This window comes from Diospyros lotus, chromosome 7 (genome assembly GCF_014633365.1).
Source record: "Diospyros lotus cultivar Yz01 chromosome 7, ASM1463336v1, whole genome shotgun sequence".
NCBI classification, from domain to species: Eukaryota; Viridiplantae; Streptophyta; class Magnoliopsida; order Ericales; family Ebenaceae; genus Diospyros; species Diospyros lotus.
The window spans coordinates 16,690,552-16,800,234 of record NC_068344.1 but is presented as its reverse complement, the minus strand read 5'-3'; the positions used below and the strand labels follow the sequence as shown (position 1 = coordinate 16,800,234).

Below are 109,683 nucleotides of genomic sequence, written 5' to 3'. Positions count from 1 at the left end.
CCCATGACTCTTATGCTCGCTTTCTTCCAATTATACTTATTGGGTCTTGTGGCTTATATTTGCTTACATTATTCCAGATTAAAAAAGAAAAAATTCGAAATCAAGTTTAGTGGTGTCAAATTCTTGCCAATAGCCATGTGTGTGGGGCTCTCCTGACCGAAAAGATCCTGAGGGAGTGTTGGATATAGGGGTGCTGGTTTCATATTTTATTATGATTATCGATATGTTTTAATAAAGTGCCACCTCGAGATATGTATTAGCGGTTATTTTGCGCTTCCGTTGTTGTGAAAAAAGATTGGTATTGAAATATTGCATAGGAATAAAAAAATTTATTTGCAGTCACTACAGCTCACCCTCACCCTCACCTCTCACTTGCTCGCTCATTGCCTCGCCCTCATCTCTCGCTTGTTCGATTTGTCACTCTCGCCCTCGCCTCTCGTTGCCTGCCTTTGTTTTGGTTAAATTGTTTGGCTATTGAATGCTATTGTTTCTGTCTTTGTTTTGTTTTGTGGTATTTGTTTTGTTTTATTTTGTAGTATGTGTCATTATTGTGTTGTTTCTATCTTGGTTAAATTGTTTCTATTTTGTGTGTACCTTTGTTTTGTTTTGTAATTTTATTTTTTTTTTTGCATGGTTCTGTTTGTTTATATGCTTTGCTTGCAATCTGCCTTTCTTTCCAGTGATGTAAACCTTATTATTACAAATGTTTGTTAGGATTGTAATTTTATTCGATTTTTTGGTTGTATTTAAAGTTTAAATATTTAAGTATTAATTTTTAATATTAATTAATTATCTTATTTAAATATTTAAGTGTTCTTTTCCTAACGTACTGATTTTTTTTTATTTTTTTAATATTCTTTTTCTAACGTAGTGAATTTTTTTAATCATTTTTAATTTATTATTATCTTTATTTTTAATATGGTTTAGCGACGGAATATTTTCGTCGCTAAATATTTTTTAGTTTTATTTTTTTATTTCTTAATATATTTTAAAGACATAAAATTTTATTAAAAAATAAAAATATATATATTTTACCAACGGAATATTTTCGTCATTAAAAATTTTAAAACAATAGTGACGGAATATTCTGTCCCTAAAATAATTTTTTATTTTTTTATAATTTATTTTTAAAAAAATAGCGAGGAAAATTTTCGTCACTAAATTTTAAAAAATCACATTTAATAAAAAGTTAGCGACAATAACTTCAGCGACAGGCATAGATTTAGTGACATATTTTGAGTTTTAACAATAGAATATTTTCGTCGCTAAAATTTGAATTTCTTGTAGTGAATAGGAAAAAGATGACATTCCACAAAATAAACAAGAAGTAAACAATACAATAGATTCCAAATTCAAGAGGCTGTAGATCCGCTAACCAGAAAGAGCAAATGGAGGTACTATGTTATATATGCATATATTTTATTAGAAAAAGCTTTTTGTGGAAGCTGGGTAAAAATATAATAAAAAAAGGCTTGAGGGCATTATATTGTATATCTAGAGAGAACGGTGTTGGAAAAAAGGAAAAACTAAAAGCCCCAATAAAAGAAGCCAAGAAAACTGGCAGCAGAGCACTGCCGTGGGAGATCGGCGACTAAGCACGGTCGTGGGAGACCAACCTACGACGGAAGGCAAAGGTGGTGATGCGAACGATTGAACAAGTTAGGCTGCGTTCTCTTTAATTTTCAATTTTAAATTTTGAGTTTTGAATTTATTTTCAGTTTTCTATTTTGATAGTCTATTTTTAGAAAATTGAAAACGTGTTTCCTTTGTCATTTTGAAAAATTATTTCTCAAAACAGAAAATTAGAAAACACGTTCTCTTTGAAATTTTGAAAATAAATTTTTAATGATATTTTATTCAATAAATTTGAGTATTCAGTAAATTAGAAATATTTAATGTTAATATATTATTAAAAATATATATACATTTTTAAATTAATAAATTTTATAATATTTTTTCTCATTACAATAATAAAATATAAATAAATAAATGTGTTTTGAGTTTAGAATTTGTTTTGAATGAAAACCCTCAAAATAACTTTTTGTTGTTTTGAATTTTCTTTATAATTTTTTTTATTTTCAAAAATATATTTTTAAAAACAGTAAAGAGAACACGTTTTCATTATTTTAGAAAATCGAAAACTAAAAATGACTTGAAAATAGTAAAGAGAACGCAACCTTAATATTTAGGGTTAAATTTAACGATTGAACGATTGGATCATTATTTTTATATTTAAAATGTCTTCAGGCTTGAGCATGAAAGTAAAAGAGCTTATTTGACCTCTTTTTAACCTTCAATAACTCACCACTATCAAGGGCGAGATACTTTGTAGCTTGCTCCTACCAGTAGGGAGTTACATTTTATCTCTATTAAGTGTTGCTCACTCTTAGGGTGGCAAGTTGGTATATTGCTACTTCAGTGGCAAGATTCGCCCCCCCCCCCCCCCAAAAAAAAAAAAAAAGGCAAATAAATAAGTAATATGTCATCAAATACTTTACAACATTGGAAAAAAATACAAACAGATCATAGTACTCAAAAGGGTAAGTTTTAGTTTAGAAAATTCCCTGGTAGGCTTGCTTATCTAGAATTGCAAAGTCTTCAAGTGGACTACAATTTGTAACATTTTAAGTAGTTTTATGAAGGATAAAAACTTAATTGGACTTCTAAACTTTTTATGATTTGTTATTTTAACTTAACATTTTTGACTCAAATATACCCTCCTAGCTTACAGACTAGTAAGTTTTGACTCTATGATTAACGATTTTGTTAGTCACAGGATTAAAGTGGACCAATTCTAAAGTATAAGGATGTATTTGAGCCAAAAAATTAAAAGTTCAAGGCCTAAAGTTATAAATGATGAAAAGTTCAAGGATCAAATTGGGTTTTTCTTCTTTAATGTCATATTCCTTTGTCATTTTTTAAAATCTTGCAATTGACAATTGTTCCTTTTTTAACTTTTTATTTGTATTAATATCATGTATCTTTATTGTCATATTGTTACGAAATTATTTAAACTATAAAAATAAATTTGTTAGGATGGTCTTTCCATTACCATCCCTATTCAAGTCTTTACTAGTATATGTACGTACTAATGATGTTTTAAATAGTAATTTACATATGTTTTTTCTTTTTCATGTAAAAAAAAAGAAAATCTAAATCTCATACTAAGGGTTCTAATAACCTTGGTAAGATTATGCATCATAAAATTTGAGTAATTGTTTGGTGCATGCAAAATAGGCATGCCAATGAATTGTAATGAATAATGATGGAAATGAGGAGGGTATAAATAGCGGTCTGCTTGTCCGTTCCTATATCTACATCTCTAATATTATATTCGTCCTTATATTTTTATTCATAAAATATTTTATTTAATTACACACTTTGATTTTTGAGTTGTCAGAGCAAAAGATAATAAAGGTCATAATTAAGTTAGGTTTCACGTTTATAAAAATATATTTAATTTAGGTTTTTTTTTTTCAAATATATGAATTATAACAAATAATTAGATAAATATAATATATATATATATAGATATATATCAAGATAGGCACCATATGGGTAAAGAAAGAAATTGTTTTAACATTACAATTAAGATTTTTTTTAAAAAAAAATTATACTTTTTATAAAAACACTATTTCTTCCAACACAATATACATAATGGATCAACGCTAAAGTGAAAATTTAGATAGAAAAACTAACATATAAGATAAATGAGTTTTTACGTAATTTACTTATCATGGGGACTAAGTTTTGCTATGTTTTTAGATTTTTCTCCATTGCTCTTTTTTTGAAAAAAATAGTCTATTTTATCATTCTAAAATCTCCTTCTTACTCACACTTGAATTATTAATTTTCGATCAAAATTTTTCTTTTCTCTTCTATATACAATTATAATATATATGAATAAATGAGTATTATATTTTCCTAAGACACTTGTATGGAAACTGATCCACCATGAATGCTTTGGGGGAAGACGTGTTAGTATTTTCATAAATAGTTTGAAATGTATAGTATTTTTTAAAATAAGTTTAATTGCTGTATTTAAAACTCTAAGAGGCTGTTTGGCTTATCGTTTTTAAGTAGAGTTTTTAAGTGAAATAGTTGTTAGTATAAAAGTTGTGTAATGTTTAAGTTGATAATGTGTTTGAAAAAATGTGTTTTTAAACTGTCAGTTAATAGTTATGTGTTTGATTTGTAAAAGTTGATAAGTTGCTAAAACTTGACAAAAAGACTAAAATATACATGATACTAAATAATACAAATAAAATTTATAATTTTTTTTTTTATAAAAAAATTTATAAATTAATTTCTAAATGTTAGATAAATTATACATATTTATTAAAAAATATATTGCTACAATATATATTACATCTTTTATTTTTTTTCTTAAAAAATATTACCATGAATATATATATACAATATATATGTATATATAATATATATGTACTCACCAGTTGCAGTCAATTGAGGAAGAAGAGGCAGCAGCGATGAAGGGTCAACGGCGCTGGGCGGTGGATCTAGATTTGGAAGAATGACCGGTGATGGCGCGTTGTGACGGTTCTACTGGGCGACTATGACAACGACAAATCTGAAGCAAAAGAGTGGAAACCTGAAGAAGATGATGGGAAAAGAGAGCTTCTGAGGATAGAATAATAGTTTTCTCGATCAACTTAACAGTTTTTTTTGCCAAAGCTGGGGGTACCAACTCTTCCAAAACGCTGTTATAATAGCTTTTCAGCCATATAGCATTTAAGCAATTATTCAAGTTAAATATTTAACTATCAGAAGCTGCATAGCTTATACGCTACTTGTATAGCTTATAAGCGGTGAAACCGCTGAGCCAAACAGTCTCTAAATTTGTCTTAACAAGGGCACCAGAGTAAATAACGTTAACTGTGGGGGTAAAAAACAGAAACACAAGAACTCTGCTGCGGGTGGAGAATACATATACATGATGCATACAATTTTCACCATCGAAACGAGGAAAGAGCATCTCCAAACCGAAGCTTTGAAAATGCTAATCCTTATCTGTGTTCTGCTTTCTATTGCTCTAATCGTCGCTATTTTCTTCAAATTCCTCAAAGCTGACGGTATATTCCCTTCGGATGTACCAATATACGTTCTTTGTAGGACAGCACTGAATTTTGTGCGTTTGTTTGTCTAATCCTCTGATACTTTTTCGCAGGGGATTTCACTTTGCTGTCCAAGAAGCAACCGAAGCGCGAAGAAATTGAAGACAAGGTTTGTATGATTTTGAACGTTCAAATGTATAAGGTTGATTTTCATTTGATAATGATGTTGAATGGCCAGGTTGTTTGGATCACTGGGGCCAGCCGCGGCATCGGTATGCTATTTACTAGTTTAATTTATTAGTTTTTTCAACTTAAAAGTTGCTTCGTATTAAATTTGATTAGTGTCCTGAAGTTACTTTCTGATATCTTGGAGCTCTTTCCTTGACTTGCCTGCAACTAGTATGGTTGTTTTTGTAGAATAAGTGTGCTCTTGGCAGACAATTGAACTGAGTAGATTGAATTCATTTGTGTACGAGTTATGTATATGTACTTGTGTATGTTTCACTTAGCAGATAGAGTAATCCTTGTTTTTATTTATTTTCGTTACTTCAGTTTATCCCCACATTCACTGCTATAGCCAATACTGGGGCAATAATCTAATAATAGCTAATTTTGTTTAAAAGATAGATAGGATATGGTACAAACTTTATAAACTAAGATAGCATATCTCCTATTATTTTACCTAAATTTCCGGAACCTCTTATTCTTTATCTTCTAAAGATTTTAGCACTGCTTATCTTCATCTTTATTCAAACAACACCACATCCATCACCGTGTCTATCATTAGCTAACTGAATACTCGTATTCTCTAACACCCCCCTCAAGCTGGTGAATAGATGTCTTTCATTCCCAGCTTGCTAATGAGTGATTCAAACCCTGGTCTTGACATGGTCTTTGTAAACACATTTGCCTCTTGACTAGCTGTAGGAAGATAGGTTAGTTTTATTCTTTCTTCTTCAATTTCCCTCTGTATAAACTTTTATCAATCCTGACATGCTTCATCTTGTCATGTTGTATGGAATTATTAACAATGCTTATAGCTGACTTCCTGTCACCATAAAACTTTGTTGGTAAGGTCAGGGGCATTTATAGGTCTTCCATCAACCTACTTAACCAAATTAACTCACAAATACCTTGAGCAATTTCCCTAAACTCTGCTTCTGCACTACTTCGTGCTATAACTGATTGTTTCTTACTCCTCCAAGTGACAAGGTTCCCCCATAGTTTAGTACAAAAACCTGATATTGATTGGCTATCCATCAAAGATCTTGCCCATCAATATTAGCAAATCCTTCAGCCCCTCTAGCATCCTCTTTTGGAATAATAATCCCTTCCCTAGTGTCCCCTTTAGGTATCTCAAAATGTGATAGACTGTAGCTAAGTGTTACTGAGTAGGTGAGTGCATGAATTGGCTCACAATACTCACATCATAGGCAATATCCGGGCGAGTGGGAGATAGATAAATTAGCCTCCCAATTAACCTTTGATACCTTCTTTTATCAATAGGGGGATCATTATCATTTATCCGGTATTTCTGGTTCCTCTCTAGAGGTGCATACATTGGCTTACAACCTAACATTCATGTATTTTTTAGAAGATCAAGAGTATATTTTCTTTGAGAAATTAGAATACCTTGTTTGCTCTTGGCCACTTCCATTCCCAGAAAGTATTTCATGGTCCCCAAGTCTATAACCTCAAATTCATCTTTTAATCTTTGTTTTAGTGCTACAATTTCCAGAATATCATCACCAGTGATAATTATATCATCTACATATACAATCAGAATAGATCTCTTGCCATTTGCTGCATGCTTAGTAAACAGTGTATGATCAGGTTCACCTTGTTTGTACCCAAACTTTATAAGTGTAGAGCTGAATTTCTTAAATCATGCTCTTGGAGATTGTTTTAACCCATAGAGAGATTGATACAGTTTGCATACCTTGCCAACTCTTTCTCCTTTCTCAAATCCTAGTGGAATCTTCATATACACTTCTTCTTCCAATTCCCCATTTAGAAAGGCGTTTTTTTATATCAAACTGAAATAATTCCCAATCCAAATTCATAGCAATAGACAACAACACTCTTATGGAATTCAATTTTGCTACAGGAGCAAAAGTCTTCTCATAGTCTATCCCATAGGTTTGAGAATATCCTTGGGCCACCAATCTTGCTTTGTACTTGTCTATGCTCCCATTTGACCTGTATTTGATAGTAAAAACCCATTTGCAGCCTATAATTTTCTTGTCCTTGGGAGGTTCTACAATATCCCATATGTGGTTGCCAATAAGAGCTTTCGTTTCTTCCATAACAACTTCCTTCCACTTAGGATCATTCAAAGCCTCCTAAATATTTTGAGGGACAACCACTCCATCAATTGTTGTGGTAAAGACCCTGAATTGTGAAGACAATCTAGAATATGTTAAGTAATTAGAGATGGGATACTTAACACAAGACCTTACCCCTTTTCGAATAGCAATAGGAATGTCCAGATCACTATTGGCTTCAGTGTGTTCCTCAGTTGTTGGACCATTCTCTGGTTCTAACAATTGGTTGAGTTGAGGAGTAGGACATTTGGGTCTCCTTGAATAAACATTTGTGGGTTTTTCTGAATATAATCCTCCTCCTGGACTAGTCATCATTGGCTTAGCTGGTTGAATGGGTTGGTGGACTGGTAAAGGGTTCGGAAAGGTAGTGGAGTCAATGTTGGCTGATTCAAATGTTGCTGGTTGGGAATGATCAGCTACAACTGTTTGGATCAGATCAGTATTTTGAAGGGGATGAGATTGAAGAAACTGGAACTTCTTGTTCCTTCTTTTTCTTAGTCTCAATCCGAGAGAAAAGATTACATTATATACACAAACTTCCGCAAAGAATTCCTAAAAAATCTCCTAGTCTTTAGCTTCTAGATATTAGGATGAGGACTCCTAATTTTTAGGCCTAGATTATACACTAGATTACAACAATGCATTAGATAAACAAAATACATGAACAGATGAATAAGAAGATATGTCCAAAGATGATAAACTCTGCTTCCAGATAAGATGATAAGCTACAGCCGTCCATTCTACATTCACGGTACTAGTAGTTAGAAAGCATGTAGGACATTGTGATGCATAGCTGTAATTCTACACTCCCCCTCAAGCTGGGCTATGTATATCAAGTATACCCAGTTTGGATTTCAGTTTCTCAAAGGTCTGTCTTGGTAACGCCTTTGTTATAATATCCGCAGTCTAAGACACAGTTGGAATATAAATCAAGTTCACTGTACCAGCTTCCACCTTTTCTTTATTAAAGTGTTGATCCAATTCTATGTGCTTGGTTCGATCATAATGGACTGGGTTCTTTGCAATACTTATTGTGGCCCTGTTATCACATAATAATCTCATAGACATATTGAGTTGCATTTTTAGCTCCCTTAGCAGCCTCATAAGCCATATTCCTTCACATATTCCACGATACATGGCCTAATATTCTGCTTTAGCACTACTCCTTGCAACCATTGACTATTTTTTGCTCCTCCATGTAACAAGATTTCCCCAAACATAGGAACAATAGCCTGTTGTAAATCGACGGTCACTTATGGAACCAACCCAGTTTACATCAGTGAACACATCTATTCCTTTTTTTTCTGTTTTCTTGAAGTACAAGCCCTCTCCTAGATTCCTTTTTAGATACTGAAGAATTCGATGAACAGCCTTAAGATGCACTTTTGTTGGATTATTCATGCTTCAGCTTACCATGTCCATTGCAAATCCGATGTCAGGTTGGGTATGGGAGAGGCAGATGAGCTTTCCCACAAACCGTTGGTATCTCACTTTATCTGTTAAACTATCTCCTTGAATTTCATCAAACTTGTAGGCTGCATCCATTGGAGTTTCAGCTGGTTTGCACCCAATCATACCCATCTCCTTTAACAAGTCTAGTACGTATTTCCTTTGGGTAACAGAAATTCCCCTTTTTGATCGAGCTATTTCCATCCCGAGGAAGTACTTTAGGAATCGCAAGTCTTTTACTTCAAATTCCTTTGCTAGCAGCTTCTTTGCATTACTAATTTCCTCATTGTAATCTCTTGTGATAATTATATCATCCACATACACAATAATAATAGCCCTTTTTCCTTCCTTTGAAAATTTCACAAATAAGGTATGATCAGATTGGCATTGGAGGAAATCATACCTTTTTAGAACTCTGGTGAGCCAGTCGAACCATGCTCTTGGAGATTGCTTGAGCCCGTATAATGGTTTTCTAAGTTTGCATACTGTCCCATCCTTGGTTATCGAATCCTGGAGGTATTTCCATATACACGTCCTCTTCCAAGTCACCATTTAAAAAGGTATTCTTGATGTCGAGTTGGTGAAGTGGCCAATCCAAGTTTGTTGCTAAGGTAAGTAGGTAAGTAGGACTCGAACTGAATTTAATTTGGCTACTGGAGCAAATCTCTCATCGTAGTTTATTCCATAAGATTGGGTGAATCCTTTGGCAACTAGTCGGGCCTTGAATTGGTTTAAACTTCCATCAACATTATATTTAATTGTAAAAATCCACTTGCAACCAACTGGTTGTTTACCTTTGGGGAGGTCAGTTATCACCCAGGTGCCATTCTTCTCAAGAGCTGTAATTTCATCCATCACTGTCATCTTCCACTTAGGTTCCATTAGAGCTTCATAAATATCCTTTGGAATTTGCACATTGTCCAATTTAGTAGAAAATGCACGAAAATTGAGTGATAATTTTTCATATGAGACAAATTTCGCTATTGGATGCTGGGTACAGGATCTGACTCATTTCCTCAGGGCTATAGGCATGTTTAAATCAGCTAAGGTCTCCTGTACTTGGGTTTCAATGTTAGATTTAGGAGCAGGAGCAGAAAGTGTATTACCTGTATCAACTTCAGGAGGTTTAGAATTTGGAGTTGATTCTTGGTCAGTGATCGGAATGTTGCAGTTCTCTACTTTCCCTTGAGTTTTCTGATGCCTTGAATACACAACCATCTCCTTAAGATCACTGGAAGACTAAAGCTAAGGGGTTATAAAGGTAGGTTGAAGATCCAAAAACTGATATTCCTCGTGAGGGTGATGCTCCCCCTGAATATTAGTTTTGGTGTAAAATGGCTGATTTTCGAAGAAGGTAATATCCATAGTGTTGTAAAATTTTCTGGTGGCTGGAGAATAGCATTTATAACCCCGTTGATGAGATGAATAGCCAAGAAAGACACACTTAAAAGATTTTGGATTGAGTTTGCTTCACTGTGGCTGAGTATTATGAATAAATGCAGTGCACCCAAATACTTTCAGTGGAATGGAGGAGAGTAATTTAGTGTGAGGATAGGTTTTAAGAAGAGTTTGAGATGGGGTTTTGAAGTTCAACACACGGGAAGACATTCGGTTTATAAGGTAGGTGGCAATGAGGACTGCTTCACTCCAAAAATGTTTAGGGATGTTGGATGCCAACATAAGAGATCTAGTGACTTCCAATAGATGTCTATTTTTCCTTTCGCAACTCCGTTTTGTTGTGGAGTGTCAACACAAGAAGTTTGGTGAACAATACCATGTTTGGATAGGTAGGCTGAAATGGAATACCGTGTTAAGGCTAGAATGGAAGTACTCCCGTTGTCAGTTTTGAACACTTGAATCTTGGTTTGAAACTGATTCATGATCATGCTGTGGAAGTGTTCAAAAATACTTCCAAGCTCTGATTTCTCTTTCATTAGGAATGCCCAAGTGAGTCTAGTGTGGTCATCGATGAATGTGACAAACCACTTAGTATTGATGATATTGTGGACCCTAGATGGTCCCCAAATATCACTATGTATCATAGAAAAAGGATGTGAGGATTTGTAAGAACGATTAGGATATGTAGCACAAGTATGCTTAGAAAGTTGACAAATCTCACATTGATAAAGCACAACCTTCTTATTGAGTAATGAGGGAAATAATTTCTTGAGATACATAAAATTTGGATGTCCTAATCGATAATGCCACAACATGGCTGGATAAGGTATGTGAAAGAACAAGAATTAATCTTTCATATTAGAAAACTAATTAATACAATCTTACTTATAATACACACTCCTATTCAACCTCCTAACAATTCTCCTAATATATAGGAGTTGATTACTCTCCTTTAAATTAGGACCCCTACTAGATTACAACACAACTCAAAATAAATCCAACTGCCAATACTCCCCCTCAAATGGATGTCCCACATTCCTAGCTTACTTACTAGATCTTCAAATCTTTTTACTGGCAAGACTTTTGTCAATATATTAGCAACTTGTTCCTCTGATAGAACATATGGCAGGTGAATGAGTCCAGCTTCCAACTTCTCTTTTATGAAGTGGCTGTCTATCTCAACATGCTTAGTCCGGTCATGTTGGACTGGATTATGTGCTATACTGATTGTTGATTGGTTATCACACCATAACTTAACTGTGTCTTGGACTGAAATTCTTAGATCATCAAGAACAATTCGTAGCCATAGAATTTCACATAGAGCAAGGGCCATAGCCCTAAATTCTGCCTCTGCACTTGATCTTGCCACAACACTTTGCTTCTTGCTTCTCCAGGACACCGGATTCCCTCCTTGGAATACACAGTAGCCACTTGTAGATCTTTTATCAGTCATGGACCTTGCATAATTTGCATCTGAAAAATCTTGAATGTTCAATTTATTTCCTGTTTTAAATAGGATCCCTTTACTTGGAGTAGCCTTGAGATAACACAAGATTTTTCTAATGGCTAGCATATGCTCCTCAGTTGGGCTGTGCATGAATTGACTTACCAAGCTGACAGGAAAGGCAATATCTGGTCTTGTATTAGAGAGATATATCAATCTTCCAACTAGTCGCTGATACCTTCCTTTGTCTATAGACTTGTTAGTAGGGTTGTTCCATAGCTTGCAGTTAGGTTCAATAGGAATTTTTGCCCCTTTTCCTCCAATCAATCCTGTTTCAGCCAATAAATCAAGCACATATTTCCTTTGAGAGAGAAAAATACCTGCCTTAGAATAAGCTACTTCAATTCCTAAAAAATACTTGAGCACACCTAGGTCTTTGATTTCAAATTCCTTAGCTAGCCTTTCTTTAAGCTTTGCCTGTTCTCCTTCATCATTGCCAGTTACTATCATGTCGTCCACATATACCAGTAGCACAGTAACCTTTCCTCCTGTCGAGTGTTTGATGAATAAGGTATGGTCTCCCATACTTTGACTGTAACCGATAGTATGCATGGCTTTAGATAACTGCCCAAACCAAGCCCTAGGGGATTGTTTGGGCCCATATAAGGCCTTATTTAGTCGACATACCTTCCCACTGAGTCCCTCATGAAATCTTGGTGATAAATTCATAAACACTTTCTCTTCTAAATCTCCATGGAGAAACGCATTTTTAACATTTAGTTGTTGTAAATTCCACCCAAATGAGGCTGCCAATGACAGGAGAATACGAATTGTGGTCATTTTTGCCACTGGTGCAAACGTCTCGAGGTAGTCAATCCCATATGATTTAGTGTAGCCTTTAGCTACCAGCTTTGCCTTATATCTCTCAAGTGTCCCATCGGCCTTATACTTGACATTAAAAACCCATCTACACCCCACTGGATTAACTCCCTTAGGTCTGTCCACAATATCCCATGTATGGTTCCTTTTTAAAGCCCTCATTTCCTCAAGCATAGCAAGCTTCCAATTCTGATTTTTCAGAGCCTCAATTACTGATTTTGGAATGATAATTGAATCTAGAGTATGGTTTTGGGAGAGGTGATGATAGGATAGGTAATTGGCCATTGGGTGTTGGGTGGTGTAGCTTCTAACTCCCTTCCTAAGAGCTATGGGAAGATCGATATCATCAAGGATTTGGCCGGTAGAGGCTGGAGGTATTGTTTGCATGTGATCCTGGCTTTGAATGGGAGAGGAGTTTGGAGCTTGCTGGTCGTCTAGGCTTGGCTGTTTTCATTTATATACATAGGGAGACCACCCGTTGTATCTTTCTTACAGTTGTTCGCAGGCTTCTTGCTCATCAAATTTGGCTTGATCATTACCATGGTTAAGGTTGTTTGAGTGCTGGGGAGATGGACTGGTTGTAGGATCAAGATTAAAGGTGTGACTAGGCTGATTGGAGATCGAATGAGGATCAACATTAAGCTGAAAAGTGGATTGGGAAGATGGTAGAGGAAAGAAGATGTCACTCGGGTCACCATAGGAAGTCTCCCCCTGGTGACCAGCTTGGGTAGAGCCAAAGAATGGAGTAGTCTTGACAAATGTGACATCCTTAGAGACATAGAGCTTGCGAGTGGGAGGATTTATATCCTTTTTGTGTGGGGGAATACCCAAGAAAGACACACTTCACAGCTCTTGAATCAAGTTTATCTCGAGAGGATTTGGAAATATGAACGAAGGAAACACACCCAAATACTCTAAGAGGAAGAGTGGTGTGGAAATTAGAGCCAGGAAAGTGAGTAGTGAGGTAAGAAAGAGGACTTTGTTGGTTTAGAACTTTGGTAGGCATGCGGTTAATAAGAAATGTGGCCGTAAGGGCGGCCTCCCCCCAAAAGAGTTTAGGAACGGTATGATGGTGAAGCAATGCTCGAGCTACATTAAGTAGATGTCTCATCTTCCTTTCAGCTACTTCATCTTGTTGTGGAGTATCCACACAGGAAGATTCATGAACAATCATTTCTTGTAGAAAAAAGTGGTTCATATAAGAGTTAAAATAATCTTGAGCATTGTCGGTTCGAAATATCTTTATGGGAGTTCCAAATTGAGTCGTTATCATTTTACAGAAGCTTGGTAAGACTGTTTGGATGGCTGCTTTGTCTTTTAGCAAAAAAATCCATGTCATTCGAGTACAATCATCAATAAATGAGATAAACCAACGTGCCACAGAATAGGTAGGAATTTTGCAAGGACCCTATACATCAGAATGAATTAATGCAAATGGAATAGAATGGAGTTTATTGCTAATTGGGTAAGACACACGATATTGTTTGGATATAACAGATACATCACAATGAAGAGTACTAGGATCTAAAGAAAGAAATAAAATAGGAAACATAGATTTCAATAAAGAAAATGGTGGGTGACCCAACTGGTAGTGATGCAGCCAGATTTGGTGATAGTTGGCTGTAATTTGAGAGGAGCAAGCCACTGGTTGCTGGTTCTTTGCTGCTTTCCTTGTCAAGCAATACAACCCATTTGTTTCCCTAGCAGCCCCAATCCTCCTCTTGGTTTTCATTGCCTGAAACTCAAACACATTAGTAGAAAAAACAGCATGGCAGTGTAGGTTTCTTGTGAGTTGAGAGATAAAGAGGAGGTTGGCTGATAATTGGGGCACATGGAGAACATGGTTAAGGGTTATGTTTGGGCTTTGATAAACATTGCCATGTCCGATTATAGGGACTATTTTTCCATTAGCAATGCAGATTTGTTAGGTGTCATATGGTCTGTAGCTCCGGAATCCAAGATCCAAGTATCATTCCTATCAGTGTTTGATGCTGGAAAAATTACAGAATAAGCAAACTTACCTGAGGGCTTACCGGAAGAAGACTGATGAGCTAAGGAGCAGCTGCCATTATCTTGTATGGTCTTCAAAAAAGATTTCAGTTTGTTGATTTCCTCACTGTTGAGACTGAACTAAAATTTTCCTCCAGCTTTTCCATAGTTCCATCCTCTTCTTGTCCCTTGTGTGATAGATAGGATTGAGTGTTAGGCCGAGTAATTGTGCTTGGGAATCCTCCCATTTTGCTTAGGACTGCTTCTTTTTCGTGGAGCTTGAAGCAATTATCTCGAGTATGCCGAGGTTTCTTGCAATATGTACACCAAAGTCCCTCTCTGTTGTTAGGCCACTCTTGTGCCCCTGATTTTCCACCTCTTTGTCTAGATCCTTCTCCTTTGTTTGACACTAAAGCTAATCCATCAGTGAATTCCCCCTGCAGCATCATTGCTCGCCTGTTTTCCTCACTTCTTACCATTGCAAATACCTCATTGAGTGAGGGCAATTTCTCTCAGCCAAGAATTTGCACCCTTACTTGATCAAAAACCGAGTTAAGGCCAGCCAAAAATTCAACAATTCTATCCCTTTCCATGATCTTATTAAGGGTTGCAGCATCAGCACTGCACACCATCTTAATTTTTTGGTATTGATCCAATTCTAACCACAAGCCATTCATGCTATTGTAGTACTCTGTAACAGTCATTCATCCCCCATTGTTTAGTACTACTTATCTTGATTTTAACTTCATATATAACTGATGCATCTTGCACTTTAGAGTAGGTTTGCTTAGCTACTTCCTAGATTTCCCTAGCAGTAGTTAGAAACATATAATTCCTACTTACATTAGGTTGCATGGCATTCCATAGCCACGACATAATAAGAGAATCCTCTATATCCCATACCTGGAAATTGGGATCCGTTGTTGCCGGAGGAAGAGACGTAAGATGGCTGAGTTTTCCTCTACCTTTGAGAAAAGTTTGAATCAGCTGCGCCCATCGGAGGTAGTTTTTACCATCCAATCGATAGGGTAGTAGCATTCCAGGAAGCTCACTTACTCCTGCCCCAAAACCGGTACCATCACTCGAACTAACACCTGTTACATAATTTTCAGTGGCTGCTTCTCCACCGTTCCTACTGGAATCTGATTTTTCTGCCATTCCTTTGCTAGAGACAACTTGCAGTGATCAAGGCTGAAGATAGGGGCAGTAATTAAGGCTGAGTGGATGAACAAGGAAGCAACAATCAAGGCTGAAGATAGGGTTGGATGGAGGCAGCAGTTGCTGTTTCAGATCTGGTGGCAGTGGAAGAGAACAATGCGATTGCGGTGGAAATAGAGAGAGGAGAAGAAGGCGGTAGGAGACGCGACGGCACTGGGCGGCGAGCGGCGGCTAGAATGAGCAATTGAGGAATTGATTTTGGAATTGGATGGAGAAGGCGCATGCAACCAAGGACGCAACAAGCCAAGGCGCACATAGCAGCAGCCAAGGAAGCACAGTAGCGCGGTAGGCAATCTGCTCACATGAGGAGGTGTAGTAGATGCGGTTATGGCTGGGCGGCTGAAGGCCAAACAGCGATGAAGGCCAAATAGGGTAAAAACAAGACCCTAGACAACTGGCTCAGATACCATGTGAAAGAATAAGAATTAATCTTTCATATTCAAAAACTAATGAATACAATCTTACTTATAACACACACTCCTAATCCTTGAAGAATTCTAAGACTATTCAACCTCCTAACAATTCTCCTAATATATAGGAGTTGATTACTCTCCTATAAATTAGGACCCCTACTAGATCACAACATAACTCAAAATGAATCCAACTACCAACAGGGTATTTAAGCTAGAGTTTAGTGCATTACATGGTTTTGAAACTGATTGTGATAGTTGAACATCTTCAACTCGAAGTAGGCAGAGCCCTGCACACATCTTAGCACTGCCAATCTTCTTCTCTGAGTCTGATTCCTGAAATTCACACAAGTTAGAAGAGAATTTAGTGATACAGTTTCTTTGTTTTGTTAGTTTACTCACTGAAAGTAAGTTACAATTGAGATTGGGGACATAAAGAACTGGTTCAAGGTTAATTCTCCCATAAACCATAGCAGATCCTATGCCTTTTACTTGGGATAGAGTTCCATCTGCTATGCGGACAATATACTTACTATCAGGACAAGGAGTATACTTGTTAACCAAAGATATATCTCTTGTCATATGATCTGTTACACCCAAGTCAACTATCTAGGCCTTTGGATTTTCTTGTTGGACACTTAGGGCATGAAGGAAGTTACCTTTTGAGGCTAGCTTACCAGATCCAGTAGCAATATTTTGAAGAGTTTGTTGCAGTATCTTTTGAAGGGCTTCAAGTTGTTCTTTACTGAATGGATTGGCCTCAGCATTTATTTGTGATTCACCAATATTCCCACGTCTTTCTTTCTCTTGGGTTGGTTTCCAGTTTGCTGGTTTGCCATGAAGCTTCCAGCATATGTCCTTAGTTTGCCCAACTTTCTTACAGTGTTGGCACACTGGTCTTTTCTTCTGCTGTTTGTCATGATTGGAGGAATTTCCTTGGACTACCATGATAGGGTTCTCAGTTGGGAGAAACGGGTGCTGTGATCCCAGCATTAGTTTCTTTCTGCTTTCCTCCCTACGGACTTCTGAGAAGACTTCCTTGACACTAGGGAGTGGCTAAATACTCAGTATTCTTCCCCTCACATCATCCAAATCTTTGTTGAGTCTAAGGAGGAATTAGTAGACTTGATCTTTTTCAACAATCTTCTTGTATTGTTGAGCATCTTCTGAGCACTTTCACGATTTTTCTTCAAGAATATCCAACTGCTGCCATTGGCGAGTTAAAGCATTGAAATAGTCTGTTACAAACATATCTCTTTGCCTTAATTCATGAAGCACACTCTTTATTCCGAACACTTCCAAAGTATTATCAAAATTGGAATAAGTCTCCTTAACTGCATCCCATATCTCCTTTGTGGTTTTATAATATAGGAAGTTCTCTCCTGTTGCATTCGTCATGGAGTTTATCAACCATGACATGAGCATGTTGTTTTCTACCTTCCAAATCTTGTAGGTAGGATTGGTTTCTTGAGGTTGCACATCGGTTCTGGTGAGGTAATCTTCCTTGCCTCTTCCACCGACGAACAACATGACTAATTGTGACCAATGGATGAAGTTCTGGCCATTCAATTTGTGTCTAGTAATCTGAAGAATAGGACCTTCAGGGATGCTGGACATGGGGACGACCATTCCTCCGGATTCGGACATTACTTCAGATGCTGAAGTCTCGCCTTTGTTAGCTATGATGGCTTATTAGAAACAAGCATGCAATGGATTAGATTTACTGCTCTGATACCATGAAGAAACTGGAACTTCTTGTTCCTTCTTTTTCTTAGTCTCAATCCGAGAGAAAAGATTACATTATATACACAAACTTCCGCAAAGAATTCCTAAAAAATCTCCTAGTCTTTAGCTTCTAGATATTAGGATGAGGACTCCTAATTTTTAGGACTAGATTATACACTTACAAGAATGCATAAGATAAACAAAATACATGAACAGATGAATAAGAAGATATGTCCAAAGATGATAAACTCTGCTTCTAGATAAGATGATAAGCTACAGCCGTCCATTCTACATTCACGATACTAGCAATTAGAAAGCATGTAGGACATCATGATGTATAGTTGGAATTCTACAAAGATAATAGGAAGAGAAATGTGCATTGATACTCTGGGATCCTAGTGGCTTTCTTCCCTTTGTAAAGAGGTACTTGGGTAATAGAATTCATCTTCAACAAATGTTACATCACAAGAAACAAAAACCTTTTGTGATAAAGAACACTAACATTTGTATCCTTTTTGGGTAGGGCAATGGCCAATAAAGATGCACTTGAGGGCTTTTAGTTCAAGTTTGTGTTGGTTAGGACTGGTTTGATGAACATACGCAATGTAGCCAAAAACTTTAGGGGAGAGAGAGCTTAGGATTTGGACATGAGGGAAAATGGTCATGAGATTGTGCAAGGGAGTCTGATAGTTGAGGCTTTGGAAGGCAGTCGATTGATTAAGAGATTGTTTGAACAACTTCTCCCCAATACCTGTTAAGAGTGGAACTGGTGAACATTAAGGATCTAGCCACTTCAAGGAAATGATGATTTTTCCTCTTAGTCACCCCAATTTGTTGAGGAGGATAGGGGCACGTGCTTTGATGAAAAATCCCAATGGTGGTGAGGTATTGGGTAAAAGGATAAGAGAAATACTCACGGCCATTGTCAGTCCTAAAAATACAAATAGAGGACTAAAACACACTAAGAATTAGTTTGTGAAAGTTTTGAAAAATAGCACATACCTTAGATTTTTCTTTTATGAGATATACCCAACGAACCCTAGTATGGTCGTCAATAAATGTTACAAACCATTAGGCACCAGACAAACTTGGAATTCTTGTTGGTCTCAAAATTTCACTATGTATCAAGTGAAAAGGTTTGGAAGGTGTGTAAGGATGAGCTTGATAAGTGTTGGCTGTTTGTTTGGCAAGAATGCAATATTCGCAATGAAGCACTACCTTTTCTTTATTGATGAGTAAATCTGGATACAAACGTTTCAAATACGAAAAATTTGGATGACTAAGGCATTTGTGGCATAATAAAATCTCAAAATTAGTACTAACAATAAAAGAAAGCTTTTGTGTTGACTGATTAGGAGGAGCCCTGTTTTATGAAACCCAATAGAGTCCATCCTTTTCCTCAGCACAGCCAATCATTTTTCCTGAGGATCAGTTCTGAAAAATACAATGAGAAGGAAAGAAGATTACAATGCAATCCATGTCCTTTGTTAATTTGCTAATTGACAGCAAATTACACTTCAAATTTGGAACATATAGGACAGATTTAAGTTGCAAACCAGATACATAAACATTCCCTTACCTCATAACTGAAGACATAGTACCATCTGCCATCAAAACTGTCAATTCCTTATCTCTAGGCTGAAATTGCTTAAATGTAGTTGTAGACCCAGTCATATGGTCAGATGCACCGGTGTCTACAATCCAGCAACTTTCATTCACTTTTCTAGATAATAAGGAGTATTTCAGATTACCTTTTTGGGCCACAGATGCTGAGGGATTAGTTGCTAAAGTATCTGAATCCTTTGCAAGATGAGTACCATTCAATAGCTTCTGTAGGAACTTCACTTGTTTAGTAGTTAGATTCAAGTTCATACCTCTTTCAGGTGTAGGAGCAATTGCTATTGTATAAGCTGGCCTTTCTTTCTTTTCTCCCTTTTATTCCTTGGCTTCCAATTTGCCAGCTTCCCATGCAATTTCCAGCAAGTATCTTTTGTGTGATAGGGCCTATTACAATGCTCACACCACTGTTTGTCACTAGGATTCTCTTCTCTTTTGGTTGTTGCAAGGGCAGAGCTTGCACTTGGTTCTGCTGCTGTAAGCATCACTCGTTTCCTACTTTCTTCCCTTCTAACCTTTGCAAACACTACCCAGAGGGATGGAAGTGGTTTGGTACCAAGGAGGCGGCCATAGACCTCATCTAAGTCAGAATTGAGGCCTTGGAGAAAGTTAAAAATCCTTTCTTTCTCCAGCATCTTGCTTTATTTTTGGTTGTCAGTAGAACACTCCCAACTTGGATCATAGAAAAGATCCATCTCCTGCCATAATTCCATCAAGGTATTGAAGTATTTAGAACACCAAGATTACCTTGTGTAGTGGTTCTAATGGCTGATCTGACTGGGCTGTGTTTTCAAGATCAAAATAAATCTCTTGGAAAGCATCCCACACTTCCTTAGCAGTCTTGTGGAAGAGATATGTGTGACCAATCTTTGGCTTCATTGAGTTTATAAGCTAGGCCATGATTATTGAATTCTCTGCCTCCCATCTTTGATAGTCCGTTGTGTCCTTTGGTGGAGTTGAAACAACTCCTGATAAGTAGCCAAACTTACCCTTGCCTTTAATTACCAACATAACAGATTGAAGCCATTTCCGGAAATTTCTTCCATTCAATCTGTGTTATGTAATCTGCAAGGTGTGGCTATTAATTGATAGAGGAACAACTGGAATTGCTGCAGGTTGAGGGTTTGGACTGAGAGAGGATTCTGCAGTTGCATGAGCTGCAGTCTAAGGGTTGGAGGCGGCCGTAATATCTGAATATTCGAGCTAGGTTGAACCAGGCTCTGATACCATGAACAAAATAGGATAATCCTAAGTAGAAACCTTAGGTACGAACTGAGTTTAGAGGAAAAATCAAACTCATAGTTTACATTGAATGTAGAACCTGTATTTATACAAGAATGATGCTACGTTGCTGATCCTAATCTGCAGGGAATACAATCCAAATTTGAATAGGTTTCATAGATAGGATATGGTACAAACTTTAAAAACTAAGATAGCATATCTCCTATTATTTTTCCTAAATTTCCGAAACCTCTTCTTTCCTTATCTTCTCAAGATTTTAGCACTGCTTATCTTCATCTTTATTCAAACGGCAACGTCTATCACCGTGTCCATCATTAGCTAGCTGAATACTCGGATTCTCCAACAGAAGTCATTGGATGAAAATTTGGTATGTCTTATCATGCGGCTTGTTGATCTAACCTTGCATTCATCTGTGCTATTTGGGCTGTACTATTTATACTTGTGAGTACCCATTCATTGTCAAGCATGTCACTTAGTCTCAATTGGACCATAGTTACTAGGAACGTGGTACATTCTAGGATGTGGTAAGGAACAAGTATGAGGTATATTAGTATGCTAATTTCATGATATGGAGAGGTTAGGCTTTATTGGTTTGTTATTTGGGGTCATGGTATGCTTTATAGTCATACTCGAGTCAAGATTTATTAGATTGATACTTTGCAAAAGTTGTTTGTTTTGTTTTATTTTGAATTCTTTTTTATGTTCTTGTACAACTTGTGGGATATGAAATTAGGTTTGAATATAATTCAAAATGCAACGGAACAGTGTTCTAAAAAGCGCTAGTCGGCCGGCAGACCGGCGCCTAAAAAATTTAATTTTTTAATTTTTTTTCTTAATATATTCTCTCTCACTCCTCCTCGGGCAAATTTTAGCGCTTTCTCTCTCTCTCTCTCACTCCCCCACCCCACCCCCCGTCCCCCAAATTTCAGCACTCTCTCTCTCTCTCTCAAACTTGCCTCCTTCAATCACAGCGATGGTCACTTGCCTCTTTCGATCACATCGCTGCCCCCTGTTCGTTGTTTTACCACAGGTAAGCCCGAAGGCTATTCCCGTCCCTGTCAAGCGGCGGCAGAGGCGACGGCGACAACGAGATCTACGGCGACAACGAGATCTAATAGAGGCGACGACGATGACGACTCTGCAATAGACAGTCGGTGGCGGTGCGCGCAAGAGAGAAGGGGAAATCGACGAGAGAGAAGGGGTAACGGGTAAGGGGAAACAAAAACCCTAATAAATTTATACTAAATCGATTCACGCGGCCCAGGTGATTCACGTGGCTGAGGTGGCTGATTAGGCCATAATCGGCCAGGCAGTTCACGCGACTAGGTGTCTGCCTTGGCCGCCTAGGTGCCACCCGGTACCGATTAGTCGGGCCGGTGCTTAAGGGGGTCGATTTGGCCACAATCACGGCGGCCAGCGACCGCCTAGCGCCTCGGCGGTCGCTTAGGCCGCGTTTTAGTTCACTACAACGGAATATACAAGAAAGTGAGGTAGGTAAGTTTTCTTTTCTCTAATTGTCTTTGAAAATTAGTCTGACTTTGTTTCATCCCTAGTTTTTAGTTTTTTCAACTAAACTCTTGCATTACTTGGGATCCCTAATCTTGGGAATCCAAATTGCATTCCATGTGATCTTGGGATGCAAAAGAAACCCCATTTCGGATCATAGTTCCAAGGGGTGGGAGGGCACCTAATAACCATGAATTAGACAACTTGTTTTGCTTGGATCTCTCCAACTCTATTCTTGCTCAGACCAAGTAGGACGATCATTTTCATTCAAGAAGCTTTGCGTACTGGAGTGAGCTTTCTCTACTTAGAATATTGACTAAGATCAAGATTATTTGAAGTGACATGTCTTCCTTGGGTCACCTCTTCCTTGCATTAGGAGTTTCCTCCAACACAATATGTTTGCCTTTATTGAGTTAGGTGATGAAGCTTCATGGTCAAGCTAATAGATTGCAACATGATGAAGGAATAGTATAATACCAATTAACATGGTACCAATTGCTACATAACTTGTCATGGTATCACATTAAAGGAGAAAAAGCATTACAGTATTTTATATACTCTTGCTCATGATAAAACAAAATACTAGGATGATTAAACTTTGAGAATGTAGAACCCTCATCGGTCTATAAGATGCCTTCCGCATTGCTTACCAATCCCATTAGCAATGAGGATTTTGTACCATGGTAGAGAGAGATTTCAAACTATTTCTTTGGCCAAATGTCCTTTCTTCCCCTATAGGTTTCTTTAAGCATGTTTTGAACCTTTACTTTTGGAGGTCATCCCAAGACATTCCATAGTGGCTAGTTAGTAATTCATTCTTGAATAAGAAAGATTGATTCAACTAGAAAGCCTAGAGAGTCAATCCTGAGGGACCTGATAGAACTTGTGAGAATGGAATCATTTCATTCATATCTTACACACAACAATACAACTCTAGTTATAGGGTTGAGGAATTATAGCATAGGAAAGATTGCCTATACAAAGTTTAGGAAAGTATCCTAAACTGATTTTAGCATTTTCTAAAAAACAAAGATTAGATCAGCCCCAAATCCTAGAACAAATAATTAGTTAACCTTCCTTATCCTTTCCTTTGCGTATCCTACGGGAATTATTATTCCCCCTCAAGTTAGTGACTAAATATCTATTATTCCCAGCTTGCATGTCAAGTCTTCAAACCTTCTAATAGCCAAACCCTTTGTGACTAGATCAACAAATTGTTTTTAGAGGAAATATAGGGTATATGAATCTAACTTGCTTCCAATTTCTCTTTTATAAAATGTCGGTCTATCTTGATCAATGTTCTAAAATGCGACCAAGGTGGCCACTAGGCGCGCCGCGATTAAGCCCTAGTTGGCACCCCTAGGTGTCGAGATCGATTAATCGGGCCCAATCGGCGCCTAGTCGCCTGGGTCGCGCGCGGCTTAGGCCGATTATCTCTCTCTCGTCGTTACTCTCTCTGTCTCTTGCCGCTTTCCCTTTCTTTCTCGTTTTCTCGTTCACTTTCTCTCGTTGAACCGATCTCGTTGTTTTTGTCTCTCTCGCCACTGATCTCGTTGTTTCTCTCTCTTTCGCTGCCGATTGGGTTGTTCTCTCCCACTGGTCCTTGCTTTTTGCTCGTTGCTGCAACAAGCAACAAGCTAACTTCCTCCTTGGCAAGTAGCAAGTTACAATACTTAGGAAAAAAAAGAAAAAAAAAATTGTTGTTAAATACTCAGCAAGCAGCAAGTTGCAACAAATTGCAATTGCTGTTGCTATTGCTTGTTAATCTTTCTTAGTTGTATATTTTAATTCAATGTTACTTATTCAAATACTTTAGAAAAAAAAGTCAAATGATGTCGGATGGAATTGGGGGTACGGAAATATCGTCCGAGGCCTCCTCAGTTCTTAAAAGGAAGTCAAATGCTAAGAAACAGAACAACATATCTGAAAATTACATCAAAATGTTAAAATTAAAAAAAAAAAAAAAAATTTTTTCTTAGTGCTGCCTAGGCCTCGCCTAGGCGCCCTAGGCGCTAGGCCTCCAACTAGCGCCTAACGCGTTTTAGAACACTGATCTTGATATGCTTTGTCTTGTCATGTTGCACAGGATTATGTGTAATACTAATAGCCGATTGATTATCACATAATAACTTGATTGGTCCATTGGTAGTAACTCTTAGATCCTCTAGAACAATCCTTAGCCATAGCAATTCACATAGACCGAGTGTCATGGCCCTGAATTCATCTTCTACGCTTGGTCTAGCCACAATACTCTGCTTCTTACTTCGCCAAGATATCAAATTCCCTCCTAGGAACACACAATACCTAGTTGTAGATCGTCTACCAGTTAGGGAGCCTCCATAATCAGCATCTGCTCTAATATCCAAATCATTTCCTGACCTGAACAAAATACCCTGCCCGGTGTAGTTTTCAGATAGCATAGGATCCTCCTCCTGCTTGCATGTGTTCCTTGGTTGGATTATGCATGAATTGGCTTACTAGGCTGATAGCAAATGTAGTGTTTGGTTTGGTATGTGAGAGATAGATCAAATGACCTGCCAATCTCCAATATCTCCCCTTGTCTACCGGTTGACTGTTAGGATTTTCTCCCAGCTTGATATTAGGCTCTATAGGGGTGCCAATTCCTTTGCCTCCTAGTAGGCCTGTTTCCTTTAACAAATCTAGGATATACTTGGTTGGGACAAAAAAATACCTTCCTTAGAATTGGCGACTTTTATTCCCACAAAGTAGTTGAGTATTAGAAGATCCTTAATTTAAAAAATTCTGGCAGATTTTCCTTTAGGAATTTCTATTCTTCAATATCATTACATGTAACACTTATATCATCCACATAAACTAGTAAAACTGTCTCCTCTGGATTTCATGTGGTCTTGGCTGCAGTTGCCTGAATAGATTTTGGAGAGGAAGAGTAGGGTATTTAATATAGGATATTCTTGTAACACTTAAATAATTACTCCTAAATAAGGCAATGCAACCAGCAGATGAGCGTTGAAGACACCCATTGGACGAATGTTGGAAGTCTCGAAGCAGATGGAGAGACTCAAATTATGGGGCAAATCAATTTAGATGGTTCCTATATGCCTATAAATACTGGATTGATGATGGCTTGAAGCATCAAGTGTGAAGCAAGAATCATAGTGAAGAAGAGAGGAGAGATTCAGTGTGCAAAATCAATGAGGAAGAGAGCAAGAGAGATATAGAAAGAGAAGATCATAGTACTGAGAAAAGAGGATAGAAGGAAAAGGAACTCAGTAAAGCTTCTGTCAGCAATGTGAAGAGAGGTAAGCCTTACCTTTTCTTTGGCTTCTCAGATTTTGCACCTTTAGTTGGGACTTTGAATAGTTTTTCTGGTCATTGCGACGGTTGTCAACCCTCCTTCGACCATCATCCAGTCCTTTTCTGATCATCTACAATTGGCAGCAACCAAAAAGGACTTTAGTTGGCAGAGTAGCCTTCAGTCTTTTGTGGTTCGTTGGAATCAGACAACTGTGGCCAATTGACCCAATTAAGGCCCTAGTCCAATTAGCAATTGACCCCACCATTTTAGAAGACTTTGAGCTATTTACTATTTAACCCTCAGGTCTCTATTATTTACTTAACCCCTTCCATAAATTAGCCCCTAAGTTTCCAAAAATGATGGAAAAGGGCCTTACTTCTGAAAATGACATAAATGCCCTTAGAACATCTCTAGGCTAGATTTTACAAAATTAGAATTTTATTGACATAGACTTATAAGGATGATTTAGGTTAAGGAGTTATTTGGAATTATATATTGCACATGACCTAGGTGAGCAGTTGTTTCTGTGATATATGCTTTGAAAAATTACTCCATGCATGCTTGAAATGTTTTGATAGGATAATTGTTCTGTGTTTGTTATGATACTACAAGTGTTGAAACATGAGATTAAATTGAGAACATGGATTACAGAATTGATATAAATGAAAGGAAATGGTGTTAGCATGTGGTTATATGATGTTATGTGGGATCATTGTGGGAAGACAAAGGGATAGTTACATAGTGATGACTGTGGTAGCTAGAATCCAGCTACTGATGCGGCTCAAAGGTGGTTTTAGTTTCTCAACAGTCAGGGAAGAGGCTAGGTGCATCCCTGGTGACCCCATTGAGTACTTGTGCTTATGGACCCAGGTTCTATCATGTGGCACTCTAGTACATGTGGATCAGCGGGTTACACTGACATGCCTACTGAATCTTGTGTTATTTATGTTTTATACACTGAAATGGGTATTTGACTCACCATTACTGCTACACCTTGTGACATGATTGATCTACATTACTGCATTGGGAATATTTTGAAATGACAACATTTTTTATTGTATTCTTATGAAAAAAATTCATTAGTTTTAGATATGATCTATTGCAAGCAGAATGCCTATCATTGAGTTGTGAGCAGCACTCCATCTAACATTTTCAGGTGCTCAGCATGGTTATGATTGGACTCAAATCAAGGGGATTTTTTAGCGAACTCATCAAAGCCATCTTAGTATTTTGTTGGACATACAAGACATTGTACCCTGGCTTTTCCAGTGTTTATAGATCATTGCTGGTTTTCAGTGATTGCGGTGATGGATAGATATTAGGTTTTGTTCCTTAAGTTTCAGGTTGAGGTTCATGATTGGTTGCACTACCCACGAGAGGGCCTGTGACAATTCCATTGATTGGTTGAATGGAATCATTCTCATTTTCTTTTGCTTTTGTTCTTCTTTTGTTTTCCTTTTTGTTTAGAGTTCACCCCTTTTAATAGAGGTTTCTTTTACTGATACTTTCTACTTATTATTGGATTGAGAGAAGGGACTGGTAACTTTTGGTCAAGTTTGTATGTTTAACTGCAAATTGTTTGAGGTTATTAAACTCGTGTTTAAAAATGTTGTAATTCACTCTTGTAGTTACATTCATTATTAGGTGATCCTAATATTTTGAAGACGTGGGCATCTTCTTTCTGTAGAAGCTGGGATTAAATCTGAACCAAATCTTTAAACTTGTTTAAATTTGAGTGATCTTCAAGGTTTTGGTTTCTTCACCCCTTTCTTAACCATATAGGGAAGTACTTTAGTATGTAGTACTTATTCCCAATAACTGATGATTTGAGCTCTAGATTGGATTCTTCCTCTTTGTTCATTTTTGTATGTGCCAGAATATTGTTTTAGTCTTTCTCAATTTGAAGCTTCATTTATTCCCTGCTTTAAAATGACTTATTTTTATCTTTAATTTCTGGATGAAAAGGGGAGATTCTTGCCAAACAACTTGCAAGTTTAGGAGCTAAACTTATTATTTCTGCTCGAAGTGTACCTGAATTAGAGCGTGTCAAGAAACAGCTTACTGGTATGTACTCCGTTAAGACCTCTAACCTCTTTGGCTCTGATATATTTCTTAACCAACTTCTCTCTCTCTCTCTCTCTCTCACACACACACATGCACGCTCACGCGCACGTGCACTCGCACATTCATTCATTCATTCTTTTCTTTTTGGTTTGGGGTTGGGGTGGGGATGGGATGGGATGGGTGAGGCAACTACTTCTTGATATATTACTGGAGTCTTTGTAGGTAAACATGCACCTGACGATGTGATGATCTTACCATTGGATTTGACATCTGGGGAAGATTCTCTCAGGGAAGCCGTACAGAAAGCTGAATCCTTTTTTGCTGGTGCTGGTGTGGATTACATGATCCACAATGCAGCCTATGAACGCCCTGTAAGTGAGAAATCCTGATAAGTAAAATGTAAAAACACTGTGAACATCTCTTACTATGCCAGTAACCATCAAATGTTGCTTAAGTCAGACAACGAGATCAGATTGCCCTGTATGTGCAAAGCAGTGAAATTGTTAGGTAAAATATATTGGAGATCCATCTCACATTCAGAAACATGGTTTATTCCTGCACTGATGGTGAAGACATTGCATGTCCACCTCATGTTCAAGAGCATGTGTTATAAAAGTGACATTACCAATATGTTCTATTGCTTTTAAGAGAAAATGTTGGTGATAGTTGCCTTACCAAATATGTATTATATTCCTTCCCATAATGTGACAAAGGTCAAATGGTGCCAAAAGTTCAATATATTTTAGACAATGGGCTTGGCTTAGTGTTTATCATTATCTCACAATGCTGTATGATACCCCGTTTAGTATATGAACATATGGATCTGTCGAGAAATAAGGAGCATTTTTACAGAATTATAGGTGTTGTTGCCAAAATACAACAATCTATTTTTAATCGTGGGAGAATACAATTTGTGTGTGGTTGATCACAAGAGTCTCGAGAGCGTAGAGTCTTATGAGTATTGAGGATCCTGAGAGTCTTAAGGGTCCTAAAAGCCTTGGGAGTCTCGTCACCAAAGTGTCTTGAGAGTCTAGTCACCAAAGTCTTGAGAGTTGAGGGTCTCGCCACCAAGTGTCCTGAGAGTCTTGGGTATGTTGAGTGACGGGAGACTCTCATGATCTTTTGAATGGGAGACCTGATGAGCAGGAGACTTCTTTGGATCTGACTGGAGGCTTTCTGATAACTGAGAGAGTCTTGATGATCGAGAGACCTATAAGACGAATACACGGTTAGGGGTTCGGGTGGGTGTCCCTACGCAAACCATCCGATACTTGAGTCAGTTTCTTGAAAGCATGAGCACAACAGTGTACTTAGAGTGCTAAAGAGAGCCTACCTGAGGTCGGAGGTGTGGCCTCCTATTTATAGAGGAGGGAGAGGGGGACACGTGGTGGCCATCCCGAGAGTCTCGTGGCCTATCCTGAGAGCCTCACAGCCCATTTTGAGAGTTTCGCAATTGTCCCAAGAGTTTCGCGGTCGTGATGGTGTATCCAAGGGATGAGATGTGAGTGAGCAACACCCACTTGGTGATTTGACCGAGTGACCTGGCTTCTTCATGCTTTGATGGATGAAAGAGAGAGAGGGAGATGAGGGTCCCTATTCACTCGGTCACATGACCAAGTGAGTCATGCTTTTGTGGGGGAGAAGAGACCCCGACCCACTCGGTCATGTCTTGTGGGGGAGAAAAGCCCCCCACCCACTCGGTTATATGACCGAGTGAGTCTTCACCGCTTGGTCTTGAGTGGCTCCCTTGCCTTTTCGTCCCGGTTCAAACCCATTTCTGCTCCAATGCTTGGATCTACTCCTTAATTGGATACGAGTGCGATTTTTATGGCATATCAATTGCTCCTACTCTTTCGACCGAGGGAATTGGATGAAAGAGTATTTAGCCTTGCAAAATTTTGAGTATTTTCTACCATACTTCTCTTGTATTTTGGAGGCCGTTCGCGTACAATCGTCTTTGATTTTCTGTATTTGGATGTGAACTCCTGTGCCTTTCTATTCCTTGTGCTCCTATAAATAGGGCCTAGGACTCTCATTCCTTTATTTGCTTCGGATACTCTTTCAGTTGTGGGTGATTTGAAGACTCAAATTCTCTCAAGTCTCGTCACATTTTTGAGTCTTGGCGCGTTTCTGAAATCTCGGCGCATTTTTGGGTCTCGGGGTCGTGGGATATCTACTCATTTGGTGAAATGACCGAGTGGTTGAGGACCCACTCGGTCAAATGACTGATGCTCTTCTATTATTTTTATTGTAGGTGTTATTCGCAATGGCCAACTTTACTTCTTCACTTCTTCTACATTAAGGCAAGGTAATCTCTAAAACCCTTTCAATATGCTGAGGAGAAGATTGAAACCACCCCCTAGCCCTGCGTGCATTCCCGAGGATACTAGCTCCCGGCGTTGCTTCGGGGACTTCGAAAGAGTTTATAACGCTACACCCTCGGGATATATGGTGAGATATCCACGCCCCAACGAGCTTGATCCTTCGCAAGTGGATGAAGGCTATCTAGGCATCCATTACGTGTCTTTCGAAGTGGGACTTCAGTTTCCTTGACCACCCTTCGCCATGAGTTGGCTGCGTGACTGCGGGATCGTCCCGGCCTAGCTTCACCCTAATGGCTGGGCCCAATTGGTGGGCTTTTCGATCATTTGTCATCAATGGGAAGTAACCTCCTCCTTGATGCTTTTCAACTGTTTCTATCAACTGCGGAAGGCTAGCAAGGACCGCCAGCTCTATACCTTCCAAAAGATATCCGACCTTGAACTGTTTGCCAATCTGCCCAACAAAATTAATCGGTTCGAGCATCGCTGGCTGGTGATAGAGCCCCCACCCAATTGGGATGCCCTTTTGTCTTGGAACTATGATGACGTTTGCCAAGCATGGTTTCCACCCCCAAAGGATGTCTGGGGCGTGTATCGTCGTATTGTAGATGCATTAACAGCACAAGGTGCTACTGAGTTGTTTAGCCTCTTGAGTTTGGGAAATTTCAGAGCTACGGGTTGGGGGATTGTAATGCCAACTGCTCCTCCTCCACCCTCTACATTGTCTGACCAAGAACAAAGCGATGAAGAAATGGCAGGGGTCGAGGAGGAGGAAATGGAAATGCTCGAGCCATCTTCGTATCCTCCTTTCAATCCTCAGGAGGAAATCACTCCTGAGGGTAGATTTCCTTTCAATATCGTCTTCATTGTATTTTTGTCGTATTACATCTTCTATCTAACGTTTTATGTTAGTTTTTGTAGAGATGGCGGGAGTAGGTAGACTGATAGAATTGTGCAAGCGCCACCGTGAGGAGGCACACGTTGCGGTAGTGGTCGGAACTTTTGCTCGCCATATTGAGGGATCTATTAGCTCTCTACCTCCTCGCTCTTGCAGGTCTGCAGGGGTCTCCTCCTCTGGGGTTGAAAGGCGTTGCCGCCCAAGGGGCGACCACTTGAACGTAGAAGTTCCTCCTCCTACTGAAAACCCGTCATCAATTCCTTCGTGATTGGAAGAAACCCCGGATGCTCCTTCTCGTGCTCCCAGTTCCTGAGGAGGATGAAGCTCATCCTCCTGATTTGCTGGAGACATGGCCTGAGTGGATGAGGAATGCCGAAGCCCTGTGATCCCCAACAAAAAGGATCGCCGTCGCCTTGACAGTGAGAGGTCGGTGGGATCGCCTCCTATCCTTCCCCTTCCAGGCGAAGTGAGGCATACGATGATTCTTGGGGACGGTATGAAGCTTAGTGGACGGGACTTTCAAGTTTCTACCGGAGTGCTAAAAACAGATTATGTTTCCAAACCTGGGATCGGTGCCCGTCTTATCTACTCCACCCCTAGAGAGCCTTCATCCACTTGCAAAGGGTCAAGCTCGTCGGGGTGTGGATATCTCACTATATATCCCGAGGGTGTAGCTTTGTAAACTCTTTCGAAGTCCCCGAAGTGAAGCCGGGAGTTAGTATCCTTGGGAATGCGCGCAGGGCTGGGGGGTGGTGCTAGTCTTCTCCTCGACATATTGAAAGGGCTTAAGAGATTACCTTGCCTTAATATAGAAGAAGTGAAGAAGTAAAGTTGGCCACAACGAACAATACCTATAATAAAAACAATAGAAGAGCATCAGTACGAGCGGAAGGGGGACGGGCCCTCGAAGGAAGCAAAGAAGACGAGGAGGAGCGAGCATCAATACACCCACTCGGTCATTTGATCGAGTGGGTAGATATCCCACGACCCCGAGACCCAAAAATGCGCTGAGATTTCAGAAATGCGCCAAGACTCCAAAATGTGATGAGAGTAAAAAATATGACGAGACATGAGAGAATTTGAGTCTTCAAATCACCCACAACTGAAAGAGTATCCGAAGCAAATTAAGGAATGAGAGCCCTAGGCCCTATTTATAGGGGCATAAGGAATAGAAAGGCATAGGAGTTCACATCCAAATGTAGAAAATCAAAAACGATTGTACGTGAACAGCCTCCAAAATACAAGAGAAGTATGGCAGAAAATACTCAATATTTTGCAGGGCTAAATACTCTTTCATCCAATTCCCTCGGTCGAAAGAGTAGGAGCAATTGATATGCCTTGAAAATCACACCCGTATCTAGTTAAGGAGTGGATCCAAGCATTGGAGCAGAAATGGGTTTGAACCGGGGCGAAAAGGCAAGGGAGCCACTCAAGACCAAGCGGTGAAGACTCACTCAGTCATATGATCGAGTGGGTGGGGGGCTTTTCTCCCCCACAAGACATGACCCAGTCAGTCATGTGATCGAGTGGGCGGGGGTCTCCTCTCCCCCACAAAAGCATTACTCACTCCGTCACATGACCGAGTAAGTAGGGACCCTCATCTCCCTCTCTCTCTTTCATCCATCAAAGCATGAAGAAACCAGGTCACTCAGTCAAATCACCGAGTGGGTGCCGCTCACTCACATCTCATCCCTTGGATACACCATCACGGCTGCGATACTCTCGAGACGGTCACAAAACTCTCGGAATGGGTTGTGAGACTCTCGGGATGGCCACCGCGTGTCCCCCTCTCCCTCTATAAATAGGAGGCCATGCCTCCGACATTAGGTAGGCTTTCTTTGGCACTCTAAGCACATTCTTGCGCTCACGCTTTCGAGAAACTGACTTAAGCATCGGAGGGTTTGCGCAGGGACATCCACCTGTGCCCCTAACCGTGCGTTTTTCTTATAGGTCTCTCGGTCATCAAGACTCTCTCAGTCATCAGAAAGCCTCTCGTCAGATCCAAAGAAGTCTCCCGCTCATCAGGTCTCCCGTTCAAAAGATCCCATCTCGAGAGTCTCGCGGCTCATCCTGAGAGTCTCGCGACCCATTCCGAGAGTTTCGCGACTGTTCAGAGAGTTTCGCTACCATGATGGTGTATCCAAGGGATGAGATGTGAGTGAGCAACACCTGCTTGGTGATTTGACCATGTGACTTGGTTTGTTCTTGCTTTGATGGATGAAAGAGAGAGAGGGAGACGAGGGTCTCTACTCACTTGGTCACATTACCGAGTGAGTCATGCTTTTGTGGGGGAGAAGAGACCCCCACCCACTCGGTCATGACTGAGTGGGTGATGTCTTGTGGGGGAGAAAAGCCCCGTTGTAATCACTTGTATTAGATTAGCTTTGGGTTATCTTGGGAGGGTTTTATGTTGTTAGCATTTGTATATCACTTGTGTTATTCTAAAAGGTTTGTTTCTAGAAGGGTTAGTTAGTGGTTTAAGTCCGGTTAGTTGGTTGTAACTACCAATTTAGTTAGCTTTCAATTTTACCGCCTTTATGATGTATAAATAGAGGTCGGGTGTGAGGCATTTAATAAGGGATTGTATTGTCTTGGGAGGAGAAGGTGAGAGGAGTATGCACAAGGTTTTACTTGAGAACTAAGAGGGTGTATCTTTGTATTCTTGGGTAAGCGAAACTTGCTGCAGTCCTGGGTATAAGGCTAGTGAGAGTTATAGTGCATGCAATCCTTAGTTTTCATTCAAGATAGTGGAGATAAGTGTCTCGGGCAGTCTGGATGTAGGTCTTGTTAAAGGACCGAACCAGGATAAATGTGTTGGTGTTCTTCTTTTCTTGTGTTACATTAATTCTTGCGGTATTAGAGAGTTGAGTGATTCTGTGAGAGAGATTTGTTGTGAGTGCGAGTGTCATTGAGAGAGAGAAAGCTGTGCGATTATTACAAGAAGTCCCCCACCCACTCGGTCATATGATTGAGTGAGTCTTCACCACTTGGTCTTGAGTGGCTCCCTTGCCTTTTCGCCCCGGTTCAAACCCATTTCTACTCCAACGCTTGGATCCACTCCTTAACTTGATACGGGTGTGATTTTCAGGGCATATCAATAGGATTTATGATTTATTGTTTTTCTATATAGTTATTGGTTTGTTTTTCAGTTGTATTATCTATTAGTGGGCTGAAGTTATGGCCCTCAAGTTGTGTTTTGTGTTCAGATTAGTAGTTAGGTAGGGGATCCTTAATTTGAGGAAGTGGGGAGTGCTTCTCCTAAACTGTATATATATTGAGTTATAAGCTGGAAATAAAATCAGTTTTCCTTGCCAATTCATAACAAATGCAGTTGTTGTACTGACAAACACGTGACTACTGATGTAGCACCCCCTGCAACCTGCCATGCCTTGCATGACCTCTGATGAATTATACCAAGCTATGCCATGTACAACCTAAGAGTGGTGTGCACTACTGGGGCACTCCCCTTGGGGTCTGTGACCAAGCATCGGATGTTTGTGACCAAGCATCGGATGACCTTTATGGCACCACCTAGCACAAACTACAAGCTCAAAAGGCAAGCCTGCAGGCCCAAGTAATGAAAAACTATAAATTTTAAAATTTGTAATTGTAAATTGTAACTTATTATTTGTCAAAATTTTGAGACAATTAGATTTATGAGTTATTTCCCCTGCTCCCTAAATGCTATTTTACCTTGTAGATGTAGTTCTACACTAAATCAGTCCGAAAAGACAAAAGATGCACTTCTGTACTTGAAAAGTGTGAGCAAGTGGGTTAGAGATGCTTATGGTAGAAGAGCTGTGCTAAGCACTTCTTAGAAGTAATGACCGGCATCAAGATGCTTGAAAAACCTTTGATTGAACTAGTGTAATGGCAGAGAATAAAGGTAGTGAGAATTCAAAAACCCTTTTCCATGAGGGAGTGAACCCTGTATAGAGGCTAAAGGTCTTCAATATGCTTGCACAAAATGAGTTTGGAGGTGACAGAGACAAATGGTGCTTTTCTCTTGGTCAATGAGACACAATGCTATTAGGAGCAGCACCTGCTTTGGACACTTCAGCCTTTGACAAGTTTGCAACCTGTGAAGCCATTACCAATGGAAAACTTAGTGGAGTTAGATGAGGAATACAGGTATTAGTTGGCAGGGGATTTTTAGGCAGCATAACCACAGATTTCATGGAAGATGGTTTTTTGGAATCAACAAAGTTTGTTTGCACTGCTTGCAATATGATGTAGCACATTGAATATTATTGTTTTGTAAGTGGCTGGATCTGTCTGGGTTTGTTGACGTGCAGGTTATCATCATCAGGTGCTTATGCAGTGTTAACATTGAAGCTCCATGGGTTTTACTGGACCTCTAGCCTTTAGAAAATCTTGGGATTAACCTCCGAAGGAAGTGCATACCATTCTGATTGTGATGGTAGAATCCTGTGTGACTAACGTATTGCAAAATGATTCCAGTATTGAATTAACTGTGCTTAACCAAGTTATGGCCTGGAAGAAAATGGAGTTGGAAGGAGGAGGTTTCATCCTATATCATCGTCTTCAACTGCACCTTGATGCTGATGATGATTAGGTTGCTTTCTATAAATTAAGAGGATTAAAATGCTTAATAACAAAAGTACTAATGTTGTGCTGCACAGAGAATGGCAAGTTGAGCTTTCAAGAAGCGTCTCCTAATCTATTTTTGACAAAGGAATGTTTGTCAAAATTACTAGAGCTGAAAGTTAAATTTTCAAGCATTTGGTACTTACTACATCACTGTATTTGTATATGATATTTGCATATTTGCTATACACCAAAGCACAAGTCTTGCTATTGGGATGGAGATGCATTTTGATATGTTCTTACTTCCTTTTGCAGAAAACAACAGCACTGGACGTCACTGAGGAGAGTCTCAAGGTATCACATCATGGAACACGTAACTAGTGTGAACTAAGTCTCTCAATGGATTTGACTTTACTGTAAATCTTATTTGATTGGTAGGATGGCCAGGTCTTAGTCTGACTAACTGAGATGGTCAGAAATGTGAAGGGTAGACCTTGGTTTAGGTTGACCACTGAACTAAATGATCCTATTTGGTGGAAAGAAAAATGCTATTAATTATTCTATTATGATACTTGATATATTTTAATATGAATGTTTCATTCATATGCAATCCGTGTTTTATGTTTTATTTTCATTTTTTGGATGTTTTCATCTCTCACTCTCTCTTTCTCTCTCTCTATTCTTGATAAATCTGTTTGCCATAAATAGTGTATATATGGCCAGTCATTTAGGCTGTTAAATATGTTGTGGATAATTACTGGAATTGCCTGTCTATTTCCTTTGTCATGTCTTAGGTATATCTATATACACATGCTCAATATGATTGGTGGCTATTTATCCTCCAATATTTGTTCATTAGGTTTTAAGATGATTATCTTTTCCACACATGGATTAATAGCTTGGATCTTATTGGATTTTTTCCTTGTGGATCAGATGTCTAGAGATTGGTCATTCTTTTAATATTTGTTTGACTCCTATGTAAGGATGTCCGTACCGAGGTCTGACTGCTGAGATCATCATTAGCTCCTTTTGAGTATATGAGCCATGCATTGTGCGTACAGATGTAGGAGTCAGGCCTATCTTATGCAAATAACAGTTGTTTAACGTGTCGTTTGTCATGCCTTGTTGGAGTTAAATCTAGAAAGGTAATCATATTGCTGCTCTGTGCTATGACCAGGCTACATTCAATGTAAACGTAATGGGGACGATATCTATTACTCGGCTACTGGCGCCTTCCATGCTGAAGCGGGGGAGGGGTCATTTTGTTGTGGTATGTGATAACTAATTTTACGCATTACTGCACAAGAAAGATAATCATTCCCATCTTGAAACATTTTCTTATATTCACGGTTTTCTTTCTGTGTTCTGATGGGGCTGGGGGCTGCCAGTGTTTGAGGTTAGATGAGTCCTATTTCTTCATTATGCACATCACAAAAAGATAACTGAGAAATCGACACGAACTTTATTGGATGATCCTTTGTATTCTAATTTTAACTTCTCATTTTCTTTTTCCTGGAAGAAAATTTTGATATTTATCCCCAAAAATAATTTTTGGGTTTTCCTGCTAAGTATGATCTAACAAGAAGCTATCCCTTTTAATGGTGTCTGATTATATGTTCAATGAATTTTGCTCTTTTGGGTACGGTTGATGCTTATTGATGGGAAAATTATCTGATTGTTGACAAATGCTAATTTTTGTTTTCTTTCTGTTATTATTCATGTTGTTTTATTTTGTTATCACTATTATTACTTTATGTCCCTAGAGAAGTCTTTTGTTCAAGTTGCTTTATATGTAAGTTATCTTATTAATAATGTATCATGGAGCAAAAATATTGTTAGAACTTTGGCCCTTGTTTTTGAAAGGGGTGGGGTAGAGGATGGAATGGTATATAATGGTAAAGGAAATAACACAACGTTTGTTATGTTTCTATTAATTAGGAAATGAAACATAAATGAGCATAATGTAATTTTACTTTGTTTGGATGGAGAATGGAAGGAGATAAAATGGTAAAAAGAGACAATAAAGTTACAATTATGCTCTTGCATTTTCAAAATAAATAAACAAGTGCAAAAACTTAAATTTAATAATAAGGTTAACATACTAAAATATTTATAAACATTTTTCCTTTTCCCTTCATACACCTGAAATTAGGGTGTAAGGAAAATGGTGGTATAAGACGGGATGGGAGAGTATCATGTACCCTCACCTCCCTTTCCATTCCATTATGAAAACCTCATCCAAACAAGGGAAATAGCGTCCCTTCCTCTCCCCATCCATACCCTCCATCCAAACATAGGCTAAAGAGAAGGCCATCTCCATTGTGTTTTACTGCACAACATTCCACGTCAAACAACATAGCTGGTCTTATAACCATTTGATAAATATTTTCCTTTTTGCTTTTATTGGAATAGTACTATTTCACAAAATACTAGACACATATCCCCTAAACATCATGTGTTAATTCTATAAGAAATATCCTCAATAATCTCCCTATCTTTTAAGAAAATTGATCCAAGATATCTAAATTGACCTTTTTTTGGAATGACTATATATTCAAGCCACACTGGAACATCATCCACACTTCTATTTTTTTGAACTTATGTTCCATAAAATTGATTTTCAATTTTCTCAACTTGAAGCCTGTGAATTCTAAGACATCCTTCCATATCAAGAGTTTAGTATTCACTCCAGTGGAAGATCCAAGATTTGAATCCAGTGGGGTCAATTAGGGGTGCATATAATTAAACCTAATCGAATTGTCTAATTTGGTCTAGTTTTTCTTTGTTTAAAATTTTTCTGAAAGCCAGTTTAGCTTGTACATTGTTGGATATGCTGTTTACAGTTTGGTTTGTGTTACAGAAAACCTGAAACCAAATCGTAATTAACTGTGACATATATTAGATAAAATCATTATATATTTACCTAAAAAAAATCTTGTAGCAAAATATATTTGTAGAGTTTTTTTTTTTTGAAATTTGTATAGAAATTTTATACAAATAAATTCAACAAATAATTTTTTTATTATAACTTCTTGTACAAATTTATATAAAAATTATTTGCTTTAAATATTTGAAAACCAGAATTTATGGTCTGGTTTCCAAATTCTTCCAAACTATCAAGCAAATTAAAGTAATCACAAAAAAGAAAATATCTATGCTTATAATAACATTTTAAATGTACAAATATAGTTTTAAAACAATTCATGATGGATCTCCATATTTTGAAGCCATTGTATAATTGTTTCATTATTAATCATAAATTTAAATAATCTAAACGTAGATTCCCGAGCAAAAATATGAGGAATGATTGGCTGGAATCTTAAGAGGTTGATTGGCCAAATCATCCCTAGTTTAGAAACTGATTTTATCCCTAGTTTAGAAACAGATTTTTCGGATACTTTCCTATCTTTTGTGCAGTCAACCTTTCCTATTTTTTGTATAGCCTGTTTTCCTAGTTTAGCACAAATGTAATCTTTCCTATGGTGTACTTTCCAACCCTATAAATGGGGCTGTACCACACATGTAATACATATGATATAGTTTATTTATCACTTTTTTTTTTTGAAATAAGTGAGCACATATATGATATTAATTTAAAACCATAAGAGAAACACAACAATCCTTAGAAAACACTGGCCCCACCTACTAATGACCTAGAACAAGAGCATTCCATACAATCCATCTGCCCCCCCCAACACCAGCCATTAGGGAGACCATGAACACCCAAAACTGACTTCATAGCCAACCAGCCTAGAAGAGAGAGAAGAATTTATTGGCCAAGAGTAGAAGCAGACATGATGACTTGGTCCACAGAGTAAGGGAAAGATGGCTCCACAGCCCTAACCCAAGCCACTAACCTGGCTAGTACCAAGTTAAAGATATCAACCACACCTGACCCCCGATCCTTAAAAACTAACCTATTCCGTTCCAGCTACACTGTTCATAGCGCTGTATATAAAAGAGACTTCCATACTTTCCTTTGCCCTTTACCCCAAGCAAGATAATCCCACTAGTCGAATAGACCCCAACCGATCTCGGATAGACCCACTCATAGCCTCACCATCTAAAAATTTGTTGCCACAAGCACAAGACAGTCTCACCGTGGATGAAGAGGTGGTCCACAGACTCTGGGATAGAGCCACAAAAGACACAAAAAAGATCATCCCCTTGTAGAATCCCTTTCCTACCCAGATTGTCCTTTGTATTAATTTTTTCCCAAATGACTAGCCACACAAACAGCTCCACTTTTGGAGGAGCTAAATTGCCCCAAACACGAGTTGCCATAGAATTAATTGGGGGAACATTGGATCCAAACATCAATGAGCAAAGTCTCTCATTAAATGAGTGCGACAGAAAATAACCAGCGCCTTCAAATGACCAAAATACTCGATCCCCCCTTCCACTTACTAACTGGACTTGGGAAATAACCCTTAGTAGCTTAGCTCGGATAGACTCTTCTCTTTTAAGAAGCAGCCTTCTCCAGTTAAGGCACCAAAACCATTTGTTATTCACCCAAAACCCCAACTCTGCCACCCTCTTCCCTTTATCTAGAGACACTGCGTAAAGTAGTGGGAACAAGCTCGATAGAGAAGAGATACCCACCCAAATGTCTTACCAAAACCAAGTCAAGTCACCCTTGCCCAGGCAGATTTTTACCCCTTCCATGGCCATTAATCGAGCCCTATTACTACTGGTAAAAGAGCCAACAATGCCCCTCCACCAAGAACTAAAACTCCTCTTAACCTCCACATCATGGATTCTAGAAAAGATGCCTTTATACCTTGCCTCAATTACTTTACACCAAAGCTAATCCCCCCACTAATCATCCTCCATAGCCATTTAAAGAGCAAGGCTTTGTTTTTGGCCAACAAGGACCCCACCCTCAGCCTGCCCCAGCTTCTTAGGCAACTCAACCAATTCCCATCTAGCAAGAGCCATTTTTGCCACCCCCTCATTTCTGAACCATAAAAACTTTCTTTGCAGTTTAGCAATCTATTTAGCCACCCCAACAGGAATTTTGAAAAGAGACATGTAATACATTGGCAAATGGTTAAGAACTGATTTTATTTATCACATGGTATTAGAGCTCTAGTTTTCACTCTTCTCGTTGCCTTCTTTGTCTCATTATTGTGTGCCTTCATCGCCATAGTTTTGCCTTCATTGCTTTACTCCTTTTTTGGCCTTTATTTCCTAGCATATCTACCAGCTATTGCATCATGTTAGAAATCTCTATAACAACCACTCCTATGGCTACAGGAGATGCTCTTCCATTTGAACAATCACCTCCCAATACTTCCTATTAGTGAGCTACAAGGGAAGCACCATTCATACTGACTGGATGGTAGGAACTGTCTCCGATGTTCTCAACTGGTAAGAACTTTTCTAAAGGGCCAAGGAAAGATCGCTCATTTGACTGGACTAGCACCCTAGGCCTCTGATTCAACATTCACTGCATGGGACGTTGGAGACTCAATGCTGATGTCTTGGCTTTGGAGTTCTATGCTGCCAGAGGTAAGTAGAAACTACATGTTTTTGTCTACAACCAAGGATATTTGGGAAACAGTAAAAGAACATATTCTAAAGTGCAAGATGCCTCTATTATCTTTAAGATTAAAACAAAAAATAAGCAGTACCAAGCAAGGATTTCTGTCGGTGACTGATTATTACAATAGGATGAATGGTTATTGGCTTGAGTTGGATCAAGACATAAAGATGGTGTGTAGTAAGGATGTTGCCACTCTTACTTCCATACTTGAAAGGGATAAGATTGTGGAATTCTTGGCTGGTCTCAATCTCGAGTATGATCAAGTGATTCAGATTCTTGGCAAGGAGAAACTTCCATCATTGAATGAAGTTTTTTCTATGATCTGTAATGAAGAACATAAAAGAATAGCTATGTCTGATGAACCTAATCCTGAGTGGTCAGCCATGATTTCCAACAAGGTGGATGTTTAATGCTCTAAGGTCACAGTAAGGAAGGAGTGACTCTCACCCTAGATAACAACAAAGTCAGGAAGGTTTGTGGTGTTCATATTGCAAGAAACCAAAGTACACTAGAGAGACGTGTTTTAAGCATCATGGAAAGGAGGCTGTTTTAAGTAGGATGGGAGGCTTCCGGAATTTGCAGCCTAGAAATCAAGCTCAAGCCCATCTCACAACCAAGGAACTTGAGGGAACCCAAAAAAAAAAAAAAGATCTTGTTGCAACATCCGAACTAGGTGAACTCAATGCAGAAGAAATTAGTAAGCTAAAATCATTCCTAAAAACTATTCAAAATGGTTCTTACTCTTTACTGCTTTGCAAACTGTTAGAAATGGCTTATGGATTTTGGATTCAAGAGTTACTGATCGCATGAATTATGACTCAACTGCTTTTGAAACCTCTAAACCTATGTCTAGTTCCAAAAGAATAACTGTAAGCAATGGTGACATAGTTCCTATAGCAGGTCAGGGAAGTGTTATTCTCAATGCATCACTCCTTGTTCAAAATGTTCTTCATGTCCCTAGCCTTTCTATCAACCTTATTTTTGTTCATCAACTAAACAAAGACGTTAATTGTTGTGCTGCTTTTTATCCCCATGCTTGTGTTTTTTAGAAACTGGGCTTGGGGAAGATGATTGGTGTTGCTAAGGAACGAAATGGACTATACTGTTTGAGGAGGGGTTGCGAAATCTCTAAAGGGGATCAATCTATCCTTGCTTGCTCATCACAAACTACACCTACCATGACTGAAATCTGGCTCCATCATTTCCGTTTTGGCCATCCTCCTTTTAGTTTGCTGCAAACCATGTTTCCTTATTTATTTAAGGGTTTAAATGTTACTAGCTTTCATTGTGATGTTTTTAAATTCTCCAAACATCACTAAGTGTCCTATCCAATTAGTAATAAATTTTCTTCCATTCCTTTTTCTTTGGTGCATTCTGGTGTATGGGGACCATCTAGGGCTCCTAATTGTTTTGGGGTTAGATGGTTCATTTCATTTATTTAAGGGTTTAAATGTTACTAGCTTTCATTGTGATGTTTTTAAATTCTCCAAACATCATTGAGTGTCCTATCCAATTAGTAATAAATTTTCTTCCATTCCTTTTTCTTTGGTGCATTCTGATGTATGGGGACCATCTAGGGTTCCTAATTGTTTTGGGGCTAGATGGTTCATTTTATTTATTGATATTGTACTCGGATGACTTGGGTGTATCTCTTAAAAGATAAGGCAGCTATTAGCACAATTCTGCCATTGTTCCACAAGATGATTTCTATCCAGTTTGGGTCCCTTATCAAGAGATTTCGTACTGATAATGCAAGGGACTATTTCAATCAACATCTTCATCATTTTTTTCAACAAGAAGGAATTGTTCATGAATCGTCCTGCATTGATACCCCTCAACAAAATGGGGTTGTAGTGTCAGTCTTCATACCTCTCTTCCCCTCAATTTTTGGCTATGTGTCTTTTGTTCATATTCCTAAATAGTATAGAGACAAGCTTGATCCTCGGGCACTGAAGTGCCTGTTTCTTGGCTACTCTCCTATTCAAAAGGGATACAAGTGCTATTATTCTCCCTTTCGAAAATTCTACGAGTCTAAGGATGTTACTTTTATTGAAACTCAACCTTTTTTTGAGTTTGCTCTTCTAGGTCACCAGGGGGAGATTGTTAGTGGTGGCCTTCCCACTTTGGATTTGGCCCCTTCGAGACAGCCAGAAACAAAGCCAGCCACAGCTGAACCTCAACTTGAACTTGCCTCAAACCCTCCTATTCTTGATTCCACAGTTTTAGGTTTTGGTGAGTAAGGCACACAAGGACAGGGTTACTCTCCTATAGCATAACCATTCCTACCACCTCTTGTTACATTTAAAGGCTCTCCTTATGTCTTCAAGAGAAGATTTCAGCCCATTATGGATTCCTAGCTTGGGCTAACATCTGCCCCTATTCTAGGTATTGAAATCCCTCAATCACCTACTTATTCCAATTCCATTTCCAGTGATTTGGACTTACCTATTCTTGTTAGAAAAGGAATTTGATGTTGTACATAGCATCCATTGGCTAACTACATTTCTTATAGTCAGTTCTTAGCCCAACATAAAAGCTTCTTGTCCTCTCTTAATGCTATTGCCATTCCTAAAACAGTTGAAGAGCCATTAAAGGAGATCAGCATTGGACATAGGCCATGCAAGAAGAGATGAGAGCTTTGGAAAAGAGCCAAACTTGGGATATGGTGCCTAGACCAAAGGGAGTTCGACTTGTGGGCTGCAGATAGGTGTTTAACTTGAAATATAATACAGATGGCACATTGGAGAGATATAAGGCATGGTTGGTTGCTAAGGGGTACATACAAACCTATGGAATAGATTATTTGGAGACCTTTGCACTAGTAGCAAAGATGATAACTATTTGGATCCTCCTATCATTGGTTGCATGTTGTGGTTGGCAGCTACAACAATTTGATGTAAAAAATGCCTTCCTCCATGGCGATTTAGAGGAATAAGTTTTTATGGAGCCACCACCAGTGTTTGATAAAGAAACTTCAGGCAGGGTGTGTAGGCTTAAAAGGGCTCTCTATGGACTTAAGCAGTCTCCAAGAGCATGGTTTGACAGATTTTCTAAAGCTACGGGACATATGGGATACCAACAAAGTAGGGGAGATCACACCCTCTTTTTTAAACATTCAATAGAGGGGAAGGTAACGGCTTTGCTTGTGCATGTGAATGATATCATAGTTACTGGAAATGATGGTGAGGAGCAGCAATAACTAAAAAAAATCCTTGCAAGGGAATTTGAGATTAAGGATCTTGGTAAACTCAAGTATTTCTTGGGAATAGAAGTAGCTTACTCCAAAGAAGGAATCTTCCTTTCCGAAAGGAAGTATATTGTAGATTTGTTGAAAGAAACTGAGCTGTTAGGTGGAAAAGCCAGCACATTAGTGGAACCAAATCTCAAATTAGGTGAGAATCCTAACTGTTAACTGGTGGACAAAGGAAGGTATCAAAGGTTGGTTGGTTGCCTAATATATGTATCTCATACTAGACCTGACATTGCATTTGCTGTCAGCCTGGTCAGTAAGTTTATGCACAATCTAATTGAAGAATACATGTAGGCAGTTAGAAGAATTATGTGTTACCTAAAGTCCACACCTAGGAAAGGAATTATTTTAAGATTAGGGAATGACCTAGCTGTTGTAGGTTACATAGACGCAGACTATGTAGGTTCCCTAGTTGATAAGCAATCTACAACTAGTTATTGTGTGTTTTTAGGAGGGAATCTAGTATCCTGGAGAAGTAAAAAACAGAACATAGTTGCCAGGTTTAGTGCTGAGGCAAAATTTCAAGCTATGGCCCTTGGACTGTGTGAATTATTATGGCTGAAGATTGTTTTGGATGACCTAAGGCTTGCTAGCGGTGGACCAATCAAGCTGTTTTGTGACAACATGTCAGTAATCAATATTGCGCATAATCCAATGAAATATGATAGAACAAAACATGTTGACATAGATCGACATTTTATAAAGGAGAAGTTGGAGGCTGGACTAATTTATATTCCCTTTGTTCCCTCTTGTCAAACAAGACGTGGAATAATGTTTCAATCTTATTCTTCCGTTGAAGGAATGATTTGAATATATACAGGTCTTCCTATCAACTCAGGAAGTTCCTAAAACAAAATAGAATAGTTTCGAAATTCAGTTATGGAAACTTGTACAAATTAGGATACAACAAGATGTAGAAAATTTACAGCATCTAGAAGATACATTCTCTAACTTAGAAAGAAAATATAATCAAGGAATCAATCACAATCATCAAAATGATTTGAACTTGTCTGATAATAAGGATAAGACCAGTCTCCCAATCGTTGACACTCCCCCTCAAGATTGAGAATGGATGTCATCCATTCCATGCTTGTTGATCATCCTTTGACACACAATTGTAGGTAACCCTTTAGTTAACACATCTACTAACTGATCATTAGAGGAGATGTATGGGGTACAAATCAGACCACTATCCAACTTCTCCTTGATAAAATGCCTATCCACTTCAACATGCTTAGTTTTATCATGTTGGATTGTATTGTAAGTAATGCTTATTGCTGATTTATTGTCACAGTAGTCTCATAGGAGGTGCCCACTCAATTTTCAGATCATTAAGCAATATTTTCAACCATAGTAACTCACACGCTCCTAGAGCCATAGACTTGAATTCGTCTTCTGCACTTGATTGACCCATTACACTTTATTTTTTACTCCTCCATGTCACAAGGTTGCCCCCTAGGAAGGTGTAATAGCTTGATGTGGATCTCCTATTCATTATGGACCTTGCATAATTTGCGTCTGTGTAAGCATCAAGTGATGTGCATTTGCCTTTCTTGAACATGATTCCTTTCCCTGGTGTCCCCTTCAAGTAATAATATCCTATACACTGCCCTTGGGTGAGTTGTTTTAGGATTGTGCATGAATTGGCTGACCACCCTACTGCATATGCAATGTCTGGCCGAGTATGGGCTAGATAGATCAACCTCCCCATTAGCCTTTGATAGGATCCCTTATCAATCACACTGTCTTCAGGAACCTCTCTCAACTTGTGATTAGGTTCAATCGAAGTATCTGCTGCCTTACAACCTAGCATTCTAGTTTGAGTATACCTGTAGTAGGCGAGGAGTTCCTGGTGAGGGCTCCTCCATTGTCATACTTGGTGAATCCTTCAGAATAGTTGATGGGAGGAAGGATGAAAATAGGTTAGGATTAGGTAGAGACGGAACCTGATCCCTATCTGTAGAAGAAAACTGAAAACTTGGTATGTATTACTCTTCCTCTTCACAAGGAATGGTTACAATATATATAGGAATCAAATCCCTATAACTAAGAAAAAAAAATGAATCATAATTACATCAATTACTAATTTATATCAATCAATCAATCCCAACAATTAAGATAGATTATAATCAGTCCCATAGATTGTGGGATAAGATTGATTATAATCAATCCCATAGATTGTGGGATAATTGAGATTGATAATCAATTCCATAGATTGAGGGATTTGATTTTCTAACAAAATCAATCAACATGAATCAATCAATCAACACTATCTGTTAAGATTGAATTTTGATTGTGATGAGAGTGGCCAAAATAAGGAATGTTTTCTGCAAAAGTTACATCAACTGACACAAAGAATTTTTTGGAAGGGAGATGGTAGCATCGGTAACCTTTTTGGGTAGAGGAATATCCAATGAAGATGCATTTTAGAGCACGAGGATCTAATTTGCCTCTATTAGGAGCATGTACATGAACAAATGATACACACCCAAAGACTTTAGGTTTCCAACAACTAGTGACATGAACAATGGGGAAGTGTTTGGTTAGGAGTTGGATTGGGCTATGAGATTCGAGAGTTTGAGAAGGTAACTTGTTGATAAGAAAAGTAGCTGTTAGAGCTGCTTCTCCCCAATAATGTTTAGGAACATTATGGTGGAACAGAAGTGCTCTGATAATAGCGAGTAGGTGGCCATTCTTCCTCTCGGCCCTCTATTTTGTTGAGTATAAGGGCATGAGGACTCATGGATGATCCCTTTTTGTTGAAAGAAAATTGATAGATACTGATTGAAGAAATCTGGCATTATCAAACCTAAGTTTCTTAATTTTCATCCCAAATTGATTCTTGATCATGTTATAGAATGTAGGAAAAATTATACTCACCTCAGATTTACTTTTCAATAGGTATAGCCGCACTACTCTAGTGCAGTCATCAATAGACACAAAATAGGGTTTCAAAAACAAGAAGTGAAATCGAAGATCTGTTTGTGTAGCAGCAAAAGCTGACTGAGTCAAAGGCCCCTTGTATACCTCTACTTGATTATCAGAATCCAAGAAACTAGACTGAAGCACTCTTGGAAGTACTGGAGCCTCAAAAATACCCACTCCCAAAGAAACATAAAAATTCAGCAAATTCTTATAAACCCTCTTAAATTTTCCAAGATTGTCCTCCCCCACAAGAAATGGAAGTAATAGACACATTCTCATCTTTCTCTGCCAACGAAAAGTCAGATCCCTATAAACAAAGCACCTCAGATGGCCAAACCTCCTCCATAGAATTCAAATTTGAATTTGAACAATCAGAACTTGAGGAAGGTGAAAGGTCGTAAGAAACCTGACCAGCCGGAATTGAACTGAAACCAGAAGATCAAAAGTATGGAGACTGGTGGAAGGAAGAACTGGTTCTTCCGAGATTCTAATATCAAAATCGCAACCATCAATCTGATTGTACAATCCTATTGATAGGCTTATGATGATTTGTAGATACCAGGAGTCTTGCCACATCAAGCTTCCTCCTTCCTGGTGTATGTGTATCAGGATCTGCAAAGATGAAACTTCCCCACTGGGAAGCAATTAGACTGAAGAAATTAGAGTTTAAAGCTGATAATGAAATCTCTCACACCTTAACCATACATATATCTTCCAAAGCTGACATCCTCAGGGATCCAATCCCTCACAGAACCAAACCACTGTGGTAACCTCCATCAATTGATAAATTAAATCTATGTCCTGAGACTTAAGAACCCCACAAAGGACTTCTATTCCCCCGGCTAATCCAGCAACCTGAGCTTTTTGAGAAGGGCTTCCAGTTCTTCCATTCTTCCCCCTTGTACCTCGTCACACTGGAGGTTTGCTAACCAGATTCTGGTCAGCAATTCTACTTTGATTGAAATCCCAAGAACTCCTTCCTACTGACCTCTTTTTTGCCCACTCTAACAACAATTTTCCTTTCATACAATATGCTACCAATGAACCTGTTAATTACTGCTTGAACCTCATCTGCTGACCCATGTTGAATAAAAGTGTAATTGCACATATTCCTTGCTCTGGATCGTCTTGCTATATCAACGCCCTCTATTTCTCCGCTTCTCAAATGTGCTGTGCAAGGCAGAGCGACTAGCCACGAGATGAAGAAAATCTACAAAAGCACCCCAGTTCCGATAACTATCATTCATATCTCTTGCTCGTCAGTACTTAGGTCATCGATCAACTACCTGAGACCTCCTCAGCTGCTCGCCTCCTCTAGAGAAATCTTGGAGCCTTTGCAAGCTGCGAATTTGGTCTAACTGCTCACCTGAAAACTCTTGAGCCTATGTTCTCCTTCTCACCAGGCCTCTTTTACTTACTCATATAACTCATATGAGAAAGTTAATAAGGGCTCAATGCATATCCTTGATGTAATTCAATGGAGATATGATGTGCTGCTATATAAGAAAGGATAGAATTAGAAATGACTTATTCATCATAAGGTTGGAGTGTCTCTCAATATAAATAAGATGCAATTATGATGGTTTGGTCATGGAAGAAAAAAACTGACCCAGTTCTATAAGGAGTTTGGATGAAATGGAAAAAGTTTTTTTAGCAAAAGAGATGGAGAAAGACCAAGAAAACTTGGAAAACTCTTAGACAAGATAATGCGTTATAATGGCCTCACAATAGCATCACCATAGATATTTTAATAGAGATTATTGGTAAGCTAGAACTTATATATTGACCCCCACCTAGTGGGATTAAATCTTGATATGTTATTGTCTATTTTTCTTATCATTGTTGAATTGTTAACCACCATCTCATCTAAAAACTTATGCTTTTAGATAGAGGGTTAACTTTTATCTTTTTATATTATTATTATTATTTTTACTCTCAACAATCATTATATTTATTTATCCTCAATTTTCATTTTTAGATGAGCAGTGCTGCAGGAAAAGTACCTGCAGCAGGTCAGGCTGTATACTCTGCTTCTAAATTTGCTCTAAATGGGTACTTTCACTCCCTGCGATCTGAGGTATGATTTCAACTTTTGTCTCAATCACTAAAATGCATAATGGAAATTGCATTTTGAACATTTTAGCTGCATGTTTGAATTGGTTGCACTTTAATGACAAGGAACATAGATTTGGAATGGTAACTCCATTGGCTTTAATACTATTGCTTAATGACACTATTGCAATCTGTAGTTCCCTCAATTTGAGGATTTATATTAGGCAGAAGCTTTTGATGAAGTTCTAATATTTAATATGTCAAGTACATGTGCGTATGGTCAATTTGAGGATTTATATTATCCACTCTTCTTTGTTTTGAATTTTCATTTGTTCATGCATTTGACGTACATGAAGGACTTAAGATAGGAGGTTAGCAAAAAGAAATGCAAGAGCAGCAATGATCATTTTATCGAGTTTGAACTGATTTATAAGTCAATGTGGTTGGTCTGTTATCACATGGTGGCATTTTGGATAACCATTGATTAGAGGGTTTATTACAGTCTCATGTTGTTTAGCTGAAGATTTCTCATTTCTGGCAGTTAGAATGTTTAAAAGGTTCAATTAGAGAATGGTTCTTCTGTTTGTTCATTAAATCTACTGTATTTACCTGGGGAAAACTGATCAACTAGGATTGCCAGAAGTTTCATCTTCTTTTCTTTTTTTGTTAAAGTGAGAAGTTTTTCTTGTTTTCTTTTGAGTTTGGAGATCATTTGGTGTATATTATTTACCTGACATGCACCAGGTCGTGAAATATTAATTTAAGGGGTCCTTCTGTATGTCCAACACAAAATGGGCAACAACTGGTAGTTTGAGGGGAGAGAAGTCTTCTATGTTTGCCTTTTTTCTTCTTTGCTTTCTTATTCTGCGTGTATATCTTTGTGATTGCAGCTGTATAAAAAAGGAATTAAGGTAACTGTTGTATGTCCTGGACCAATAAACACATCCACTGCTCTTCACGTGAGCACATCCGGAGAAAAGGGCTCTTCTGAGGTGATTTTCTTAAAATGTTACTCTCTACTTATTTTTGAGCTAAATGTTTGAGTCAAGATGTGCAACTAGGAAGAAGATAATGTTGGCTGTATTCTCTTAAGCTATATCCTTCCTAGGAGTCTTCTCAATAATATTTCTGTATTTTTCCCCTTTTGGACTTCTAGTTGATTTAGTGATAGGAGTTAGGTCAATAGATATTGTCAAGAAGAAGGGAAAACATCCAATCATCCATTATTCTAAGGGAATCAGAAACATATATACACGCCTATCATTTGCATAGGCAGTTTCCTAAGTCTAATTAGGAAGTTTCCTAATTAGATAGTTTCCTAATTAGATAGTTTCCTAAACTAGCATAGGAAATATGTACATAAAAGGAAACAAATTACAACTGTAAATACAACCAAATAAAAAACAATACAAACACTATAAACGATACAAACAATATTAGGAAAGCTGCTAATCTACTCATCTTCTAACACTTCCCCCTCAAGATGGTGAGTGTATATCATGCGTTCCCATCTTGCTCAATATTTTGTGACACATGACTCGGTAAACCTTTAGTCAAGACATCTGCTAGGTGCTCTCCCGTAGGAACAAAGGGTGTGCAAATAAAGCCGCTCTCAAGTTTCTCTTTGATGAAATGCTTACGTATCTCAACATGCTTTGTTCTATCATGTTGAAGGGGGTTATGGGCAATGCTGATGGCTGACTTGTTGTCACAATAGAGTCTCATAGGAGCTAACCACTTGATTTTCAAATCTTCCTGAACAATTTTCAGCCATAGTAATTCACATATACCTGGGGCCATAGATTTAAATTCAGCTTCAACACTAGATCTGGCCATCACATTCTGTTTTTTACTTCTCTAAGTGACCAGATTTCCACCTAGGAATGTGCAATTACTTGAAGTGGACCTCCTATTAACAAGAGACCTTGCATAATTAGCATCTGTATATGCTTCTAAAGACAATTCTCCTCCATTTTTAAACAGAATACCCTTATCGGGAGTCCCCTTAAGGTAATGAAGAATCTCGTGCATAGCCTTTAGATGACTTTCCTTAGGGCTATGCATAAATTGGTTGGCCACACTCACTGCATTAGCAATGTCTGGCTGTGTATGGGATAAGTAAATAAGTTTCCCTACTAGCCTTTGATAGGATTCCTTATCAACTATACCCACTTTAGAATCGATACCAATTTTGTGATTTGGTTCAATGGGTGTATCAAGTGCCCTACTTCTAAGCATGCCAGTGTCAATCAAAAAATCCAGCACATATTTGTGTTGAGAAATGAATATTCCTTCCTTAGACTGAGCCACTTCTATGCCTAGAAAATATTTTAATTTTCTCAACTCCTTTATCTCAAATTCTTTAATTAAACACCCCTTTAAGAGCTCCATTCCTTCTTTGTCATCATCGGTGACAATGATATCATCAACATATACTAACAATGCAATAATTCTCCCAGTGACTGAATGATGTACAAATAAAGTGTGGTCACCTTGACTTTGTTTGTACCTCAACCCAAGCATAGCCTTTGTAAATCTCCTAAACTAGGCTCTTGGTGACTATTTCAGTCCATAGAGTCTTTTTCAACCAGCATACAGCATTCTCTTTAGTTTGCAACCCAAATCCAGGAGGAACTTTCATATAAATCTCTTCCTCTAAGTCCCCATGTAGAAAAGCATTTTTACATTGTTTATGGTTTTGGCTGAATCTGAAGCCTTCCTATCTTCTCTTGTCAATCTTTCTTGACCAAGGCCTTTCAAGGTTAACAAAGATGAACTCTCCATAGGATTATTCTCCAGCATCACCCCCCCCCCCCCCGCCCCCCTTGCCTTCCTCTGCACGCACAGTTGATATTGCCTCATTTACAGTAGGCAAATCAGTCTTGCCAAAAATTTGGACCCTAATTGCATCATACTCCACATTGAGTCCTGCAAGGAAGTCATAGGTACTCTCCTTCTCCATAAACCTCTTTTGAATGGCAACATCTTCACTGCACTTCATTTAGATACACTGATAGTGATCAAATTCTTGATAGACCGAGTTCCTTGTTTAGTGGCTGCTACCTTAGTTCTAATTTCATAAATCTGAGTAGCATAATTTACCTTTGAGTATGTGATCTTCACAGCTTCCTAGATCTCCTTAGCCATTGTAAAAACATCATTGTGTCATTGATTTCTGGAATCATGGAGTTCTAGGGCTAGGACATTACCAGTGAATCTTTTTCATCCCTAGAAGCATATGTGGGATCACTCTCTTTAGGCCCAGTTCCAAGCGACTCAACTTTCCCTTTCCCTTTAGGAACGTCTTAATTAGTTGGGATCACTTGAGGTAGTTTTTTCCATTCAGGATATTTTGTAATTCTCCATCGATGATCGCACCACTATTGGAATTGCCTGCAAAAGGCACTTCATTGGTGCTACTAGATTCTATGGAGTCTATCATGATTCTAAGGTTATGAAAGAAGATTGGATCAAAGAAGGTTTCGGCCACAAACGAACGAGGAAGGCCTTACTTTGAGGGTAGAACCTATGGCTTTGATATCATGTCAAGAAGAAGGGAAAACATCCAATCATCCATTATTCTAAAGGAATCAGAAACATATATACATGTCTATCACTCGTATAGGCAGTTCCCTAAGTTTAATTAGGAAGTTTCCTAAACTAGCTTAGGAAATATGTACAAAAAAGGAAACAAATTACAACTGTAGATACAATCAAATTAGAAACAATAACACTATTGTTATGCCTGCTAAAGTCCAAGAAGAAAAAGAACCACGTGGCAGCCCCAGGAGCTGCCACGTGGCAGACTATCATGCATCCAGCTGGCTGCTCCATGCAGCCTAGCTGACTGCTTCATCCAATTAGGAGGGGACCCCCATGCATGGCCGCTTCCCCCTTTGCCACGCTGCCACCAGTGGCGTGGCTAAAGATGGGGGGGGGGGGGGGGCCTTCACCCCCCACCCCCGAGAGACCTCTCCCGGGGGTACTTCACACCCCCAAGAGAGGTCACTCAGTGGTGCCTAATGTGCGCTTCTATGCGCGCACCCGCATATGCTCGTGCGCGCGCTTGGCCATGCACCCTCGCGTCGATAACCCGCAAGACTTGGTCAAAACTGCCTCCGATGTGCCTGCCGAGAAAAACGGGTCACACGACACATGGATGCCCCTCCCATCGCTATAAATAGGCGGTATTTTCCCTCATTTGGTATGCAACTTCTCACTCTCGTACTTACTTTTTGTCTTCAAGTATTTCACTTCTACGAGGGACTAACTTAAGCATCGGAGGGTCCACGCGGGGATTCTCACCCGCGCCCCTAACAGATTTTCTTTCCAGCAGGTCATCCATCGCTCTCAACCTAGCCAAGGGACTCACCCATCGCTGCCGTGACCCCCGAGAGACTCATCCATCGCTGTCGTGACCCCCCGGGAGAGTCATCCATCGCTGTCACTCCACTTCGGGAGACTCACCCATCTCTCCCGATAATTACTCATCGTTTGGACAATCCACATGTCACCCATTGCCTGAAGGAGTCATCCCTTGAGTGATTCATCCATTGCTTAGATACACCCCACGAGAGTCATCCATTGTTCGGATTAACCATACGAGGGTCATCCATCGACAGTTTTCCCTTTTACAAATATATTGTTGTAACCGTGTAACAACAATGACGCCGTCTGTGGGAAACACAAACAAAAAGCTACAGAACGACTCCCTCGTCATGGCCCAAACCCGAAGTAATCGTCGGACTCTCTCCCGTGGTGCCCAATTGCCCCATTGAGAGACCCTCTCTCGGGTGGAAGAACAACATCAATCTACTTATGAATATCAGCTACCCCTCATCCATGTGGGTCAGCTGTCCCTCACTTATCAGTCCCCTCGTGAGGGTCACCCATCCCTCACTCATCAGCAGCCACCCCTTCCAGGGCCTCCTCATCCATTGGGGGTTCAACTTCAGGTGCTGTCCCTTACCACCACACATGCCCTTTCAGGACCCTACTAAGGTATACATATCCCATTTGTAGTTCTTTGGGTTGAGTATGAGGCCTTACGACAACAACATGCCGAAGGGGTGCAAGCTCTTCGTGAAATGGCTGAAATTTTGCAAAGCTTAGTTCCTCACGGGTCAATCCCAGCCACATTGAGAAAGTTTATACCTGAAACAGCTCCATCCCATAGGGCTCATCAGGAGGTACCAGGGAACGGCTCTTATCGGGAAACGACCCCTGAAACTCATGCTCAACCTATCCCTCCTCGAAACAATCAACCAAGATCTCCCCTAAGAGGGGCTCATAGCCAAACTTCTCCCTGTCGAGGAAATCAAGGAAGAATTAATCATCGAAAGACAGAAAAACGAACCCTCAAAAGGAAAGATATTCTGAAACGGTGGCCAGCACTCCTGTGGAAGGAGGTCGGAATTCCTCTAAACCCGTAACGAAGCAGAATGATGAGCTTGATGACAACCCTACGGCATTTAGTGCTCAGGAAACAACTGACATGAAGAAAATGATTGAGCAAGTGTTGCAGCAAAATAAATTATTACCAGTTTCAGAAGAGCAATCACGAGGGAGGTTTACATTTGTGGTTTAAGTAATGGAAAAGGCCTTGCCAAGGAAGTTTAAGATGTCCCAAATAACTCCTTACTCTAGCAAGGAGGACCCTTATGATCACATACAGAACTACGAGTCTTTAATGATGCTCCATGGATGGGACGACGAGATAATGTGTAGAGCCTTCCCGTTAACCCTAGTTGAGCATGCCCGGGTTTGGTTTAATGGTTTACCCGAAGCATCCATTTCCTCGTTTGGGTAGCTAAAGGTAGAATTTATCAAAGCATTCATTATTAACAGCCAGAGGAAGAAAGACGCGACATACCTCCTTAGCATTCGACAGGGGAGCAAAGAGACCCTATGCCATTATGTGGACAGATTCCGGAATGCTACGCTTGAGATTCACAACCTACCGATTGAGATGGCAGTGTCTGCCATGTTCTAAGTGGTGCGACTGACTTCCTTCCAAGAATCTCTATCTCTAGACCCCCCAAAATCCTTGGTAGATTTGTTCGTCAGGGCCAATAAATATATACACCATACAGAAGTAATGAGGACTGTGGCAATGGATGAAGACAGGGAGCGGAAAAGAAAGGAGCGAGATATTGAAGAAGACCTGAATCGGCGACAAGAAAGGACCCGAAGACTGGATGATGTTAGGCCCCAGTTCAATCACTATACTTGGCTCACCCAACCTCGGTCTACCATATTGGCAGCCATAGAAGGATCAAGCCTAATCAGACTTCCAAAAAAGGTGGATCGACCTATAGGAAAGAATCAGGATGAGTACTGTCAATACCATAGGACTCGTGGCCATTCCACTGATCAATGTAGGGAGTTGAAAAATCAAATTGAGATGCTTATCTAGGAAGGGCACTCACAAAGATATGTACGAGAAGAAAAGGAAAACAACAGGGAGCCACAAAGAAGGGAAGAGAGGCCTGAAACATGGGAATACATAATCCAAGACAGCAAGAAAGAGGAAGCGACTACTGACAAAATCTCCCTCTGGATAATGAACCAACACATTAGGTTATACATGTCATTTCGGGCGGCAAAACCTTGGCTGGTGATAGCTCATCTTCCCGAAAAGCCTATGCCCGTTTGGCCTACCAGGTCAATTCGGTAATGGAGGTTAGAGAAAATGAAGAGCCCATTATGTTCACACCTGTCGGCAGAGGAGATATAATCATTCCACATGATGACCCGATGGTAATCTCAGCTGTCATTGCAAAGCACCCAATTGAGAGAATTTTGGTAGACAGTGGTAGCTTAGTTAACCTCATTTATTGGAATTGTTTCGAGTAAATGCACATTTTACAAGATCGATTGAAAAATCTCTTCCCCTTTATATAGTTTCACTAGGGAGCTTGTCTCGATGGCTGGTTCAATTCAGTTGCCAGTCACATTGGGCTCTGATCTTCAGAGAACAACACGCAAGGCCTGCTTTATGGTGGTTAAAGCCTCATCAATTGCATACAATCTAATTTTTGGTTGTCCCTTGCTCAACGACATGAGAGCCGTAGTCTCTTCTTGCTATCTGTTGATGAAATTTCCTATACCCTAAGGAGTGGGACAAGTCCGAGGGGATTAATGGAAGGCCCGCAAGTGCTATGTTGCATCTACAAAAGGGAAACAGAGTGAAGAGACTTTATCGATTGCCAAACAAACTATGCAAGACTAGGTTGTATTATTTCTTTTATTAGAATTATTTGTATTATAATAATGTGAGTCCAAAACGTGATTGTGGACGTAGGCACATTTGGCTGAACCACATCAAAATGTTTGTACTCACTCTTGCAAATAAATTATCATTATTGCGTCCACTATTATCTACCAGATTTCATCAAGGGTTCTTTCTAGAACGAAAGTCCCATTGCCCCGCGCACAGCCTGGCAATGAGGTGAAAGTTAAAAGCCCGTTGCCTTGCTCATAGCCCGACAACGAGGGAGATAACAAACCTATTGTCCCGCGCGTAGTTCGACAATAGGGGGAAAATGAGACATTGTCCCTCACATAGCCTGACAAATGGGGTGAAAATGAAATTATTGTCCTGCAAAAAGCCCGACAGAAAGGAGCCATAATATCTGTTGCCCCGTGAGCAACCTACATCGTTTTGCGTGGTGACCTAAGGCCCGTTGCCCTACTGCTAGCCCGGCAATGAGGTAAAAATAGAAATACCTGTTGTCTCGCTAACGGCCCGACCACAAGGTGAAAACAACAAGTCTGTTGCCCTGCTCATACCCCGGCAACAAGAAAAAACCAAAACTAATTGCGGACGTAAGTGCTACATTGAACCGCGAAAACAAAAGATGTATGTTCTTTCTAATCGCGGATGTAGGCATTATACCGAACCGCAAGAATAAAATATTACAAACGTAGACACTACGCTCACAATACCAGCAAGCATGTACACGTGAAACTAGGGAGCCACGCCCTTGTAACAATATGGCTCATTGCCTCGCTCACAACCTGGCGATGAGGAGGTAAGAACATCCCATTGCCTTGCAAGCAGCTTGACAACAGGAAGGCATAAGACCGTTATCCTGCGATACATCGAGGGAGCATAATTTCAGCGTCCTCACAAGTGACTTACGCTGCTTCGCTTGGCGTCCGAAAGGTGCAATAGCTGTTGCCCTACAAGAAGAGATGTCATATTCATCATTTTGCAAGTATTCCAACAAACCAGAAAATGGAGCGACAATCATCACGAACACTCTTGGATTTGGAGAAAATTCCTCGATATGCCAATTTAACTCTCGGCAAAGTATAGATAAATATATGAGCCAAATGGCAGCATAATCACTCTAAACTTGATTTGAAGATCTTTTCAAGCCCCCGTCACCTCGAGAGTTGGGAGCGTATGAAGAAATCGGTTCTATACTCCTAGAAGATGAAGAACTAAATGCATGGACCACTGTTGCAAGGGCATGAGCTTCAGCACGTCATGCAAAGACTTTGCCGCATCTTCTCGAAGCCATTGGCACTTATGAGAAGTCAAAATATGAAAATGCTAGAGCTACAAACACGTTGAAGACTTGTCGAAACAATGGTCAAATGAGAAGCTCAAGCCTACTTTTATAGAGACACATAGGGAGCAGAATGCCAAAGACAACTACGAAAGACATGAAGAATGAGATTGCTACAAAATAAAAAAGGAAAAATAGCCTCTTAAAAATAGGGCAGTGTTGCAGGCAAAATACTCTTCCTCCCGAGAGACCCGACAGAAAGAGTAAGGAGCAATTGTTATGCTTGCTAAAGTCCAAGAAGAAAAAGAACCACGTGGCAGCCCCAGGAACTGCCACGTGGCAGACTATCATGCAACCTAGCTGACTGCTTCATGCAATTAGGAGGGGACCCCCATGCATGGCCGCTTCATGCAGCCAAGAGGGCCCCCCCAGGTTGCACGGAAGCGGCCACACAATGTGGCCGCTTCCTCCTCTGCCACGCTGCCACGTAGCAGCGTGGCTAAGGATATGGGGGGGGCCTTCACCCCCCACCCCCGAGAGACCTCTCTCGGGGGTACTTCACACCCCCAAGAGAGGTCACTCGGTGGTGCCTAATGTGCGCTTCTGTGCGCGCACCCGCATATGCTCGTGTGCGCGCTTGGCCATGCACCTTTGCGCCGATAACCTGGAAGACTTGGTCAAAACCGCCTCTGATATGCCCGCCGAGAAAAATGGGTCACATGACACATGGATGCCCCTCCCATCGCTATAAATAGGGGGTATTTTCCCTCATTTGGTATGCAATCTCTCACTCTCGTACTTACTTTTTGTCTTCAAGTATTTCACTTCTACGAGGGACTAACTTAAGCATCGGAGGGTCCACGCGGGGATTCTCACCTGCGCCCCTAACAGATTTTATTTCCAGCAGGTCATCCATCGCTCTCAACCTAGCCAAGGGACTCACCCATCACTGCCATGACCCCCGAGAGACTCATCCATCACTCTCAACCTAGCCAAGGGACTCACCCATCGCTGCTGTGACCCTCGAGAGACTCATGCATCGTTCTCAACCTAGCCAAGGGACTCACCTATCGCTGCCGTGACCCCCGAGAGACTCATCCATCACTGTCGTGACCCCCCGGGAGAGTCATCCATCGCTGTCACTCCACTCCGAGAGACTCACCCATCTTTCCCGATAATTACTCATCGTTTGGACAATTCACATGTCACCCATTGCTCGAAGGAGTCATCCCCTGAGTGAGTCATCCATTGCTCAGATACACCCCACGAGAGTCATCCATCGTTCGGATCAGCCATATGAGGGTCATCCATCGACAGTTTCCCCTTTTACAAATTTATTGTTATAACCGTGTAACAATAACTATAAACGATACAAACAATATTGGGAAAGCTGCTAATGTGCTTGTTTTCTAACAGAAATCATAACTGGGTGGGATTAGTTTTATGTAGGTTTTCATTAGTTTTTTGGATTGTCTTTAGCCTATAAGGTCTCTGCAAGATGAAAAAAAGTTAAAAGGCATGGAACTTGGAAGAGTTGATCTCTTCTCTCCTTCTATTCTTGACCTTGTCTTTCTCTGAAGATTTACCTCTGCCTTCTTCTGTCATCTTTTCTGTAGCCTTGCAGCTTTGACTTTTCTTTGCTGGTCCTTCCACCCTTCTTTTTTTCTCTTTCTTATTTTCTTCTATTTTCTTCAAGTTCTTATTTGCCTGACATTGAATTCTCCAACGACTTTCTGAATCCTCTCTCTCTCTCTCCCCCCCCCCCCCCCCCAATCTGTGTCTTTATGTCTCTTCTCTGCCTTGCAGTTAGTTTACTTTCTGCTGCAACTTCTTCTTCCTCTAGTATTCTGTGCACCTCCCCTTCACCGTCATCTTTCTTCTATGTTTTTACACTGTTCTTGTTTCTGTTCCTCTGCACATGTTGCTGCTATATTCTTCCACTTCTGCTACTGAATTGTCTGTTCTACCAGTGCTGCATTGCTCTTTGATCCATTAATAATGTGTTTGTTGATCCTTCTTCTTTTCCAAAGGAAACAATTGATAGAGTGAATTCTTGGCAACTAATCCTGTTCTGTAGTTGCACCAGCCTAATCATGAACCTAATACTCATTAAATCAAATTAAAATAATTTCTGAACCTTTGAAGCTCAGAATTACAGAAAAACACAAACTATGTGGATCCTAATATAACTGCAACTGAAGAAATCTATTTAATTGCCACATTCTTCTGTTTATTTGTCTTGTTTTGAGTACATTGCAAGCTTCATTACTGCATTATTTGGTACAAGATGTTGGTATAGACTAATTGATGGGGAACAAGACAAGAATATTTTAGATTATATTATTTAATATGTTTTAAAATATCTTTGTTTATTTCTTTCCTAAGTATTTTTAGGGAGATTATATATCCACTCTAGCTAGGATACAATTTGGGTCTTTGATGTATTTCCATTCTAGTTAGATACAATTTTGGTCTTCGATATGTTTCCTAGTTAGGTAGGATTTATAGTCTATATAATCCCCGTAGAGATCTATTGTTAGACTTTTGTTATTGAATTTTGTGGAGAAAGTTAATTTCTTCACTGAATCAAAAAAGGAATATATACACAAAAAAGGAATCTAATCACATCCCTAACAGTTGGGGATCTCCTAAGAATCAGCAATCAACTAATCTAAGAAGGAAACAAAGAAGATTAGGAGCTGTAAATCTCCCTAGCTGTACTCCTAATTGTACATTGCCTAAAATAGAGAGGATTTGGGATATTCATTCTGAGATATTCTGACACTTCCCCTCAAGTTGCTGAATATAGGTTTGCCATTCCTAACTTGCCAACGATCTTTCGAAACATATGACTGGTTAGCCCTTCAATGAGAGTATCAACAAGTTGATCTCTTGATGGGACGTATATTGTACAAATCAATCCATTGTTGAGTTTTTCTTTTATAAAGTGCCGATCTACTTCCATATGCTTAGTCCGATAGTGTTGGACTGGATTGTGAGCAATCCTTATAGCTAACTTGTTGTTATAATATAGTCTCATAGGTTTTTCTCACTCAATCCTAAGATCATTGGGGTTATCTTGAGCCAAAGAAGCTCATAAATTCCTAGCGGCATGAACCTAAACTCAGCTTCCGCAATTGATCTTTCTACCACTGGTTGTTTCTTGCTCTTTCATGTGACTAAATTTCCCCCAACAAAAATGCAGTAACTAGATATTGATCTCCTATCAATTATAGAGCTTGCATAGTCTGTGTCTATGTAGGCTTCAAGGCTGAAGTTTGTACCTTTCTTAAACAAAATTCCTTTGCTCGTATGTACCTTTAAGTATTGAAAAATACAACATACTGCTTGAAGACGTGTCTTTTTAGGGTTGTGCATGAACTAACTCACAACATTGACCACATAGGCTATATCTAGTCAAGTGTGAGACAAATAGATCAGTCTTCCAACAAGCCTCTGGTACTATAGTTTTTGGACATAAACACTTCTCTCACTTTTTCTTTGATCGGACGTGCATATATAGAGATTACAAGGGAGAGAAACTGCCCATATTGAGTCTGTTAAGGAAGGAAAAAACTGAGTAGATTAAGGAAAGAAAAAATTGTCACCTAGGGATAAAATTAACTATACACTAAAATGCAAAATTATAATCACATGATTTTCTATACGTCCCTCAAGCTGGGCTGTAAATATTAGGAAAACCTTGCTTGGATCTTCACATATTCAAACTAAGTTTTCGGTAGATCCTTGTCCACCTTCAATTTTTCTCTTTATGAAGTGCTTGACTATTTAGGTCATTTTGAACATGTTGAGTTGTTGCCAATATCTAGTTAGATGACTAAAATATTGGATAATTGAGAGGTCTCATTGATAACACCTTTACTATGTCTTTAGTGTCTGAATACGTCTCCTTTGCGGCATCCAAGATTTCTTTTGCTGTCTCGTGAAGGATGAAATTTACTCTAATTTGATGTGTTTTTAGTGTCAAAATACTTCTCCTTTGTGGCATTCTCTTTTGTCATCTTGTGGAGGATAAAATTTACTTCGACTTCTTGTGTTTTTGGGGTCGAAATACTTCTCCTTTGTGGCATTCTCTTGTGCCATCTTGTGGAATATAAAATTTACTTCGACTTCCTATGTCTTCAGTGATAGTAGATTTATTTTATTTGTATTGACGAGTTTGATGAACGCCTTGACATGGGACTTCTTGGCTCTTCTTGGTCGAATCCTTGCTAATAACCCTCTTAGGGTATTTGGCGATGCCGGCAAATACCTTGACGTGAGACTTCTTGGCTCTTCTTGGTCAAGTCCTTGTGAATCACCCTCTTAGGGTATTTAGTGATGCCTTGATGTGAGACTTCTTGGTGGTCCTCTTTACCTTCTCTAGTGTAAGCGACCGTTCGTCTTCTCTGTGAGGATAACCGATACAACTCTCTGCCAATGACCAATTGCCTACATCTACCTTCTTCGATGTCGGAGTGTGGCGCTATGCTGTGCCCTTTCATCTTTTTTGACGACGGTGATGGTTGGCAGGTTCTTGTGCTGCAAACCCTTTCGTCTTCCCTGTTGATCTCTGTTTTGTGACCCTTTGCTTTCTTTGACGCAGCTTTGTGATTGTGGTCAGTTATCCCTTCAATGGCGATAGTTGTGATTGCGGTTAAGGGCGATAGTGACTGATGGTTGTGGTTATGACTGCAGCAATGGCGGACAAAGATGAAGGAGATGATCAGAGATGGGTAATGGCCAACGATGACAGTGTTTTCTCTCGGGAAATTATAGTTTCTCAATTTTGGCTTCAAGAACTTCACCATTTTCGTCTCTCTCTCTCTCTCCCTTTAAACTCTTCGTTTAACCTTGCTCTGATACCATGCAGTTTTTGGACAGAAAAACTTCTCACTTTTTCATTTGATCGGACATACATATATAGAGATTACAGGGGATAAACCACCCAACATGGAGTTGGTTAAGGAAGAAAAAAACTGATTCGGTTAAGGAAAGAAAAATTGTCCCCTAGGGATAAAATTAACTGAACACTTAAATACAAAATTGTAATTATATGATTTTCTACATTATGAAAGATAGGAAAAATGACACTCACATAAGATTTTTTCTTTAAAAGAAAAACCCAGGTTACACAAGTGCAATAATCGATAAAGGTTTCAAACCAAGTAGCCCTAGAAATATTTTGAACATTAGAGGGTTCCCAAATATTTGTGTGCATTAAAAAGAAAGGCACTGAGGATCTTTTATTATTGATTGGAAAATGCACACATTTGTGTTTGGCAAGTTCACAAGTATCATAATGAAATGAGCTGACATTGACAGTTCTAAATAAAGATGGGCACATGACACGGAGAACCTTGAATGAAGGATGACCAAAACGATGACGCTATAGCCAGATTTGACTCGGGGTAGTACTGCTTGTATCGGACAGTAAGGAGGTAGAAAAGTGACCCTTATTGAACCCGCCAATTTTATCTACCAATTCAAGATAGTAAAGCCCATTGTTTCCTTTAGCATGCTCAATCGTCCTCCTTGAACCTCGATCTTGAAAAACACAGCAATTTGGAAGAAAAGTTAGGCTGCAATTAGAGTCATTGATTGGGTGGTGAACAAATATGAGGTTTTGTGGTGAGTTTTGGGACATGCAAGGCATTCTTTAAGGTTAGAGAAGGGCTCAGATGAAAGTCACCTATTCTGGCTACATTGATGGAGGATTCATTAGCTATGATAATTTTCCAGGAGCTAGAACATGAAGTATAAGTGGAGAAAACTTTTGAGGAACAGGTCATGTGATCGATTGCGCCAAAATCAATTATCCATGAAGTAGATGGGTTGTAATCTGAAGCACTAAGACAATGAGAAGCTAGAGACATACCTGATTACGCAAATGAGCAGACACTGGAGTTGGTGGAAGATGTACCTAGAGTTTCAAGGAGTCCAGATCTGCTGTCCCAAGAGATCGTCTCCATAGCCGTCTCTTCCAATTAAATTTTAACAACTCATCCAATTTTACACATCATCACTTTTTTGTATATTCAGCTAAACACAACTTAACAACATTAAATGTATACAACTTCTCTCTCTTTATCCCAAACCCAAACCCAATACCCAGCAAAAAACCAATCGCCGGTGACCACCCATCGCCGACACTGACCACCCCAACTCCATTCCTTGTTGAGCAGCCCCACCACCACAACTCCAGTTCTAATTTTTCGTTTCCTCCAATTGCCGGGTGACCACTCATCACCGACGACCACCCCACCGCCACCGACTACTTTTTCATTTATTCACCCAAACAAAAAAAATCAAACACCAACCAAAGCTCACCACTGTTGACCTTCCCCCCCCCCCCCCCCCCCCCCCCACACACACACACATCCCCTACAACAGTCCCCCTTGCTTTTCTCTCTCCATCACACGCACAACCAGATCTGAGTGTGGAGAAAATGCTTGAACAAGCAACCAAAGAGGTGGAAATTGTGAAGAAAACAAGAAGATTCTTCAAGAGTGATGGGTCGGACCTCTCCATTGTACATTTAATGTTGTGGTGGTGGGGCTGCCCGGTGAGGAATGGGGTTGGGGTGGTCGGTGGCAGCGGGGTGGTCATCGGCGATGGGTGGTCACCAGCAATTGGTTTTTTGCTGGGCATTGGGTTTGGGTTTGGGATAAAGAGAGAGAAGCTGTATACATTGTATACAATGTTGTTAAGTTGTGTTTGGCTGAATATACAAAAAAGTGATGATGTGTAAAATTGGATGAGTTGTTAAAATTTAATTGGCAGAGACAGCTATGGAGACAGCCTCTTGGGACAGCAGATCTGGACTCTTCAAGAAGGGCCTTCAGCTTCTCAATGTCCTTTGGATCGAGTCCCATTGTGCTAGAGGTTTCCTGGGATCCTGTCTCCTCCTTTGACTGAGACAGGTTTGCTTGTCCCTTCCTTTGTCCGCTGCACCCACAGCCAGCATCTTGGGGTCTACCATGCAACTTGTTGCATTCGTCTTTTACATGGCCTTTTTTTTTTTTTTTTGCAGTAGTTGCACACAAGAATGAACCTGTTGGTTTGCTTAGATTTAGATTTCTTACCCTCTGAATGTGACACAGCTCGCTTGTCTAGAGGATTTTTGTAGCCTTTTGTTGTTAGCGTTGATCCTTCCACCACTTGGTCATTGAGCGTCACATCCCTTCTACTTTCCTCGGCCCGGATAATAGCAATGGTCTCTTTCAGCGATGGTAATTCATCCTTGTGGAAAATCTGGACTCCAATCTGATAATATTCTGGCCAAAGCCTAGCCAAGAACTCATAGATTCGATCTTTTTCTATAAACTTTCTTAGTGTGGCAGCATATTCCTGGTCTTTCATTGGAATAGATTGGTAGTGATCCATCTCCTGCCATAAATTCTTTAACAGATTGGTATGACAGAGACATTACTTTGCTTGCAGCCATCAATTTAGTCTTGATCTCATAAATCTGGGCTGAATAGTTCTTCTTGAAGTACATCTGTTGAATAGTCTCCCAAATCTCCTTTGCTGTGGACAAGAACATACAAGTATCACTGATTTCCGGTACCATTGCACTCCAAGTCCATGCCATGACCATTGAGTCCTGTTCGTCCCATGCTTTAAACTTAGGGTCATCAGGTTTTGGTCCCATGCCAAGAAGATGGCTAAGTTTCCCTTTGAGAGACATTCAAACCAGTTGTGACCACTTCAGATAGTTTTTTCCATTCAATCTGTAAGAGGAATTGAGATTCTGCTATTCTCCTAAGGGTACATTGCTGACTGCTTCTTCTGCAGAAATAGGTGTTTCGAGATTGGTAGAGATGGATTCAGACATGTTGATGTTAGGTTAGGTGTGTTTTTGTGATCACAAGGGAAAGCCGATTCTGGAAAAAATTTCCATAGAGATGCTGTAATCAGGTACCTGTGCTGTTGATGACCAGGGGCCTAGGGTTGGACGGCGCAGTCATTGACTGGAGTTGAACGGCAACTGTCTAGGATTTGGGTGGCGGCTGGAGTTGGATGGCAGCTGGCTAGGGTTTGATAGTGAAACAGCTATGGATCCTATCCTAGCTCTGATACCATGTGGAGAAAGTTAATTTCTTCACTGAATCATAGATCTGTACGTAGCAGGAATATATACACAAAAAAAGGAATCTAATCACATCCCTAACAGTTTGGGATCTCCTAAGAATCAGCAATCAACTAATCTAAAAAGGAAACAAAGAAGATTAGGAGCTGTAAATCTCCCTAGCTGTACTTCTAACTGTACATTGCCTAAAATAGAGAGGATTTGGGATATTAATTCTGAGATATTCTGACAAATTTGAATGTTGAGAATTTGGTTTGAGTAATTGGGATCACTCTTGTTCTTTTGTTTTGGGTGCTGCTTCACCAATATACACTTTTCTTACATTACTTACATTATGCAATATGTAGCATGCAATAATTGATCCAATTTATCTTCTGCAGAGACAAAAGTGATGAACTGATTGTATTGCTGGATACTTGACTATTTAAAAGTCACCAGTAGTTGCTCAATGATAATTGTGAAGTACCTTTTATTTAGATGTTCCTTTCTGTTTTCTCAGAAGCGCGTGTCATCAGAGAGATGTGCAGAGTTGACAATTATTGCTGCAACACATGGTCTAAAGGAAGTTTGGATATCATATCAGGTATTCTTATTGTGATTATGTTTGCAAAAGGGTGAACATATTTCTCCGTATTTCCATTGATTAATATTACAACACTTATATAGATGAACCTATATTACCACAAAGGAAAGTATGTATCTTTCATATATTCTACATATCATATTATATAAATGGTTAATATAATAAAGAGATGCAGTGTACATACAGTTGCTGAATATATACAAATCATAATATCTTAACACTCGATTTCAAGCTGGAGCGTAAATGTTGAACATGCCCAACTTGGTGCATATGAAGATCACATGAGGACATTTGAGAGACTTGGTGATCAGATCAGCTAATTGGCAATGAGAACCCACAAATGTTGTGACAATATCTCCAAAAGCAACTTCTCTCTTAACAAAATGGTAGTCAGTCTCAATGTGTTTGGTTCTCTCATGGAACATGGGGTTAGAAGCACTATGAATTGCAGCCTAATTGTCACAAATTAATTGCATAGGCTTGATATCAATTATTCCCAACTCCTTGACTGGTTGTTTCAATCATACCAACTCACATGTTGCTAAGGCCATGGCCTATATTAAGCCTCAACACTAGTTTTGCCAACAACGCTTTGTTTCTTACTTTTCCAAGAGACTAGGTTGCCACTAACAAATACATAGTATTCAGATGTGAACTGCTTGCCATTAGAAGAACTTGCATGATCAACGTCTGTGTATCCCATAATTTGACTAAGTCCATGATCCCAATACAATATACCATGACTCAGGGATTTAGATTACTGCACCAGTGACTATCACAAGGAGAATCCAGAAATTAACTTACCACAATGACCATGAATGAAATATTAGGACATGTGACTATAAGGGAGTTAAATTTGCTGGCTAACTGACGGTAGCATCTAACGTCTAGGGTCTAATGCATAGTATCAAATGGTAGTTAAACCATTAGATACTCCTATGCATTCGAGCATCCTTATTTTTTCAAGCATATTCAATGCATTATTTCTCTAAAAGATACACATACTAGGCTTTGATGATTCCACTTTAATGCCTAAAAAAAGTTTTAGGTAACCCAAATCCTTGGTTTGAATTGTTGTTAGAGATGCGTTTTCAACTCTGTGATGCTAACCTCATCATCCCTAATAATAACCATATCATCCACATACATACCAGAAGAATGTGGTGACCGGATTTAGAGTAATACGAATTGAATGATCAACTTCTGTTGAACAGAAGAAGAATAATCCAATCTCATTCATTTTGACAAAGAACTACAACATATATACATGCCTATCAATCGAATAGGCAATTTCCTAAAGCTAATTAGGAAGATTTCTAATTAGATAGTTTCCTAAACTAACTTAGGAAATATGTATAGAAAAAGAAGTAACTTACAACTATAAAATACAATAGAATTTTATCTAATCTTGACAAGATAAGTAGCATAATCTAGACAAGATAATCGACATAATACTCGATACAAATAAGGAAGGAATCTACTCATTTTCCAACACTCCCCCTCAAGATGGTGAGTGTATATCATGCATTTCCATCATGATCAACAGTTTGTGGTAGATAGGACACGGTAAGCCTTTAGTTAAAACATCTGCTAGTTGCCCTCCCATAGGAACAAAGGGTGTACAAATCAGTCCACTTTTAAGTTTTTCCTTGATGACATGCTTGTTAACCTCAACATGCTTTGTCTTATCACGTTGAATCAAGTTATGAGCTATGCTTTTGGTTGACTTGTTGTCACAATAGAGCCTCATGGCATTTTTGTATCCCAAAGAAAGTATATTCTTGACTTGCTAAAAGAGATGAGCAAACTAGGGTGTAAACCAACAAGCACACCTCTAGAACCTAACTGGAAGAACAGAGAAGGAAAAGAAGAGCATCCAGTGGACAAAGGCATGTACCAACGGTTGGTAGGCAAACTCATATATTTGTCTCACACAAGGCCAAATATTACCTATGTTGTGGGTATTGTTAGCCAATTCATGCATTCACTAACTGGGAGGCACTTGGAAGTAGCCTATCACATCCTTAAATATCTTGAGGGAACACTGGGTAAGGGTCTACTATTTACAAAAAGCCGAGACAGAGGGATAATAGGCTATGCAGATTCTATTTGGGCAGGTGCTATGGAAGACAGCAAATCCACATTTGGCTATTGTACAAAATTATGGGGTAACTTGGTGACTTGGCGGAGCAAGAAATAACAAGTGGTAGCTCACAACAATGCTAAAGCAGAGTATCGCTCAATTGCTCAAGCAATTTGTGAAATGGTATGGGTGGAAAGGCTGTTGAAAGATTTGTCTATGCCGGTGTTATCTCCTAAGTTTCTGTATAGTGATAGCAAATTAGCTATCAACATTGTCAACAACTCGGTGCAGCATGACCAGATGAAGTATGTCAGAATTGATCGGCATTTTGTCAAACAGGAGCTGAAAGATGGCAACATTAAGCTAACTTATGTTCCAACAGAAGATCAACATGCAAATATTTTGACCAAAGCAATGGGAAAACAAGGTTTTGAATATATAATAAGCAAGTTGGGAATATTTGATATATATTCCTCAGTTTGAGGGGGGGTGTTGAAAGATAAAGATGCAACAACCAATCCTAAATGATTGAGGAGATGAGCCGTGGATGAGATGAGAGGAATGAGAGGCCCGAGTTATCCTCAAGCTGATCGTATATATCTTGTGTATTATTTGCAGATTAGTTAGAATTATTTTATGTTGTAATCTTGTGCTAGAATTTAGGAGTTTATCTAGTAGCTAAAATTTAGGAGACAAGTTTGTATCAAACTAGGAGTCTTGTATATTTAATTCTAGTTGCTAATAGAGAAAAGGTGCGATAGTTTTCATTAATCGATCGGATTTCTTCAATCCTTCTTACTGCCTGCGTATGCTCCTTAGTTGGGCTGTGCATGAACTGACTTACTAGACTGACATCAAAAGCAATGTAAAGTCTAGCATGTGAGAGAGAAATCAAGCGGCCCACCAACCTTTGGTATCTTCCCTTATCCACTGTTTGACTGCTAGGGCTTTCCCTCAATTTGATATTAGGCTCTACTGGTATGCTGGCTCCTTTCCCTCCCTTCAAATCTGTTTCAGTTAACAAATCCAAGAAATACTTGCGTTGGGATAGAAAAATTCCTGCCTTAAAATAAGCCACTTCTATTCCCAGAAAATATCTTTGGTACTTAGAATAAGCCACCTCTATTCCTAGAAAATATTTGAGTGTACTAAGGTCTTTAATTTCAAATTCTCAGGCTAAATTGTCCTTGAGGACTTTATGTTCTTCCCCATCATTCCCTATAACAATTATGCCATCCACATAAACTAGCAAGGTTGTCACCTTCTCTTCCCTTAAGTGTTTAATAAATAGGGTATGATCACCTCTGCTTTGGTGATATCCCATAGATCTCATTGCCTTAGAAAATTTGCCAAACCAAGCTCATGGGGACTGCTTGAGGCCATAGAGGGCCTTTTTAATCCTGTATACCTTGCCTAAATCTTCTTTTTGGAATCCTGGAGGTAGTTTCATGAACACTTCTTCCTCTAAATCCCCATGTAGAAAGACATTCTTTACATCTAGATCTAGTTGCTGTAAATGCGATCCATAGTAAGCTGCTAGTGATAGGAATATTCTTATCGTTGTCATTTTTCTCATAGGAGCAAAAGTCTTAAGGTAGTCTACTCCATAGAATTGAGTATAGCCTTTAGTCACCAGCCGAGCTTTATACCTCTCCAAGGTTCCATCTGCATTGTATTTCAAGTTAAAAATCCACTTGTAGCCTACTAGACTAACCCTCTTTGGTCTAGGCACCAGCTCCCATGTTTGATTCTTATTTAATGCTCTCATCTCCTCCAACATAGCTTGCTTCTAGTTTTAATCTTTTAGAGCCTCATCAACTGTCTTAGGAATGACAATGGTATCCAAAGATGTTAGGAAGCTTTTGTGCTTTTGGGAGAGATGGTGGTAAGAAATATAATTAGCTAATGGATGTTGAGTACAACTTCTAACCCCTTTTCTGACAGCAATAGGGAGATCCAAATCATTATGAATAGGGTTAGAAGGAATCGAGGGTTGAATGAATTCAGTACTTGGGATGAGGTCTGATGTTGATTCAGATTGAGGATCCAGAATAGGCTGGGTCTTCTCTTGAATACATAAGGAGAGCCCTTAAACTTGATCGGGGATGGCAGCTGTTGAGTTGCTTTATTAGGTAAGTCTTGCTCCCTAAAGCTTGGTGAGTGAGTAGATGTGATAGGCTGATCAGTCTCTGACAGTTCACCAACACCAACACCTTGGTCACCATACTCCATATTCTCCCCTTGGGGACCAACACTAGAGGAGCCAAATAAGGTTTGAGATTCAACAAAAGTTACATCCTTTGACACAGAATTTTCTAGTGGAAGGGTGATAACATTTGTGGCCTTTCTAAGTAGGGGAGTAACCAAAGAAGATATGCCTAAGAGCTCCAGGGTTAAGTTTTTCTCGAATGTTTGGGAGCATGAACAAAGGGCACATAGCCAAACACCTTAAGAGGAAAAGGTGTATGCAAACTTAGGTTTGGAAAGTAAGAGGATAAACATTGGAAAGGACTCTGATGGTTTAAAATTTTAGAAGGAACTCAGTTGATCAAGTAGGTTGTTGTTAGGACTGCCTCTCCCTAGAAATGTTTAGGAACATGATGACGGTGGAGAAGGGCTCTAGTAACACTGAGGAGATGCCTCATCTTCCATTCAGCTATTCCATTTTGTTGAGGAGTATCTATGCAGGAAGACTCATGAACAATTTCTTCTTGTTGGAAAAATTGATGCAAGTGATGATTGAAATAATCTCTTGTATTATTTGTATGAAATTCCTAGAGTGGAAATCATTTTATGGAAGTAGGGTTGAAGAGTACTAATAGCAGTTTTGTCTTTTAACAGAAAAATCCAAGTCATTCGAGTACAATCATCTATGAAAGAAATGAACCATCTAGCCCCAAAACAGCTAGGTATCCTAGATGGTCTCCAAACATTAGAATGAATTAATGAAAAAGGTCTAGAAGATAATTTATTGCTAATGGGATAGGACACTCGATGATGCTTTGAAATTACACACACATCACCCTGAAATGTACTTGGATCTACAGTCCTAAATAAAGTAGGGAACATAGTCTTTAACAAGGCAAAAGGAGGATGACCAAGTCGGTAATGATGAAGCCAGATGTTGGTAAGGTTTGAAGTAGACTAAGATGAACAGGAAACCGTTGGCTAACCCCCTTTAGGATAATCACTCTCCTTCTTCAAGTAATATAGACCATTATGTTCCTCGGCAACACCAATAATCTTCTTCGTGTCCAGTGCTTGAAATTCACACATATGAGGAGAAAAAATAACACGACAGTTCAAATCTTTAGTGAAACTAGGTTGGTAGATAAATTAGCTACATGAAGCACTTGTTTGCTAGGGAGAATGGGGCTAAGATTGACCCTGCCCTATCATGTGATAGGGATTGAAGTCCCAGAGGCTTATAGGTTTCAAAAACATGCAGATCAGGGGTCATATGATCAATGGCTCCTGAATCTAGAATCCATATGTCATTTCTATCAGTTTTTGAGGTAGAAAAAGAAACATAATGGAGACAAGTACCTTGTTGAGCAAGAGAAGAGGTTCCATCCTGAATTGTCCTCAGGAAATTCTTGAGCTTGTTGATCTCATCTGCATTCAACTGATTAAGATCAGATCTAGTAGAGGATTCTGCCTTATCAGTGGAGCCTCTTTCCTCCTGCTCCTTGTTTAAGAGATAGACCTGGTTCTTTGAGGCTAAACTTTTGAAACCTCCTATCTTACTTAGAACAACCTTCTTCCCATGTAGTTTAAAACATGTGTCCCAAGTGTGCCTAGGTTTCTTACAATAGGTGCTCCACAATCTTTCATGATTTTGATTGTTTGAATGCACATTTGATTTCCTCGTCTGGGATCTAAATCTTGTTCCCTCTCCTTTATTGGACACCATAACTGATCCTTTTGAACTAGGTTCACCAAGCATAGCTATTCTCCGATTCTCTTCACTTTGAACTATGGCAAACACCTCATTAAGAGAAGGTAGTTTCTCTCTTCCAAGTATTTGGACCCTAACCTGATCATATTCAGTATTGAGGCCTGCTAAAAACTCCACAATTTTGTCTTGCTCAAGAATATGTTTAAGAGTGGCAGCATTCTCACTACACATCATTTTGATATCTTGGTAATGATCAAGTTCAAGCCACAATCCATTCATCTTGTTATAGTAATTGGTTACTATCAAAGGTCCTTGTGTAGTGCTACTTATCTTGGTCTTAATTTCAAAATCACTGAGGCATCTTGAATCTTAGAATAGGCATACTTAACTGTATCTCAAATATCTTTTGCAGAAGACAAAAATATATAATTTCTGCTTACCTCAAGTTGTATGGAGCTCCACAACCATGACATGATCAGGGAATCCTTAATATCCCATATTTTGAATGTGGGATCAGAGGCCTTTGGAGCTGGTGCAGTTAAGTGACCAATCTTCCCTTGGCCTTTGGGAAAGATCCTTACTAGCTGAGCCCATTGTAAGTAGTTCCTACCATCTAAACGATAGGAACGATGCATTCCAGGCAGCTCTCTTGCTTTGGTTGGTTGATCAACCGAACCTGTTTCTCCATTTGTCATGGATGGAGCAACCTCAAAAATTTCAGACATGTCCACCGGAACAATCAGCTGAACAGGAAGAATAATGATAACCAGGAATTGGCAATGAAGGCTAAACAAAGAGGATGGAAGAAAGAACAAGAAGGTGCAATGAAGGCACACTAGGGTTTAGAAGCAATAGGAAGGTATTGTAGGCTCTAATACCATGTAAACAACTGAATAAATTCTTCCTTAATTTATATGTACACATACAAGTCCTCTTATAGAGGTGAGGATTATACAACATAGGAAAGATTACATATACATAGTTCTAGGAAAGTTTCCTAAGTTAGAATTAAGAAAGTATCCCAATCTAGATTTAGAAACTTCTAAAAACCATAAGATCAGACCAGCATTAATTTCCCTTCCAAATAATGAGCCAACCTTTCCTTCTTCTTCATTTTGTTAATCCTTCGGGGATCAACAAACGCCATAAGAAGAGCCTTCATTTTTTCTGACCAGACCAAAAGTCATAATTTTCACCCTCAAATACTAGAAGAGCTAGCAGAGAAATGTTGACCATATTTTTTGACGGTCCCTCAAGAACAAGGAACGCTCTGATACCACTGTTGGAATGAACACTCTTAGATTTTTTTTTTTTTTTTTTTTTGTGAACTGAAGAAGTTCTCTCTCTAAATATTCCATTGATACATTCTACCTTTTAAATTCATTGATAGATAAAGAAGAGAGATCTTGTAAACACAAACATAATAATTGTAAAACTTAGCTTAAACTTCTACACTAATAAAGATGGTTGCACATTTCTTTAGGAGACTACTCATTTACCCAAGCAAAGTTCACACTTCTCAACAGGCCTATTATATCAATGTCAAATTTAGTGGCCTTGATTGGTAGATGGTCCACAATTCTCAAAGTTCAATATGAAGAAGGCTCACAGTTCAAAGTTGAAGTGAACCAACCTTTGTTCATTTGGTTTTGCTTCAGTTCTTCAGTTTGATTTTTTGAAACTGAGTAAGCTGATTCATTTCTAGGTTGGAGGTTAACATGCTTCTGACTGATCCATCTGCACCCCTTCGGTAAATTCACCATTAATGACATTTATGAATTTCAGCTGTAGTCAGATCCTATTTCAAGTTCATGATGGTTGTGATTTAGGCAAGTGGAAATGCTGTGCTTGGAATGCACTAATGGCTGACTTGCTTTTCTCACCTTTGGCATATTCTAATAGGATGTTCATACTAGTATTAATGTAGAAAGAGATGCCAAACTATTACCACATGCTAAATAAATGGCCAAATAACTTGTTTGCCTTATATTCATCTGTGGCTATTTGTTTGCCTACCTATCTTTAGCATGTCCTTGATTTCTGATCTGTTTTACTTAATTTTGTTTGTCTTGTAGCCTGTACTTGCTGTTATGTACTTGGTGCAGTACATGCCAACTATTGGCTATTGGCTTATGGACAAGGTATGATATCCGCACTTAAATCGCAGCAAAATATTTGTTGGAACTTTCAGATTCCTTTGTTGCTTATTTATGGCCGACCAAGAAGCTCCTTAAATAAGAGTATAAAACGGATTTCCTACTTTTACTCCACCAAACCAGATTCTGGTATACTGGAATGGATTATAAATTTAAAATTCAAATTCAAAATATAACCAAATACCAAATATCTTGAAAGAATCTCACATATATCTCAGCACTCCTCCACAAGATTTTTGCTGGAAACTCCAAGCATTTCTCTCAATACTTGAAACCTTGCTTTTAGAAGAGCCTTGGTCAGAATATCAGCAACTTGTACCTCTAACCTGCAATGACCAAGCATAATTTCGTTATTCTTCTCAGCTTCTCTTAGAGAATGGAACTTCACATTGGTGTGCTTAGTTTTCTCCATAGTTTTGAAAGGCAATAGGCACATCGAGGCGCAAAGGGTCCTGGAGCCTGAGGTGCACCTTTGCGAAGCAAGGCACACCTTTTAGAAAAAAAACTCAAAATCTTGTAAAATTATAAACAACTATCAAATTATCAATAATAACACATTCATATCATTCATGATTCATCATCTTCAAATTCTAAACTAACAACATCAAAGTTGATTCATTCATCATGCAAATTCTAAACTAGAAACAACAACAAGAAAACAACAACCATATAAAGAGAGAGCAGCAACCAGAAAGAGAAATTAAGCAAGTAGGAAAGAAATAATCAAATAAAACAAGTAAAGAACTCACGAGAGCAGGCTGGAACTGAGAAGAGGGGAGGCTGGAACTGAGAATGGCAGCTGGTTTCGGTGGGCAGCAGGCTGCTTGACAGCTTGAAGAGTAGAGGAGAAGAGAGGAGAGGAAGAGAGGAGAAGAGCGTGAGCAAGAGGAGAAGAGAGGAGAGGAGAGGAAGAGAGGAGGCGGACGCAGCTTGACAGCAACGAGGAGAGGAAGATCGGGCCGATTGGCAGCTGGTGCTGGAGAAGATGGTAGTTTCCGGCTGCTGGACAGCTTGAGGAGGGTGTTTTCGGCAGCTGGCTTGAAGGTCGGAAGGAGAGGGAGAAGATGGGAGTGACGTCGGGGACTCGGGAGGAAGATTAGAGTGTTTTCAGTGGCTGGCTTGAAGGTTTTATTTAAAACTTGGGCTGCCCAGGTTTTAAATAAAACCTAGGTTTTATGAGGCGTGCCTCACGCCCTGGCACCTCGCCGTGCAAAGCGAGGGCCTCCCAGAAAACGCATCACCTCGGCCCAGTCGAGGCGCCAAACTGGTGCCTTAAGGCGCCTTGTGCCTAGGCACGCCTTTAACATCTATGGTTTTCTCATGCTGAATAGGGCTTTTTACAATTGCAATGGCTGATTAATTGTCACAATTATCTCAGTTGCCTCTTGCTGCTCCATTCCCAAATCCTTTAGGATTTTTCTCAGCCAAATAACTTGGTTGGCAGCAGCAGCTGCTGCTACATATTTTGCCTCAGTAGTAGACTGTGTTATGACCTCCTGTCTCTTTGAATTCCATGAAAATGAGCCTGTCCCAATGAAAAAACTTAACCTGATGTACTCTTCATATCATCAACTGATCCAGCCAGCCACTATCTACAAACCCTTCAATTTCCATTTTCAGATTGCCTTTACCAGATCCCAAGTTAAACTGTACCTTTCAAATATCTGAGCACCCTCTTTGCTGCACCATAGTGAGTCTGACTAGGTTTTTGCGTAAGTCTTGTCAGTAGACTAGCTAAATACATAAGATCAAGGCTTGTAGCTGTTATGTACACTAGGTTTCCAATCAAGCTTCCATAAGTGGTTGCAAAGATTTTTCATCACCATCTTCTTTGGACAACTTTGTATTCAAAACCAGTGTCGTTGGAACTGGTTTGCAGTCCTACAATTTGAATTTCTCCAGAATTTCTTGAGCATATTTTGCTGAGAGATAAAAACGTTATCCTTGTACTGATAAACTTCAAGTCCTAGGAAGTACTTCATGTCTCCAAGGTCAGTTATCTCAAAATGATTCTTCATCTCAGCTTATAAACTTCTGCAATTCATCTTGAGTACTATCTGTTATAAGCAAATCATCAACATATAAAGATATAATCAGTACTCCGCCATCAGAATATCTTTTCACATAAAGCGGCATTATTCTCACTCCTTTTGAGGCATTAGTTGCACAAAAAAGAATTAATCCTGTTGTACTGAGCTGTAGGAGTCTATTACAGTCCATACAAGGCCTTTTGAAGCTCAGTAAACTTTATCTTCACTACCTTGAATAACAAAACCCTCAGGTTAATCAACATAAATTTCCTCTTCTAAATAGCCATTAAAAATTTCTGACTTGACATCCAAATAATAGATTTTCCACTTCGTTTGAGCTGCAAGGGAAATTAAGATCCTGATTGTATCCATTTTGGCCACAGGCGCAAAAGTATTCTGATAGTCAATCCCTAGCTGCCGTGAATACCCTTTGGCCACAAGTCTTGCTTTATTATTGTGAATAGAACTGTCAAGATTTAATCTTGTCCTAAATACCCACTTAACACCAAGGACTTGTTTGTTTTCAGGTCTGCTACCTAGCTGCCAAGTATCATTCTTCTTTATCATTGCAATTTCTTCTTTCATAGAAGAATTCCACTTTTCAACCTTGCTTGCATCTGCATAGGTGGTAGGTTCTACAACAGTCCTATTACACCTTTGATAGATCTTAGAAATAGTTTTTCTCACTGGTGTATCTTCATCGGATCTAAATTTCTAACCTGATTGATGAGTAGAGTCAACATCTTCACCTTTCAAAATGGATGTGCCAGGCTTTCTTTCTGGTTGTTGAGACTCCCAATTCCAATAAGCATCTTGTTGATTCCCATAGGATACACAAAGGAAAGGATAAGGAAGGTTAACTAATTATTCGTTCTAGGATTTGGAGCTGATCTAATCTTTTGTTTTTTAGAAATTGCTAAAATCAGTTTAGGATACTTTCTTAATTCTAGTTTAGGATACTTTCCTAAACTTTTTATAGGCAATCTTTTCTAGTTTTAACTATTGTAATCTTTTCTATGTTGTAATTTCTCAACCCTATAACTAGGGTTGTGTTGTTTGTACGATATGAATAAAATTATTCCATTCTCACATGGTATCAGAGCCTTTGTGATCTACTCTTGTTATCTTCCCGATTTGATCTAATCATTGTGTGCCTTCATTGCACCTTATTGTTTGCTTTCGTCCTACTTGTTCAACCATTTATCCCTCCAAATATGTCAAAAATCTCTGAGACCGCTCCATCCATGGCAATGGGAGAGGTTGTCCCATTCGATCAACCAACCAGAAATCCTCCTACCAGTAAGCTACTGGGAATGCATCATTCCTACTGCTTAGATGGCAGAAACTACCTTCAATGGTTACAGCTTGAAAGGACTTTTCTAAAAGGTCAAGGGAAGATAGCCCATTTAACTGAACTATCCCCCAAGACCTCAGATACCACATTCACGGCATGGGATATTGAGGATTCAATGATCATGTCCTGGCTTTGGAGTTCTATGCAGCCTGAGGTAAGCAGAAATTACATGTTCTTATCTTCTGTAAAGGATATTTGGGAAACTGTTAAGTGTACTTATTCTAAAGTACAAGATGCCTTGGTAATATTTGAGATTAAGACAAAAATAAGTGGTACCAAGCAAGGGTCATTGACGGTAACTGATTACTATAACAAGATGAATAGATTTGGCTTGAACTAGATCACTATCAAGATATTAAGATGGTGTGCAGGGAGGATGCAACCACCCTTACTACCATACTTGAACGAGATAGAATTGTAGAGTTCTTGGTAGGTCTTAGTGCCGATTATGATCAGGTAAGAGTACAAGTTCTTGAAAGAGAGAAACTTCCATCTCTCAATGAAGTTTTTTCTATGATCCGGAGTGAGGAGTATCAAAGGATAGCTATGCTCAATGAATCCAATGCTAAGGGGTCAGCCATGGTGACCAATAAGGTGGAAGGAATTAGATTCAAATCTCAGTAGGGGAAGTCTGACTTGTTCCCAAGATCACAAAATCGAGAAGGATTGTGGTGCATCTATTGTAAGAAGCCAAAGCACACTCGAGAAACATGCTTTAAATTGCACGGAAAGGAGACAGTTCTGAGTAGGATGAGAGGCTTCAGGAGTTTATCGTCTAAAAACCAAGCCTATCTCACAAACAAACAGTCCAAAAATAAATGACTGACACTCTGCAGCCTCCATGCAAAGATAACATCTATTTGGGAAAGGCAAATTAAGATTAAGACGATCAAGAGTAGCAAGCCGCTCTTGAATTGCCAACCAGAGAATAAATACATAAGAAGGAATCACTGAACTATGCCAAACCAAATGATGCCAAGGAACACTATGACGTTGCATTGATAGACACTGAAATGCTGAGAGGACAGTAAAAATTGCATCAGAAGCCAGCAACCAACGTAATTCATTAACTGTTTCAAAGTTGCTAGTTATTGGATTTTCAGAAGGCTTAACTGAATCTATTTCATTATATCTTTGTTAAAGTGGAAGAAAACAGGTAGTTGAAAGGTTTGGGCCTGGGAGATTTTTTGGGGTTGAAATCATGGATATTCTGCACCAGTGGGAAAATGTTTTTGGTTATTTGCATGTTCAAGATATTAAGGGAAAAAGGAAAAGGAGAAGGAGAAGGGAAAGGTCTAAAGCAATGAAAGATTTCAATATTGATACTGCTACCAACTCTAAAAGGACTAGGTCTTCCGAATAGGAAATCAATAGATTTTGGAGCCCATTGATCCATTCTGGAGTCCGATTCCAGATACTGAAAATTACTGACAATTTTTATCTCCAAAAGGATGGGAAATATGGTGACAATAATTGGCAATGAACATGAAAATACATCAGCACTTTCTCTTGAGGCCAAGAGGTCCTCTTACATGATTTTGAATCTGCTCTTTAGGCTTCCTACACTTGGTCTTGGACCAAAGGGTCATTCAGTGGAGAGGGGCCTCATACGTTTCCTTTTACACCTCCAGTGCGGGTATATTTTGTCTAACCAAACAGTAGCTGTCGCATTACATAATTTATAATGTTTTGCTGATGTCTCATTGCACTAAAATGGGCATCTACCAACAAATTCTGTTGTCTATTTGCAAGTTGGTGCAATTAAAGCATGCAGGATTTTACAGGTAGGATAGCTTCCTCATCTGTATGTCTTTTCCCAACCATATAAATGAAATCAATGGTGGCAGGCTTGCTTGTCAGTAGCACTGAAATTTTTGTTAATATCTCTTTACCTCAACATTCAATGTCCGTAAATGCAAGCTTGCCTGTTGAATGATGGATACCGTGCCTTAGGTGTTGATTTCCTTGAACCCAGCATTGCATTTTGCATACTGAATATTATGTAGCCGATATCCATACATTATGTTGGGATATATTGTGTAATTTGGGTCTTCTTGCTGCTAATTATTATTATTGTTATACGTGGACTTCAGATTGGTGGGAAACGGGTTGAAGCTGCCGCGCAGAGGGGCAATGCATACTCGTTGAATTTACTGTTTGGGAAAAGGAAGGCATCGTAAATTGACGATTGAAGCTGCCTGCTATCTTCCATAAGCATAAGCATCCATAACTACTAAATGCAAAACCACTCTATACTGTGTCTTATGGATACAATTTCTCTGATATCGGCTGTTTTTGAAAGTATACTCGACTAAAAATATGCTTAGATTTCACTATATATAAAGATACTCAGTTGTAAACATACCATACTTGATATTGAAGATATCGATTTTATATAACATATATTCGAGTAGGTTTTTATGAACAAGATTGAATACTTTGAATATATTAAAAAAATATACTAAGCAATGTTTGATTGATAAAAAAAAAAAAAAAAAAAATAGGTGTAAAAGATTTAAAAGAATATTTTGGCTACTTTGCCTTCAAAAGCACATATATATAGTTTATAAAAAGACTTTTAATACATAGCTGATATTTAAAATATTTTTTCAAATATTTAATCATCAAGCTTGGTTAATATAAAATTGGATTTTGTTATATTGAAGAATATAAGAAAATATGAGATTGAAGTTTTTCAATTTAAAGAAATATATTTTTTAAGTTTCATAATCATTTATCATCTAAAAAGTAATATTTAACTATTTTAAATGATATATATAAATGTATGAGTATAAGATTTTTCATTATACGAAAAAATATATAAAATGTTTTAAAAATTATTAATAAATCACTTTTATTAAAAATATATTTTTTAAAATTATTTTATCTTTAAAACAAAATACAAATTCCTCAACACACATTCAACCAACCTACATAACTAACTAGCACATTAAATATGCACTAATTAGCATTGCTCCTCAGGCAAGGGAGAAAACATCTCCGTACTGTGTATGATTAAAATGCAATTCACATGTCAACAACACCTCTTGTGCTATTTAAAGTATATTCAGCTCCACTGCTCGTGATCTTGACATCACCTAACAAATACTACCACATGATCTCAGGAAGCAACGGTGAGGATTTGCTTAATTGCCCTTGTCAACCAACACTACCACCACATGGATGAACAGTGAAATTGCTAACCAAGACATGTTCACTGACCTATGATGTATGGTGAAGTAATGCTTTAATGCAGTCTCAGTGCAAGTGGGAACATAAACATGAGTTCAAGGGTGAACTTTAAAAATGATGTTTCAATACAAGATTGCTTCAATTCTCAGTCTTTACTCAGTACATCGATGGTTAGGTTATTGTGAGTAGTCACCTCAAAACTCTAAACATTTAATAGCGCTTTGATATTCCCATCCCAAGCTTGACAATGACCCAACACCTGCCCCCTTCTGCAATTCAAATCTTACACAAAGGGAAGCTGATTAATCAAGTTTATGAAGGAAATTCTGTAATGAGCTGTAATTTTATTTTTTATTTTAGAGATAAATAAATAAATTTTAAGACAATTTTATGACTAATAGAAAAATGAGGAAAGTAAAAAAAATCATTGAATTGGGTTTGTAATGGTAAAATATTAGCCAGTTGGGTAATTTGTGTTGTGAGAAAAAAAAAATTATTAAATAATTTTTTTTTAAAAAAAACCCCTCTGTTGTAATAATATAATGGATCACTAATAATGACAATAACCAAATAAAACATAATGAAACCAAACAATCACACTCTAAACACACGAAGATTTAAAGTGAAAACTCTGTTGTTTTACTTTTAATGATGTTTTGATGATAAATTTTTTTTTTTATATTTTTAGATCTTAAAAATGAAAAATAAAAATCATGCCAAAGCATATATTTATTTCAAATGTACTTTCAATATATATACAAAATCTTTTGTGGCATGAAGCTTAAATTGAAAAATAATATTATGCTCTTCAAGAATCTTTTTTGAAATAAAATGATTTACAGTATGTGTTAAAATATTTTGAAATGAATAAAACATTCTTTTAAAATAACAAGGCAAAATTGTCAACATTTATTGAGAAGTGGTCGACCGTCTTGTGCCTTTGGTTATAGTCCAATGAAGCAAAAGAAAATTGTTGATCTCTTTGCCAAAAGAGTCAATTATTTTTTACCTAAATGCAAAAAGAGTTGACTATTAATATGACAAATTCATACTCTTTCGACTTTTTACAAAAGTTAAAAAAAAGTCGATTGTCACTATATAATATCAAAAGTTTCTCAAAATTATCGATTTGTCGTCAAAATAGTTGATTGATTTTTTTAAAAAGCAACCTCTTTTATAAGAAGTCGAATGTTTGTCCAAAGTTGTGAGTGTTTTTCAAATTTATGGATGGAAACAGTCGACCTGTTTGAAAAATTGTTGACACTTTCTTTACTAACATGTTTAAACAACTAGTTTTTGCAAACACTAAATACATCAAATGACTTGTTAAACGGCTAATTAATTCAAAGGATGGATGAAAGCTATAAATATCTACCCAACGATGCACTAGAAGAGGTTACCAACATATAAAAAGCCTACAATTGCTCACATCCTTCATTTTAAGGTTTAATCTTAAAAGGATGCCACCGGAGGCACGTGCAACGCTTAGTGGTAGATGTAAGAAGACAAATTGATTTTTAAAACTTTTTTCAAAAACCAAATAAACACACAGCGAAAGTAGATCGTTTCTTGCATAATACAATGATAGCAGTCATATGCATATAAAACAAAACCATACAATATGGAATTGTAGAAAATGGTAAATGATATCTTAGGCTCAAAGAGCATGCCAGTTGCTTCTGTTGCATGTCTGATCCAAACTCTTCAGTCTCCCAATTGAGCTCTTGCGATCCCATCGCATACTGACTCACCAACCAGCTTCCTAAACCAATTCCTCGTTCGCTTTGGTACCTATCTTTGGCTGACCAAGCCACCCCCACAAGTATAGGGGACCAAGTTAGTCCACCCGTAGGCTACCTTGGAACCCTCTGCTAAACCCATGCTAGGACCATCTCAATGAATGTGAATGAGAGCTGGGATCGTTCCTCCAAAAAAGTAGTCCATCCTATGGACTTAAAGCGAGATATTGCAAAAGGGTTGCGACTGTAAATCTACCACTACCAACTCTTGCCAGACAGTCGTTAGAAGCTCGTTGAAAACCCCAACCGTTGTATCGATGAAAACTCTTGCCATCACAACTGCTGGTATTACCAGAAACCCCAACAGCTATATCAACGACAACTCTTGTCATCATAGCTGCTGGTATTGCCAGAGAATGAACCATAATCGCCATGGGCCACCTACAACTACCTACTCACGGTTGCCGATAACTCTTGCTACGCCAAAGATGTTATATTCGGTTGTATGTGTTGGTCTCTCACAAAGGTCATGATCTGTTGTCTATTCTCCCAGCTAATAATATTTCCGACCACGAGTATTTGTCCTTCCTTGCATGGCCCACCCAAGAGTTGGTGGGGCTTTAGGCGGTAATTAGCTTAGTGGCCCTAAAAAAAAGTAAAAATTATTGAAAATTTATTTTTCTTGATTTTTGATATGTAAAATCACTAATTAAATTTTTGTATTCCAATTTAGAAAGTAAATATTTTTCAATTAATAATATATTCAAATTACTTAATCTTTCTTGTGACATAACTGAACGTAAATAAGATTTTATTAATTTTAATTTTGAATTTTTTTTTCTATTGAAGCTATAGTAACAAGAATTGTTAATAATATTCTTAAAGTTATTCATGCATTGGAAAAGAATTTACCTTTTTTTATAAAATTTAGTATATCAAGTGGTGTTTTAATTTCTATGGTTATAATTTTTTTTTAAAAAAATTAATTTTGAAAATAAATCTAAACCATCAATATTAGATAGCATATCATGTTTTAGAAAATTTTCAAAATTTAAACGAAATTCTCTTCAAATTATCATCATCAAGCAATTTTAATTTTTCTACATTATAAAGGAAACCAATTTTTTTTTATAAATTTTAAATTGTTCAAATATATTTTGAAGAGAATAAATAGTATAATCAACTAAATATATAAAATAATTAATTTTAAAAAATTCTTCAACAGATAATTTGATCTCCTCATTTTCATTCTCATCAAATTTTTTCTTTCTCCTTATTGTATGTTTTCACAAAACTTTGGTTCTATAATATTCATTTGCTCTACAATCTTTTTAGCATAAATCATAGAAGATTTAAATCTATTTTCTCTATAATTTTTTTAAAAAAGAAATAAGACTTTTCAAGTGATCCTTTGCAATAGCAATGTCCATATCTTTACATTGTAAATATTTATTAACTGTATTAGCAACAAACAACATATCATACCAAATAATTATACTTAATAAAAATTCAAAATTTTCAATTTCATATGTTGCTAAAGAAATAGCTTCACTTTTTATTTTAAGATTCTCACCAGTTTCTACTAATTGATATAAAGCTTATCTTATTTGTGAAGTTCGAAATTTTATTGGTTTAACACTTTCAATACGATTTTTCCAATGTGTTTTTGATAATGGCTTAAGTGTCAAATTTAAAATATGACCTTGTAAAATTTTTCATCTTTTTGTAGAAGAAAAAAATAATGTGTATGAGTTGCGTGACTCCAAAAAATGTTATAGCATTAGCACGTAAATTAGTCATATCACAAAAAACTAAATTAAGATTGTGACAACTACAGTGTATAAAATGCTCTAGAATTTATGTCTAATAATTTTTTTTGCACATGTTATTATTTACCTTTCATATTAAATCTATTATCATTTCCTTGCCTTCTCACATATTATTTATATCAAGTTTAAGATTTTTTATTTTACTTGTGAGTACATTAAAAATATCTTGACTAGAGGTATCATTCACCTTAAAAAAATCTATAATATACTCTTTTATTTTTATTAGACTTGTTGAAATATCTACACATCTTAATATAAAAGACATTTGTTCCTCATGACTTGCATTTGAGGTATAATCAAGTATAATTGAAAAATATTTTTATTTTTTTAATATTTTTAATAATGATATTTCTTATTTCTAATACTAAAATATTTATCAACTCATTTTGTATATTATAACCAAGAAAATGGCTATGAATTTCTCTGTTTTAAATGCGTCTAAGGTATTCTTGCATTATTGGATCAAACTCAATAATCATTTCATTTAAACTTAATTTTTTTTTATTAATATCTTGATAAATCTTCTCATTTGTATCACGAAATGCTAAATTGTTTTTTGAAAGATTTTTTACAATAGTAATAATTCTTATGAGTACATTCTTCCAATGTTTTTTTTTATTTATTTTCTCTCATAATGTTGATCAATTATTTTATTTTTAAATAATCTCATATCAACATTAACCCAAATGTTCATATTTATAGCATGTTCATTACTTGTTTCATGACTTTTAAGTTTAGCACTAAGATTTTTTTCAATCTCCACACCTTTCATTTTCTAATTGACTTGTATTTGATTTTAAACTAAATAATTTACAACAATAACAAAATACTTTATCTAATTCTTTTGAATATACTAACCATTTTCTATCATGTTTTCTCCATTTGATGGATTTCGGATGTAATGAATTATAGAAAAGTGGACATTTCAAATCTAAATTCATACTTTCTAGTATATATTTTTATTCAAACAATAATTAATTTAGATCCCTTAATATTATTTTATTAAAAAAATAATTATAAAAGTGCAAGAAAATAGGAACGATAACACCTGATTATGCTCTTTTAAGTGCACTTTCTGATGAAATAGTAATAAAATTTGATATTATTACCTGCAAAAAAAAAATAAAATAAAACATACATCGTTAAAAACTAATCATGATATTGAGATAAAATAACAAAAAGAGAAATACAGAAAATAAATTGATTATCGCATTGCCAATATTCTATAGAAAAATATAATTTGCAAAGAAAAATCGCATATAAAGAGAGCGAGAGAGAGAGAGAGAAGTGGGCGAGGGGTCGAAGCTCAGCTGCTCAAGGGTCAAGACCTTTTATATTCACAATTTCACTCCACCGTTCCCGTTCTGTTCCAATTCCAACAGTCGTTGATTTCTTCCCGTTACTCATAAATCGATTTCTTCTCTATATTAGAAGATCCAATTGATCGAGGAGAAGATCAGACACTAATTCAATCTGTCGCAGTCGCTTGCACTAGTTCGTCCTAGCAAATATATATTGTAACGACCTGTTAACAGGATTAGACCATTTGAGAAATATTATTAGGTGGGTTGAATATTCATATAATTTGAATATTGCTTTTGAAGATTATATATGTGTTGTTAGGTGTGATGGAAGGACCAAGCAAAGAGAGCAAGTAAAGCGGTTGAATAATCAAGTCAAAGGAAGAAGCAAGAATGGTTGAAAAATTGGAAAAATCAAGAGTGGAGTAAGGTATGCATATATATATATAATATTGAATTTTGGTATTAGAAAATAACTAAATATGGAATTATGGATTATGGGATAATGAATTATGGCTTAAACATATATATAAGGAATTAAGGAATTAAGGGATATGCGAGCATGTGCAAATTAAAGGCAATTGGAAAAGAATTGAAAGAGAGGGCCGACAAAACTAAGAGGAAAAACTAGGGGTTTTTTTTCTTCTTCATCTTCTTTGATTATTCAAGCTCCAAGGAGGGGTGTGTGCTAGTTAGTTGTTGTTTCATAATCTTCTCTTTCCTCCTTTGCTAGATTATTTCCTTTGTTCTGGTGGTGGTTGGAAGATTTCATCCTTGTGGTAACTTCCCTTAAGTAAGGATTCTAAAGGAAGCATAGTAGGCAAGTTCCTCTTGTTCTTTTCTTTTACATGCAAGTTCTAACCCCTCTCTTGGTTTTAAACCTATGAATCATGGGATCTTAAAAACTCTCTATTTTGGCAAAATTGTTCAACCTTGAAGCCTATGTAAAAAGTTCTGTAATTCTCCCTAGATTCTTGTTGTTGCTTCCTAAAACCATTTGGAACTTCAAATAGGGTTTGTGTCACCCTATAATTTTCAAATGAATGATGCATTTTTTTCTAGGATGTAGATCATGCAAGGTTTTGCATAACTTGTGTGGGTTGTTGTGAAAGGGTCGCGTGCACACGACCGAGCCTTGCTCATGCATTTGAGTCTTCCATGAGTACTCTTCTGCTGAGTCTCTTCCAAAGACTTTTTGAGTCTTCCGATGGGTATAGGGTCTTCAAATGACTCTCTCCCATTGACTCTTGGAGTCTTCCAATGACTTCTCTTGATTAGTGTCTTTTGCAAGAGCAGAAGACTTCTTTCTTGCGCGGCTGAAAGACCCCTAACAAGGCCTTGATAGGGCTGGCCGCCTTGCCTTCATTTTTTTATTTTATTTATTTGTTATATATTATTGACTTTAGTTTTTCCCTTGGCTTGGGAGGGTGGTACCCAGGAGAACGATTATTAGACCACAAGCACACTTCCCGAGGGCTTCTACAAGGGAAACTATCCCGGGGGCTATGCTGCAATAGTTTTCTACTTTTTTTGAAAAATGTCATACTCCGTTTCTATTGAGATCGTATCTATTTTTCGTTCTTGTTCTTGTACAACCTAGTATAAGGATGTAAATAAACCCTTATTTACCTTTACTTATTATCTATTTTAATATGAATTGTCTTGAACTTAGTCGGATTAACCTTGATTTTAAATTAACATAGTCAAATAAGACAATATAGTACCTTGAGGCTAGACCAAGTAATAATAAATCGTGTATTTATAATATATGAAAATATGAAGATAAATATATCTTTAAAACAAGTGTAAATTATAGAAATAATTTATTTGTCTTTAAAATGAGTTTAATGCAAGTAAACTAAAATAATTGTATATTATTTTTAATATTAAAATATTTGTATTAATTAAAATTTTAAAACATGATATATTTATTATTAAGTCTTAAAAATATTAAAGTAATAGCAGTTATGGCTTTGGCCTTTCCCTCCATCCTCTTCCTTTTTTGATCTTCCTCTTGTTAATGTATGCCTTACAATTTAAAAGTTAAGTTGTACATGATACATTAAGATATAGTATATTTGTTGAGTAATATATCTATTTGTTTCGTATTCATGTTATTTATTGGCAAACTTTGTCTTTTGTATTTATTTGTTTATTTATCAATTACTTAAATACAAGATGCCTAAAGACAAAGTTCCTAGGTTTACTCTGTGTAGAAAGGAATTGAGGTGTGACTTCAATTGTAAGATCCTTGATACACCTAAGAGTACAACCTTCAACCTGTCCTTGGTTAAAGGTGTCATTGGGACAGGATATCAATGACACAAAGAGATCAGAGTGTGTTATGTTGTTACCTTTAGGAAAGGTTGTAGCTGATCTTATAGACTACAGGTATGGGATGACTAATCTAGTACACAGTGCTTGTTGGTGAGTACAAGTTCACTGGATATTGACCTGACCAAAAGGATTCCTTATGGATCTTGCAAGAGTGTCTAAGGAAACCTCTAGTGTCAGTTGTGCAAGTAATTCTTTGACTTGAGGTTAGCATTGTGTCTTGCGTGTGGATTCGTATGATTTAACACTATTAAGAAAGCATCTCAATAAGGTGTGTGAGTGCGACAGTGATTGGGTATGCCATGAAGCATGTGAAGGTAGTGTGTGAGACAAGACAGGATTCATCGACCCCTAATTTGGGGAGATATGTCTCATGGGCCTTTGGGAAAAATATAACTTGTAAGTCTATGGCCATAGTAGGATAGAGATCCTATAAAGCTATACTTTCCAAGAATCAAAAAAATATTATAATCAGGCACTAAATGAGGAATGACACAATCCATGTCCCTGCTTGATTGAAACACTTTAAATTGATGAAGGGATTAAATTGCATGAGAAGACCATAACTGAAAAGCAGAGATCATAAATTGATGTTTCTACCAATTGGGGGTCATGATGGGTTGCTAGACTCTACTCATGGTCTATGGCTTTATTCGATAAAGTCATAGCCAACATATGTAGAAATCTAATGGGTCAGATGCAATAAGGGTTTACAATTACAAGGTAATGGCGAGCTCAATCAGGATTTGGAAATCCTAATGAGGAGTTAGAGTTCTTAAATATTAATAGTTAATATTTTAGAATTTATAATAAATAAGTCTTTTAATTATGCTTGTCATAATTCACTTGAAACCCTAGTTGGACTAGGCTACCCAAATTAAGGGCTTGGGTCTTGATGGATTGTTACTTAATTAATATATGGGTTATTTATGAAACTAACCTGAGAATATTAGGTGGATTAAGGAGTTTTATGGGTTGTTTTAAAGTGTTTAAAACTAAGGCCTAATGGTTTGTTTTAAAGTGTTTAAAACATTAAGGCCAAAAGGGAGAATAAAAAGGAAAGCCTAATTCTATATTTTAAAGTGTTTAAAACATGGGCTTAAAATACCATGTGGCCCAAAACCTCATTTAGGGTTTTGTGCCTAAGGGTTATAAATAACCCTTATGTGGTTTCTTTTCTCTCGAATCGTGTGGTTCCTTTGGTCTCGAATCGTGTGTCTCTCTTAGCCATTAATGTCGTTTGACGTGCATGAGTAAAAGCTCCCACACCGCCCTCTTAAGCTAGCTCAATCGTCTTTAGGGAAGTTGCCCCCTACAAAGTTTTTGGATTACAAGCTCACGTGGATATCGTTAGAGGTTGGACAATTGAACGGCTTCGTGATCACTACTTTTCAAGACTTCATCTTCACATTAATAGATAATCCATTGCCATTATTCTGTAATCTATTCCCTTGGAGAGATCCTAAAGGAATTTATTGTTATTTTTATTTTTTATTTTAATGCGTTATGATCTGTAAATACCTTCAATGTTAGAGCCAACTCCATAGGAAATAGATTCGGTTTATGTTCAATTTGTTTATTTGATTAAATTTATGATGAGTGTTCGCTTATTCTTTCCCGCAAGTGAACGGAATCGTAACAAGTAATATAATGATGAATCAAGTGTCATTCCCACAAGGATTAGCTTTTGATCCCTACTTTAACCACTATTAACTTTAACAAGCCACACACAATTAAAAGAATATTCAATGGAAGTTTTATATAAGTTAAAACTAACTCACCAAAAGGAAAACACAAAATAATTCTTTAGGTAGTAAATATAGAAATCTAATGCACTAGGGTTCATGAATCCACCGTAGTTCTATAATTGGTTTAATCTTTCAGTGAATGGGTTTTATAATTCTTGCTTTGAGCTAAAAATCGATGATCCTAAATTAATCAAAAGCCTCTCTCGATGGTCAATCGAATCTATGCTTACATATGAGATTAATTATCTCTAATTAATTTGCAAATATACAAACATGAATTTATCTACAACGATCATCTAAATAAGATTTCACAAGGCATAACGATATCTCTACCTATTATCGAACCTTATGTCATTTATTATCAAGTGCTAATCTATATTGAATCTCTTGAAAGCAATATAAATCACAAACACGTTCTAATGGCGGCTAAGCATCAAAACGGAATTAGTGCATAACAAACGATCAACTCAAAAGACAAGAATAAAATAAAACCCAAATACTTTTAATTAAACAATCATTGAACTAGGTTTCATCAATCACCCTAGCCACAAAGTACTTAGCCTAACATAGTTTCAACCAACGAAAGAGCAATAAAAAAAACGGAGTTCATGATGTTGTAAAGAAGAAAGAACAAAAAAATAAAACCAAAACCGAAGATCTTCAAGAAAATCTCCTTCTTTTGCCTCGACTTGCCATCTTCTCCCCTTCCAAAAGCTCTTTAATCTCCCAAAAATAAGTCTTTATATAGTCCTCTTTAGGTTATCAAAATCATGCACCTTGAAGGAATCTATCTCTCTTTTTTTTGGATTGAAACGGCTTAAAACGGCCTTTTCATGAAGTTTTAAACCCTACCGCGGTATGCTTGTTGCTGCAGACCCGTGAGCTTCAGAAACTAATTCCTAAAGTGGTCTTACAGTGGTATGCATTCCGCTATAAGACCGTGAGCTCCAGAAACTAAGTCTTATAGCGGTCCTACAACGATATGCATTCCGCTAAAAGCCCGCTAGCCTTCTTCTTTAGCCTCTTGCTCTATCATCTTCAACTTCTTGCTCTCGATACTCTTTTGTTTTCTTTTAATTTGATACTCGACCATTCCTCCAAGCTCTATTTCACTCTCATCATGCACCAAAATCACTCTTTTTGCTCCATGTCCACTTTGCATGTAATGTGTACCTATATTGACAAAATTAAGCCCAAAATGAGTAGCAATCATGTTCATCGAAAAATTAAATGCTAAGCTTGAACCACTAAATAATAGTGAAAAATATGTTGATCAGTGAGTTCTAATTTGGTGTGGGGTAGATCTAGGATTTTAATGAGATTGAAATATGGATTTTATGATTTTAATGAGATTAAAATCATTTATTTTAAGATCTATGATTTTAATGTGATTAAAATTGGTATTTTTGAGGAATAATTAGTCTATGAAGTGTTCATAGGCGAAAATAATTGATTTGATCAATTAACAGTCAAAAAACTAGATTCAAGGGGTCAGGTTCGGTTGTTCGAAAGTTGAACGGGCTAATCCGGTCAAGAACGGAGTGAAAATAGGGTTGGTGATGCACTATTAGAGCGTTACGGCCTTTGCGGGCGTGGGCCATCCCGGTGCACCAACGGCTTGGCCCGCTGGGTTTATGGAATATTCCTCGATTTTTGATAAAAAAAAATTATTTAATTTGCAATTAATGCCTTTTTGACCAATTAGAATATTGACATGTTAATTAATTTTAAGTGTTAAAATTAATTAATACATGATATGTTAGTTAATTTTAAGTGTTAAAATTAATTAATATATGTGATAAATTTAATTCAAATAAAGTTTTTATTGTGCAATGATTAGTGTAGTGTTTGCATGATGTGGCAATCATGGACACAATGACAATGTGATTGGATTGATTTTATTTTTATTTTTGATTATAATTATTATTTTGGTAAATAGGGCCTATGTGTCTTGTCTTCTCTTGAAATTTTGTTTGTACTTCTTTTCTCACCTCACTCCCCTCGTGTGTAACACAAGGTTTCTATCACTTTAATGTAAAGTAGCATAGGAGTAGTGTAGAAATTGATATACCGAAGCATGAAGATCAAGACAAGAAGTTGCCAAAAGAAGTGGGTCAGAAGCTTGGAGAGATTTCCATGGTGTAAAAGGTTTGTGAAACCTAGGATTGTGACCCATTAACCCTTGTTGGCTCAAAGGGTTAATCATGGAAAGTCCATGATTGTTCACATGTTTAAATTCCCTTATGCTTTTATGTGATAGAATGCATGTTAAGGGTGTATGTTTATTACTGTTATGTGATGATGGTATGTATGCATATAAGGCATTATGAGACCTTAAATAACAAATCCCCAATTCAAAATATTAATTCCAAAATAATTGATTGTCTTCCACTAAGATGGTATAGGTCCACAGTTTTCGTCGTCACATGACTTGTTAGCCTCCATCAAGGTCTGTGGCCACGTTAACATCTCATACCATGTGATAAATGTTATCTAGCTTGGTGGGTCGGACTTAACTAAAATTCATTAACATGTTGGCCTTCATCAAGATTAATGAGTTTTAGAGGCCCAGTTAGGGAGATGCATGAAATGCACGTGATAAAAGTTATCACCCTAACTATCTAGGAGTTCCATAAAGTGGGTAATGGCCCCCAAATCTGTCTTAACTTGTTGGCCTCCATCAAGGTTAGGGTTGGACGAAGGGTTTAAGGGTACTCTGCGAGATGGGAATAGTAAAAGTACCTGCTTAACATAAGTCATCCACATGGGTATTGGATACATGATGTGGATTGCATATTTGTAACAATATGCAGAGGCTAAGTGAAGTTAGAAAGTTAGAGAAAGATGAAGTAGACTTACGATTTGGAAATGGAGCAAAATTTGCTACATTAGCTGTGGGTACATGCTTTATATCTCTTCCTTCTGGCCTAATCCTAGAATTAAGAAACTGTTACTATGTGCCAGTTTTATCCAAGAATATCATTTGGATATCAAGCTTGGGTGACATGGGTTTTTCATTCATAATTGAGAACAACTGTTGTTTTATAATGAAGAATGGAATTACCTATGGAACTGCCACTAAAAGTAACAGATTATTTGTTTTGGACATGGATAGGGCGATCCTTAATGTGAATTCTAAAAGGCTCAAAAGACATGATTTAAATTCGACCTATATGTGGCATTGTAGACTTGGTCATATCAACGAGACCCGCATATCCAAGCTTCACAGGAATGGATAATTGGATCCATTTGATTTTGAATCAATGGATGTCTGTGAGTCTTGCTTGATGGGAAAAATGACTAAGGCACCATTCAACAAGAATGCTGAGCATGCCACTGACTTGCTAGGGATCATACATTATGATGTATGTAGGCCTATATCCGAACAAGCAAAAGGTGGATATAACTACTTCATTCCATTCACTGATGACTATTCAAGATATGGTTATGTGTATTTGATGAAATATAAATCGAAATCCTTTGAAAAGTTCAAAGAATTCAAGAATGAAGTAGAGAACCAACTTGGCAAGAAGATTAAAACACTTCGATTAGATCATGGTGGAGAATATCTGAGTCAAGAATATACTGACTATCTCAAAGAGTGTTGAATTGTTTCACAACTCACACCTCCTGGAACTCCCCAACATAATGGAGTTTCTGAAAGAAGAAATTGAACCCTATTGGATATGGTTTGATCCATGATAAGTCTTGCGGATCTTCCTCCTTCCTTTTGGGGCTATGCCTTAGTAACAACAACCTACCTCCTGAACAAAGTTCCTACTAAGTTTATAGATATGACACCATATGAGATATGGTGTGGAAATAAGACAATTCTTTCCTATCTTAGAGTTTGGGGATGTGAAGCTTATGTCAAGAGGTTGACTTTGGATAAGGTGTCACAAAAGGCTAATAAGTGTCTATTTGTAGGATACCCTAAAGAGACCAGAGGGTACTATTCTACAATCCTCAAGAGTAGAAAGTGTTTCTTGCTCGACATGCCATGTTTCTAGAGAAAGAGTTTTTTTTCCAGAAAATAGAATGGGAGAAAGGTTGAGCTTGAAGAGGTTCAAGTACAATCTATAAACAATGCTCAGTCTAAGGAACGTCAGGATGCACCACAAGTTATTGTAAAGCATACTACTCCCTCGATTACACAAGAGCTTCGTAGATCCTCTAGTGTTCATCGGGAGCTAGAGAGATATGGATTTCTCATAACTTTTGAAGGAGAAGTGATGCTCATAGAACATGATGAGCCTACTACCTATGAGGAAGCCTTTACAGATAGAGATTATACTAAATGGCAAGAGGCTATGCAGGCAGAGATGGATTCCATGTATATTAACCAGGTATGGACCTTGGTTGATCTACTAAATGGGGTAAATCCCATATGGTGTAAGTGGGTCTTTATGAGAAAGACTGACATGGATGGAAACTAAGTGTCCATAAAGCTCGCTTTAGTAGTAAAAGGTTTCAAACAATGATATGGTATCGATTACGATAAAACCTTTTCAACTGTAGCAATACTGAAATCCATTAGGATTTTTCTTTCCATTGTTGCATATCATGACTTTGAAATTTGGAAAATGGACGTTAAGACTACTTTCTTGAATGGAAACTTAATGGAAGATGTGTATATGATACAACTAGATGGTTTGTTTCCAAGGAAAACAGTCATAAGGTATGCAAACAACAAAGGTCTATCTATGAGCTTAAGTAGGCCTCTAGAAGCTGGAACATCAGGTTTGATGAGATAATCAAAGAGTTTGATTTCTCACAAAGTGAAGATGATCTGTGTGTATACAAGAGAATTAGTGGGAGCACTTTTGTTTTCCTAGTATTATATGTGGATCACATACTCTTGATAGGAAATGACATTTACCTTACAAAAGGTGAAGGATTGGCTCTCCAAAAATTTCTCAATGAAAGACTTAAGTGAAACAACCTACATACTTGGCATAGAGGTCTATAGGGATAGATCTAAAAGGTTGCTTGGACTAAGTTAAAGTACGTACGTAGACAAGATACTAAAGAGGTTTAGTATGACCGAGGCAAAAAATGGGTTCTTTCCTTCATCTAGCGTCAATCTCTCTAAGGACGTGTGTCCTAAAATGCAACAAGAAAGAGATAGAATGAGTAAGATTCCTTATGCATCTGTTGTGGAATCTATCATGTACGCCATGCTATGTACAAGGATAGATGTCTCGTATGCTTTGAGTGTTACGAGCAAATATTAGGCTGATCCAAGAGAGGGTCATTAGATAGCAGTTAAAGACATCCTTAAGTACTTGAAAAGAACTAAGGATGCTTTTTTTGGTATATGGAGGAGAAACTGAGCTATTAGTAAGGGGTTACTACGATGCTAGTTTCCAATCGGATAAGGATGATTCTAGATCCCAATTTGGTTATGTCTTTTGCCTTAATGGAGTAGCTATCAGTTGGAAAAATTCAAAACAAGATATGGTTATTGATTTTACAATAGAGGTCGAGTACATAGCGACTTTTGAGGCAGCCAAGGAAGTAGTTTGGATTAAAAAGTTCATCTTTGGACTTTTCGGGGTTCCTAGTATCGTTGATCCAATGGTCCTTTACTATAACAACAATGGTTCCATAGCCTAGGCAAAATAACCAAGGTCTCATCAGCGATCCAAACATATACTTCGGTGTTATCACCTGATCAGAGAGGTGATGTGAAGATATGTAGGGTAGACATGGATGATAACATTGCTAATCCGTTGACCAAAGCACTTTCACAACAAAAGCATGATGGGCATGTTAGGTCCATAGGCATTAAGCATATGTTGGACTGGCTGTAGGGCAAATGGGAGATTGTTAATGTATGCCCTACAGCTTAAGAGTTAAGTTGTACTTAATACATTAAGATATGGTATATTTGTTGAGTAAGAACCAAAGAGATATTATAATCAGGCACTAAATAGGGATTGACACACAATCCATGTCTCCACTTGATTGAGACACTTTAAACCAATAAAGGGATTGAATTGCATGAGAAGACTATCATTGAAAGGTAGTGATCATAAATTGATACTTTTACCAATTGGGGGCCATGGGTTGCTAGACTCCGTTCATGGTTTATGACTTTATTCAATAAAGTCATGGCCAACATATATAGAAGCCTAATGGGTCACATGCAATAAAGGTTTGCAATTACAAAGTAATGATGGACTCGATTAGGATTGGGGAATCCTAATGAGGAGCTAGAGTTCTTAAATATTAATAGTTAATATTTTAGAACTTATAATAAATAAGTCTTTTAATTAAATTTGTCATAATTCACCTGAAACCCTAGCTAGACTAGGCAACCAAAATTAAGGACTTGGGTCTTGGTGGATTGTTACTTAATTAATATATGGACTTATTTATGAAACTAATTTAAGGATATCGGGTGGATTAAGGAGCTTAATGGGCTGTTTTAAAGTGTTTAAAACTAAGGCCCAATAGATTGTTTTAAAGTGTTTAAAACATAAAGGCCTAAAAGGGAAAGCCCAATTCTATGTTTTAAAGGATTTAAAACATGGGCTTAAAATACCATGTGGCCCAAAACCACGTTTAGGGTTTTGTGCCTAAGGGTTATGTTGTTCCTTTTGTCTTGAACCATGTGCCTTTCTTAGCTATTGATGCCATTTGACGTGCATGAGAAAAAGCTCCCACGATGTCTTCTTGAGCTAGCACTCTCTCATCGTTAGGGAAGTCGCCCCCTATAAGGTTCTTGGATTGAAAGCTCGCGTAGATACTAATAAAGGTCAGGCATTTGAACGGCTTCGTGATCACTACTTTTCAAGATTGGATCTTCACATCAAGAGGTAATCCATTGCCATTATTTTGTAATCTATTCCCTTGGAGATTTCCTAAAGGTATTTACTGTTAATTTTTTTTCCCACTGCATTATGATCTGTAAATTCCTCCACCTCCTCTGTTCTTAGCTATTCCAATTGTTTGAGTAAGATTTCTGTAGCTTCATCGAATAGAGAAAGAGAACTGAGGAGATGCAATCAAAGAGAAAGATGGAGCTAAGGAGATGCTTTTGGAGAAAGAGATAGAGTTGAGGAAACACCATCGGAGAGAGAGAGAGAGAGAGAGAAAGAGCGAAAGAGAGGGGGAGAAGCCAGAGGAGACACAAGTGAAGAAAAAAAAGGAGTTGAGACACTAGAGATAAAGTGAGCTAAGGAGACGTCGAAGAGATAGCAAATGCTGGAGAGAAAAAGAAGGGTGAAAAGACACTAGAAAATTATCACATCAGTGAATATGCGTATCACTTGCTGGCTAGGTGTTTAAATAAGTGATTTTACAGAGTTTAGGGGCACATTTGAAATAACAAAAAGTTTAGGGTTCTACCAAAAAAAAAAAAAGATAAATGTTTAGAGGCAAAAATATGCTTTTGGTCAAACTCTAATATCTTAAAAAAGTCAAAAACATCAAAGTCATCATGTGATATCTAAGATAACTGTAAGAACCCATATTTTCATGAGATTACCATGTAATTTAAGTAAGTTTAGAATATCAAAAAATTGGCTTAGTAGTTATAAGTATCGAATCGACTGCAGGGAATGCCTTGGAGCCGATATATCTAAGGAAAATGATACAGCTTTGAAGAGCATTTCAAGGTATGATTTATGGTATCGAAAGTAATTAGATCAGGAACGATTTTCGATACAGTTAAAATGCAGCTGCGATTCAGGCTGAAAAAAATGAAATGTTATAGGGGACTTCTGAGAAGTCAATGGAATCTTGAGGGGGTTCATATTCAGCATGTAGAGCAACCCTTCAGTGGTTTCAGGAAGAAATGAAAGGGTTTACGACCAAAACGAATATTCAGGCCTAAGTGCAATTTTTCAAAATTACTAGAGGGAGGTCGAAAAGACATTATTTCCAAAACTTCAGGGGTCAAATGAGAAGGTTAGAATGCGAGGGTCACAACAGGAGTTTTGGAAAATTCGAGAGCCTTGTGGAAAGGGCCAAAATGGCATTTCAAAAATTCAAAAGGTGAAAGTGTAATTTTCAAAAAAAGCATCCATGGCCGACCAACCTTCCAATCGCTAAAATCGGCCACAGGGAACCCATAAGGGTTGGTCGAGGATGTCTTTGGGTCAAGTCTTTGCCGACAATAGCCACGAGGGTGGTTGAAAAATCGAGATTTCCGACAAGAAGTTTGGTCATTTTTGTCAAGCTTTGCAAATGGGATTTTTAGTTGGCTAGGGTCGATTCTAGGTCAATCCAGGGGAGGTTGAGGGCCTAAGAGGTTGTATTGAGCGGCCAAGGACATTTTATTGCTTGGATTTGCCTATAAATAGTGATGGGTGGTCGAGGGTTTCAAACAAATGGAGCTTCAAATTGCTCCCAATTTTGAACAAATCGAGACTCGAAAATAAGGGGATTTTGTTGCCCATGAGTAGTAGGTGCATTCTGGTAAGTTTGAAGCATTTTGGTGGCCGTTTGGCATGGTTTTAAAGATAGCCGGAGATGGGAGGTGGTCTGTGATGCTGAGACTTTGGTCGGCAAATCGGAGGCCTTAACGTGCTTCTTTAGAGCCTAAGGATAGGCCATTCAGATCAAATGAGGAAAGAGAAGATGATGGCATCAAGATCCATCATTGTCGATTAGCTGTCGCTGGAGAAGATGACCGGCGAGTGGCTGCATGCGCTGGTCTTCATGTGCAGCCACTCGCCCTAGTGCACGTGAGCGCGTGCGGGCACGTGGAAGGTGGAAAAAATTTGGTAAAAATTCTATAATTCCTAGAAAATTGTGTTCTCGAGGGTTGTGCAAAACTATTTGGTGTTTGTCTTCCCAATGTCTTGGTTTTTGTACAGGCTAGCCTTATTTTGCGTGAAATCGAAGCAATGAGGTAAGTTCAGTAATTTTCTCTTGAATTTCTTAGGTTATTATGATTTGTTGTAGAAAAAGATTGGAGAAAATAGTTAAAAAGGTATTTATTTAGAATTTTAGAAGTGAAAATGGGAGAAAAATGAAGGAAAATGTGGAGAAATTAGAGTATTGATATTTCTCATGATAAATATGTTTTATAAGATTGTTGTGCTTGAGGATTAGTGATTTGTGCAACTTTTGAGGTTTGACACGAAAATCAAGGTCGAGCATGCAAATTGAGGTGATACACGTTTTTTGAGGTATCCCAAACTTCGTGCTAAAGGTAAGTGCTTCGACTCAAAATCTGATTTTATGTAAATGATTTTGTCATGTTATCATGCCTTGATGTGAGTATGTCATGTAGATTGCATTTACATGTATTGATGATAAAATATGCATATGAGCATAATGAGATTCACGATCATACATTGCACGGGTTTGGGATTAGGTACTGGCGCCGTTGCTTTGCCAAGGGTGCACCCATACACCTCGGTCTAGCAGGGAGACTGTAAAAAATGGCAGGTAATCTTAAGGTGCAATCGACCCAAATAGAGAGTTACGATGTTCTGTGCATTGCATACATACATAAGCATTAAATGTTTTGTTCCCTTACTTAGATGATTCATCATCTAACTTGGGCTTTGTCCCTGAAATATTCAAACGTTCTAAATGGAGATTGTAGCAGAAATGATGATGAATGAGGCATGAAATGGCACTTAGCAAAGTGCATGATGAGTTAAATATAGGTTATGTAGCCCATGTATTTAAATTCTGTTATTTTGAATTTTGAACGTTTTGAGAAATGATAATGCATAACCTTAATTATGGTTAATGAGGACGTAAGAATTGATTTATGATTAATGTTAAGATGTTAAGTTCGATTCTAGCTTTCGCATTTGATGTTTATGATAATTCTCTTTCGAGATAGATATATGAAAATTTTGGGATGGATATGAGAAATGATATGGTTTAGCAATAGTTTTTAAAAAAAAAAAACTTATTATTCCATAATTATCTTAAGTTATAACACGCTTGAGAAAATTGGATGTTACAATAATAATAATAATAATAATAATAATAATAATAATAATTAGGTTTAATACATAGGGAAGTCTTTCAACAATTAAAAAAATATAGAGTTTAATCTCTAATGTGTAAAACATTAAGATTCAGTATGTCAACTATTAAAAAATATTGATTTAAGTCCTTACCGTGACGAAACACTAGTGAGTGTATAAATGCCCATGTTTCCGTGAGTGACATGTCATGTAGATAATCAGTTAATAATATTTGAATAGACTAACTGATTTGTTATGCTCTTTCAACAATTAAAAATATGATATTTGATCCCTAATGTACGAAAACGTCAAGATTCTATATCTTAATTATTAAAATAACAATTTAAATGTCAAGATTTTGTGTCTCAAGGTTTTTAATAGTTGAAATATAGAAATTTGACATTTTGCTCATTAAGGACCAAACGCTATATTTTTTAATCATTGAGGGAGCACAACAAATTACTTAACCTATTCAAATATTGTCAACTAGTTATCTACGTAGTGTGTCACTTGTAACGCCCTGCTTTCCCGGACGCGTTATAACTTGGGATAATTCCGGGACAATAATTTTTTTTTTTTTTCAAACACTAAAGCTAAACCACATCATTCCTCGAAATTGTCCTAGAATTCCCATTTATTTATCTCAAAAGAGAATCATTATACATATCAAATGCGGAAGCAAAAATCGAAACCTAATATCTTAACATTAATCATAAATAAATTCTTACATCTTCAACATTCCTCAAAACGTTCAGAATCTAAAGTAGCAAAACTTAAATACATGGGTTACATACATTTCATTCTTCATGCACTCTGATAAGTGCCATTTTATGCCTCATTTATCCTCGTATCTACTACAATCTCCATCTGGAACGTTTGAATATTCCAGGGGCAAACCCAAGTTAGATGATGAATCATCTAAGTAAGGATACATAATGCTATGTCATGTGTGTATCCAATGTCTTACCTCGTAGATGTCAACTGCACCCCTCATGCTACCTACCATTTTTGCGGTCACCTCTTTCGAAGCCGGGGTGTATGAGTGCACCCTTAGTAAGGCAATGGTGCCAGTTCGTACTCCCCATGACCTCAAATGCGTGTGATCAATGACATCAACGTGTATTTATGCATTTCATAATCATCTCATGGATGCAGTCTACGTGTTGGATACATATCATAGTATGTCAATATGATGAAAACATTTTCGAGGAACATAAATCACTTACAAACCAAGCTTTTTCCATGAAACTAACTTTAATTGGGAAGTACCACTTACTTTCTCAATCTTATTGGGCTACCTAGATATTCACGCATGTCTCGAAATTCATGCATCACCTCGATTTGCGTGCCAACCTCAAAATTTGCACAAGTCTCTTCAACTTAAGTCTCAAAGCATCCTAATCACCATAATTATTTAAATAAATATTAAAACTTATTTTTTCATAATTTCTTGCATTTTCTTAAATTTTCTTTCGATTTCTTCCTAATTTTCCTCAATAAATCCAAATTAAATATTTCTCAAATATTTCACTACGAAAATTCATAAAATAATATTCTTAAATTCTTAGAATTTTCCAAGAAATTTTACTTACCTTAGCTTCCTCGGCTTCCTCAATATGCGTGCCACATCCTCGAAATGTATGTCCGAACCATTTTCTCGCTCAAAATCTTTGGAATATTAGTAAATATTAAAATCCTAATTTTTTGGAATTTTTCTAAGACTTTTCGACATTTGTTTTTTCATTTTCTTCCGATTTTTCCTTTTCTTTTTCCTTTCTTTTTCTTTTCTTTTCTTCTTTTCTTTTTCCTCTTCTACTGTTCACCTTCTTCTTCCCTGCTTCCACGAACCAGCTTCTTCTTTCTCTCTTTTTTTCTTTTTCTTTCTTCTTTTCTTCCTTTTCTTTTCTTCTTCTTCTTCTTCTTCTTCTTCTTCTTCTTCCTCCTTCTCTTCTCTTCTTCCCCTGCTTTTTCTCCTTCCTGCGCGCGACTGCTGCCATGGCCATGTGCCCAGCAGCTGCTCCGCCTGCCCTCCTTCGTGCCTGCCGCCACCACTGGCCATCACGGCCACGCCAGTTACCCTCACTCCACCGTGCACAGTCGCAGCCACCGCGGCGCTGCACCATGCCCGCGGCCATCTCTCTTGCCTCGTGGTGTTTCCATGGCTGCTACCATGGCCGACTTCGGCCTTTCTTGCTGCCTTCAACAGTCGCTTCTCGACCTTAGCTCACCGCCACCGGCCTTGCCGGCCACTGCCAGGCTGCCACCAACCTCCTTGCAGCTGTCTCAGCTTCGCCTAGCTTGCTTCTCGTGCGGCCATGGCCGCTGCAACCTTGGGAGCTTGCTGCTATGGCCGCTTGCTGCTGTTGTGGCGGTTTGCTCCGCCACCACCGCGTGCCACTGCCTTGGCCGACCTCTCCCTCACGATCTATTTCCCTCTAACTCGCAAGCCTTCTCTTCCTTTCTCTCAGCAGAAGCTGCTTACTGCCATTTCCTTGGCTACTTCCCTCAATCTCTCCATTCCTATTTATAGCCGAGATTCACTATCGCCTCATGCTTGCTTTCCCATACTTCTTTGCGTGAAGAACACTCCGCTGGCAGGCATCACGTTGCAGGGCATGGAGATTTTGCAGAGGCGTGGAGTGGCAGAGCATGGCTTGAAGTTGCAAAGATTTGGACACCCACGCACGCATACAGCTTCGCCCTCATTTATATATATATATATTCACTATATATCATATTAATATATATAAAAATTGCACATTAATCCTCAATTTTATTATAATATCACTTGGGTAATTTTCTTATTGCAACCATGCCCTCAAACATCGATTAAATTTGTATTTCAATGCCGAAAACACAACATTAATAACTTCAAAGTTACTTAATAATGACGACTTTGCTCCAGTGTCCTCACTGGGCTATTGTTTCACCTTGAAACGCCTAGTGTTCCGTTGATTTTTTGGGAGTCCCCTACGACAATTCGGTTTTACAGCCTAATTAGTAGTTGTATTTTAGCTATACTGAAAGCTGTTCTCGATCCGATTTCTCTCGACACCATAAATCCTATCTTGGGATGCTCATAAATGCGTATCATTTTCTTTAGATAATTTCACTCCGAGACATTCCCTATAGTCGATTGGGCACTTATAACTGCTATCAAGCCAATTTTTCGGTATTCTAAACTTATCGAAATTACGTGGCAACCTTATATAAACATGGGGTATTACATCACTTATGGAAACATGTGCGTTCATATACGAGCTAATGTTGTGTCATAATAAGATTTTAAAATAACAATTTTCAATTGTTGAAATATCAAATATTGACGTTTTACACATGAGAAACTAAACTCTATATTTTTTAATTATTAACAGGGTACCGTATGTATTAAGCCTAATAATTACTTTGTAGGATGTGTCCCCACCAATCTTGTAATGAATAAATTTGAGTGTGATTCTGTTCACCCTTTTTAACGGGGCTGAACATAACCCCAGTTAGTGAAAACTAAAGGGGATGGGGGTCTCTCTCCCTAAGAAATCCACCCACCATGTTTCTCTCTTTCTTCCCTTTCTTTTCTTTAGCAATCACCTCTTGCCTCTTGCGCCCTGACCGTCGCTACATCCTTCCTCGTCGTAGAAAGGAAGGATGTAGCGACGGTCAGGGCGCAAGAGGCAAGACGGCGAGAGGCAGCCACAATGACAGGTGGAGAAGACGTGATAGAGAGAGAGAGAGAGAGAGAGAGAGAGAGAGAGAGAGGAGATGGAGAAAGAGAATGAGGAAGAAGCTTGAGTGTTCAAAACATTCGGCTGTGCAAAGAAAAGGAAATGAAAGGAAAACTGATGGCACCCATCAGACTCAATAAATATAGCTTTACCTCTTCCTCCAACAAATTAAGATGCATGTTACTAGGTCATGATGGGGTGTTTTTAAAATATTTTATTTTTAATTTGAAATTTTGAGTTTGAGATATTTTATTTTTTATAATTTTATTTTTTACTGATAACCTCTTGTGATATTATTTTTGGTAAAAGATTAAATTTATATGTTGAAAAAAAAATAATCGTAATGCCCAATTAATCTTAAATAACTCTATACATAGTTCTATAATTAAAAAAAATATCAAATTTACTTTTAGGTGGAAGAAAGTGACATCAATTTAATTGATTACATGAGAGAGAGAGAGAGAGAGAGTAATAAAGAAAAAAAATTAACAAAATGTAACCAGTCCTAATTTATCAATTGCTAAACCTAAATAAAATCTCAATTTATTTCTAAAGAAGTAAAAAAAAGAGAAAATGACTGGTCCATAACTTAAGAAAAATTTAATTTATCTTTAAATTAAATAAACTAATTTCTAATTTATGTAAAATAAAAATAATTTAATCCTCGTGGAAGGCTAAAACCAAACAAGTCATCCATAGAGCAGGTTGTTGACTTTGATTGTCTTTATCAATCACGGGCACTCAAAACTGTTTCATTTAACACTAAACATTCTAAAGAATAAACTATTGCATTTTTCTCTAAAAAAAAAAAAAACATCTTGAAATAATGGCTGCGCCTTCCCTTTGGGAAAAATAGAAAAATAAAACAAACCGGCAACGACCCGTCAACTCTTCTTGCCTCTACATAAAGACAATCCTGCTTCTCTAAGTCTATACCTTTATCTCTGCTTTTTGCTCTCTCAAATCAATTCATATTCATATTCGCTCTTCTTTTTCTTCCTAGGGCCCCCAAAAAATTTCTACTCAAGTTTCTAATTTAGGTGCCCGTTGACAACTGACCACTCAAGAGGAGGTGACGACGAACATAGAACTGACTAGGGGGCCCCCAAAAAAATTTTGAGCCCAACTTCAAGAATTAGGTTGCCGCTGGTGGCTAACCACTAGGAAGAGGCGGCGACAAAGATTGAAGGAGATGACAGGAGGAAGGAGACGGCGACAATCGCTGGTCGATTCACCATTCATGCAGACGCAAGTAGCGGTCGGAGAGAGAGGGTTGCCTTGCCTGCCTCTCGACCGCGCCATTGCCCGCTACAGACCATCGGCCTCTCGCTTGCCTTTGGCCACTAGGCTGCTATGCCATCTCTTTCCCTCTTGCTACTGGCAGGGCTTGTTACCTCTAAATTAGTTTTTGCTTAGGACCCCATATTCTTGAGCCGGCCCTATTCCTTCCTTCCTTCCGAGGCGTGTATGTATATGTATAAACATTATATTATATAATTTCCTTATCATTTAATCTCAATCAGATATATATATGTATGGACACACGCACACTTCATTTTGGTTCCAACATCGGTACGTAACATCCATGCGTGTGCATATACACACACATGCACATTCGATTAGTTTAATTAATTATAGTTGTGTATTTATAATATATGAAAATATGAAGACAGAGATAGATTTAAAACAAGTGTAAACAATAGAAATCATTTCTTTGTTTTTAAAATGAGTTTTATGCAAGTAAAGTAAAATAATTGTTTATTATTTTTAATTCTAAAATATTTGTATTAATTAAAATTTTAAAGCATGATGTATTTATTATTAAGTATTAAAAATATTAAAGTAATAACAGCTCTGGCTTTGGCCTTTCCCTCCATCCTCTTTCTTTTTCGATCTTCCTTTTCTATTCTTAGTTGTTCCAATTGTCTGAAGAAGAGTTCTCTAGCTTCACCGAATAGAGGGAGGGAACTCAGGAGATGTCGTCGGAGAGAAAGAGAGAGATAAGAAGACGTCGACAAAGAAAAAGATAGAATTGAGGAAAAACCACTGGAGAGAGAGAGATGGGAGAAACCGGAAGAGACACAAACAAAGAAAGAGAAGGAGTTGAGGAGACACCAGAAATAGAGTGAGCTAAGGAGACATCGAAGAGATAATAGACGTTGGAGAGAAAGAGAAGGGTGAGGAGACACTAGAAAATTATCACGTCAATGCGTATGCATATTACTTGCTGGTTAGGTGCTTAAATGAGTAATTTTGTAAAGTTCAGGGACACATTTGGAACAACAAAAAGTTTAGAGTTCTACCAAAAAAAAAAAAGCATAAATGTTTAGAGGCAAAAATATGTTTTTGGTCAAACTCTAATATCTTAAAAAAAAAGCCAAAAACATCTAAGTCATCATTTGATATCTAAGAAAGCAATAATAATAATTAGGTTTAATACATATGGCACTCCTCTAACAATTAAAAAAATATGGAATTTAGTCTCTAATGTATAAAATATCAAAATTCAATATCTTCACTACTAAAAAATATTGATTTAAATTCTTATCGTGACGAAACATTAGCGAGTATATAAATGCGCATGTTTTCGTGAGTGACACGCTACGTACGTAGATAATTAGTTAACAGTATTTGAATAGGCTGATTGGTTTGTTATGCTCTCTCAACAACATCAACAATTAAAAATATAGTATTTAATCCCTAATGTACAAAAACATTAAAATTCTATATCTTAACTATTAAAATAACAATTTAAATATCAAGATTTCGTGTCTCAAGGTAAAGACTTGAAACAACAGTTTTTAATAGTTGAAATATAGAATTTTGACATTTTTCTCATTAAAGACTCAACACCATAATTTTTAATTGTTGAAGAAGCACAACAAATTAGTCAACCAATTCAAATATTGTTAACTAGTCATTTATGTAGCATATCACTTATGAAAACGAGTGCTTTCATACATGAGCTAATATTATGTCACAATAAGATCTTAAAGTAACAAATTTCAATAATTAAAATATCGAATCTTGACGTTTTACACATGAAAAAATAAACTCTATATTTTTTAATTATTAATAGGGTACCGTATGTATTAAGCCTAATAATTACTTTGTATGATGTGTCCCGACCAATCTTGTAATGAATAAATTTGAGTGTGATTTTGTTTACTCCCTTTAACGGGACTGAACATAACCCTCGTTAGCTTTCACAAACTAGGAGGAGGGGTCGCTTTCCCTAAGAAATCCACCCTCCATGTTTCTTTTTCCTTTTTCTTTGTTCTAGCAATCATCTTTTGTCTTTCGTGACTCGATCGTCGCTACATCTCTTTTCGCTGCGGAGAAGGAGAATGTAACAGTGGTTGGGGCACAAGAGATGATCATGGTGACAGGTGAAAAAGATACGGTGGAGAGAAAGAGATACAATAAAGAAAGAGAATGAGAAAGAAGTTCGGGTATTTAAAACATTGGCTTGTGCAAAGAAAGAAAAATGTGGGCTGCACAAAGAGAAAGGAAATGAAAGGAGAAATGATGGGGCCGCACAAAATTGAGTGGGGAGTCACACTCAATAAATTCCAACAAATTAGGATGCATTTTATTGGGTCATGATGGGGGACTCACACTTAAAATATTTTATTTTTAATTTGACATTTAGTGTTTGAGATATTTTATTTTTTATAATTTTATTTTTGACTGAAAATCTCTTGTGATATTATTTTTGATAAAAGATTAAATTTATATGTTGAAAAAAAATAATCCCAATGCCCAATTAATCTTAAATAACTCTATACACAGTTCTATAATTACAAATTAATTAAAAAAAATATCAAATTTACTTTTAGGTGGAAGAAAGTCACATCAATTTAATTGATTAGATGAGAGACAGTAATAAAGAAAAAAAATTGAAAAAATGTAACCAGTGCTAATTAATCAGTTGCTAAACCTAAATAAAATCTCAATTTATTTCTAAAGTAAAAAAAAAAAAAAAAAAAATTGATTGGTCCATAACTTAAGAAAATTTAATTTATATTTAAATTAAATAAACTAATTTCTAATTTATGTAAAATCAAAATAATTGAATCCTCGTAGAAGGCTAAAACCAAACAAGAGAGTAGGTTGTTGTTGACCTTAATTTGATTGTCTTTATCAGTCACGGGCACTCAAAACTGTTTCATTTAAACATTCTAAAGAATAGGGCCTCTTATTTTTGTTATTTTTAGGTTGTTTTTAATTTTTTAAGATAATAAAAATATGTTTAATTTTATATTTTTAAAAAGGTATTTTAAAAAATAAGCAAAAAAATTTTAAAACGTAGAAAACGCTACAGACAAAAAGAATGTATTTTAGTTAATTTCAAAACAAATATTCAAAACACAAAATTGAAATTCAGAATAACTCTTAAATTATTACAATTTTTCTTAAAAAAAAAAAATAAAACCTTGAAATAATGGCTGGGCCTTCCCTGGAAAAAATAGAAAAATAAAAGAAACCCTGAATGGGCAACGACCCCCCGTACGTCAACTCTTCCCTAGCTCCTCTATATAAAGACAAGCCTCCTGGCTGCTTCTCCACAAGTGATCTGTACCTTTTTCTCTGCTTTTTGCTCTCTCCTTTCAGTTCATATTCGTATTGGCTCCTTCCTTCCTTCCAAGGTGTGTATGTTTATATACATATATTATGTAATTTCCTTATCATTTAATCTCAATCAGACATATATGTATATATGTATGTATGTATGTATGTATGTATTTACACACGCACACTTTCATTTAGGTTCCAACATCGGAACGTAACATACATGCACACACACACACATGCACATTCGATTAGTTTAATTAATTAATTAGCTGTGTGTATGTATGTATATATATATTATGTTTGATGATGATGATGATGATCAGGATATATATAAATATTTATATATATAGGTATATAAAATGTGGAAGCTGAAGATCGCAGAGGGGGGAGATGAATGGTTGGCGAGCTGCAACAATCACGTGGGGCGACAGCACTGGGAGTTCGATCCCCAGGCCGGCACTGCCGAGGAGCGAGCTCTTGTCCAACGGCTTCGCCAAGAATTTACCCTCAATCGCCACCGCGTCAAGCAAAGCTCCGATCTCCTCATGCGCATGCAAGTAAGTAGTCGCCACCGCCTTGTCTTGTGTGTGCTGTTAACTGGGTGGAGGTTTAGAATTAATTTATAATTCAAAACTATTATAATAAAAGATATTATTATTATTATTATTATAATTTATAAGTCAGCATGCAGCTGCAGGCAGGCAAGCAGGCAAATAAATGCTCTTCCCTTGGGGTGGGGGAATTCTTTCTTTCTTTCTTTCTTTCTTTCTTTCTTTCTTTCTTTAGGTGAAGTTAGCTAAATTCGAGACCGCATGGGCCAACAACTGTAGAGGAGAGAAGGAGAATTAATACCAAAGACCAGAAAAAAAACAAAAAAAAACGTAATATTAACTGAGTACGTACGTACTGCTTTAATTATATATATGTGATGTGATATACAATATATTTTTTTTTTTTTTTGAATTTAGTGCTCATCACTTACTTTTAATTAATTATGATAAGAAAACAGTAACCTTAATAGACCCAAGTTGTAGAGGTTACATCACCATGATCATCATCGTCCTATATATGTATACACGGTACAAATTAGCTAGGTGAATGGTCATCCTCTAATTATTTGTCCTAATTAATAATAAAAGGATGATAAAAGTCCACGAAGCAACTCATTTGATCATTCCTTCACTCAATGAGATTAGGGCCTGTAACATCATGTATGTGCCACTGTTATTGCTATATATGCTAGCTGCTATATATATATAATATATGCAGTGGAGTAACATTAAAAATAAAAAAGATACTTATCGTAATCAATAATCATTGAGATGACAACATTTCATACTGAATAATATTTTAACAATTTTCGGATCGGATGCAACCAAATATTAATTAATCAAATCAAATCAAATCAAGCACGGATAGCTATGAACATTAATAGGCAT

The 109,683-nt window shown here is 37.8% G+C and overlaps 2 protein-coding genes across 2 annotated transcripts in view; both read left to right on the top strand.

The window, feature by feature from the left end:
• Nucleotides 1-4,926: 4,926 nt before the first annotated feature.
• LOC127806532 (uncharacterized) lies at nucleotides 4,927-80,294 on the top strand. The gene is made up of 12 exons (XM_052343895.1): nucleotides 4,927-5,090; nucleotides 5,186-5,241; nucleotides 5,311-5,344; nucleotides 27,516-27,614; nucleotides 27,837-27,985; nucleotides 35,697-35,735; nucleotides 36,559-36,651; nucleotides 49,080-49,178; nucleotides 50,044-50,145; nucleotides 66,262-66,345; nucleotides 74,402-74,467; nucleotides 79,960-80,294. The coding sequence occupies exons 1-12, from the start codon at nucleotides 4,952-4,954 to the stop codon at nucleotides 80,044-80,046; spliced, it is 1,047 nt and encodes a 348-aa protein (XP_052199855.1). The 5' UTR covers nucleotides 4,927-4,951; the 3' UTR covers nucleotides 80,047-80,294.
• Nucleotides 80,295-108,184: 27,890 nt separating this feature from the next.
• Nucleotides 108,185-109,683, top strand: part of LOC127805509 (lupeol synthase-like) — an 11,365-nt gene continuing 9,866 nt past the window's right edge. The window contains exons 1-2 of the mRNA XM_052342270.1: nucleotides 108,185-108,318; nucleotides 108,595-108,801. Coding sequence (XP_052198230.1) covers nucleotides 108,604-108,801 — 198 coding nt within the window. The 5' untranslated portion in view covers nucleotides 108,185-108,318; nucleotides 108,595-108,603. The remainder of the gene's footprint in view (nucleotides 108,319-108,594; nucleotides 108,802-109,683) is intronic.

Bases quoted from the DNA above. Each gene is read 5' to 3' on its own strand.
- LOC127806532 (XM_052343895.1), top strand. From the start codon at position 4,952: ATGATGCATACAATTTTCACCATCGAAACGAGGAAAGAGCATCTCCAA. The intron at 49,179-50,043 runs GTATGATTTCAA...TTGTGATTGCAG, and splicing joins TTCACTCCCTGCGATCTGAG to CTGTATAAAAAAGGAATTAA. The intron at 50,146-66,261 runs GTGATTTTCTTA...CTGTTTTCTCAG, and splicing joins GAGAAAAGGGCTCTTCTGAG to AAGCGCGTGTCATCAGAGAG.